Source organism: Xiphias gladius, chromosome 22, assembly GCF_016859285.1.
Source record: "Xiphias gladius isolate SHS-SW01 ecotype Sanya breed wild chromosome 22, ASM1685928v1, whole genome shotgun sequence".
NCBI classification, from domain to species: domain Eukaryota; kingdom Metazoa; phylum Chordata; class Actinopteri; order Istiophoriformes; family Xiphiidae; genus Xiphias; species Xiphias gladius.
Window position 1 is genome coordinate 29,436,965 of NC_053421.1, and position 144,179 is coordinate 29,581,143.

Consider the following 144,179-nt stretch of genomic DNA (forward strand, 5'->3'; position numbering starts at 1 on the left):
GGAGCAAGTACGAAAAGCTAGAGAGTCAAGCAGTGATGAGAGAAGTTATCTAATAGAATAATGTCTAATGTCTAATGTGACAGTGTGTGGAATAAAGTGCAACACTTTACTTTACAGGGTTGCAAGTTCCCCGGAAATAACTGCGTCACTACTAGAGTAGGATATTGATTTGGGCAGAGCACAGCAGGTCAACCGAGCAGGACCAACAGTAAAATATTTGTCTACAGGCAACAAAGGAATTCGACAGATATGGAGAATAATGTTTGAAATAGTAAATGAATAATTAATTCATATTTACTGGGGTTTAAATTCCTGTTTTACCCATAATTAGTACCAGATTACGAAGTCCTTTTCATGAAAATTAATGGAAATTATTTGGAAATTTACGGACCAATAAAATAAAGCATTGCCACGGTTTCCATAATATGGACATGAACACTCCCAAAGACACCACTTTGTATAATAATTTCTGCTTATATAAGGAAAAACAAAATGTTGTCAAAGTTTTCGTCAGAACTTTATTATTTGATTTTCAAGACAAATAAAATATCTGAAACACTCTCAGGTCATGTGATCAATAATAATGATTAAAGTCTGTACAACTTTACTGTTATGTTTAGAATTTACAAGCAGAATGCAAACATTTAATACATTTTACTAAATGATTTAACACACTATGATATAGTTGCAATATAATAATATGATTTTTAAGTGTTTATTAATAAAGAGTAGTTGTCAGCAATTATGACTTATTTTATATTTTATAGACTTTTATAAACATATTTTATGTTACTGTGTTTTATTGTGTTGTCGTTCATCGTCTGTTCCTCCAGCAGCCTCCGCTGACGCGTGTCCACAGGAGGAGTTGGAGCCGGTGACGGAGACGCTGACAAACACTGGGATCCGATCACAGCTGCGTTGGAAACCAGTTGTTACGTCTTTATAGACTGAATACAAAGGCTAAGTAGGGGACTTGCTCCTACGGTGCTGCCATAGCGTAAATACATTAAATTATGTCAGGTTATTTCCACCAGCAGCTGACTCCCTGCAGACTTCCTCCCTGCACCATCCACACCCCCACCCCAACCAGCAGGATGACCTTTGCCCCCACAGACAGGGACAGAAGTAACAGGAGAGGAGTCGATGCCCCGGTCACGGACAGTGGGGGTCGGGGGGGCAGGACGTACAGGGTGGCCTGCTCTTTGCCCAGTGGGTTGGAGGCGCTGCAGGTGTACTGCTGGCCCGGCTCCACGTCTCTCAGCTGGCTGACGGTGTGGTAGTTGGTGCCCTGCGCCACCGGGCCCAACAGTGAACCCTCCAGCAGGTCGTCCGGGCCAAGCCACTGGATGTCCGGCAGCGGGGAGCCCTGGACCCGGCACAGAGCTCTGTAACTGGACTGCTCACTGCCCTCCACCGACAGGGCCAGGATCTTCGGAGGAGCTGCAGCACAGACGGAAAGAGGGAAAACAGATGAGTAGAACAAAGCGCCACAGTCGCCCCCTGCTGGCAAGGCTGGATTACAACCAGGAGCCCCAGACCCCCGAGGGTGGTTATTTGATTCATCATTAGTTAGTTAGAATATCAACTCTGGCTCTGGTCCACCATCTTGTGGTTCTGGTCTGGTAGAGGGACTCTAGAGGGGCAAAATCCGGTTTTAAGACCTGAACTGTTTAATTTGATCTTTGTTGCTGATTTTTTTGTAAACTTGTTGTAAAGATTTATCAAACTGCTTTATTTTTTTAAACAGACAGAAAAACCTCTGACAGGCTCGTACTATCACCTCATGGGAGAACTTTACGGCTGCAACTATTGTTTTCAGTATCAGCAGGTCTGGCGGTTAAGTTCTTTAATAACTGATTGACTGATTAATATGTAAAATGTCAGAAAATGGAGAAACAAATGTCTCATTATATCCTGAAGCCCAAGTGAATGTCCATATTTAAGAAGCTGCTACCGGTGAATTTTTGCACAAACAGTAACTTCAAACAATTAATCAACTAACAAAATTAACTTTCTGTCAATTGATGAATTACACTTTTTGTTATTGGGGAAATAAAGAGGTCCAACAAAAATTTTTTTCCCCCCGGGTCCCCGCAGGAGCTTAACCCGGCCGTGCCTGCTGTTAGCTGGACTTCCTAACCAAGGGGGCTGTAGAACCGTACCCTCCACTCTCAGTCTGGTTCCCATCTTGTCCTCAAAGCTGATGCGCTCTCGTCCCTGAACCTCCACTCTGCAGTAGTAGCGTCCGCTGTCCTGCAGGGTGGCGCTGCTGATGCGCAGCGACAGGTCGTGCTCTCTTGGGCTACCCTCCAGCCTGTAGCGCTGGTCCTGCTGGGGCCCCGGCTCGCAGGTGGGGGCTCCGAGCCGGTTGGTGCAGCGGTACAGGACGGTGGCGCCCTGACCGTGGCCCAGATGCCACAACACCTGCAGGGAGGAATGCTGGGAGTGCTGCGGGTGGCTGAAGGTGCAGGGCAGCACCACCGGGTAACCCTCGATGGCTCGTATCTCCGGCTGCACGTACATGGACCAGCCGTCATCTCCGGAGCCGAGGGCTGGCGGGAGGAGGGGGCGGGAGAAAGGGGCGTGACAGTCACTGGTTACCGAACAGAAACAGCCTCACATTTTTATCTCCGTTGCATCTCAGCTCCACCCTCCAACAACCAAATCTGTCTGATTTACATGTTGTAGCTTTTTTACTGAACAGTTAGAAAAAGGGTTTAACAACACCAAGAGGCTACAGCCTTGCTAACTCAGACACAGCAATGCTTTGATGCTACATGCTAATGTTTAGCGGGTACAATGTTTACCGTGTTCAGCATCATGGTTAATTAGCCGTTAATTAGCAGTAAGCACAGGTCTCGGCTGAGGCCGACGGGAACGTCATTAGTTCTGCAGGCGTTTGGTCATAAAGCTGAGTATTGGACAGATTAAAATCTTGACCGGATGATGGCGCTAGAGGAAAAGTCAGAAGATGGTCAAAGTTATTACAGTTCATCCTGAGGGGAACATGAACGTCTGAAGCTCATCTCATCTCAGTCCATCTGATGGTTGTAGAGAGATTCAGTCTGGATTAAAGTGGTGAACTGAACGGCCGCCAAACACCGCAGTCCCCCCAGACCTGCTGCCGGCACAGCTCAGAACCTAACCCCAGCCCAAGCTACAGATTACAGTGGGTTCGTAGTGTGCTTGTTCCTTCAGGACAGCTTCAGTGCTCTGCGGAACGCCGCTCATTTGGGGCTGACCATCATTTTCATTGTTGATTGGTCTGTTGCTTTCCCAATGAATCGATTAGTTGTTTCTCTAAAAAAATGTCAGAAAATGGCGAACATTGAGAACTGTCCAAAGCCAAAAAGGGACGTCCTTCAGTCTCTTAGTTTGTGCGACGAACAGTCCAAAATCCAAAGAGATTCGATTCACTTTCATCGGAGAAACCAGACAAAATTCCCATTTGCGAAGCTGGAACCAGAGGATTCTCGCATTCTTACGTAATAAATTGTTGCAGCTCTACATTCGCTCGAAAGATATTCACTCATTTGCTGTTTGAATGGCGCCACTGAGCTTCACTCGACACGTGCCTCTTGTTTACACGCTGAAAGTTTTCTCTGTGATCCAAGAGTAAGTGAAACTCACTGCGACAGGTTGATTTTGTCTGAATACTGATCAATCATAAAATAATACAAGGTTCCACCTGTTTTACGAACCATTTTTACCAATACTTCACCTCAGCTCAGTAAAGCTCTGTTTTACTTGTGGATCTACAAAGAATCTGAGGCTGCTCCTGTCAAGTTTTTATACAACAGAAACTACAGAAACAAAACCTGCATCACATCCGCAAAGACACAAACTGATAATGTATCTGCTGGTTTACGTGTGTGTGAATCAGCTCACCTCCTAAAGCAGACAGCAGCAGACTCAAAGTACCGCAGACCGAGTGGACGTTCATGATGTGTCTACCGAAGCAACCGCACAACAGGGTATAACGTGAATGTGTGTGTGTGTGTGTGTGTGTGCGTCATTTATGTGACTCAGTACCTCCAGACGCAGCACTGTGTGTTTTTCCATTCTTCTATTTATATTGTCTGCCCTGAAAGGACAACAAAATAAGCTCAACCGTCTGCCAATGGAAAGAAGCCGAGGGGCAGAGACGCCGCCGCTTCCGTTTCCGATAGAGACGTCGCAGAGACAACATGGTGAGAGCTGCAGTCTCCGACGCTTTCCCGCGTAACGCGCCCCTTCTCATCTTTTCACCGCTGCTGGTTCTGGGACCGAGAGGCCTTGTGGTCCAGGCTGCTGCTTTGACTGAGACGTTCAAAGTAACCTCGGCCTTTTTAAAACAGGTATAACACAAAGCTGGATCGGTTAACGACGATGAACCGCACGCGTTTGACCTTTGAGACCCTTCTCAATTTAATATCATTCAAAACACTATACGCAGAAATACTTTGTCCCTCGAGGGGTTTGCAAAGACAAATACACATAAACACTTAATGTACACGCATCAAAACTATTTAAAAATAAAAACTATGACTAAATTTTAAATTCTGAATAATCAGGATGTTACATTTTTCACTCCACTGCGAGTCCAGTTCTAACAATAGACCAACCATCAGGATGTTGATTGTTCTGTCATACTGCTGAATCAGCAGCTGCCTTCGGCTTCACGGAGCTTTACAGCGAGTCCCAGCTCAGTGTTCATCTGTTCGCCGTTCCGGTTCAGTCTTGCCGCTCTCACAGCCTCGTTTTCGGCCGCAGCAGGCAGGTGTTTTCAGAGAAACAGCTGTATGAAGCCACCGTCCACTACCTGCTCAGCGGCAAACAGCAGGCAGAGACTTGGAGCTTAAACATCGAATACACAAAAATAAATAAAACACATAAAACATACAATAAAAACATGTCAAACAAAAGTTAAAAACCTCAGTTTGGTGAGTGTTGAATCCTCAACTTCCTTCACAGCTGCCTCTTTTAGTTCTACTTTTTAAAAACTAGCAGGAAATGCTGTTTCATAAGACATATTTCTAATTTCAAGAACTTCCTCATGTGCTTTATTAGCTTGAGGGTTTGAAGACTTCTCCACTTCTTTCTGATAATCCTGAGGATGTGGCAGCAGACTGAGTTCTTCTTTGTCATTCTGTCGGTGATCATCCCAGGTAAGATCTTTTATTTTTAGTTCAGGTAGGATGGGACCAGACATTTGAAGCTGTGATGTCTGGTTTGTTGTAGTTAGTGTTTAATAAAAGCCCATCACCTTTACTTTAAAGGAAACAGTTTGTCAATCAGGATTTTAAAGGGGTGCTCCAGGGATTCAGCCTGTCACTTCCGTGAAGTTGGGGGACTCACCAGAGACAGATTTCAAAAACAGGAAGAAAAGTTTCTTCAAAAAGTGTCAGATGAACTGAAATGTCAAACTGATGATAGCTCTAGGGGAAAAATCAGAGGATCAGAGAGTTTTGGAGTTTAACAGTTAGGTAGAGTTTTACAGTTCATCCTGAGGAAAACACGAATGTCTGAAGCATATTTCATCCCAATCCAGCTGTTGGTGTGAGATGTTTCAGTCTGGAACAAAGTGGTGGACCGAGCCACCGTGGCTAAAATGTGTGGTCTCGAGCCCAAATAACCCTCATGAATCATCAGGGTCCATTTTCTGTCGCTTATCTGGGGTCGGGTCATGGTGGCAGCAGGCTAAGCAAGGCAGTCCAGACGTCCCTGTCTCCAGCAACGTTTTCCATCTCCTCCTGGGGGGTCCCGAGGGATTCCCAGGCCAGATGAGATATATAATCCCTCCTGCGTGTTCTGGGTTTGCCCTGGGTCTCCTACCAGCTGGACGTACCTAGAGAACCTATTCTGGAAGGTGTCCAGGACGATCCTGACCAGATGTCCGAACCACCTTAACTTCACCTCAATTTTAAACCAATTTTGATTTACACCTTAATGTGCAAAATCGGCAAAGTTCCCCCTCGAAAGAGGCGTAAAAACAGGTAGAAACCCACTGACTCAACGGTAGTTTTCGGATCTATGAAGCGTGGAGCACGGCATTGAAAGACTGCTCCGTTGTGAAATCTCTGAGGGCACTAGTTTGGGAGTGCTGCGGTCCACAATTCATGAAGTCCACAAGTGGTCTCTCTGTGAACTCCAATAAATAATAATATGTTCCGTATTTATTTTTGAAGACATTGGCTTTTTTCATTGTTAACTCGCACCGATACGATCCTCCTCTCCAGGGTCTCTCTCGGTTTCCTGGAACATGGTGGTCTCCGGGGAGGTCACTGTCTCCAGAGGAGAAGACGCCGTCCTCGGCTGCTCCTTCACTCATCCCCGACAACAGCACTATTCTGGGAGGATCACGGTCAAATGGCTGGCTAGAGTATCAGATGCTCTGCCGTTCTTCAGCTGTTCAGTTAAAAATGACTCCAGGGAAGAATTCAGCAGCTGCTCATCTTCTGGAATCAAATATTCCCTGGATGGAGATCCTCGGCGGGGGGAGTTGTCCCTCCTCGTGAAGAAGGTACAGCTGATTGATAACGGTTGGTTCTTCTGCCGAGTGGAGCTGGACGGCCAGTGGGATAATTTCCAGAAACACGTGCGGCTTTATGTAACAGGTGAGGTTGTCCTGCTGCTCACCTACCCACGTGTTTTGAGCTGTAAACTAAATGATGTGACTCTGCTGAGGTGAAACACGTCAGTGCTGGTGGTGATGTTGACATCTCTCATTGAAGTTATAAAAATCAGCATTTCACGAGTTGAAAATGGCCCAACACGCCATCGACTGTTTAAGATGATCCTGAACGTGGCGAGGCCAATGCTGACATAGAGTCTGGCGTTTGGGACTCCTTCCCATCATGACATTGATTTAAAAAAAGACCGTTGACGCCCTCTAATCAGCACCCGTCCATGAGGGGGAGTCTGTGAAAGCGCGTTCAGGGTCCTGCCTGAAAGAGGAAGTACAAATCGTTATTTTTACGCTCAAGTTATAATCATATACTCACATAGAGTCTTGTTGGCACATCATGTTAATGAAGTGCTAAGTAAAAGCTAAGCTTGTGTGTGTCAAACTCTCAAAACGTCAGAACGCCAAGTTTTGCCGTCTTCTTCCAAATCAAAATGTCGTCGGCTTGGCCAATGACAGAAGGTTTAACCTTTTCTACTCCTCAGGGATTTTTTTACCGCTCCCATCAGGAAGACATCCAGGGTTGAATCAACATAGTTTATACCCAGGAAGTCCCTCAGTACCTTTGTCAACCTCTTTGTGTAACAGTGAGATAGAAGACACAGGAAACAGGGTTTGGGAAACAGTAATGTGTCAGGATCTCTATTCATTTCCTGTTTTATTTTGAAGTTGGTTCTGTTGTGTTACTGTTTGTTTTACTTCCTGGTTTTTCCCACCTGTGTTGATTACTGGCTCCACCTTAATGTCTTTCACCTGTGTCTTGTTTCCTGTGTATTTAAACCCCGCCTCATTTCTCATGCCTTGCCAGATTGTCTTTGTTACCCTTGTGTTCAAGCTCTCTCGCGTTTAGTCCTGATTGATTCCCTGTGTATGATCTGTTTTTCCGGTATTTTTGTGACCCTCGATTCTGCCTGTTCCTGATCTGCCTTGTTGCCCGGTTTAACTGGCTCCTGGTATTTTGACCTCTGCTACGTCTCTCGGATTAAAGATTTAGATTTTGGACATTGCACTTCTGCCTGACTCTCTCTCTCTTGCACTTGGATCCACACACACCTGCCCTTACATAATGAAATAAAAACCTCGTAAAGCTCAGCGGTGTGACGTGTTTTAAAAGCTTTCTTTTTAGTTCATTCTGATGCAGGTGAAATGAGCCTCTTGACGAACACAATCAGCTCAGAAAGGTTCGGTTTGATCGTCTAGTGTTTGGTTAAAATAACATAATCTCATGAACTAAAACTGAGAGTAAGAGTTACTGTTAAATTCAGTGATTCCAAACAACCCGTTCTTCAGACTGGAAACGGTCCCGGAAGATGTCACAGATTTTACCAGACTGTGTCACGTCACCATACTGTGATTTTGTGTCTGCAGGTGAACCCCTGATCCTGAGCCTCTTAGTGGTGGAGACACCCTCCGGCTCAGACAGCGCCCGCAGGAGGCTGCAGTGTGAGGTGGAGGGCCAGCCACTGCCTAGAGTCGTCTGGCTGTCGGCCTCCAGGAGCCTGATTGAGAACCAGGTCCAGACCTCTCAGACCGGTCTGTACCGACTGATCAGCTCTGTGCCGTACCCGGAGGAGGAGGCGTTGACCTGCAGGGCGGAGGGCGAGCTGGGCGGAGCAGAGCGGACCTATCCGGCCAGCGATACTCTGATGATAACGCTGACCGTGTGTGGCGTCCTGCTGCTGCTGCTGCTGCTGCTCTCTACGGGCGTCATCAAGCACCTGAGAAGAACCAGAGGTGAGCTGCTGATAAGTGTCTGGTCTGACCCCCTGACCAGGCAATAAAGGCAGGGCTTATAAGCTGCTGCTGCACTGCCCCCATTTATAATAAAAAATCTCTAGAGCTTCTAGAGCTTAGGGTGTGGATCCAAGTGCAAGAGAGAGAGAGTCAGGCAGAAGTGCAATGTCCAAAATCTAAATCTTTAATCCGAGAGACGTAGCAGAGGTCAAAATACCAGGAGCCAGTTAAACCGGGCAACAAGGCAGATCAGGAACAGGCAGAATCGAGGGTCACAAAAATACCGGAAAAACAGATCATACACAGGGAATCAATCAGGACTAAACGCGAGAGAGCTTGAACACAAGGGTAACAAAGACAATCTGGCAACGCATGAGAAATGAGGCGGGGTTTAAATACACAGGAAACAAGACACAGGTGAAAGACATTAAGGTGGAGCCAGTAATCAACACAGGCGGGAAAAACCAGGAAGTAAAACAAACAGTAACACAACAGAACCAACTTCAAAATAAAACAGGAAATGCCAAGAAAATGAATACAGATCCTGACATTTATAGATCGGCCATAAACCATTAATAAGAGCAACTTCTGGGTTGCCAGGTTGTGGGAAATCCTCCTCCTGCAGACACTTGATGTTAATTATCCGTTTGGACGTTGGCCCAGATGTCCCGCAGCTGTTTTCTTGCAGATCAGCGGTCAAAGAGTGCCCTGGAGACGTCTCCCTGATGAGTTAAAGAGAGAAAAAGACAAAGTGTCCTGCTGGAGGAGGTTTTTCTTCCAGATGTTGTGCTTATCAATGGCTTATAACTGATCTATAAATGATTTATTAACCCTGAGTAAAGCCATCAATCAGGATTTTCCTCCTATCAAAGCCCATTTCTTCAGTGGCCTTGTCAAGGTGTGTTTTCCCGTGGTCAGTGGTGAAGAGAGTAAAAGTAGCACGACCATTAAATACTCCACTACGAGTAAAGGTCCTGTACTCGTAATCTTACTTAAGTAGAAGTAGACGAGTACGGAGAGCGAGGTGTACTCAGAGGATAGAAAGGAAAACTGCTCCATCATCTCGACACAGCGGCTCCATCAGCTTCTTGCAGGATTATTATCAGCGACTGACGTGTGCAGTAAGCAGCCTTTTCATGTTGTAGCTGGCTGAGGTGGAAGTGATTCTAGCCACTTTTAGCCTGGACCCTATGAAGCAGATCAGTCATCGACCGGACCCGACTAATCCGTGTTAGTTTCTTCATCCCGTTTCTGCTTTAGGTTACATCTGTTTTTTTTACACTGTATTATTCATCCACTTTCATACGAAGGTGGCGGAGCAGAGGAAGGCAGCAGCGCTGCTGCTACAGGTGAGTCAAATCGACCGGTTTCAGACGGTCGTGTGAGGGGGACACAGTCAAATCCCACACAACGTCACTGCCATGTTGGAGGAGCGACAACTGAATCATTTTCTGATTTTTTTAAAAGAGGAACAAGTGGTTTTATATTTCCTTCCTCCTCCAAGATGCTGGGGAGTGTCTGACAAACCATGGTACATATCGCACAACCTCCCCCAAAACACTTTATGATACAGTATTTTACATATTCGTGGGGTCCCACGCCACAATCACAATGTCTCCATCACCTTAAGCTCCACTCTCACTGAAACAAAAAAAGGCTGTGATTTAAAACAATAATTCAATCTCCAACTTCTACATGTCACATTATTCTGAAATGATCAGGTTCTTCAGGTTTTATGGTTTTTAAAGTCTCGAAGCTTCTCCTGTTTATGGCGACGCCACGGTAGGTGAGTGGTTCCGCCTGCTTTATCTTTCCCAGTTTAAGGAGGAGAGCTTTATTTTGACCCCAGCAGTCTGGGTGTGTGGTGTAGTTTGGAGACCCTAAATCACGCCTGTTTTTTCATCAGCACAGGAGGAGGAGGGGGGCGAGAGGAGAGGAGAAAGAAAACCAGGTCAAGAGTATGAGGAGTCCGTTTGTTCAGTTTTCTAGGTTTTTAGTGTTGATATGGAGGCTTAAATGGATCCCAGACAGGAAATCCAAAACCAACTCCATAACTACATACCATACAGAAGAAAAGCTCCCCTCTGGAGCTTCCTGACAAACAGCCGAGATGCAAAATATATTTAAAGAGAATCGACTGATCAATCGGAATTTAACAGCAGAACCATCACGTCTCTGACATTCAGAAGACCTGTGGACTAAGTCCTTTCAGAAACAAACAGCTCTCTATGCAAAGACTCCAGATGTGAGCACATCAGCTGGAGTCATTAAAAACTGTCAACTTTTGCTCCTGTCGGTTTTCGTGTTGTGTGTGTACGTGAAGCGGAGAATCGTCGACAGCGAGCCTCCGCCTCTCCAGCCGATGGCGAAGCTGAGAATCATCTGGTTTACTCAGCCATCACCCTGAGGAGCTCCACCAACGGTGAGTCCTGCAAAGCCATAAATACCTCAAACAGAACCTATCGAAGTCACATCAGCACCTGGAAGTTAGACCGCGCTGAAATATGTCGCACGAAAGTTTTTTCTCAGCCACATTATCCAGAGTAGCATGCGTGTAAATGGCTCAATCAAATCAAAAATTATGTTGAAGAAAGAATGATCTGTACTGGAGACTAAAGCCAAACAGTGAGCAAACAACACGCAATTAGCTGAACTATAAAAACAAACCATGCAGTGAAAAACAACTTTAAGATTTCACTTCAGCCTTGACACTACTGCTCTCACACACACACACACACGCAACAACTACATTATGATTTCCCCTTTATAAATAAGTGAAAGAACCAAAACCACATAAAACTAGATAAAACTATGGCATCGGGATTGGAGCTTGGTCAATAAGATGCCGGGCCGGGAGCCCAGAGCCGGTCCAGATGTCGCCCAGCGCTAAGCCGCGCGGCCTCAGCCTCGCCCTGGATCTGTCGACCGGAAGCGCCAGGAGACGCTGACCAGTCCTCCAGGGCGGCGGATGCGCCGCGGCTGTCGTGTCGGCTGAAAGAGAAAGACCGAGAGCGAACAGGGAGCTCGTGAGAGGTCTTGGGGGTGTGGACAGTCGTTGTTCGGTCGTGCCCCTTAGCAGCAGGCTCTCAGGATACATACCTGACAGAGCGATATCAAAATGTCTTTCTGTCTGTCTGTGATGGGGACATCACGGTCTAACACACCGTCTTCTTCTCCAACTCCTTTATTCTTCAACTGTCCCGCTCTCAGAGCTGTCTGTCTCCTTTCCATTCTTCTCCGTCAGTCTCACTGTGTTGGACGGATGACTTTTAACGTTACCAAACTATCCCACAATGCATCCTGCCAATGAGCTGGGCCATGGCTTGTCAAAATCCAAGACGACGGTGTTTGTGAAAGAGTCTCTGGATGATCTGCAGTCGAAAGCTGTTTCTACACAATAATGAGAAAACATCTTTAGCTAAAATACAAAATAAAATGCTGGTGTCAGTTGTTTCTGTTAACCCAGCCACCGTTTCCTGAAAGACCCTTTCAAAGCAAAACATTCCGACGTGTTACAGCAGCAGGTGGAATCAGTAAGACTGATGACGGCTGTATCCATGTACCCGGTCCAGTTTTGAGGTTCTGGTGCACGTGAGGCAAACTGTAGTAACAGCTGAGACTGAGGACGGACGTAGGAGTTTACAGGGTTTCATGGACCGAAGGTGCACACGACGATCCGAGAGAACCGGGCGTCTCTCGTTCACTTTGCTCTGTGCAAAGCCTCGGGTCTAAAGACGTGTTGTTGTTTTTTTCTTCACAGCTCCACCTGCTAATTTCAAACGCTCCACACGGCAACATGAGGAGCCAGGTGAGTTTGAAGCGGCACACGCTGACAAACAGCACAGGAAGCCACAGGATGGCGGACGCCACCGTGTGTGTGTGTGTGTGTGTGTGTGTGTGTGTCTGTGTAAGACTACAACAGTGTCGTCAGAGCTTTTCACGTCACCCACATGGATTTCTGAAGCAGCTTTAGGTCAGTTGAACAGAAAATGAATCAACAACTGTTTTATTTTATTAAGCAAAAACGTCACAGGACAGTGACCTTGGATCCAATCACTGCTTTCTGAATAAATTCGGTGGCCTGGGGTCAGCAGGCAATGCAGAATGTGATCTTCTTAATCTCCTTAATGCTGCTTTTTAAAAAGCCCCCCACCTGTATGCACTGGTGCATTTTGATATGTTATATTATTATTACTTACCGGTGCATGATCATGCAAGCAAGTAGAAATGATTCGACTATTTTATATAGTGTTTGCCGGTATGTCATTAAAACAATAGCGAATTTACTGCAGTGCTTAGCGTGTAGTACAATATTTCCCTCTGAAATTGAAGGGAGTGGAAGAAAGTATGAGGGAATGTGCTGAAAATGGACACAGACATATTGTGGCACTTTCTGCTACAGACGTTGAGGCAATTCGACATCGAACTGGATGAATTTAACTGTTTTACACACACTTACGTGTATATCCAAGATGAACCAAGAGTGTGTCTTTGCTCATTCCTCCGAACACAGGATGCGTTCTACTGCTCTGCTGGACACATTATGTGTGTGTGTCTTTTCAACCCTGTCTCCTACAACTGAAGTTCCTGTACAGCTTAAGTTTTGAATCAGCATAATGAGGGTAATTCAGTGCTTGGCACGCTGCAAATATGTTGATATGAACGTATCATTATCAACTCATCTGTAGATTTTCACTTTTGTGATCAGCTGATTAATTGGTTCAAGTCTTCACGTCTTGTCTAAAACCCAAAGATATTCAGTTTACTGGCATAGGAAACTGAGAAAAACACACACAAAAACAGTGTGGTTTGAAGGGTGTAGCGGCGGAAGGAGAAGTGTTAAAACTAACACAAACTGCGTCTCATGGTTAGTGCCTCTGTTTTGGGGCAGCGCCTGTTAACGCAACCTCTGTGTTAATGGTATTTACCAAGACGTGTAAATGTGTAATACGAACACACTACGTACTGTGCTTTTCTACACACACAATAACGTGTCGTTACATATAAAACAGAAAATTAGTCGTTAGTTGCAGTCAGAGTGGGGCCGTGTGAAAGGCACTTCCTGCCTCAGGTCAGTCTCAGCACAGCTGTTTCCATGTCTCTAAATATGAACCGGGCTGTTGTGGAAACTCTGGACTGAAATCAAGCCTATGAAAATGGATTTTCATGGCTGCAAACGTTGTTTTTCCAGGTGTCCTGTACTCTTCTGTGAACGTTCAGTAGCGAGGTATGAAAAATATCAACCTTTAATGATCCTCTGATATTAGGGAGAAATAGTGAGGATGAGAGCTGATTTCTACGCATTTATCCTTTGTTCTTTATTTTGCAGGAGCAGCGAGGAATCTCCCTTCAATACGTGAAACTAAAATCATGTGATATTTGCATGTTTTCTGAAATACTGCACATAGTTGTACATATGTTTTAAGGTTTTCTTTTGTATGTTTTGCCGATTTTATTGGTCTCGTTCTCATGTGCGTCACTTACGATCAGTGGTTTAATAAAGAGCCTCTCCTGACACGTTTGTCTTACTCACTTCCTGATCTTTCTCTCCAACACTGGCAAGGCTCCACGTGCCTCTCGTGAAACCCCGTATCAAAGTCTCAGCTCTCTCGACTCAAACTTGCGCTGAATGCAGATTACCCTCGTGGTTGTGCTTTGCGCTCCAGAATCAGGTCATCCAGATCGTCTCTGTCCACACATCAACTCGCTCACCGCTGTCGTCTCTTATCTCAAACACAAACACTCAGCACAAACTTCCACCTTGTCTCGGTAAATGCAGGTCAGAGTTCCTCTTTCAGTCGTCATCCCAGATCATAAGACATGTGAGTGATGAATGTGGTATTTTAATCGCAGGGATCGGTGCAGTTCTTTGGTATCTCTTTATCAGAGCTCGTGCTGCCGCTTCTGTTCGAGCAGTCTGAAGACGTGGCAGCAGACTCAGTGTTTCCTTCTTATTCTGTCCGTGATCGTCAAAGGTAAGACCCTTTATTCTGTCTGCAGGAGAGATGGGAGCATTTAAACTGTCGAGGAGTGCAGGGACATCCAACATTATCTGGTTTGCTGCTACGGAGGGCAGCTGGCCTGGATGGAATACCCAGCCGTGTGCTCAAGGACCGTGCAGGGCAGCTGGCCTGGGTCTGCACGCACACTTTCCATCTGTCTCTGGCCCACGCTTCAAGACCACCGCCATCGTGCCAGTGCCAAAGCACTCCACTGCCACGGCCCCCGAATGACTTCCACCCAGCTGCGCTCAACCCCATCATTGCACAGTGTTCTGAGAGACCGACATCCTGTCTATCCATTGCCCATGACCGTCGTCAGTTTGCCTACTGCACCAACAGCTCAACAGAGGACGTCCTCTCCACGGCTCTCCACTCTGCTCTGACCCACCTGGTCGGTCCCAACTCCTACTTCAGACTGTTGTTCATTGACTTCAGCTCCGCATTCGACACTGTGATTCCCTCCACGCTGATCTCCAGGCAGCTCGGTGTTAGCACATCTGGACTTCCTGATTAACAAATCCCGTTCTGTTAAGTTAAACGAGCCTGATAGAGAACCAGGTCCAGACCTCTCAGACCGGTCTGTACCGACTGATCAGCTCTGTGCCGTACCCGGAGGAGGAGGCGTTGACCTGCAGGGCGGAGGGCGAGCTGGGCGGAGCAGAGCGGACCTATCCGGCCAGCGATACTCTGATGATAACGCTGACCGTGTGTGGCCTCCTGCTGCTGCTGCTGCTGCTGGTGCTGCTCTCTACGGGCGTCATCGTTTACTGCCTGGGAACCAGAGGTGAGCTGCTGTCATGGTGGTTTGGTTGAAAACGGAACATGTTCCATTTAAGGTGTAAAACTGAGACTTTGTTCTCCAACTGAAAAAAAAAAAATCATAATACTACGTCCTGAACGTCCAGAGAAATGTTTTAAAAATTTAAGCTAGAACTTGCTCTCAGGCCTAAATGTCACAAAATCCTCTCATAATTCAATTCGGCAACCGTTTTTTTGTTATTTCTCTACAGCCTGAGTCAAGCCTGCTCCTGTTTAGGACAATGAAACTTTATTCAGCAATGAACCCACTGAGAGATGATTTCAGAGGACAACACCGTCGTGGCAGAGGAGTCTTGCTTCTGACAAAAAAACCCGAACCTTTCTTGTATCCCCTTTTCTGGTCCAGAACCGTTGAAAAGAGGAAGAATTGGTTTTTTTTTTTCTCATGCTGACTGCTCCAACGTGGCAGAGAGTATCTGACAGACCATCTCAAATATTTCACCATCGTTGCGTCAGCATTTTACAGTTTTCTCCAACACTGTGCTCTACTTTGCAAAACAGTAAATTCATTCATGCGCGTCATGTTTTCAAGACTCTTCATACAAGCAAAAATAATCCGAAAACACGGTTTAGGAAATGTGGCTAATAGTTTTACATCTGAGGACTTGGGCTTTGTAGATAACTGTCGGACTTTCTGGGGAAGTCCTGGTCTGATCAGGAGAGACGGCGTACATCCCACTTTGGATGGAGCAGCTCTCACATCTAGAAATCTGCCTGGGTTTATTGGTAGACCAAAACCATATCAACCCAGAGTTGAGACCAGGAGGCAGAGCTCAGTCCTACGCGCTTCTCTGTGCTTCCAGAACAACAGTCACCCACCCAGACCCCCATGGAGACTGTGTCTGCCCCCGACCACCTAAATTAACTAACTCAGAAACAAACAGAAGAGGAGTTGTACACAGAAACCTCATAAAAATGAAGACCACCACTGCAGAAGTACAAGAAAATAGAATTACAGCCTCTTAAACATTAGATCGCTACCATCCAAAGTCGTATTAGTAAATGATCCAATATTAGATCTTTATATCGATATATCTAGTCTCAATGAAACCAGGCTGTGTCATGTTGAATATGTTGCCTAAATGAATCCACTCCCCCCAGTCATATTAATACCCACATTCCTCAAGGCACCAGCCGAGGACTTGGAGTCGCAGCCATTTTCAACTCAAGCCTAAAAACCAACCCTAAACCTAAACTCATTTATAACTCATTCAAAGCCTGGTTCTTAGTCTTACACATCCATCATGGGAAACTTTAAAGCCTGTTCTATTCATTATAGTTCATTCAGTGTAAATAAACCCACTCACATTTTTAACCGCAACCTGGACCTAATTCTGACTTATGGCATCGAAATTGAACATTTAATAATCTTTCTACAGAATTCTCTTTTATCTGACCATCGTTTGGTAACTTTTGACTTCCTGTTACTGGACAACACACTATGAGGCAGAAATGTCTTTTCTAGATGACTATCTGATAGAGCTGTAGCTAAATTTAAGGAAGTGATTCCATCAGCACTTAATTAACTGCCATGATTCAATAGAACAGAGGACTCGTATGCTAACTTTAGTCCCTCCCAAATTGACCAACTTGTTGATAGTGCTGCAGGCTCAATGAGAATAACACTCGACTCTACAGCCCCTCTAAAAAAGAAGATAATGAAACAAAGGAGGTTAGCTCCATGGTTTAACTCCCAAACCCACATATTAAAGCAAACTATTTGAAAACTTGAAAGGATATGGCGTTCTCCATAACGGGCAGAGTCCCACTTAGCCTGGCATGCTAGTCTGAAACAATAATAAGTTTATTTGAGGATTTTCAGTCAGGATTTAGAGAGCATCATAGCACAGAGACAGCACTGGTGAAAGGTACAAATGACCTTCTAACTGCATCAGACAAAGGACTTGTCTCTGTACTTGCTCTGTATCTGTCTTGTTAGACCTTAGACATTTGATACCACTGACCATCACATCCTGTTACAGAGACTGGAACATTTAATATGCATTAAAGGAACCGCTCTAAGATGGTTTATGTCCTATTTATCAGATCTATTTCAGTTTGTGCACGTTAACGATAAATCCTTCATATACTCACAAGTTAGTCGTGGAGTTCCACAGGGTTCTGTGCTTGGACCAGTTTTTATTCCCCTTATTTATGCTTCATTTACGCAATATTATTAGGAACACTCCATAAACTTGGATTGTTATGCAGATGATACCCAGTTGTACTTGTCAAAACTTAACTTCAAGCTTGCCTTAAGGACATAAAGACCTGGATGACCAGTAACTTTCTGCTGTTAAACTCAGACAAAACAGAAGTTATTGTGTTTGGCCCCCAACACCTCAGAAACACCTTATCTAATGATATAGTTACTCCAGATGGCATCGCCCTGGCCTCCAGCACCACTGTTGGGAATCTGGGAGTTCTCTTTGATCAGGATACGTCCTTTAACTCTCACCTAAAACAAACTTCCAGGACTGTCTTTTTTCAACTATGTAACATTGGAAAAATCAGGCAATTCCTGTTTCAAAAAGATGCTGAAAAACTAGTCCATTCTTTAGTTACTTCTAGGCTGGAGTATTGTAATTCCTTATTATCAGGCTGTCCCACCAAGTCTCTAAATACTCTACATCTGATCCAGAATGCTGCAGCACCAGTACTGACAGGGACTAGGAAAAAAGATCACATTTCTGTGTTAGCTTCTTTGCATTGGCTCCCTGTAAAATTCTGAATATAATTTAAAATCCTCCTCCTCACCTACAAAGCCCTTAATGGTCAGGAACCGTCATATAGAACCCTATTACCCCAGTAGAACACTGTGCTCCCAGAATGAAGGCTTACTTGTGGTTCATAGAGTCTCCAAAAGTAGACTGGGAGGCTGATCCTTCAGTCATCAAGCTCCTCTACTGTGGAACCATCTTCCAGTTTGGGTCCAGGAGGTAGACGCCCTCTCCAGGTTTAAGAGTAGGCTTAAAACCTTCCTCTTTGATAAGGCCTACAGTCAGGGCTGCTCAGGCTGGTCTTGAACCAGACCCTAGTTATGCTGCCATAGGCGTAGACTGCTGGGGGACTTCCCATGATGCACCAAGCTCCTCTCTCTCTCCATCCATAGGTATTCATATCCCATCAATGCTCGTTACTAACTCGTTTTCTTCTCTCTCCCGTAGTTTTGTCCTTTCTCATCTCTCTCCTTTCTCTTCCTGTCGCTTTCTGCAGGTGTTTCTGTCCCTGGTGCTGCAGAGTCCGGATCTGTGACTTTAAACCACCTACTGCCCCGTGATCCTGCTCAACACCCACTGGTTCAGTTATTATGATGATCATCTATTATTATATTCAGTTTTATTAGTATTGTTATTATTATTAGCCCAATTGTTATAATTATTAGTTTTATTATTAGTCTCATTATTGTTAAACATCTTTATGTTATACGTCTACTGTGCTCCCTCTCTCCCTCTCTCTCTCCCTCTCTCTCTCTCAACCCAGCCTCCCACCACGACCCTGGTTCTGTTCAAGGTTTCTACCTGTTAAAGGGAGTTTTCTTTACCGCTGTCGCCGAGTGCTTGCTCATGGGGGAATGTTGGGTCTCTGTAAATATAACTATAGAGACCTACTATAAAGAGCCTAGACCTGCTCTACATGACAAGTGCCCTGAGGTGACCTCCGTTATGATTTGGCTGCTATATAAATAAAACTGAATTGTATTGAATTGAATATTACAATATATTCATATTAAAATCTATAAAACGAGCAGAATCTGTTAATCATACTTACAAAAAAAATGTCAGATTCCAGCTATAGCTGCATACAAAGTGGTTTAAGATCAAAATCTAAGTTCAAGCTTCCTTGTCCAAAGTCTATAATTTTTTGTCTCTGACCTTTGAAGGTTTAAACCAGCCAATCAGATTGCCTCTACCTCAAGAGAGAGGCTCTGTCTCCAGGAATTATCGCGCCGATATACCGTAAAACCCCAGTTGAAACAAGGTGCTTAGAAAAACACAAAAAAGCCCCTGTGGTTTGGGTGACACTAGCAGCTCCCTGTGGTTCATCTGAGGTTTTCAATGTGGCACAAACTTAGACCTGAACAACACACACAATCAGGTGGATTTTAAACTCCCCGCATGTCCTCAGGTCAGTTTGATCCGACAGATCGAGTCCAGATCAGTTTAAGCTTTTCCGTCCAGAAGCTGCTGCAGGTTGCAGGTACACTTCCTGCTGCTACTGCTGCTGCTGCCGAGTGTGCGAATATGTGAATGTGTGCGCTCGTATCTGTTGGTATGTGTGTGTGTCTTAACCACTTTGTGGCCACAGAACACAGCTGCTATAGAAATATTTACTGTGGTAGACAACAACTGCTTTTCACGTCCCCATTTTGCAAAGCAATAACTTTTACATTTGATACTTGCAGCACATTTTGCTGGTAATACTTATTTGCTTTTACTCAAGTAGAACTTCAAATACACGACTTTTACTTGTAACAGAGAGAACAAAGGTTCCATTGAAAAGCCCTAGGAAGGAGCTGTGTGTTACACTATAATGGAGATGGGGGCAGTTAACCAGGTGTACATTTGCAAAACCGACCAGTTAGTCTTCATCCTCGCAGTGTTTTCGCTTGTAAAAGAGAAAAACACTGTTTAAAAACACTTCCATTAAAGCATAAATCTCACCTTTGTGTCGTTTGTCCGAGTTCGGTTTGGAGCGTGGAGTGGGCATGTTGTTGCCCGGCCCAAGTACGAGCACCCCCTCACCCCCTCCCGACAGCAGTAAGCTCCATGACCCCGAACAGGGAGACCTCGTTGCTGCTGGCGTTACTGAGATCATTCCCAATCCTGGGTCATCGTGCATTTAACACAAGCTGGCAATGTTCTCAGCCAAGATGTGTGTTTTGGCTTCAGCTGTCAGGAATATTATGAATTATTTATGCTTCCAAAATAAGGTTTTACAAATTGGAAAAGTGCTCTGGCAAAGGACAGGGGATTCCACGAGCCCACCACAAGAGAGGGACAACTGGTGAAGCTGTAGCCCACCTGCTGGGACCAAACCAGATTCGGTCCCAGCAGGTGGGCCTCTCGCAGCTTTTCCCCCTGCCTTGTCTCCTCTAGGTTTAGTGTTACTGAGGCCGCAGTTTCAATTATTTATAAGAGCTATGAGCTGGGAGAGCGTTTTAGTCAAAAATTCATGAGCGTCATCCAGACACTCAGCTGGTGAGTCACCCTATTGTACTGTGTACTGTGATGCCAACTGATCTTCTCTAAGATTTAAACAGTGAATACTAAGGAAGCACAGATGTCTGGTACATTCATCCTGGATGGAAGCAACTGGGGACAGATCAGCGATGTTTCTGGAAAAGGTAGATCAACACGGACAATGATGACGAAGGTTCACACACCACAGAGGTGTCATGGATCTTTCAGAGTTTCCCTCCCATCGACCTTCGCCAACTAACTTCAACAACGTCTTCATCTAAAGCATCAACCTGTCTCTTAGACCCAGTCCCAACTAGGCTGCTTAAGGAAGTTTTACCCTTAGTTAGCAGCTCTTTGCTAGATATATTAATAGGCTGTGTACCGCAGTCCTTTAAAACAGCTGTATTTAATGGGGGGGCTTTAACATGTCCAAGGGCCCACTGTCCCATAATCTGTGCATTGCTTTAGGAGTTACATATAGCAGCTATCTGTAGATATTTTTTCGTAAGAATGGCACTATAATATTGTACAGTTTGTTCCCGCCAAGACGCAGGACTTTAAATGTGAGTCTGAACACATTTTTACTCATTTTACAAACGGGCCCCCCTCATTCACAGACGCCTGTAGAGTCAGAGAGAGGAAAACCAACTGAGAGAGATAATGAGTGAAAGATGAGAGGTTTGTTTGGCCGCAGAACTTTACAAAGCCACGGTATTCTACTACCTTGAAACCGGATCCAGAACGGACCTGGCTGTCAGAACACACTCCCAGTCTGTCCTCTCTGACGTGAGAGTGCTGGAACAGTCTGTCCTGTGAGTGTGGGGTGTGCGAGGTGCGTGTTCAGTGTGTGGATGTGAAGAGAAAGGTCCTGACCTTGGCCCTCTGTCGTCACCACTGATCAGAGAACAATCGTGGGTTTCTCTGAGGCTCTGGAAGCTTTCACACTCAGCACTGCTGCTGCTGCTGCTGCTGCTGCTGCTGCAGTGTTTCCTGACACTGACCACACCTCCAAACACACGCACACACACAGACTCACACACACACATACACTAGTCAATACTCACACACTCGACTTTTTTGAAACCAGCAGACACAGGATGTTCACTTCAAAATAAAGGCACTAAAACTCAGATTCTTTCCATTAAAATATCCACAGTGACAAAAATTAGGCATTGTTTCTGTGCAGCAAGTGTTGTCTGAATACAGGATGTGAAATGACAGATTACTCTTTAAATACATTTTCATTTAGGTCAGTTTCTGTCAGTAATTTACCTGCCATCTCTACTGTAATTATAACTAGTGTTCAGTGTATTTATACATCTGGAAACATGTCTGTACTTCCACTATTCTGTTTCAACCCTAATAATAATAAACCGTGCTCACAAAAACTAATTTAATTGTTAAATAAAGTTGGTGTTTTGGTATTGCAAGTGTATGCAGTTATCACAGTTTTCATTGCCAGTGGTACTCTTGGTCGAAAATACTCTTTCTTAGAAGAACTTTGAGTATTTAGGTGTTTAAACCATTGAAAATTAAATTTTTATTCAGTATTCATTCTTGATATGAAGAATGAAATGTCATAAGTTGGCACATGTAAAGATCATTCTATTACACTCTGTGGAATGGAACAGATTTTTTGAAATATATTGTTGAAAATTAAAGAGTAAAGCCGGCGATTTTCTATATTTTCCTTATTGTCAACAAATCCCATGAAAAGATCAAACCAACACTGATTGTGTCCTACTGACGCGTGACATGTGTCTGTGTTTCCAAAACCCGATATGTCTGATTCCTCTCGGCCATAGAGCTGCTCCTTCATTAGGAAAAATCTGGGAGCTGCAGTTTAATCAGAAACAGCTCCACAGACTAATAATCAACCAATAATCACTGTTGGAGTCTCTGGAGACAAGTTCAAGATTAATCATTATCTTACTGTGACCGTTAAATGATATATATATATTTTAAATACAACTTAATGCCTCTCACATCGATGTTTTTATTTAATATAATTATTCCACAATGGTTTATAAGTGACCACCATCTGAAACAGTCACCCTCGAGCCTTCACAGCGCCCAACCAGGGCTTTTGTTCTGAAATCTCTGCCGGAAGTCTCGCTGTGGACCCGGTGGCCGTTGACGGTCGTGTACCGCACCGACGGACGGGCTGAACCGTTAGCACTCGACGGCGAACCTCCGCAGCAGTTTAACCTGTCAACAGACAGATTTACCGTGATATTCACCGGGCTACTTACCGTCAGCATGTCGCACACCGTCATCACGACAACGACAACAACGACGAGGACGTCCGGCGACGGCGTCTTCAACATGGGCTACACCCGGACCATCCCGGGACTGCTCAAGATCGGACAGATGGTGAGAGTCGGTCCGACGGAAAAATAACAGGTTAACCCGGAGTTTGCACGGAGTTTAACCGAGTTTTACGGTAACCGAGTAACACCGGGTTCGTTCACACCGACTTACCGGGACAGGTTTAGCTAACAGACAGAGCCGTGAGCTTCGCCGGTAACATGGAGGTTCAGGAAAACTATTAAATTAACGTCTCTGCTGTTGATGTTGTCGGTGTTTTCTGTTCACGCTGCTTGAGTTTACTGTCAGCTTAAATAATCGATGATTACGTTATTATTAATTTATCAATTGATCCGACGATTAATCGGTCGATTAACCAATGAGTCATTTGGTCAATAAAACGTTAAAAAAAAAAAGAAAAGTGGAACACGCCCACCACAGTTTCCCAGGAACCAAGGTAAGGCCTTAAAAAGACAAGGCTGCATGTAAGGGTTATTTTCAGTGTCCGCCAGTCGGACGATTGTTTTCTTGACTAATTGTTAATTGTAAATTCTTAAAAAGTCAGAATTCCATAAAGGCCGAATTAATGTCTTCAAATCGAAGCCCAAAGATATTTCATTTACCATCATATAAGACGATGAAAATCCGCCAATCCTCGCGTTCGAGAGGCTGAAAACAGACTTGGACTTTTAGGTATTTTTGCCCAACCAGTGACTAAAACGATTCCTCAGTTATCGAAATAGCTGCTGATTAATTTTTTTTCATCCCCACGGTCATGGCATACAAACTAAACAGGGACCCACTTGAGAAGAAAATGGCTCCATAGCACTGCTAGTGGTCAAAAATATTTTATTTCCTAAAATGTTGAAATGTTCCTTTAACAAGCTAAACAAATGTTACGTGGTAGTTGTGGGCAGTTTATGTTACGTAGTTTCGGGCAACATGTAAACCGACGTATCCGGTGTATCTTCACAGTACATATAGAGAGAGATATAAACCGTGTGTATAAATGGTAAATGGACGGCACTTACACAGCTCTTTTCTCGTCTTTTCGACCACTCGAGGCGCTTCACACTACTGCCGCATCCACCCATTCACACACACATTCACACAGCTCCCTTTTCCGTACATACTGCGCTTTCCACACACACACACACAAACACACACCCACACACACACACACACACAGGCTCACACCCTGATCATGCATCAGGGGCAATCCACGTGCAGACTGGAGGAGCCGGGGATCGAACCACCGACCTTCCGGTTAGTGGACGACCTGCTCTACATCCTGAGTATATACATAGATAGATATATACTGTATGTATATATATATATAGCATCAGCCAAACCATTAAAACCATTAACTGGTTTTAATGGTTTATGTATACACCATTCAGCCACAGTATTAAAGGGGCAATTCATAAGATGTGGCCAACTGTCAAATAGGAAACAAGGAAATGCACTCTTTGGTCCCTCCTCCCCCCGTCCCCTTCCCCTGCGCCGAGGTCAGACCGGCCCTCGGCCAAACCAGGACAAGTCCCGGTGGGCCGCCGCCGCGTCAGAGGACTGTCCGAAAATCCATGAAGTTTTTACCGGGCCTCTCTGCGTCCCTGTCAGTCAGTGTAGTCCGGGCCTGGGCTCACTGGCCCATCACAGCCAGGTTTCAACCCTCGCCCTCACGTTGAGCTAACGTTAGCCTGAATGAACCTGACCTCAGCACAGGGCAGCTGTTGACATGTTGCCAACCCTACCTTCCAGTCTGATTATGTAGCCGGTAGGCTGTGTCCTTTGGTTACTGTTAGTCTGACGACACCCGGTCTGCCCAGTCAGAGAACCAGGAAGATGTGGTGGTGGCAGGAGTAGCGGAGGAGCCGCGAGAGGTGGAGGAAGGCGAGGGAGAGGGAAGAGCAGCTGGAGCAGCGGCATCAGTAGCCGAGCTCGAGGAAAGACGGAGGAATGTCGCGAGAGAGGACGACTGCAACGCGGGTTTATAGTCCGCTCACAGTTACTACTTCTTCGTCCTTTCACGTTGGACTGAGGGCAGACTGGACGCTGCAGTGACTCACTATCGCCTCTTGAGGCAGAAAGTGGTATTAGGAGACGGGACGGGCCGCGGCTAGCTGCTTAGCATGCTAACTTCAGTAGATACCTCTGCACCACGGTACACAGACGTCTCTGACATAATGTCAAAAGTGTTATTTCAACACTTTTTGTTGATATTTTTAGTTGATTGTTGAATATTTTAAACTAAAATACCTACATAAAACCGGTAAATGGTTTTCAGGGTTGGGGCTGATCGGTGAATGTACATTTCTCATGTCATCAGACTGACTAAGGTTGCCTTTTTTTATAATTTCTCTGCTTGTTTGAGACCATTTATGGTAATATTGGTTTGACAGGATTTTTGCAACACTGACGTGCTTTCAGTTGTGAGATATCTAATGTATAAGTCCAGTGATATTCAGTATTTCGCTTCTTCCTCTCTTCCTGTCAACAAACCTCATGCCCAGAGTTGAACCAACACTGAATGTCTCCTGCTAATAAGCACTGTGTGTATATCATAGCCTGATATATCATATTCCTCTGAGCCATACAGCCTCAGTGTCTCCAAAAACAAATTAAAAACACATCAGTGATTCACACTGTTGCACTGGGTTGACATGTTCCACCACGAACACACACACTGTGGTTTATTTAGACTTGGTCCCACACACACCGTCCTGCTGCCACAAATACTCACTGCAGCACCCAATGTGGATTAATCTGCATTGGGTGCTGCACATGGGATTTGTTGACTATAAGAGAAATGCGGAATATCCCTTGGTTGATCCTTTAAACTACAGGTGTTACAGGGTTCAGTATATTAACATTTGTTTTTTTTCCAGCTTGCTCTGCTCATCGCCTTCCTCTGTGTCCACTGTGCTCGGGGTTGGCCCAGCTGGGCAGCTTTCCAGTACTTTGAGGTTGTGACGTTGTGGTTCCTCATCGCCTTACTCATCTTCTTCCTCATGCACCTGTTCAGGCTGCAGGCAAAGATGCCATGCATCAACTGGCCGCTGACGGTGAGCAGGAAAAAAACCCCCACATTTACATCCTGCAGGTTAATCTTCTCACATTCTCTCATTATGCATTTCCACTGAACTTCTGCACCACTGATCTAATCTGTTTGATCTTCATTGTTAAAAAGCAGGAATTTATGTGATGTTTCATCAAAAACTTATCTTTGTAGCATCCAAAAAAAGGAAGAAAGGAAGCATCTGTAGTATAAGATGCAGGTGTGAACAACTAATTCTCGTTAGTTAGGTTTATATTTAAGATGCACGCGGTAGTTTTCTTTTTTATTGCGCTCAGTAACACACCGAAAACCCCACATTTCCTCTCAGCTCACCGTCAACTCAGCGGTGAACTGAGTTGTGATTAAAATGTCGTAAATTTGAGATTTTGGTTCAATATTACAGAATCAGCTGGTCTATCTTCAGGGTTGCCTCTGCTGGATTATTCAGAGTGTATTTCATCAGGTCTGCATCCAGCAATTATTAATTATTATTAACTACTATTGATTTATCAAGACTGCTAAATTTAATATGGAGAAGAAAAAGGCTTCGCACATTTTTTTTCCCGTTGCAGAGCATTTAATAATGAACCCCAGCTTTGACTTACTAGATTTTCATCAGGGAAAGTGCCATTGTTAATTAATTATTAAATACTTAAACTGGAGTGTCATCTGCAAATTAACACAAGTTCTCAGAGTGCAAAGGGATTCTTCAACGTGCATCTGTAGTCTCACCAAAAGTCCAAAAACCAGAAATATTTTAATTTTCACTGATATAAAATGACGTAAAGCAACCAAACTGTCATTTTAATAAGTGGAAGCAGCAAAGATGACAGGGACTTAATCAGTTATCATTTATGAAAAACGTCTTGCGAACAAAAAAGTCTCAAAATGAACTTTATAAAATCACTTAACTGTATAAAGATAAAAATGGTTGTATATTGTCTCCTGCTGGGTAAAAATATAATCATCCGCCTCTCAAAAAGTTTCGACGTGTTCTGATAAACGTTCAGCTGTTAGAAGAAGCTTGTTTCTGCTGTTTCAGGAGTTCTTTCATTACTCCGTCGGGACTCTCCTCATCTTCATCGCCTCCATCATCGCAGCGGTGAAGAGTTTAGGAGTTTCAGCGCTGACTGCCGGATCGGTACGTAAGCACGCAGACACCAAATATTTGAAAGTCTTTTTATAATATTTACAGTCTTCGGATTTATAGAAAAAATATAGCAAAGATTTATAGAAAAACAAACAAAGTTAATGTACTGTTTAATGCCCTTTGCATGTTACTTTTTAGGATGCCAAATAGTACATCTGCAAAATAACAGAAAATCAGTCAATCGTCAGTAAAAAGTGGACTTAGTGTTAAATTACTCTCTAAGAATTATAAGGCCATAATCTGAATGAATCTAGTGTTTAAGCATGATGCCGAAATCAAAGACAATAAAAGTAATGAAATAAAAGCCTTTGTACTAATAATATTCTGTTGACTGTATCGGTGTGATGTGCATCATGGCTGCTAATTTCAGTTTACTGAGAGGTTCGACAGTACATTTTTTAATTAGTGTTTTTTAGATTGTTTCCATCAGTGTTTTGGTACGAGAGCTTCTACAGTTCAGTACTTGACCTTTGATCTAACTGGCTTTGCTTTAGCAAGATGTTTCTTGTCTTCTGACTTCATGTTGAAACACCTCATTTTACGTCCTCTACGGATTCTGCTAAACAGCTTCTGAGAGCAGGACCCGAAGCTCCGGACTTTGAAGTTCTTTTTACTCTGGGGGATAGTTTTGTGTATGAAACATATCCACACACACACACACACAAACAGAGGAACAGGCAGCCATACTGTGTACAACAGTTTTGGGCTGCTGATTATGCTGATGCTCATTCATCTAAGTTGAAACAAGCAATTAACGACACGTTTCTGCTGAGCTGGATCTGACTTGGTCGCTCTTACGAGCAAAATGAAATGGTTCTTGCAATGTCTGTTAGTATTTTCATTTTGGTATTTGTTGAACTTCCTGCTGGTTGGAATGATGCAGTCATGCCTAGGTGAACAAGTAGAAATGCTTCTGAGGTTAAATTTATTGAACAGAGTGGGTTGGTTTCTGTGGTTACTGAAAGCAGAGGCAAACTAAACACTGAAAGAAAACTATTAAAATGCCTCTGGGGGTTGCCCCGTCCCTCCTGCGCCTGTCCCACTGCCCTGCCTCTAATTACAGAGGAAGTCACGTTAAATTCTTTACTGATAGCATTGTTGTTCTGAGGAACCAGTTGCTACAGAAACCTTTCCGGTCTGAGGTCTGCTTCTTCACCAATCAGCAAATCTGATTTTATATTTCATTGTTTTATTTAAGTTTTATTGAATACTGCAAGATCCCGTTGAGGAATAAAATTGTCATCGTGAAGGAAAACTGCAAAACAGTATCACACAAAACGTTGTCCACTTCATTTTCTTGATTTTAAGAACGTGTCAGCAAAGTAAATTTTGTCGTTCTGGATTAATACGTGTTGTGTTTTCATATTGACGTGGACTCTGCTGGGTTGATTTTCAGGTGTTTGGCTTCATAGCAGCATTCCTGATGGCCATTAGTTTGTGGACATCTTACAGTGTGACCTGTGGCTCTCATCAGACTGGTACGTCCCCTCCTGCAGCTGATTTTTTTTTAATTGAATGTATTTTGTTTAGGTGTGGAGAGACAGCACAGCAACAGGTCCTCGTTGCAGCTGTTAACAGCTTCACATTCATGTTTTCAGAAAAATTAACCTGCAAAATCAAACATTAAACAAACATTATCATAGAAAGTATCATGTAGACTTAAAAGAGTCGGAAGTCTGGAAGCCACAATAATCATTTCAGCGACGCGGCAGTGTGCAGAAGACAGTGATAAACTAGCTACCGTGAACAGGATGCGTAGTTGAATCACCAGCTGATCAAACAGAATATCAATCACTTAGTTCATTAGTTGACCAACAAAAAATTCATCTGCAACTATTTTGATAATCGATTAATTGTTTCATTTTTCTAACAAAAAAATACAAACATTCTCAGGTTTCAGCTTCTCAAACCTGGAGACGTGCTGTTTTTTTGGTGATTTAACAGTAGATTGACTGACTGGGATTGTTGGATGGACAAAACAAGCAAACTGAAGATTAGAGAAATTGTAAATGGCATTTTTTTCACTATCTTTGAACATTTATAGACTAATGGATTAATTGAGAAAATAATCATCAGATTAATCGATATTGAAAATAATTGTTGGTTGAAGCCCTGGAATACAAACAGAGCAACAGTGTCCTGAATAATTAAATACCATAATAACCTGCTCATACTGTAGCTTCACGCGGTGTGTTTCTATAATACAGATGTCGGTCTGTAGTTTTCAGACAGTAGCTGGATCTGAGAATAGAAAATAACCAATTCTGAAATGATCTGTTATTAGTTTACAGAACACGCTGTCAGTGCAGACCTGCAAACTTGTCACTTTCCAGAGAAATGTGCTGTTTTGAACAAAAGATATGTCACCTACATACATGAATCTAAAGGGGTTTTCGTTTAGGGGGCGTGAGGGTGAATGTTTGGATATTAGGGTGCCAAGCCCCCATGTTTTTGGTTGCTGCTGGATGATAGCTTGACTAACCTTGTCCAGATCAACTGAGCGAACTGAATTAAAGTGAGCTGACTTCAGCCCTGTTGGTTCCAGCAGTAACAGTGTTTGCTCAGCCGCTCTGATGTGCGACATCGTGGATTGACTGACGTCAGCTACCAAAGAAAACAGCAGTTTTATTACGCCACATTCAAATCAGCACCTACTAGGGACTGATGCTTTTTCAAGATGAAGCTGAATTAGTTAGGATGCAGTCCATAACACGATGTATTTCACTTGAGTTTGCAGGCCTGTTAAACCTTATTAACATGTCTCGAGTTTGTTCTACAAGACGCACAGTCTGAAACGGTCTCACTGCTGTTGTCAGTGAAGAATGCTGTCAATGCTATTACTGCTAATTAGCTGTTAAAGTGGAACTGAAAGGCAGAGTATCACGTTTTTTTTCGACACTGAACCAACTGTTTGTTTCATACAAGTGATATAAGTGATAGTCAGACACGTGAATCATATCCACATGATAGAAATTATTTTTACTGTAACGAGAGTGTAACTTTCTTCCTCCTTCTTCCCGTCTTCCCTTCCTCAATTCTTTTCTTTTTTCTCACTCCCTCCATCCCTCCTTCTCTCTCGCACCAATCCTTCCCTCCGTCCTTCCCTCCAGGCGCATCAGTGTAAAAAAGTGATCTGTATCGAAGGAACCAGATGGCCGTGTCGGCAGTTTGCTATGTCCTGGTCAATTTTCCGCCCAGCAACCACCTGGATAAATAAGACGACCAGATTATAACTCATACCGCAGAGGTAACAGAATTGTTGATCCAGGACCAGCCTTCATTTTCAACAATCTGAAACATATATATCCCTGATAATTACGGTAAAAACCTGAGAGGACAGTAGTCCATTATTACTCATAATTGATTTTTTTATTCCTCATTGAATCTTATCAAACCTCTGAAGTCAAATTTTCAAGTTAAAGGTGCTCAGTGTCACATTATAGCCATTGATTGTATCAGTAACACATTTGGTGCAAACAATCATTCACCATTTCCCATCATCCCTGCTGGTTCCCGCCCTGGCTTTCCCTCCCTGAAAAAGGTTGACATGTTTTAAAAATGTTTTTTCTTTCCTTGAGCTTTTTCCATTGTTTTAACATCAGCTATCAAAGATTTACAGAAGCTTTTAAGAAAGTTTAAGCTGCGTTAGCTTTAAAAGAACAGCGCCCTCTCCCTCTTGTCTGCCGTAAAGCAATCCAGACGATTTCCCGCCAAAATCTCACAGGTCTGAATGCAGCCACAGCGTCTCTGTGTCGCCCCTTTGTTGCATTTCCTCAGTGGTTTACAGTATCTAGCTTGATTTGCTCGATTTGTTATACAATGTCCCATCCATTCCAACTTTTTTATTCTACTTTGAAATTTCCTCAAGCTCAGTAAAAGCAGTTTGTGCCACAGATATATTAAGCTCTTTTTAAAATCACTTTTCTCTTGCCCAGCAATGAAATGATGCACAGTATAGCCCTGTTATGCTAAATTTGCTAGCACACTAAAAGATTTGTGTCCAAATATTGTCGTCATTCTGGTGCGCTAACAAACTTTAACAAGCTAATATTTACAGAAGATAGCCTGCCTGCTAATGACTTTGTTAGCTTGCTAAAACATTACTCAGGGGCTAACACTTATATTTGCTAAAAACCAACAGCATGCTAAAGATTTATGTGAATTGAAACAATGAAAAACAAAACACTAGCATGCTAACAATACAAACAAACACAAAAACCATGAGAGAGAAAGGATAAGTTTGGTGACAATCTATATTTTCCTTATTGTCAACAACCTCCATGTGCAGAGCAAAACCAACAACGAATTGATCTACAAACAAGTATGCCCCAAATATTGTCACCAACAAATGCACCGTTTCCTTCTGTTTAAGTAACGTTTTCCAAATACTACAGTGTCCAGCTCTTTTCGAATATTAAAAAATTTTAAACTATGTATTTGTGATTTGCTTTTGAAAATTTCCATCTTTCTCCAATGGGCCCGGATCTGAGAGCCACAGACAGAGGAGGGAAGTCAGAAAGTATTGAGAGATGGACTAACACACTGTTGGTTTGATTCTGCACATGAAATTTGGAGGTAATAACAAAAATCTATAATAATGCCAGCGATAACAGTGATTTCACTACTGTGTTAAAAAGAAAGCATGGGCCCTTGATATTAATGGTAAAATTACCATTAACTTTTACGAAAGTGAACTAAAGCTTTCTTTCTCTGGTTGGGGCAGTAACTCCCATGAAGCATCACATTAACTCTCCACAGTTAGAGTTTAGAGGACAGCAGCACAAATCCATTTGCTGTTAACTTCAGCAGCCGTGAGTTCAGTGTCAGAGGACTCTGAGCTGCGTTTATTACACCTCCCCTACAATACGCTTTCCAGTTTTTCCTATGACAGGACCTGTACGACTGTCCTCGGTGCTTTTAAAAAAACAAACTGTTAACCATTTTAATTTAAATTGAATCTGAATTTTCTTTCCATCACGCACTCGGAAGCACATCAGAAACGCTTTTAAATCATGCCAAAAAAGAGAGCAGTGTCCAAATTAAACTAAAAGTTGATAATGATTTCTATGGAGCCCGCCGGGGGGTCGTATGGGAGAGAAAATGACTGGTATGGAAATCTGTTTGTACGGATTTATAAACTTTACGCTTATATTAATATAACGTGCATGGATTAACAAAGCATACACGTAAAATAATTAAATGTACATATCTTACTAATGAAAATGTACACATGGATTTCTAAAGTTTATGAGAGATTATATGTACAGATTAATATGCATAAATGGATTGATGAAATGTTCGCATGGATCAGGAACATTTATGCATGGATTGCAAAACATGTTCGTATTAATAAAATGTACACATCCATTAAAATGTATTTACAGATTTAAAATGTACACATGGACGGATAAGACATATGCGTAGATTAAAAATGTAGACATGATCAATAAATTGTACACACAAATTAATAAAATGCGCCTACAGTTTAAGAAAACAAACACAAGGATTCATGAAAAATGCGTAAAGATGAATCAAATTTATTTGTGATAAAATGTATGATAAGAAAACGCAGAGAATAAATGGTACGTACAAATTAATAAAATTTGTACAGGTTAATGGTAATAAACCGTTTGCGGGAAAAATAATAAAATGTACAGACCTTAAGAAGAAAACATACGAAAGGAAAACTTCTCGTGGATTAATAAAACATGTAAACGGATTAACAAAATGGATGCATGAGTTGATAAAACATATGTACTGATTACTACAGTGTACACACGTCTTAATAAATCTACACATTAATGAAATCTGAGCACAGATTAATAAACCACATGCATGAAAAGATACTAAAACGTACAGACATTAATGATAACATGAAGACACGGATTTATGACACTTACAAAGTAATAAGCATTAACTAAAACATAAATATGGATCAATAAATGTACATACAGATTTAAAAAAACTTGCATAGATTAATAAAATGTAAGCGCGGATTCAGAATTTTGAAGCAAGACTTCTGGAATATGCATCTTGTTTTCAAAATAAAAGAGGGAAATTACAATTTTTCTGAAAAAGCTTGAAAGTAATTTAGCATTTAACTGTCATATCAGCTAAATGGAAGCACAGAGTAATAACTGGTGCCGGAAAAATTGTTAAAATACTATAAATATCCGGTATTCTGCACTCGATAAAAACTTAAAGCATGTTTGCCTTTGAACAGTTCTCTCTGACTGTTGAAGCACAAAATACATCACATAATACCTCTCCTGGCTTGTACTTTGTCCTTGCATGTTGTAGTATTTTCACTATTTGTCTGCCTTAGATTAATAATCTGTGCTTCCATTTAGCGAGCATAAAGATTAAATCACAAATTATATAACCCACATAAGCCACTTCTTCACTTACACTTTATTAACGGGTTCACACAAATTTCCACACATATGGCCCCCGGCTCCATAGTTTTCTGACCAATCACTGTATCTGGGCCACTAAACAGTTGTCTACTTAATGATACACGGATGGCTAGGTGTAGTGGACTAAAAGGAAGTTTGTGTTTTTGGTTCTACAAACATTTCTGATCGACCGGACATTCAGTTGAAGCAGAAGTTGCACCGCTACAAACTAGAAAAGGTCATATAAACTGTTATCCATGTTAAGTTAGCTAGTTTGAGGAAAATAAACATATTAGTTCAAGAGTGTTCCCACCTACTAAAACTAGAGCGGGGTAACTCTTGACATTTTTTCAGTAATAATGTGGGTATAATACCTTAGTTTGGTATCACTATCAAAACAATAGTTTTTTTGATACCTTACTTTGAGAAATAGAAATGTGTTTTTACGGCAAAACCCTTTTCTCACTCCAAATGTTAAATGTTAAGGCACAAACTGCTGTAAAAGAACTTTGTCTAAGTACAAAATAATAAAAGCAATTTTTTACTTAGATAGATCAGATATTAGCTTATCAAAAAAAGGAGGATCAGGATCACGAATCTGACCAGACATTTGATGCCAGCTTTCAGTACTTCACAGTTTTCAATACTCTGCTACGAACACAAAAAGTAGCTAGTCAGCTAATGCTGTTTACGCCTTAAAGTTCAGTAGCTAGCAAAGGTTAGCTTATTGATCATTTGTGTGGAGAATGATGTAAAACAATTTTTTACCACTGAGATGCACTTTGTTATTAAGTGAAAACATTTCTGCTAATTTTCATTCTATTCTAGCCCTACCTAACAAGCTAATGCTAGCAGTACTTGGCCTTATTTTTGATAATATTACAATACTCTTGCTTGCTAAATGGAATTACCATTGTGTTGCAGAAGTAGCTAACTTAATGTATGTAGTATCTTCACTGAAATGTTACAGTAAAAGTAAAGTCATTACATATGACATAAGGTGCCAATTTGATGAGGAGGAATGATTTCATTTAAATTTATCCATTTTAACATGTACATACGTTTTGAGACACAGAAACCAGTGCCATTTATACTTAAATTTTACCCAGATTTCTTTTTATGCCACTCAAGTTCACCAGTGAGCTAACCTATGGAAATTTCTGAAAAAATGCCGACTGAGGTTTAACTCAACCAGTCTAATCATTTCTGCCACTACATGGGTTCTGTCTCTGAGAAATGTTTGTAGAATTAAAAATCATATCCACGGATGTTTTTCTCCGGTTGCTGAAAGAAGCTTTATGAAAATCCGCGGGTGTTCTTTGTGATTTAGTGTGAAACTTTCCTGCCATTTCCTGTTTCAAAACGCATGATGATTTGAAACTGAACTCTTCTTTCACTCAGAGATGTTAATCCTCAGATTACTGCCTTACTGTCGATCAGATGCCAAAAATCTCAGTGTGATGCTTCAGATTTTGCATTGAATGTTTCTTTACATTTCCTCTGAAGCAGCACAGAATACAGAATGAAGGATTTATGTCTAATTGGATTAAAATCTAATTTTTCGCTTGTGGAAGTTTAGGTTTACTGGACAAATCATAATGGATTTAATTACAGATTATTGTCCTACTTCTGGTGCAACCCTTGAAGCCCCTACACACTGCGTGGTAAGAGAGCGGTCTAACAGGTTCACAGCATTTCTCACTACGAGACAGGTCTAATAAAACGGTCCAACCCGCATCAAGTATCGAAGCAGGTCAGATTGTGCGATGAATGTCCGGTGAACAGTTGTATTGCTGAATTCGTTACTTAATTGATTAGTCTATTGAAAGAAAGATAATTGGCAACTCTTTTGGTAATCAATCAATGTCCGTTTAAAAAAAAAAAAAAATGTATCTCATGATTGTCAGCTTTTACCTGCATCAGCCCAAATTCACACAGTGTGTCAGGGTCTTTACAGTGTAACACCCTGTTATAGTCACAACCTTTCAAAAGCTGTTTTCTACAAAGTAAAGCATTGCTGCGTTACACTTCCAGGTATAGTTTTTATTTTTTGATGGTCTAAGATTTTGAAATATGTTGTGTATTTGCTGTTTAACTGTACTTTATTTTATTTTGGGTGTAAATCTGATGACGTTAAAGCTTTATTTCCATTAAAGATGCACTGATAAAACTTCTTAAACGATGATAACGTTTTATCTGACCTCGGTGAAATGATCCGACCTGATGTTAATGAAAATCAGAAGCTAAAGCACTTGTTTATTATCACTGGACGAAATAATGTAGATCTTTTGAGATTTATTTAGCATACTTTGATTTGTTTCAAGATTTTGTATTTCTATCGCTGAACTTTTGATACCAACCAAGTATTTCCATCAGTATCTGCCCAGTATACAGTTTAGGTATCAAATTTGGATATTTTTTTATTGGTGCATCCTTTAATTTTGACCCTAAAGCTGGGTTTTTTTTCATTGCTGCCTGAAAGTTTGGTGTGGAACCAGAATGAATCTGGTCATCAGTGAGAGTTTGGCCCTTTTGTGTCAGTTTCCAGAAGGACATTTGCTGATAATATAAACTCTTGACAGCTCTAACTTTTAAAAAGCAGTGTTGCCATCCACTTTTCTCCTTTAAAAAAAAAAAAAAAAAGATTTGTACCACATGAAATTTGATAAATGATTCATTCTGGCTCCAGGCCAGACAGAACCAGACTGTTTACATTATTTATTTTGCCGTGTATGTATTTACTGATGCTTAATGATGCTACTATCACTGATGCTAAGTGACCTGATTTAAGGCTGTGTGTCCACTGGGAGATACAGAATGCTGGTAAATGTTCTGTAGTTTGGTGGCTAAGTACTGATCCAGGACCGCCACACAATGTACCATGATCTTGGACGGACATGTCATCAGTGAAAAAACCCAGAAAAAATGCTGCTCGTGAAGAATATTGGATTCACAAAATCATTGAATGTTGGGAAGTCTCAGACATTTTAGATGTTAAAAAAAGAGATCAGACGGATGTATAGTAACAAAAAAGGGGATTTACTCAGACAGAAAGGGCCCTTACATCGAAGTCAATACAAACCGTGTAAAATCAGAGATAATAATGACTTTATTAATAATTCACCACTCAAAACAAAGTGCAAAGTAATAAAATCCAAACATTGAAAATGGGGTTGGATATCTTTTTAATTCTACTTGGTTTGTATTGATTTTAATAAATCTTGTTTTTAGTTGCTTTAGGTCCACCCAATGTTGTTCCTGACATAACAAAGGTCAGTCGTATCACACGAGCTCCCGACCTTTTCTTAGCACTGCAAGGATTTCATATCCACGGCTTTAACATCAAGCTTCAAAGTTCTTGCTTGACCTTGAAAGCAGCAGCTGCCAAAACAGTCTGAATCGATAAAAGCCTATCTGAGAGAGATCGTGTGATATGATCGACAGCTTCAGAATGGCTACTAAATTGACCCTGAGGTGAAAAGCTGATCCTTTGTGATCAAAAGCAGCTATCGCACTGTTATGCAGGGGAGAAAATGTGTCATGATTTATGAGCTGAATGCATCATCAATAGGCTACTACTGGATATACGACGCTAGTATTGATACTCCATGGATCAATCCACCTACCCCTATGGAAGACACCTTCCTGGTTCAGAGTAAATTATGTTTTTTTGGTACTTTACATCTATCTGACATCATTTTTCTAACACCTTAAACGTTGCTGAAACGATCGTATACCGCTAAGAGGGTTTGTAGTTTCGGCATTACTCTCGTAACATATTTTCCCAACTCCCGACGGACTCAAATGTCAGAGTTTCGTGAGATGTCCATTCACGATCCTGGATCAGCACTAGAGCTAAAACATGAAGTGACACTGCTATAGTCTTTTAAACAGGACAAGCCCAGTGGACTCGGATTATTTGGATTTTTCTCCAAAGTGCCTTAATGTTCTGTTGATAAAAAGATCGGTCCATCGACCTGCTATTTGCAGTCTGATGGGCCGACATGGTTTAAGTGAAGTTACTGAAGAAAAAAGAGCCGATTTAAAAATGGCGGTGTAAGACTTAAGGCTCGTGCTGGTGGGATGGAGAAATGAAGCGATTTTATTATATTTTAGAAGATGTCCACAGTATTATAAGCCACATCAAAAAGAGCTCACATGACTTGTGTTGTTTTTCTACATTTTTTTAAAAGTATGTTTAAACTACAAGTTGCGATTTGTTGCATGTTGTAAATTAAAGGTTCACTGCACCATTTCTGTCTCATGCTACTTTCAAGTTTGTACAAAAAGCAAACTGTGCCAAAACAGATTTGATTCTGTTGGAAAACAACATACACATAATGCACTTGCCCAAAAAGAGACTTGTACAAAAAACAAAAAGTAAAAATAAAAATCAACTGAGATAAAACAAACTATAAGTAGCATGTAACACAAACAAGATACTATGGATAAAATTGAAACATGACTCAGAATAAAAAGACTAAACAAGAGCATAATAATAGCAAATATCAAAGAGAAAGACTGTTGTGCTTCTGCTACTTAACAAACCTATAGAAAGTTGTTAAAGTTGTTACTTATCATAGGTATAAGACATTGTACAAAGGTACATATTGTAAAATACCGAACCTGTGCACCACTACCCCTGCTCTCTCAATGTCCTTTAATAAAAGGTTTTTACATCTGTTTTTGAAAACTCACACACTAATGCTACACACTGAAATGATTTAAATCCAATTTTGACTAGTATTTTACATCTGTTGGTCTCTATTATGCTTAAACACCTGCAGACAGTCTGGCGCTTGGCCAGATGCATTTATACAGATGACTTGGAGCTAAATACCGAGGCCTACTAGCAATTCTTTACCATTTTAATTTATTTAAAATGCCAGTAAATGGTTTATTTTGTTGTGATAAAAAATAAGACAATCTTATCTTGTACAATCTGTTAATGGGTCTAGTAATGCTTAGCGAGGCCGTTGTAATAGCGTAGCAGTCATGAGGACATTGGGATTTGGTCATAGATAACGATTGATCAGTCAGAGGGACCAAACCAGTAATACTTGAATTACATTTTGCTGCTAATACATGTACTTTCACTTAAGTAGGATTTTTCATGCAGAACCTTTATTTTTAATGGAGTATTTTTACATTTCTGTATTGGTACTTTTACTCAAGTAAAGGATCTGAATACTTCTTCCACTACTGCTGACTCGCCATTCGTATTCCTATCCTTCAATCTGTATCTGAGTGTAGCAGCTATATTGAGCTTTCTTTTCTTCCTCCTCTTTTCTCCGTTTTCGTCCTTGCGGGCCTGAAGGGCTTTTCCTTATTGAATAATGATTTGAGCTAATAGTAATTGAAGCGTCCCTCCGGCTGATTCATTCTAGCATTTGCTATCAGTCACTCAAAGTAACGCCCTGCACTCGGCCTGAGTGTTGCACGATTGCGCATTAAACGATTCCCATCCTCCTCGACTTTCAGTGCGCACGGTACAGGTGCAGGGCAGATGAAAAACTGAGGAGCAGCAGTGTTAATTCCATCATATTGGCGACTGACAGTTCGGGAGGGCAGTATGTTTATTATTTTAACTAAAAGGCTGTTGATAATGTCGCTACTGTAACCATGAGTAATAAAATTATGCTAGCGCCCCCCTGACATTCTGTACCCTCAGCAACCGCCTATGTGACATATGCCACGATAGCAGTAGTGTAAAGTAAGTAAATACATTTACTAAAGTATTTAACTGAAATGCAGTTCTTAGGTAGGTGTACTTTACTTGAGTATTTTAATTTATGCCACTTCATACTTCTCCACTAAGTATCAGATGGAAATATTGTACTTTTTCCCATTGTACCATTACATGTATCTGACTGCTGGAGTTACTAGGTTCTTTTCCAATGAAGATTCTAAAAGTCTACGATCTACATCAATGAGCATATAAAATACGAAGCGTTACGAAGTAAACTAAACCCCCCAACAGTATATATAATGAGTAAAATTAGTTTTATGCCAACTGGCTACAATAATAAAAGGCTGCCTACGTGTTAATGTGTAATATAATATAGTGTAACAAATAGTATGATGTAATATTAATCAAAAACCATAACATATAATTAACACTGACAAAGCCCATTTGTATTTACTATTTTTACGTTAATACTTGAGCTTATAATAATTTCATACTTCTGCTCAAGTAAGATTTTAAGTTAAAGATCTGTATACTTATTTCAACACTAATACATTTTTGATTGTATTAATGACATAACTTTTTTTGCAACTAACAAATAGAAACATTTTCTTTTATATTAAAAAATTTTAAACGTTATAGTTCAGACCAATATTATAGAACTTTAGAATAACCAGATACATTTTGGTCAAGCAACCCTCCAAAATTAGGTTACTGTGGTTTAACATAAAACATCTGGGTCAACCACATTTGCTATTTTCGTCAAATGAAATAGATTAAAACTAAACGTAGATGAAAAACTCACAGTTTATGTCAGTTACATGCATTAGTAAAAGAAAGGGGTCCTAAAATCGATCTCTGTGGAACGCCACATGTGACCCCTCATGGATCTGATAAGGTAACATTTCTGTCTACATGGTGATAATAAGGTATTGAAAAAGGTACAGAAAACATCTCTTTTACAACATAATTTTAGAGGTTACTTATAGGTAGGTACATAAGTATTTGGACGGTGACAGGATTTTTGTAATTTTGCCTCTGTACATCACTAGAATGGATTTGAAACTTTATTTCAAGGAGTTTAACAAAAATATCACATTAACCGTTTCGGAATTACGAACATTTTTATACATAGTCCCTCATTTTCAGAGGCTTAAAAGTAATTGGACAATTGACTGACAATCAGTTTCATGTTCAGGTCAGGCCTGTTCCCTCGTTATATCAACAAATTAAGCAGATAAAAGGTCTGGAGTTGATTTACATTTGCCAACTGTTCATGGGAACTCTCAGTATGTGGTCCAAAGAGGTGTCTATGCAACTGAAGGTGACTGCACCAAAGGCCCTGCAAAGCATCTCGAGGAATTATTTATTACTTTTGAGCCTCTGAAAAGCTGAGAGCCTGCACTTCAATCACATCCTGATGGTTTTGTTTCAAATCCATCGTGGTGGTGTACGGTTGAAAAAATTACGAAAGTTACTGTCCAAATACTTATGTACCTAACTGTAATTCTTCATTCACCATTATAGATGTTTTATCCACACGGGAAGAATTGAGGAGAATTGTGTTGTAATGTATTGTAGGCCTCTGACGGTTGGACGGCAGAGAGCTTCAATTTTCAGCGTTCATAACTGAAGTGGATTTCAGGTCATTCAAATCTTGTTCTAGCAAAACCTTAAATAGTCTTAAAACAAGTGAAGTTTTGTTTGAAATTAGAGGTTTAAAAACGTATACAAGTAAGTAGGCTATTTATTGATTGGTTTTCATTTATTTAATTAGGTATACAGATGGAAAGAGTGTATGTGTAACTTTTATATTTGGTTTTAACTCGACCTTCATAGTTGAGTAGTCTAGACTTTGCTGAGCAGTGTCAGTCACCTTTACATATTAATCTTCGGTAAAAGTAATAAGTTTCATTACAGATGTTTTACAGTCAGCTTCCAGGAGTGTTTGACACTGGGAACAGGTTTAAAGATCCAGTATTCGACTTGTAGATGGATATTTTTGAGCGTTCCAGTTTTGTGGCTCACCCAGAAGTTTACTGTGGGTTGTTTTTCGGTTTCACCCAGCAGCTGTGGAAACACACACCACCTCCCCTCTTGTGTTTACACTGAGTGTTGATGTAAAGGAGCAGACGGAGTCATTTTCACTATTTTTAACTTTAACTGCTATGAACTGCTCAGTACATACTGTATTTAGAGTTCACCAACCAGAGTGGGCGATCTTAATGGGATACCTACTTGTGTGTGTAATACACTGGATATACTGTACTTATTCCACCCTCTAGCACTTCCCACGACGTCCTGACCTGAACAGCATGTTGAGGGAGGAACGTGTTAAACTGGAAAATCGACAACCTTCAGCAAAATGTGCCATTTTGAATAAAAAAAAAATTTGGCACCAAAGCGATTTATGTAGAAAATGAGATTTATTTTTCCTCCTGGGCAAATCACAGACGTACCTGCACTTTATGCAGGACTATCGCTTGACCGTGTTTGTGACGCCGACCGTTAGTGGTTGCGGTTTCATGAAATGTTGCTGTTTAGCTGAGTTACGGGACATTAGCTTGTCCAAATCAAGCCAACTTTAGCTTTGCCCAGCGACAGCGGGCAACAATTACAAGCCTAGTTCATAATCGTTCTAATTTTCCACGGGTCTCTTCTCAGGCCAGTGTCGCTGACAGCGTAGGATGCACAAAATGACCAGAGAGACTTGGAACAGCCACAGAGACGCAAAACCACGGTTTGTTTGTGGTCAACTGATATCATCTGTCATTAGTAATATATTTATTACAGTGAGTTAGTAATGTACAGTTTACTGCCTAGAACTTGCGTTTTAACACATTTTCAGGCATCTCCCAATTGTTCCCCCTTATTTGAATCTGTGCCCCAGTCTGATCCCCCGTCAGTTTCTAAACCTGCCTCTGATTTGGTGTTATTTGATTTGTTTTATAGACTGAATGAAGGTGTAGACGCATCAATAGATCAGACAGTAATGAAAATAATCACAAGTTGGAGGTCAGACTTGTTAAAAAGTTCAAACTGTTTGTCCACTGCTGTGGCCTTAATGTGACACACCCCTTCAGTCTGACCTCAGCAGCTCTGCAGGCTGGTAAGAGAAACACGCACTCTATGTGTGTGTGTGTGTGTGTGTGTGTGTGTGTGTGTGTGTGTTTGGCAGCAGATAAAATACTGTTACCGATTTCCCTAAAGGAGGATTCTGCTGTTCTCTTTTTTCATCGCTTAGTCCTTCAGCTACAAATCCTGTTTACATTCCTGCTGAGCTTTTTCCAAAGGCCAGCTGTTTCTCCCCGTCTCCAGTCTTTATGCTAAGCTAATCTGAACATTTTCCTCTTTACAAAAGACAAAAAGAGGATTTCCCAAACTGTCGGACCCTTCCTTTAAAGAAGCCTCCATTTGATCTTGGTGGAGAACTTAAGAGTTGCACTGGGAGGACTCACTGAGGTTTGAAGAGTTTGATCAGAGGAGCATAGCTAAACACAGAGAGGAAACTAGCTTGAATAAAGAGAGACATTAACCCCTCAAAATATGAGCGCTTGTTTAAGGCACCACCTCTGAAGAGGAGCTTGTACAGTAATCCACTCAGTGTAATACCGGGGGCCGGGACTTCGCGATTCACTGGGTCTCCGCTCTCTGCTTCAAAGGAAACACACAGCAACAACTGGGTCCAAATAAAAGAAAACCTATCGACCGTTATCTGCTAACACAGGACAAATGCAAGGACTGATAATTAAGACGCAAAGTAGAGCAACATACCGGCGTTAATCAATAGCGGATAAGTGAGTAATATGATAAACTGGGCAAGGGTGGGAGAAAATATGTTTAGGCTGTGCACAGTATGGCATGGTTAGATGACTCGCGCATCTTGAGATGTCTCTGAATGAAGTTTAGATTTTGCTCGTTTACTCCCGTTTCGCCTCGTGTCCATTGAGCTGATCTTCTGGATCTGGCCATAGATCTCTCTGATGTTTCAAAAGCTGGCCTGGTTTGGTGAAGAAGGATCCCTTTGTCTCTGTTTCCTGTCCACTTGGTAATTTAATTGCGGGACAGCAGGAAGGCAGCTGTGTCCCTGCCATGTACGCTTAAATAGTTTAGGGACCGGGGCCGGCCTATGTCCGCTACAAAGGGAAGGCAGGAAGTGTGGTGATCAAGAGTCGGACTCTGAAACCAAGACGATAGAGAAGACGACAGAAGAAACCAAATCAGTGCTGTTAATGAGGAGCGACCAGACAGACTGGGACCCAGCACGGCAGCAGATAAAAAACTGTTACCGATTTCCTTAAAGGAGGATTCTGCTGTTCTCTTTTTTTTCATCTCTTAGTCCTTCAGCTAAAAATCCTGTTTACCTTCCTGCTGAGCTTTTTTCAAATCGAGGTCAAATCTGCACGACCAAGGTAACAATGGAAAAAAGTCAGGAATTATGAACCGTTTTTCACCTTTTAAATCGTCAAAAACGTGATTCCAGAGGGCCCAAGGGCGAATTCACGCAAAGATACGATCGCAGCACATTGCAGTTATTGGTTTTATTAGGTTTCTCATTTGCTGTCGGGCGGGTGAGATTGTCTGCCAGTTTCCGTATTGTTCCGTAAAATCCGTTGACTGGTCTTGAAAGCGCTAAATGGTCCCGCAGCAGCCTGTCTGTCTAACTTGTTTCCACTCTGTGGACCAGGACCGTTGGCTGTCTTTTAGTTGTCCCAAAGTTCAGAGCTAAAAGTTTTGTTTTTTAGCTGTCATGCTCCGAACCTTGGGACCAGTCTGACGAGGATCTGAGAACAGCTCCAACTAAGAACCTCCTTAGCCTGGCTTTGGATTATAACGTTTTCTGGCCATTATTTATTTCATTTAATGATTTATTTTATTCTAGTCATGATTTAAATTGTTCTGTTCCCTCCGTTTCATCCATTTGATCTAGTTCTACCTTTTCATGTTAAATCGTAGTTATCTTTTTATTACCTTGTCTTTATTTTTATTTCTTGTGTGCATTAGTCTCAAATCGGTTCATTGTTTCCTTATCAACTGTCTTATTATGGGCTCGTCAGGCATCTGCGCAGGACTGTGAATTGCACTGAGTGAGTTGCACCAAAGTTTGATAGATTGACCATGTACATTCTTCTTGGTAAAAAAACATTTCCCCTCTTTATCACAAACCATCCTCATCATAATATCTCTGAGGGAAAGGCAGACGTCTCGTGTGGCCTAGTATTTTTAACTAAGATCGTGAGTAAACCTGCATAAGAGAAGAGAAGTAGTTTAAGGCTGCAGGTCACAGAAGGAAAGCGCCATCACAGATTTAGGCTACGTTTGATATTGTGAAGGAAAAAATTAAACTGGATAACATGTAGATTTAATGGAAATTTCTCATTTGACCTCATTAGATGTGGAAAACCCGCCAGAGACCAGACTGCTCTTACAGTTTGTCCACTAAACACCTGCTTGCATTTGGCCTTAAGGCTCAGGTCGGAGTCAGGTCGGAGTCAGGTCAGGATCGGGGCGACTGCGGTCCTCACACCTATGCAAAGACACACTTTACTGTGTCACGTGTACAAGGCGTTGGGTTGTCTCGAGTCTCCATGGGAACCGGATCAGAGACGGAAGTCCTCCATCCGGTCCGCTGCAGGTAAACAACACGACACACCCCGGATTTGACCTGTTGATTTGACCTAAACTGCTGAATTTAAAACGTTACTATCGCGAGATGATGCGGCGACTCGACGTCTTTTCCTCCGCGGGTTCCGACGTGTTTCAGCCGGGGGAGAGCACCGCTGCGCCCGTTATCGGACGCGGCGCTGCTCGCCGCCTTTCGCCCTCAGGTTAAACACTTGGTCGGTCGGCAACCAGCCGGTTAACGGTTTCTTCTACTCTCCGTTTAATGAACAACTGACGGACTTCACTCTCGAAACCCTCACCCTCCACACAGTTCCATTGTCGGACAGAGTCGCGTCAAGCTCCATAAAACGAAACCGGGTAGGATCCGGCCGTACCTGCAAAATAAAAGCCCCGTTACTCGACGAAGTTTTTTCAAAATAAAGTCCTCGGTACCTTCTCTCGCCGTTGATTGAGTACGAATAAGGAACGTACACAGGGCTGGAAGAAGAATTGAGAAACACGAAGACAGTTGTTGTGTGGTTTGTCCAGTCGTTGTAGCTTTCGGCGGCGCCGTAGGACGTTTTCAGATCCGTTACTTAAGTAAAAGTAACTTTACAACAATGTAAACATACTCCATTACAAGTCAAAGTCATGCGTTCAAAATCCCACTTAAGTAAAACGTATATAAGTAAAAACATTAAAATGTACTTTATTTATCAAAAGTAAAAGTACTCGTTGACCGAAGAATGTCCCCTGTGACCTGTATCATATGTTTTATCATTAGATTGTTAATCCTGGGTCCTCAGTGCTTCAGCAGCATTAACAATGCACTATATCTTACAAACTCATCCGATGTTTACAATGTTAAACTTAACCTGAACAGGGGAGAAGGGTTCCTTCTACATTGTAGGGGAGTAGAAGTATAAAGTTGCATGAAAAGAAAGTACAGGTACCTCAAAACTTCAGTGGACAGAACCGCCTGGTCTGACGTCCCGGGTTGGACTTAAACCAGCTGCAGACCTGGAGTGACGGAGCTTCAGGGCCACAGGCAGCTTGGGTGGTTTTATTTGTTTCCCCAGTGTCTGATCTTATGAAGACAATCCCCACTGTAACTGGAATAAAAAGCAATAAATCTGACAGATTATTGCTCCTGATTATAGATTCCAAAATGACAGAGTTATTATTGTTGGCCAAATTCAGTTTAGATCTTTATACTCGAACAACAGGAGATTCTTTTTGCAGCAAGGCAGCATAAAAGCATAAAACCGAAGCCGAATAAAAACACGGTAAGACATTAAAAGGGTCGACACTCAACACACGGTAAAGAAAACAGCGAGTGGTTCCTCTGCTAATCTGTGTGAGCAACCGAGATGTAGTTCATAGTGTTTCAGAATTAAGAGAGAACTCGAGCCCGTTTCGGAAACCTGTTTTCTTATTATTGTCATCGCCTCTCACAGCGAACATGTCCTTAGTCCTCAGGTGAGCTGACAGGATGCCCAGGTTTCAGGAGGTGGGGCCGGGTCAGGCTCCGCCCCCTGGAGGCAGCGGCCTGGTTGCTAAGCGATACAGCATCCTGCAGAGTCTGGGCCGAGGAAGTTTTGGCTCGGTTTATCTGGTTGAGGACACCAGAGCTGCAGACGGAGAGCAGCTGTGAGTAGATTCACTGCAACTTTTACATTTTCTCTTAGTTAATGAACGCAATCGATCAATTCAGTTCATTAACTGCTGGTGCTTGAGTTGATCATTGTGTCTTATCCATCCTTGTGTAAATAATCTAATATTTTACTGACTGTATCTTTAATGAGGGAAAAACAAGGAGGAAAAAACCAGGAAGCTTACACAGCTTGCTTCCGTCTATTTGAATCCACATTTTCTAGTTCTTTACATCTACTGTATTTCCATGATGTGTGTTGTTGATGTGTAGACATCAGGCCCCCGCTCCCCATCGCACCAGCGCCTACACAGTGCTACACCACAGTGTAAACCCAGGTAAATTACGTGCACTGAGAGCGTTGGCACCTGGCAGGAGAAATACATTTCAGACTTTACCGGATTTATGTTCAGTCTTGGAGAAACCAATACATGAGTCATGGGTCTCTAACCACAGTCATAACTGCAGGCGATACTTTTCCCTAAACGGGCGTCAACAGTCAGCAGCTGCAGATGCAACCGTCTGGTTGTGTTGCGTTATTGTGTGTCTGTAAAGCTGAAAACCAAAAAACACCTTTTACAATCCACAGTTCCGAATCATCAGCTCACTTCTACTTTGTTTTAAAGCGAGAGCAGCCGAACATTCCCGTCAACGAGCAGCGCAGTCATTTGTGCACGTTGTCGAGACAAAGCTGCCTCCATGTCGTCAGTAGATGACGTGGTTCTCCGCCTGCTGCCTCAGACCAGCTTACGACCCAATCTTTAAGGCAGAGACACAAACTCGGACCCCTGCACAACTGTAAAGTCGCATCTCAGTTGAGTTTTATGTCTGCACATTTTTATGCAGATGTTTGTGAGGTGCAGATTTAAATGCACATCAAAATCCAAATTTGAATGCTGGATGTCAGAGTTCGTTGGAAAGCTGACACAGCAGTCACAAGGTGCATTTAGCAGCTGTTGTGCAACTTTCATTCACTTCACATGATCCTCATCAGCTGATTGAATTTGCTCAGTTGTCATTGAATTTTAAATTGAGTCACTGGAAGCTCTTCTCATCCACGATGACACATTTTGTCAGTTGATTGAATGAATTTTCAATCTCCATTTTTAAACTTGGATGGACAAGAAGTCCTAAAAATTCTCAGTGAAAAAACTGAACTTTGAAAATCTTTAATTCATGGTCACGTTCCATCTGAGGAGGGAACTTATATGATCAAAAGCTCAAGAACATCTACTAAACGAACCTGGGGGTGAGATTGTCTGCTCAATGTTTAACACCTTTTAAGGCCTTACAAGTCTGCAGTGGCTTAGATTCATGGATACGATTCATTCCTACCAATAATATTATTTTCTACTGTTTTTGTAGGAAGTATGAAATCTTTTGCTTTCAATTTAATACCTCAAGCATTATACCGCAGCGAGGATATACCGAGCACTTTATTAGGGACACCACACTAATACTGGGCAGTTTGTCCCTTTGCTCTCAAACAGCCTCGGTTCTTCCAGGCCTGGATCCACTGGAGGCTGGAAACTTTCCTCTGAGAATCTATGTTTTCCGAAGTTTTTTGCTATAACCCCACATCACGTCAACAGTGTCAGGACAGTCCGTCCAGTCAGGTTTTAGGCTCTGAGGGCAACAATCTGAATTTACGTGTCAGTGTCTCCTGGTATTTTTAGACTTTTTCTTATGACGCCACCGAAGTGAGAGCCAGCGCTGACTCAGAGGGAGAAGCAGTTCTGCAAAGTGTCAGCAGATGGCAGCATCGAACCACAGAGGCACGCGTACCGTCTGCTGTGCTTTCAGTGTGTGTAGTAACACCTTTCAGAGCCGATCTGAGTTCAGTGGAGCCGAATCAGAGTGTGCAGGACAGATGTAAGCAGGCGTCTTCAGGTTCACACCACGGCACTTCAAAATAAAACAAAACCAAACCACTTTCAGTGGCAATAACAGCATTATTCAGCTTCAGTGACGTGCCCACCGGAAACCTTGTATGTCCAACCAGGAGCTGTATGAGTGTGATGCTGTCCTGTCTCCTAACTGGCCGTAAACCATGAGTGCTTTCCATTCTGTTGATTCGGCTTCCCGCTGAATCTGCTGATCCTCGGGCCTTGACCTAGAAACTGATTGAGTTCCGCCATCACGGAGGATGTTCTGACCACTTAGATGCGTATCTGAGGAGACGAGGTGTGTCCTACACAGAACTTTTTGACTGGATGGTAGCACCCCTTCAGGATCAGGATCTGTTTATTGATTGGTCAGCTCGTCTGAGGGGACAGTAGAAGGAGCAGCTGGGCTGGGGGGCAAACGCTGCACGACTCGTAACAGTAACAACAGGGACGGCAGCACCAGCAGCTCCTTATTCATAAAATACAACTATTGTTTGTGTAGAATCGGAATCACGAACACGTTCTTTGCACCTTTGTTTATTTTCCTTCATGAGACAAAAGACGTTTCGGTTCTTCTTCTTTTCTTCTTTTCCGTTCCAAGTTCATGCCGGTTCATCCAGAAAGAATCGACAGCTACAGTCCAGCACAGCCTCAGTTTTCATCATCAGCCCTTCAATAAGGACATCGGACTGACTCGGTGGCTCCTCACAGACACATTTAGGGGACTGGAACATTCTCGATGATGGCGGAGGGAGATCGATGGAGGAGGAGGATGTGGAGTGGACAGGAGGAAAAATAAATTAGCAGAGTGGGAAGCAGTGGATCTATCGGAGATTTCCACACACTGAAAGGCCCAGAGAGACACCGTGATTGGTAATTTAAATCGATGTCTCCAGGTGCAGCTGATTGCATTGATGCTGTGGATGGTGATCAGTGATTGGCTCCCGTCTTCCACCTGCCCCGGCAGGCGAGGGGAATTAAGGAGTCAGCACTTGATAATCACTTAGTGCAGTGGAAGGCAAATAACAGCCCATGGGCCAAATCCACTGTTGTGGTTTAGTTGTGTATGAACGTGATTTCTAGGAAACAGGGTTGAAATGAAGCAGGTCGCTGTTTATCGAGTCTGGATAATAGATCAATTACATTTCAGGTCTCACAGTGCAACGCAAAGCACATGTTTCTAGGTGATTGGGCTTCTCAAAAGTGAGAATGTTTCACGGTTTCCTGACATTTTCCAACCAAACGATCATTTGATTAGTTTAGATAATGATCTCCAGAGGAGTTGATAATTAAAATAACCGTCAGCTGCAGCAACATAAGCTGCTGTAACTCTGTTAGCTAATGAGAAAAATGACGGATGCTCAATACAAGCCTAAAACAACAAACCTGTTTTATTCTGGAAAGAAACATAGACAGCATATAGGGCCTCATAAAACAATGCTGAAAAAACTGGCCCCTGACACATTGGTGTAGTACGACTGTGGCCGTCAGAAATCCAGTTTTGACTCAGGACCAATCAGTAAATCCAGAGAGTTTATTCTGACTGAACTGTTGTTGAGCTCCGTGTTTCTTTCCGTCTGTAAACCTGTAAACAGCAGGTTCGACTGCAGACGCCTTTCTCGCCGTTTCTCTCTGTCACGCTCTGCCACTTCATTCTCAGTCCATCCGACACACACACACACACACCTGGAGGGGGGTGTGTTTCGGCTGTCTGACTCTGGATGGGAGTCGACAGCGGGATTTACCGAACGCTTGAGCTTCGGTTAGAGACGACAGCAGACTGCTTCCTCTCTCTGTGTTCAGTCGTCCGCTGAGGTGAGGAGAACGAGACGTGAGCAACATGGAGGAGGTGAGGATTTCTCAGATCCTGGGCCTCATGTAAACCTGCAGAAACATGCAGTCATCCCTTCAGAGTCCGGACTGAGGAGTGTGTGTGTGTGTGTGTGTGTGTGTGTGTGTGTGTGTGTGTGTGTGTTTTTGTGTGCGTGCTGCAGACATGGTAAAACTTCAGATTCTCCAAACGGGCTGCTACTGATCATTGATTGGTTCCTTTCCTAAACATTTACACAGAATGCTGCTGCATAAGAGATACAAAAACCAGCTCTTTACCACCAAATACTGGACTCAAGTTCCAACATATGAACATACAGTATTTCTACTATACACTCATCGAGCACTTTATTAGAACACCACACTAATACTGAGTAGTTCCTGCCTTTGCTCTCTAAACAGCCTCAGGGCTTCGTGGCCTGGATTCCACCAGATGTTGGGAACTTTCCTCTGAGATTCTGGACCATTCTGACAGGATGACATCAAATCATTTCTGCAGATTTGTCAGCTGCATATTCAAGCTGCCAGTCTCCCGTTCCACCACATCCCAGAGGTGTTCTACCGGATCCAGATCTGGTGACTGGGGAGGCCACTGAAGTTCCCTGAACTCATGGTCATGTCCATGAAACCAGTTTGAGATGACATGGAGCATTATCCTGCTGGAAGTAGCCATTAGAAGTTGGTAAACTGTGGCCATGAAGGGAAGCACATGGTCAGCAACAACACTCAGACAGGCTGTGACGTTCAGACCATGACTGGTTGGTATTAAGGCCCAAAGTGGAGCCAAGAAAACCTTCTCCACACCGTCACACCACCACCACCCTGGACTGTTGACACAAGGCAGGTTGGGTCCATGGATTCATCCAGATTCTGACCCTACCACCTGCTGCCTCAGCAGAAATCCAGATTCATCAGACCAGGCTACGTGTTTCCAGTGTTTAACTGTCCACTTCTGGAACCTGACGTGGTCTTCTGCTGTTGTAGCTCATCCACCTCAAGGTTGGACGTGTTGTTCATCCTGAGAAGCTGTTCTGCTGCCCACAGTTGTAGAGACTGGTTACCTGAGTTACCGTAGCCTCTGTCAGCTCCAACCAGTCTGGCCGTTCTCCTCTGACCTCTCTCATCCACATGAACTGATGCTCACTGGATGTTTTTTGTTTGTGGCTCCATCCTGATTAAAAACTCTACAGACTGTTGTGTGTGAAGATTCTCAGTCGTCCAGGTCATGGTATTCTGTAAATGCTATGTGGAGGCAACTGGACTTGCTTGACGTTCTTGAAGACGTTTCACCTCTCAGCTGAAAGGCCTCTTCGGTTCGAACTGAAGAGGCCTTTCAGCTGCACAGAAATCCTTTTGGGAACGTTAGTCGATGCGGTGTGACCCAGATATTTGTAGACTGGGGGTTGTCTGTATTTGGCTTCTTGGAAAAACATGATTACTAATGATTATTTTTATCATTATTATATTATGTTGGGTTCATCCTTATTACATATGGGCACGTTTCTATATTTGTAAATTGTGAACTTGTCCTTTGATGCTGAAACTTTCAGCCTGGCATTAATGCCTTCCCTGACTCCAGATGGCAGATGCTGATACTTGCATTTCTAATATCTTTGTCTATATGCACATCCTGCACACACACAGCAGAAACTATCTGTCTGATTGACAGTGCTTGACCTAAGTATGCGTAGGACTCGGTTCATTAACGCTCTGTGTGCCCTGATATATCAGATACTTGTCTGAAACATGCTGGGACAGTACAATTTAGCAAAGGAATCTAGTTGCCATCTTGAACTTTGTGTACCCTCAATGAAAAGACAATACATAACCTTTAACTGAGCAGGTGGAGCTCCAGTGTGTTGCTAAAGAGCACAGCGTCAGGACGTGCTGCGGCTGAAGGAGAGTTTTGTCTGCAGGGCCACTCACAGAAAGAGCCAGACCCCCAGGAGTCTTTGTGTTGTTAGAAAACAGATGGTGAGTTGGTGTTTGCAGTCATCATCTTTGCCCTTTCACCATCTGACAGGTCTCACCCGCCTCCTCCCCTCTCCTCCCCGTCACTCCCCCTTTGCCAAATTTAGACACCGTTCCCCCACCAGTTTGTCGGAGACGAAACCGGAACTTCACAACTTTTTCTTTTTTGTCTGTGTGTCATGAAAAAGTTGATCTCAGACGTGAAGAAAAGAGACTCTCACCTGAGAGGTTACGAAACTCATCCCGCCAAAAACAAAAGGAACAACAAAAAAGAAAAGAATGAGAGCTGCCGATCTGTATTTAGGAGGTGTCTGATGTTCCGTGACCCAGGCTGTCCGTCGGGATTTGGAATCCATGGCGACAGGAGAGCAACGCCTGCTCGCTCTTATCCCGGCTTCCGCATCTCGCTTTGTCAGCGAGCGGATGAAACCAGTGGAAGGAGCTTTGTGAAGATTTCAACAACAACGTCTCTCCACCCACACAGTCAGTTAGAGAGAGACAGGAAGTCTCTTCTTCTTCACAGAAAACACAAACCTTACTCCTGAGAGAGGAAGATTTATCAAGAAAAAATAGCAGGACTGATTGACAGGTTGCTTTTGTCAACGGAAATGATCAGCTGATGCGTCCTGGTGCCAGTTACTCTGTCAGCTGGATTGATTGATTTAGTGGGCAACTGCACAGGAGCCCCAAAAGCCCCGGCTTTATCCTTTGGGTCTACATACATCGATTAATCAAACATTTGTCGGAAATTTGCGCCACTGAAGAAGAAAATCAACTTTGAGCGTCCTCTAGAGAGACTCTGTGTCAGGATCTGGTTTTAAGACCTGAACTTTTTTGGTTTATATTTGTTACAAAGTTGTGTTCTATCAAACTGCTTCTGCTTTTTCATTATCAGAAGTTCTATTTTTATAGCAGCACATCAATACCTGTGGTATCACAATCCCCGTCAAGGAATGTTCACATGTCCGCATACTTTTGGCCATGTTGTCCCTGATTGTGAAGATATGTGTCACACAAATAAAAATGTCCGAGTTCTGCATGAAGCCACGTGTGAACTTGTGTGGGTGACGTGGATCCTCTGAGGTTTTTCGGAGTGTGTGACCCAGCTGATCAGTCCTCCAGTCCACCTCCGTCGTCTCTGCCGGCCTGTTTGCACCTGGGGTTTCCGTTTTTAGCTGCTGGAGCTGAACAGAGGAGTCGACTGAGGCTGCTGCAAAGCCTGCTGGGATGCAGATTGCTGATTTGCTTAAAGCTAAAGTTGTGCTTCGGTCATTAAATACTGTTCTGGCTGAGGTTCCTTGCTTTCCCGTCAGTCGGGCGAGTTGGGCCGATTGCGGCTGAGTGTCGGCACGCACACACCCAAATCTGTCAAATACAGTTTTGTTTATTTGTTTCGTTTTTTTCGCCAGTGTCTCGACCTGAAAATGCCTGGTTACCTCTGCCACGCCGTTCATGATGAACCTAGCAACCAGGCAGCCGTTGTGGCTCTCTGTGTTGGCTGATCTGATCAACATAGAGCAGTCGGCCCAACACTTGAAATTAGTTTCTGCTTGGTGCTCGTAGGTGTTAGAGGCAACGGCTGGGGAGGCATCAAAGTCATTAGGATCCATTGTGTTTGTGTGTGTGTGTGTGTGTGTGTGTGTGTGTGGGACTGAGTGGGGGGGGTCTTGTGGGAAATCTGGTCTATAGCTGTTTAGACGTCTCCCTCTGGAGCAAAGTGGACGGACTGCAACCACCAAAAGATATTGAACCTCACTCGTGACACAATCTGCAAACCAGTCTCCGAGATGGCACCTGTTCCAAAGTAACTAAGTACATTTACTCACGTACTGTACTTAAGTACAGTTCTGAGCTAATGGTACCTTACCTGAATATTTCCATTTCATGACACTTTCTACTTCTACTCCACCACATTTCAGAGGGAAATATTGTGCTATATACCGCAGCACATTTATCTGACAGCTGTGGTTACTGGTCACCTTACGGATTACAAAAGAATAATAACAATAATAATGATAATAGTAGTACTCAGCATCATCACCCTAGAAGAACAACACATTTTGTTCCAGATTTAACCCTTTGGGCAGCATCTAGCTACGGCCCTGGTTCGCATTTCGGACGCTTTGAGCCGTTATCAGTTCCACTAAAGAGACGTTTCCCCTCTAAAACTCTCCCGTGGTTTCCTTTAATCAAACTGTTCGAGGCTCAGAAAGGTCAAATTACCTGATATCTCACAAAACAAAGCAAACATCAGTCACAAATGTGTGTGATTCATCTGACGACCCCTCAGATTTATCTGGTGACCCTCTGGAGGGGCCCGACCCCTAGGTTGATAAAATAGTCTGCCAGAGTTTGTAGTTCAACATTTTTATTATGCTTTCAGACAGCGTTGGTTTTGTGTAGTAAAACAAGATCCCAGTGCTGCACTTGATGTTCAGCATTAACTGCTCCAGTGACCCACTAGTGACGTCCCGCCGGGCTCTCAGAATCTCTGGGGCCCTCCAGAGACCGCATAGAGGATGAGACCAGAATCATTCTACATTTTGTGTCACCACATCTCGGAGTCAAACCAACACTGAATGTCTCCTACTAACAAGCACTGTGTGTGTATCAAAGCCTGAAATATCTCATTTCTCTGAGCCACAGAGCTGCACTGTTCCCAGAAACTATTAAAACACATCAATGAGTCACACTGCTGCACTGGTTGACATGTTCCTTCATCACCACGAACACACACGCTCTGGTTTATTTAGACTCGGTCCCACACACACACACCGTCCTGCTGCCACGAATACTCACTACAGCACCAAACGTGAATTAATCCGCTGCTGAAAATAGTCCCCAACAAAGTCACAGTTTCCTCCTGTTTGTTTGACAGAAAACGACAGTGAGCAGCTGTGTGAGGAAAACTACTGAGGCCTTTCTATAAAAGAAACCATATATTTGTGAGGCGTTTTTTAAAGATTTACTCCTTCAGTAGGAACCGATTTGCTCGGAGCTGCATTATTTAGAAAGAACACTCAGAGATGGATGTGAGTCTTGTCTCTGAACTCGTCATAAACAGTCTGAAAGCGTGCCGCTGTGATCTTCTGCTGAGTGATCGATCAGAGCGCTGAAGCTTTGCTTGCTCTCCTCGCGCTCTCGTCTGACACCCTCACATCTCACTTTATGTTGTGTCACAGTGGGGGGGGGCGCTGATGTATTCACTTCCTGTCTGGCAACGCTTCAAGGCAGTAAAAAGCAAAAGTTGTATGGAGCCACCAGAAAACAGAAATCCCTCTCAGCGAGTGTTAGACACCTGCTAAGAGAGAACACAGAGCAGCAACGTCTGCTGTTGAGCCACCATTGACTCCCGGAGAGACACAGAGTCTGGAGGACACGTCCCCCTCCATCATCGCCCCCGCCTCCCCCGTTAGCCTCTAAATGTGTCGGAGGGGGAAACGACACCTCCTCCCCTCGTTTTCGTTGTATCGATCTGATTTGTTTCACTCAGAGGTTTCCCCGTGAACCCTGCTGGTTTCGCTGCAGCCGTCTGATCAGACTAATGTTTACCTGAGAGACAGGTGAGCACAGGTCAGAGGCCTGTTTACAGAGGCCGAAGGCAGACCTCGTTTGGTAAGGTTTTTTTATAGCGTTGCCTAAAAGGTTACTTCAGTTATATCTAATGCTCCTGTTATTTTAGGCCCATTATATTAAGACAAGTATTTAAAGATAATGTGATGAGGAGATGTCAGACATGCTCTCAAACCAATGCAGTCTAGTACAACAACTCTCCAATACGTCCTCCTTCATGAAGGTTCTAGTGTTCAGTTTGTGTCGAAGCTGTTTCAGAGACCTGCTGATTCCACCTCATCGCCATCTTGGAGGAGTTTCTATTATTTTGTCCAGCTCATTTATATCAGTGACGGTAGGCTAAATAGCCACAGAACCCCTGTTAGTAGGAGACGTTCATGTTGCTCTGGATCTGTAAGTCTGAGCAGATGGACAGAATCGGTCGTGTTGGAGAAAGAGTTCAAATAAAGGTGAACATTATTCGCAGGTCTGTGACGGGAGGTCAACACGTCAGGTACGTTACACGTAAAGGACACGGGACTCGCTGCACCGAACACAGTCAGCGGTGGACTGGTCCACTGTGCAGCCAGGCTTTTAACCAGGCCCAGTGGCTTCCAGCACCAACTAGGATTCATTTTTTATTTTATTTTATTGGCAAACATAATACAACTGCATAAAACTGGGGAGCAGAAAAAAACAGATGTCAAGGAGCCACGGGCTTATACCAAGGACAAAAGACGAAGAACAAACTTTATAGATAAAACCTGATCCAGCAAAATAGAAGGAAAATGGAGGACAATTAGTTCACAAATTAGTGACGATAATCATAATCAAACCAGTCATTAAAATAAAAAGGAAATAAAATAACATCGTGAAAAGGAAACAAGAAAAAAAATCTTCATCGACCATCAATAGCACATCATGAATTACATCTGACGGTGTGTTTCTAACAGCGTGTCCACAACGTCTGAGGGGACACTGACAGTGTCTGGCTTTATGACCCTAAAAGAACAGATCTGAGGTCTTTAAAGCCCTGAATGGCCCGGTCCCATAATTCTGTGTGCACATGAGACCCGTTTAAAAGCTGGTGGGACTTCCCGGCTCGTCTGCTTGGAATAATCTTGCTTTCCGTGTGAAGCTGCTCCTGGTTTCTGGATCAGCCTGGATGAGGTCCTTAGATGTCCTCAGCCGTAACATTTGCTTTGTAAATGCGAGCCTTCTCGTGTGCTTGCTGTGAAAGACTATTATCATTATTACCATTTTTATTATTAAAGTTAGTATTAGTATTATTCTTCTCAGTATAATTTTCTGTCTCTCGTCTTGTGTCTTTCTCTTCTTCCTGATCTTCGTGTAAAGTGCGTTGTGTTGTCCTCCTGGTATTGAATGTGCTACATGATAAAGTTTGCGTGCCTATGACATAACGCCTGAGGTAGTGGGCTGCTTTGGTGTGTCCGTCGGCTTCCTGGAGGATCCGTTTCTTCCTCCAGACCACTTTGTTCTGGTTCTCGTATGTCGGTCGTAGGTTAAAGTTCTGCAGCTTGTGCGAGGCCTGCGTGGTTCCGTCCAAACCCTCCGTTCAGCACGTGGACTCCCCTCCTGATGGACCCGCTGCTACGCGCGTCCCGGTTTACAGCTCGGACTCTGAGCTGTCGACAGCCCAGCGTGTGTTTTTCTGCTCTCAGCCCAGCAGACAGAGAAACTCGGGAACATCTCAGCGTTAATCAAAGCGTCACACTTCAAACAGACTTTCGCTGCAGTTGCATAGCAACAGAGAGTCGGCGCTCCCGGCTCAGTAAAGAGCGTCACACCGGAGTGAAAGAAAAAAAAGAAAACCCCACTCAGTGCAGATCAGAGTGAGTAGTGACTGAACTGAATGAAATGAATTTTTTAGCTGCAGATTATATATCCAGGCTGTAAGTTTGATTTCCCAGCATCCTTTTGGCATCCTTCGCTAACGGTCTCTCTGAGCTGCTGGCAGGTAGTAAAACTTTCTCTTTGGACTCGTTGAGCTGACGGTTTCTCTCTGATGGCAGGGATTTGTGACCTTCTGGTCCCTCAAAGTGTGGGAAGACAGTGGGACTGATGGGTAATTATGGTGGTGGGACTAGTGCTGAAGCCTGGATTACCAACTGGGCAACTGCCCAGGGGCCCCAAGGCCCCAAGGCCCCAGGTTTACTGCCCGTCATTTGGGTCCACATAATTTGATAAATCACAAATTTGCACCACTGAAGTAAAATATCAGCTGTAACTGGTCCTCCGTCCTCCACCCCGTGGTCCTGGTCTTGATGAGGGACTCTGTGTCAAATTCTAGCTTTAAGACCTGAACTGTTTCAGTTCATATTGTGGTTGCTTGTTGTAACGTCGTGTTTTATCACAAATGGGCAAAAAAAACCTCAGTAAGGTCGTATTATTCCACGGTGGAGAACTGTCAGGCTGCAAACAACAATTATTTTCATTATCAATACATCTGACAGTTAATTTCTTTCATAATCGATGTCAGAAAATAGTGGAAAAAGCCCATCATCCCTCTTTTGTCTGACCAACAGTCAGAAACACAAGGATGCTACTATCATACAAAACTGGGAAACTGGCAAATATTCACAGTTGAGGAGCTGGTACCAGGGAATTTTTGGTATTTTTGTTTAAAAAATGACTTTCACGATGAGTCGATTATCAAAATTTTCTGGCAAACGACTAATCGATTAATCAACTAGTCATTTCAGCTCTAGAGTACTGGCTGGTTTCTGGGTGAAACAACCAAGAAAAGAAACCAAACTTCTGCAGCTTGAATAAAAATGTTAACGCAGTGACACAGTGTTGACCTGAACTAAACTAGTTTTGCTTTGTTTTGATGACTTTTAGCAGTGCAAGAGGGTTCGAGGGTTTATTTCCCCAACTATAATGACAGTCATGGTTTAAATGTCAAATGTGATGATGTTCCAGTTTCATTATGGAAAATTTATCCTCACATTTTTAAGCATCTTATTCTTTAATTGACATAGATTGTTGCTAATGTTGATTTTTCTTCGTTCTGTTTTGTTTCGTTTTTATTTATCGTCTCTTTTTATTCATGGGGAAAAGATAAAAATGGAGAGAAAAAATGTAATTACATAATATGTAAATGTGACCTGATTCCTGCATTAATAAAATTACAGACAAATAAATACAGGAATACTTCAGCCTTTTAAAGCCTTTCACTTGGACCCTGCCACAACATTATGGGGGAGTCTGACTCAGTCCTTCTCTTTTAAACTGACAGAGACCATAATAAATACTCTACATCCATAATCTTCACGAATTACGTGGCAGAAGATATTTCAGTTTCCACCGAGGTTTTTATACAAGCTACAGAGAAAAATACAAATCTGAACGTCTGTTTTTCAAGTCCCCCAAACGGTCACTGTTCTACCACTTGGTCTCTGCTGGAACCTTTAAATTGATGTCCTGACACCTGGGGCCTCTTTCAGCCGAACACCTGGGCAGAGGAGACGAACACAGACCAGTCGTTCAGTTCACTCTGATTATTGTCAGCACATGCGATCCAACAACGAGTAAACAAAAATGTAAAACACATGAAGCGAACCACAGGACAAACTGCCGGGAAAGACTCTGCCCCGGGGCTGGAGGTGTAGTTATTACTGGAGTCACAGATGTCGATCGGTTTTCCTGCTTTATAAACATTTTCCTAATTATACTACATACATTAAAAATATTTTACATTTCAGCAGGGAAACATCCACAGTTCGACTCTGGCGCTCAGTTTTCTGTCCTCAGACCACGAAGTGAAGCGGGGCGGTGGAAGGAGCGCTGTGCTCATAAACCAGAGCCTCCATTTCACCTGCTGACCTGCTCACCAATTTAACAAGAGCAGAGATGAGGAGCCGCTGTGTGAGGAGCAGCTGATTAACTCCCTCAGGAGGAGGTGGAGAAGGTGGAGGAGATGGAGAGGACAGAGATTTGACACCCACACTGCTCCATTATTCTTCTTTCAGTATCCGGCTAACATTAGCAGTCAGTTCTCTGGGTCTGGATCAGATGAAGACCTGGTTCAGTCGCTAACGGTCACTTCACTGAGGAGAGATTAGGTTGATGGCTCACTGGATGGAGTTCTGTGAACATGGAAGCTTGAAGTGTTTGATCCTGGTTTTTTACATAACGACCCAATAATGTGAGGCAGGTCTTCGTAGAAAAAGGTGCCGTCATAGGAAACTGTAAACTCGACACGAACGCGTTGGACCGACCCACAATCAGCACAGATGTGTCCGAATGACGCCTCTGCATCTTTGCTTATGTGCAGGTGGAGAAGGAGCAACCAGCCGCTGTTTATCACAAGGTCTCTGCACATCTTAAAGTCTTAGTGTTGAATTCAGTTTCCTCCAAAAAAACAAGTCTGAGGGGCTGCAACTAACGATTAATCTGCCTTTTTTCTCTCAATTAATCAATCATTTGTTTAGTTAATGAAATGTGAAGAAGCAGTGAAAAGCGTCCATGAAAACTTCCGCTGACCGAGGTGACGTCTTCAAACTCTTTGCTTTGTTGTCCATCAGTCCACGACTCAGACATTTGTGATAAAGAGAAAACAGCAGATTCTCACACTTGAAAAGACAAAACTAGTAAATGTTTGACGTTTTGGCCTGAAAAATGAACAATTCCTAGATTATCAAAAAAGTTGACAATTAATTTTCTTCCAGTTGACTAATTGATGCATCTCTAAAAAGAAATATTCATTTTTTCAGTGGTAAATAACATCCATCCAGTTCCAAGCCACATTCATTTAATTATATCATTGGTAGTCATTGTTACAAACTGCTGAGAAGTACTGAAGAAATGTGATATGATGAGAAATATTTCCAGGCCAGATCGTCCCCAGTTATTTCCCCCTTGTGACAGGTATGATCATTAAGCAGGTATTAGATTTTACTCTCTGGTATTAAAAAGCTCTTAAAAATGCAGAGACCCTCTGTCACTTGAGCAAAAGACTAATTGGGGCTGCAAATGATCATTATTTGTTATTGAGTAATCTGCCAGTTATTTTCTGGATTAATTAATCGGTTCTATATAACACGTATGAAAATGGTGAAAAAATACCCGTCACAACTGGCGTAAGTCCAGGGTGAAGTCTTCAGGTGCCTTGTTTTGTCTGACCAACAGAGAAAAACAGAAAATCCCAAATCTTCCGATCATTTCCTTGAAAGTTTCCTGGAAAGAAAAGTGAAGAACTGGTCCCTTTAAACTCGAGTAAATATTCCTTCGTTAATCATTATGATTAAAAACTTAATAATTCATATTCTGTGTGTATCTAATTGTTGCCTGTAGACAAATTTCATATTTTTGCATGTTCAGCTCAAAAAAGACTCGAAAGCAGTTACTTGCTATTAATTCCCTGGAATCAGTACCAGGTTAACTTGTCTTTTCCAGGAACCTACCTATGAATTTACATGTACATAAACCTTTCTAACACGGCCCCTGTGTAAGAAAAAACCAAAAACTCACCTGCAGCGTCATGACATGCGTCTTTACGAGTCCCCGTCCATCTCATCAGGATACACCACGGTCCTGTTTCCCAGTGTCGACACGTCGACTCTCCAAAATAGCAGATTTATCCCGGTGGCCTCACAATTGGGCACGTCCCAGTTGCACTTTACTCTTCCTCCATCTACACTTTTAACAAAACTGTGAAGACTTGAATATTTTGAATTTAACACAAGACATTAAGGCTTGCAATACAGCTTGGTTGGAAGTTGAAAACGCTACGACGCGACACTGAAAGCGTCTAAAAAACGCATTTCACCTCTGTCTCTTGCAGGAAGGTGTTGAAGCAGATTCCTCTGGGCGACCTTCGACCTGACGAGACAGTCCGAGCTACGCGGGAAGCCCAGCTGCTGTCTCAGCTGCACCACCCGGCCATCCTCACCTTCTACCACAGCTTCCTGGAGAGAGACGCCTTCTGCATCGTCACAGAGTACTGCCAGGTAACGCCAGCACCGTCAGCACGCCAGTACCTACACCTGCAGGTGGGGAGAAGGTTTTCAACTGAATGTTACCTGTTTTGATACCGTGGCCCTACGACGCCTGTTTCGATCCTAAAATTGCTTTGATAGGTTGCTTTGAGGAATATATTTCTACAGACTCTGCCTTTATCTGAAACAAACCAAACTTCTCGGACACGTCAGTGTTTTATTTTCTCTTAACACCAAGATGCTGTACAGAACCATTTTGCTCGCCTAAGAAAAAACAAGACGCAAAGAATCTGACCAGGCAATTTGGTGCAGAGTTTTGATAACCGGCAGGTTTTGATCCTCTGTGCTTGATACCCGACGTTACAGGTCTCATCAGTGTGTGTTTTTCTGGGGAAGATGTTTCACCAAGTTGACTTAACTGACTTGGCCAAACTTTGGTAGACCGATCCCCTTCTGTCCAGCGATCGCTCTGCTAGACGTTGGTGCCAGTCTGACTCTGTCGTGAGCTGATTTGTTTCTGCTGGTGAGAACAGCAGCTGACGAACACCGGTTATATGGTGTGTCAAGCAAGCTGAGCATTAGGCTGAATCGAAATGTCAAAACTTAACTGCACTCACCGACTTCCCCGGGAAGTCCCTGAGGTCTGAGGTCTGTCCAAATCTGCAACTCAAGTCCACAAGGGGCCTCAAGTGGACTCTCTGTGGACTTCCAGAGAGTCTGCTTGGGGTGCAGACTTCACCAGACTTCGCTCAGAAAAATGACTCATAACACTTAGTGATATGGATTTAACAAAAAAAACCGAAAAAGAACGTAAGTAAAAGTTGAGGCTTTAACGTTGATGTATTACTGTGTTTAGCAGCTCGGGCAAAGGGAAAATTTCACTGCACATCCTGACCAGAGCTGTAAAGGAGCAGACCTGCACGTATCACGCATTAGTTGCCAACATCAGTACTGTTGTTCATAAAAATGCTCAGGGCAGGAATTCAGATTCATCTCCATGGGAACAACTGAGGTCTTTTAAGTCCTGGTTCGCAGCGCGGTCCGGCAGCCTCGCAGACTTTACGTCGTGACAGGAACACGTCGCTGTACGCAGGACTAAAGTGTGTGCGGCCATGTGCACACATATACGCACAAATATACTGTACACACACGTAGCTTTGTCCTTTCAGTCTGTTGGTTTCAGGCTGCCCCAACTCGCGAGTTTCCCGCAGCGAATAAAATGGCCTTCAATAAAATCCACCTTTTCCTCTCCCCTGATGAATTTCGCACTTCCTCCGCGTTTCTCTCTCCCTCCTGCACATGGCGTATTCTACCCCAACACGTCACCCGGTGGAGATCCCCCCTCGTTATCCGTCTGCCCCCCCCAAAGTGAGACTCGGGGGCTCCAGCATCACCTGAAGCTTTAAGGAGCCGCAGCAGGATTCATTTTCCTCCAAAACCAGTTGTTCAAACAGATTTTTCAGACAGTTTGACTTTAAAAGACCCTTTGGATCTAAAAACATCCCCCACTCACACACTGAAACATGTACACAGCAGCTGTTGAATCAAACTGCCCGTGCCCGCCGGAGACCCTCAGAGACCCTCAGAGACCCTCAGAGCTATTGTTTCTAGTGAGACCATTACCCACAATCCCCTGCAGAGCTGTGGAGGACTCGAGGGTTTTACTGCAGCTTATTAAACTGAACAGAAAAGTGAGGTCTGACCGTTATCGTGAAGAAAAACAAAATAAAGTGCGTTTAGAAAGAAGCAGGCAGATGTTTTTATCGTAATGACTGATAGTTAAAATGGCAACTTAGTAAAAATGTAGCGTAGTACTTCCCATCACTGGTCACTGTGAATGAATGAGGGGACCTGGACTTTGTTAGACCCGATTCTCAGCACTGGTTTTGGGGAAATCCATCCGCTCTCTCCGCCTCTCTCAGGATCGGGATCTGGACTGTAAGCTGGAGGAGGTGAGACGAGCTGGACGGAGCCTCCCCGAAATCCAGGTCATCGATTGGCTCGTCCAGCTGCTGCTGGGCCTTCACTACATGCACGATAGGTGGGGACATGGTTGCCATGGCGACATGCATTCCTCCCTCCCTTGCATCCTCAAGTTCATGTTTTTCTCTCGTTCCTTTTCTGCCCTCTGTGCATATTTTACACTTTACGGATTACTAGTGGAATTAGTTTCATCCCCTCCCTCAGCATTACAGTGGCAGGTTGGAGGTCAAAGGTCATCCAGGCAGTAGATGTAAAGAGCTGGATCCAGGCAGATGTTACAGATAGATTCAGTCTCTGGGCAAACACATGTTACAGCTCCACATGTCACATGATCAGTCAGTCAAACTATAAATAAGGGGATCAATCAATAAACAGTCACATAAAAAAATGGATGGTATTTTTTTTTGTTGTTGTCCCGTTTCCTTGACTGCTGTGCTGTTTGCTGCAGGCGAATCCTCCACAGAGATCTGAAGGCCAAGAACGTCTTCCTGAAACGAAACCTTGTTAAAATCGGTGAGTTTCCTGCTGCTGCAAAGGCTCATGGGACCTTCTCTGTGTTTGTTTGAATTCTTACTAAACACGTGTGTTTGTGTTGATTCTCTCATGCCGCTTTCAACGACTCCCTCATTAACAACAAAAACAGAAAACGGGATCATTAATGGAACCGTGGCTCCAGTTAACGATGAATCAATCTTACAGCAGCAGAAAGTGGATTTGCTCTCAGCCGGTTTTATTCGGAGTGTAAACTCAGCAGATTGTCGCTGCTCTCTGCGGTTTTGGTCTCTAACCAAAACTCTCTGACGGCAGGTTTTAGTTTGGCAATCACCAGCTGCCTACACAGACCAGAGACCAGAGAGAGCAGAGACACAGCAGGGAGACAAAACTATAAGTTAGTAAAATGTCTGAGAAAATACAATTTTGAATGTTTGTCTCAGTTCACAGTGACACACAGACGTGCATGTGTTGTAGCATGAAATTGGTTGTGGTTATGTATGGTCCTCAGTGGATGACGCCTGATTGGTCTTGACTCTCTAACCTCTCTTCTTGCAAAACCTCATCTTGCCCGTCTCCCTTTCTGCCCCTTACAGTAGAGGTAAAACATGGTGGATAGTAAAACCATCAGCAAAGGAAAGGGGGAGGCTGTCCTCACGCTGTAATGAATGCAATGTTTCGACCATCGGGCCAAACATCCATGTGAACCAAAAACATAGACAGGCAAAAACATATTGCAAAAAATGGTTTAAAAAATGTGTATTGCATGCACTCATGGGCTACAGGCCTTTTTTGAGGACGTGATGTCCATAGCGAATTGTGAGGACTTTTATTTGATAACATGTGATCTCCTATTTATTATTATTTTTTGCCTCCGACATTGAGCAGGACCGAGATAGTTTTACAGCTCCAGGTCAAATATCCCGATCTTCTTCCTGCTCCCCAGAGGATGAACCTTTCCGATTTTACTGACCCCGTGGTCTCTCCTCTCTCGCCACCTTCGGGACAACCTTTCCATTTTCAGCCCCACTGGTAAGACTAAGAACAGATCTTGTTCCTTGTGTGTTTCCAGGTGATTTTGGTGTTTCCTGCCTGCTGATGGGATCAAGTGACCTGGCCACCACCTTCACAGGGACCCCGTACTACATGAGTCCAGAGTTGCTGAACCACCAGGGATACGACTCAAAGTCTGACATCTGGTAACACTTCTTTAAAGGATCAGTCCACTGTTATTATACCAGCAAAACCAACATGTTAACACTTCCTGACTTTGTGGCTCTCAGCTCTGAGCCCATTGGTTCCTACTGAAGACATAAATCTTTAAAAACACCTCACAAACATTTCCTTTCATTTTCAAAAAGTCTCAGTCATTTCCCTAAAACAGCTGCTCACTGTGGATTTTTATCAGACAAACAGGAGGAAACAGTGCGTTTGTTGGGGACTATTTTCAGTGGCGGATTAATCCCCGTTTGGTGCTGCAGCAAATATCTGGGACAGCAGGACAGCGTGTGTGTGTGTGTGTGTGTGTGTGTGTGTGTAACTCAGTCTAAATAAACCACAGTGTGTGTTGACGGTGATGAAGGAACATGTCTCCCAGTGCAACAGTGCGGCTCACTGATGTGTTTTAATAGTACTTGGAAACAGTGGAGCTGTGTGGAGAATTGATTTCTCTCCATCCCAACCTGGTCCCAGGACACTTGATGTAACACTGGGGGTGTCCAGTCCACCCCCTGGCCACACCCCATATACCTGAAAACTCCAAAGCAGGAAAACAAGTTGAGACTTTTGTAGACGTCTGAGCTTTTGGAGAAAATTAAAGGGAATTTCAGAGTGAGTCAAAGCACACGCCTGTGAACGGTAACATTTTTTATGGGTTCATTTTCCTCCGCTGTGACTGGTTAGGAGCTGGAGGCTGTGCAGGTGCATCACAGGAAGGAAGGATGGATGGACTCCTGCAGGTGAAGAACAGGAATTCGTTTAGTTTCTGTCGCTGCAGGAAGGAAAACAAGTATAATTGTCTGCTGCAGTTTATCTTCCGTAAACAACCAGTCCGAGACCAAAAGTGTCCTGCAGTTGAAGACTCTTATTTTACTGGCATGTTGCTGGTGGACTTGAGTTTGTATAAGGGATATGAATCTGTGCAGATTCAGATGTACTGGATAGGTAATTCATTCCACAGATTGAGGCCATGGCTGCAGATATTTCTCCCACTTTAGAGCTGAACTTAGGGCACAGATGACTGAGTTGAAAATGTAGTAACATCTCTCTGAATGTCCTGGTAGGATGAGATGAGTCTGATCTCTGCCGTGTCCCTGACAGGCAGCAGGAAGGACAACAAATCCTATGCGCTTCCAATGAAATCAGCTGATGTCTGATGTGATTAATGACAGATTAAACAGGAGTCAAATTACAAAAATGGGTACTGACAGAGGATGAGACAAACGGAACTGGCGAGCAAGGCTCTGTCTACTTAAAAACAGAGTAAAAAATGACACTGAGAAGCAGTTTCCTTCTCTGTCATCTGTCAGCTGATCTGTTCCTGCAGAGTGTCGCTCTCATTCATCAGGTGTGTTCAGATCAACACTGCTGCAGTAAAGTTTGTGTCGAGGGAGGGGGAAAGAAGCTCACGGCCCGTTTGTCAGTTTAACGCCTGTTTAGTTTAGTTCCAATAATCCAGACGAACGCGTTTTAGGCTAAAATGATCCCTGAGCTCTCATCCAGCTAAGTTGGTTCTGGTTCGATTTGTTCGTCTCAGGTAAAGTTACCTTGAAGAGCAATGTGCTCTTACTTTGAAAAATCAAGGCAACACAAGTAGAGAGTCAAGGGATCGGCTGTTGTATGATTGGCTGAATGCTGATCCTATGCGGTGCTCGTGATTGGCTGGCGTGGCACTACGGCTAAAGGAAGAGTACTGCTCCCACTACTAATGCCGACAACGCTGATGATGATGATAATACTAGAGATATATAGATGTAAGTGAATAGACAGATATATAGATGGATAGCTCTCGTCTCTATATGAGATGAGAGCTCATATAGAGACGGAAGAGTGGCTGGGTAGGTACTGGCCACTTTATTAGGTACAGCTCATCGTAGTGGGGATGGTGTTGTCCTGCATTATATTGAAATGTGTGTTTCTAATATTTTGTCGCCCTGATGTGTGTTAATGTGGAGGGCGAATATTAGAATCACCTCAACATCAACATACAGTCCAGTACAACACCATCCACCCGTAGGACCTCAGAAGTAAACATGAACAGGTAGATTTTTTTTTTGTTATTCTTTCCATTGACATGCTTTTTAATGTGTAAAACCACCATAAACGAAGTTAAACTGAACACATTTGCACGAAGCTTTAATGAAGACAAACGGCAGGATTGAGATCAGTCAGGTTTAGATCAGACGGACTCTTCAGGATGAATGAATTGGATGAAGTAGGCGGCAGCTGGCTGATCTGAGGTCTGATTAAACTGCAGTGAAGCATCTAAGCTTCCGTCTGTGATATGAGGAGGAGGAGAGGTGTTTTTGTGTTTTTTCTGATGAAGTTAAATCAACAAAGTGTAAAACCTCTTGTAGGACTGTTAGTTTGTCTTCAGTTTAACAGCTTTTAACAGTGGCACTTGTCACAGTATTTAGTGATATGTTATTATACAGAGGTTTCATTCTATCATTTCAGTTTAATCATTATTCTGCCGGTATCTTGTGTCCAGAGTTGACGTTTTGTCCTGATGGTGGCACCAGAGAAAATATCAGGGGGTCAAAAAATGAAGGAAAACTGGCTATTAGGTTTGCACAACTGGAATTTATTGGCCTGATTTTCATTTTGTACAAACATAGTTAGGTTAGTCATTAGTTTTGTGGGTATTTGATTTTATGCCAAAGTACTGGACACATTAAAGTGTTGACCTGATGATGGCGCTAGAAGAAAAGTCAGAGGATCAGCAGAGTTACTCCAGTTCATCCTGAGGGGAACATGAACGTCTGAACCACATTTCATCACAGTCCATCCGACAGTTGTTGAGATTTTTCCTAAATCTTGCATTAACATCAGCTCACATTTAATAAACGTCAGCCTGCTGCCTGAAGGCTTTGATGGTTTGTCTCAGTGTAGCTGAATTCAGTCCATAAATCTGTTAATGGGCTGGACCTTAACATCGAGGCCATGCAAATGTCCGTGACTGACTGACTGACAGAGTATTAGACTTTTCTCAGTGGTCGTTGCTCTTTCAAAATGAATTGGTGCAAACAGTTTTTGTAGTGTCATCAGGGTACGTTTACTGGCAGTGTTGCCAACTTAGCTCCTTTGTTGCTAGATTTACCGACTTTTCAGACCCTTTAGCGACTTTTCCTCACAGCACCTAGAGACAAATCTGGTGACTTTCTGGACAAACCTGAGCTACTCTCTGTAGAAGAGAGTCGCCAGTGTTGCCCTGCGAGCGTGACGTCGGGCTTTCCCTCCGCAGGCATCATATTCAACTGACCCCACGGCAGCTGACGCAGACGTGAATGAGCTTCTAACTTTCTCTCTGACTGATCATTTTACAGGTAAATACACCTGAGATCTCAGCTCAGCCGTCGTCTTTAACTCATGTGTCTGGTGATTCTGTCAGACAACGTCGTGGTTATAAAACCAGGACTTTATGTCTTGGAAGTGCCTGCTTGTTAACATGTCGTCTTAATGGGCCTCGTTTCAGTCACTATTTCATACTTGTTCCGTCGTCTGACAATGGAAACAGACAAACGTGTAAATGAGAACAGCTTTATTGGGAATCCAGCTGGACTAAACTACTGTATATGTGAGCACAGAGAGAAGGAGAGAAGCAAACGGATAAAGGACGTGTCCAGCTACATACTAAGTTTTGACCTGAAAAATGATTTAACAATGTCTTCAGCAGATGTTGAGATACTTAGCTCTGGACCAAACTGTTTGACAAAGAGAATTTAGCATCAGCAAAAATTTGTCAACAGTATTTAAAAGGAGGTTTTAGCAGCATTCACACTGTGATGGAGTAAATGTTGTTGAGATAAAACAGAAAAGAAGAGGAAGAAAAATCACCACAAATGCTGTTTTTCAGTTGGATACTTCTCTTTGTTCTGTCTGCTTTCTATTCGTTCAGTTAATTAACTACCTGCTTTACATTCACTGTCTCCTCTTAATTATCTCCTTCTATTTATTATCTCACTAACGACCCACAGAACAACATCCGTCACCTCAGTCACAGTAGGCGAACCTACAGCTCTTTCTGTTACCAATTATCTACATGAACAAACAACGCAGCTATCACGTAGTAATTACTAATTAACTAAATCTTTGTTTCATTAGTGTGTTAACATGCATCTACCAGTTCATTACTAATTACTGATCTACTCTAATTACTTGTATCTACAAATCATGTTGTTCTAACTGGGGCAGATACAAAGAGAAGACTTATTAAAAATGGTTTGATTTAAAACAGTCCGGTCGATGGTCCTGTTGGTTTCCCCTAGAGGCTGCAGTGTCCGTTACATCCAGTGTTGCTAGATCTGACTGACAAACAGTAGCCCAGTCAGAGTCTGTCAGAGTCCCGCTGGACTGGCATAAAACTAGCCATTTTTTTATTTTCATTTTGAAGAGCATCTTTATCCATCCTATATGCCTTTATAAATGAAACTGTGGGTTTGAATCATCTCAAAAATGGTTTATCAAACCCAAGGCCTAGGGCCTAGACCCTTATGGCCTCCAAAAACCAGCTTCACTGTATGTCACTTGTTTTTTGGGCATTTGGTTGAGGACTTTGCACCACTAAAGTACAATATCAAGCAATGCAAGTACCGGATTATAGCTTAAATATTTTGGTGGCCCTGTTTTATAGAAGGCCCCATATTTAAATCTAGTTTTGACACCTTTATTATATTATGTTTTGCTTTTTTTGTGCTAAATTGTTTGAAATTCATAGAAAAAATTGTGAAGGTTGAATTTAATATAAAGTGACGTATCATTGTAAATAAACACATTATTTCGTGTCTAAAATATTTTTTGATAACAATTATAAAATGACAATGTGAAGAGAATTATCAGCTGAACCTGCAGCTCCTCTCGGCTTCATGGAGCTTTACAGCGAGTCTCAGCTCATAGTTTATCGGTTTACCGCTCTGGTTCACTCTCACCGCTCTCATAGCTTCGTTTTCAGCCGCAGCAGGCAGATGTTTCAGGGAGAAACAGCTGTAAAGAGCCACTGTCCACTACCTGCTCAGCAGCAAACAGCAGACAGACCCAGTCAGAGACCAGCTGGTGAACGTAGTGGAGAATTTAGCAGCTAAAGAGCCAGATGTTTCCCTCATGAGCCGGTGGAGACCAAACCAGAGCTAAAAGAGAGGGAGTACTGGACTTAGACTCATCAGGTGGACTCAGACACCCCTCTAGATGTATGATAGTGTTGCTCTGTCACTGTAGGATGTGGAAATAAGCAACTGTTTGATCACAAGTTCAACATATATGAATGTTGTGTTCGTATTTCTGCTGATGTGAACAACAAATCAGTTATTTCCGGTTTAAGAAATCACTTTTCTGAGGAGGTAAATGACAAAATACAATGAAGTTGTCATCATGTTGAGGTTCATACTTGACACACAGCTAATACCTGTAGTGTAACATATTTAACCGTATGATCTCCACGTGAAACTCCCACACAGCTGAAGTTTGAACGCCAGCAACTTCAATATAAAAGTGAAAAAATCTTCATCACTTTCTGCTGCTAATTACCTCCTCCTCATCCTACTTTCTGATTTGTTCTTCAGTAATTACAACAGCTGACCTCTGGCTGCTGTGGGCACTCTGTGTGTGTGTGTGTGTGTGTGTGTGTGTGTGTTAACGAAGATGGACTCTTCTCTCATTAAGAAACTTGAATAAAATGACCTTTGACCTCTCGGCTCTGTTTTACTGAATTCTTCCATGGGAACGCTTTTACCTGTCAGGCTCAAACAGTCTGACTGAGCTGCAGGTTGTGTTTTTCCCACAGATGAGATGACGAGATCAGCGTCTATGTTCTGTTGGATTTGTCCCTAAAACACTTTGAGATGAGTCTGAGAGAGAAAAGCTCTTCATAAATGAATCAGACGTGGACAGATAGTCAGGAGTTTGTCTTGTAAAAATATTCTCAGCAGCTGCAGCAGAGTCTGACAGCAGGAAAATGTTTCAGTGATGTCCAACATCAACAGTAAACATCAGATTTTGAAAATGATTCCTGCACCGATGAGGTTGGGGCACCTTATCTTCATACCTGGATAACCGAGTTAGCTGGATTTGACTGGACACAGAAGCTGCAGTAGAGGTTGTTAGGAGCAGTTAACTTAACGTTTGTCATGTTGATTAAGAGTTGTTCTTAACAACCTCTACAGCTGCAAACACATTTATAATCCAGTTTAGGGGCCTCAGAATTGCATCTCTGCTGTTGGCTTCATTAGACCGTGACCTTCACGCACTGGGGCAGTTTGCAGCCGAGTGTGAAGCGTCTGGGATGAGAGTCAGCACCTCCAAATCTGAGGCCATGGGAGATTGACAGGTGGATCGGTGTGGCATCAGCAGTAAAGCAGTGGTGAAGAAGGAGCTGCGCCAAAAGGCGAAACCTTCGATTTACCAGCTAATCTACATTCTGAACCCGGGAGGGATCCCCAGTTGGAGCTGGAAGACGCTGCTGGGGAGAGGGGCGTCTGGGCTGCCTTGCTTTTAACCTGCTGCCACCGTGACCATCCTCGGATAAGAGGCAGAAATTGGATGGATGGATTTTTCACATCTCTGCTCATCCAAAACTGTATGATATCATCACATCTCACAAGCAACTTCACGTGTTGATCTCTCTGCTCAAACCATCATCACACTGATAAACTCTGTAACACTGCCACACCCAACTCTGAGCAATTTCACGCCATTAACACGATTAACTCTTCTTATAGGTTGCCAAAGACCTTATCATCACTACATTGTCATAACAATGACGATACAGGTTTTTTGCTTTTTTTTTTGGCTCACCAGTAGCAACAGATGTTTCCAAATCAACCAGGACTGTAATGGTGATGATTATAACTTAAAACAGCTGGTCTTTCCGTGTTGTGCTGCAGGGCTCTAGGCTGCCTCCTCTTTGAGATGTGCTGTCTGACCCATGCCTTCCAGGGACCAAGCTTCCTGTCTGTGGTGAGGAAGATTGTGGAGGGAGAAACCCCGACGCTGCCCGCTTTGTACTCTCCTGATCTGAACTCTGTCATGCAGAGGTGAGAAGACGAAACCAACTTCACTGCGAAGTCACTGAGGGTTTGTCTGGTTTCAGTCAGACGGCTCACATGAGACTGATTTATTAATAAGCAAATAATGTGGATGTACAGAGTTTAATTTGATGTTTAGGCTCTGACCTCCTAAGCCCAACAGAGCCCAGGGGTCACGCAAACCACGACATGTTCACGATGAGTGATGTATGTGCTGTGAAACCGGATTTAAGATGAATGCAAATTCTTGACCCTGTCACCAACTCAGAGTATTTTTCCGGACAGTTCTTAACAGAAATAAATATGGTGCAATTGGAATGTAGCCTCTAAATTGTATAACTTACCTGGTAGACTGGTTTTGCTGCTATTATTATTATTATACGTTTCTTACACACTGCCTCATCCATTAATCCTTGCTCTGAATTACCAGCGTTGTTTATTGGTATCTTCTTCCTGGGGTCCATATTCAGGTAAAATATTTATAGTCAACAATGTTTGCATCTAATACTTCATAGAGTGAACAATACAGTTACATTGCATCCAACAATAAAATTACATGAAAACCACATACAGTCTGGGCTGTATTCAGTGGTATCTAGGCAGTTAAACGGTTGTTGTTCTTCAGGCTCAGAGCTTCAGCTCATTCAGTTTGAAATAAATATAACAAATAAATAACAATGGATACTAAATTGAAGTCTCAGCTTTAATTTGAGCAGGTTTACATCAATATAGAAAGAACTGTGTGGAACACAAAGAACTGTTTTAAACACATAGTGCCCTAATTTTAGGGGTGCAAAAGTAATGGGAAAGATACACATGAAGTCAAACAAAATGATCATATTTAATATTTAGTGTAAAATCCTTTGCAATCAGTGACTGGCTGAAGTCCTGGACCCACAGACAGCAGGAGACTCTTTGTATCTTCCCTGGTGATGCTCTCCCAGAGCACCTTCCTCCAGCTCTTGCTTGTTGTGGGGTCTTCCTGCCTTTAGTCTGGTCTTCACCAAGTGGACTGCGATCAGGTGACTGACTCGGCCAGTCGAGGATATTCCACCTCTTCGCCCTGAAAAGCTCTGTGGTTGCTTTGGCCGTATGTTTAGGATCGTTGTCCTGCTGAATGATGAAATGTCGTCCAAGGAGGCAAATTGGATGCATTTGGCTGATCCTGAGCACAGAATGCTCCTGTAAACCTCTGAATTCTTCCTGCTGGGTCCATAACCAGTGAAATCATCAATAAACGCCAGTGTGCCAGTTCCATTGGAGCCATGCATGCGTGAGCCATAACGGATCTACTGCCAAGTTTGACAGATGAGGTGGTAGCTTTAGTTCATGAGCTGTTCCTTTCTTTTGTTCTCCAGACTTTCCTCTTTCCATCAGCAGTTGATTTGACTCACTACAAAAAATATGGTTGTTTCAAAAAGGTGATATTTCTTAACAAAGACATTAAATACCTAATTTTGAGTAATTTTCAGAGCAAAGTCTGGGGAAGTCTGCACCCCAAGCAGAGGCAGGAAGTGGGAACGCTCCCATTAAGTCAAAACAGCTGGTAGTTTTGGGGGAAGTTGCATGCTGGGCCTGGCTGTACTCGGAGTCTTGTCGTCACTGTGAGGTTAGGGTTAGATAACCAGCTGGAGACACTGCACGGAAACACTGGACAGATGGATATACTGTTGTTCAGCAAGAACTAGTTCCAGCACATAGGTCCCTCTAGAACCACAAGAGGTGGTTTTTACGTTTCTGTTTGTGTACAGATGAAACGGTGAGGTACATTTTAATCAGAGGACAGAGCCAGGCCAGCTGTTTTTCCAGTCCAGTCGGTTTGCTGACATCCATCTGAACATCAAGCTCCTCTTTACACTGAACTGCTGTTTGTTCTTCACTCTGTGATCCAGGATGCTGCAGAAACAACCGTCATCCAGACCATCAGCTGCAGAACTTCTCAAAACCACGTTCATGGAGAAAAACATGCAGGTAACGTGTAGATATGTAGTAAGTTGCTGACCAGCTTTGATCCCATAAGCTCTGCTCCTTCTGGTCAGATTAAAGAGCTAAAGATAAAAATGCTTTTTGTTTCATGTTTACAACAATAGTCACTGTTGGATTCTCTTAATCATGACCACCATCATGCGTTAACCTTAACCGAGTGGTTATTGTAACCACTATGACGAAGGTCCACTGAGCTTAACTAAGAACCGATGTTAACGTAAACCACAATGTTTTTTTTGCGGCTAAACCCAACCAAACCTCAACCATCGTGTTGTCACATCATTAAACAGATTTATTTTTAACACAGTGATTTGTAACAGACAATTGATGTTTTCCTTCTGATGGGGGTGTTAGAACATAAAACACTTGTGTGTGTCGTTCCAAAGGGCCGCTATGATTTTGTCCTTTGATTTTAATTTGGAGGACCTGCTCCATGAAGGGGTTCAGAGCTGTTTGTGCTGTGATGGAGGAGAACTTCAGGAGCTGTCTTTGTGTTACGCTTCATGCCATTTTACAGTGATAACCGATCAGACTATAGCACAGCATTGAGTTGTTTACCTTCATCCCAGCTGTTGAACAGCTGATCAGAATTCAGAGAAACATCTGCTTCAGGAGCTCAGTGTAATCTCCAAACCACATGAGGAACAAAACAGTCATCTGTAACAACAATTGCCAGAGATACTGACATTTATTTGCATTGTACATGTCTCTATGCTTCCTCTGCTTTTCTTGTTTTAGGATGTGCTAGCAGCCGTCCCTCTGTCTGTCCAATGTTGTGGTTGAGAGCAATATATTTTGACAATTTGAAAATTGTCGATGATCCGTCCATCAGATCTCGTTGGAAAAATCAAACTTCGTCAGCTGTTCAGGTGTTTGTTCTTGATGATCACTGACGCCATCTCAGGTTTATGAACTTTGTAACCAAGACAGCTGGATCTGCAGCTGTTTCGGTGTTTTAGTCTGGAGTGTCTGTTTGGAGCTGCTGCTTTGACATTCAGTGTAAACACACACATGCACATACAGGCATGTGAACATTATGGCACCGTGTGGTGGGTGGGGGCGCATAGCTTGTTTTATACACACACACACACACACACACACATACACACACTAGTGTGTGCGTATATGAGCAACCGCATCTGATCCAACTCACTAGAAGGTGGCGATCAGCTGGCAGCTCAGATTGATTATACGACCACAAAGTCGATCATCGATCTTTGGCCTCGAGTGTTCTGGTACCCAGTACATCTATGAACCACCCTGTGCTCGAACGTGGTGTTTATGGCCGATGTGTGAACAGCCCAGAAGTCCGTAACAAAGGACCACTCGGGTCCAGATTGGACAGGCCGTTCCTCCCAGTCACCGTCCTCCAGGTGTCAGCATCGCTGCTCACATGAGAGTTATGCCCCCCAGCAGAACTATAGAGTCCGTAGGACTTATCTTTTCCAGGACCTCACACAGAGCCTCCAAGAAGACTGGATAATGTTAACTGGCAACCCTTTCATTCTCTGGAGAACTCCCCAGTCTTGTCTCTCGCCCTGGGCAACTCCGGGAAAGGAAGGGCTCCAGCCCCTCTGCAGGATTTTGGTTCCAGAACCAGTTCTGTGTGTAGAGGTGAGCCCGACTCTGGTTCCTTCCCCACCAGAGAGATAATGTTCCATGTCCCTAGAACCAGTCTGTGAGGCTAAGGGTCAGGACACCCAGCTTCCCACCTGCCACTTGCCTGCAGCCCGGCTGACAGTGCACCCAAAATGTCTGTTACTGCGGGTGGTGGGCCCACAGGGTGGCTCCATGTAACTCGGCTGCCCTCTCAGATCAGGCTCCGGGAGGGAAGCCTGGTTTCCCTGTTCCAGACGCGCCGCTTCTGCTCCGACGTTGCAGTTTCCTTCAGGTTCGGTGAATCAGCCTGAGGCCCCAAACATGGTCCATGCAAGTATAGGAAGGCAAACGATTTGCGCTACTCTAATTTCACAGAATCACAAGGATGTGCAAACCCCCCCACCGCAAAATTAAAGCGGTGATTCTCAGAGGGGAAGAAAATATTCACTTTATTTAAATTCAAAATATTTTGGGGCGAAAAAGAGTGATTGCAGCAGCAAAATTATGCAGAAAGTGTTAGAGAGCTATTTTAAAACACTCTACATAAATAGTGATTTGATTTTGAAAGATTTTTTCTAAATGTGTATCATGAGCACACGTCTGTGCACTTTAACTACATGGATTAATGTACTCACAGGTGCTAGCAGGCTGACCTATTTTCTGCCCAATACACACACACACACACACACACACACACACACACACACACACACACACACACACACACACACAAAGCCTATTACCCATTAAACCATGGTATAACATTACTCACATTCACACATTTTCTCTCCTTCTCACACACACACACACACACACACACACACACACACACACACACACACACACACACACACACACACACACACACACACACACACACACACATATATAATGTAGTAAGAGATAAGATGAGGGTAGTGTCTGTATGTGTGTGTGTGTGTGTGTGTGTGTGTGTGTATTTGTATGGCTATATATTGTGAGGACCAGTGCGAGTTTTAAACCATTAGAGTGAGGACATTTTGTCTGGTCCTCACACCTTCAAAGGGCTGTTTGAGGGTTCAGGTTAAAATCAGGGGTAGGTTGGGGTTAGGCTAAGGGAATGCATTATATCAGTGAGTTTCCTCACAAAGATGGAAGTACAAATGTGTGTGTGTGTGTGTGTGTGTGTCAGGAGGATATTATTTTCATACAGTTTGTCATATATCACGGCTGCAGGCTGGACGCTCTTCCTGTGTGTATATGCAGGGCACCTGAAGAGAGATAACACATTAGGGTTTTTATGGACTTCGGTTGCCATGGTTTCCACTGAAATATCATTATGCTGATGGGTTTCCATACTGCAACCTGGCACTATAGGATATTACAGAGGAGACAAATGCGCGGTGAAAACATGAAGAAACCGCAACGATCCTCAGTGAGAGCAGAGAAGACGATTATTGTTTGACCCCTGTGTGTCCGTTAATCGTCTGTAATGTCTCAGATCCCACTGATCAGATTTTCATGTGATGATATTTAAAAAAAAAAACCCTGATGCTCCAAAGGGAGTTTCGTAATTTCATATCAAGCCCATCATACTTCAGTGCACATTGCTGCAGGTGAAATTCTGTTAGAACCGATCATCAGATGTAACTCAACACTCAACTTCTCCATCCTCAGAGTTTTCATCGAAGTCTTGACCAGTGGCGTCTTTAAAATGAGTATTTATGAACTTTTTCCTCTCTTTCTCTTTGTTTCTACAGAAGATGAAGGACAGGCTTGAGTTTGTGTCGTCAGGAGAGAAAGATGCTGAGCTCATCGCCAAGAACATGTAAGAATCCTCCTCTTCCTCCCTGTCTTCTTCCTCCTCCTCCTCTTTCCTTTTCCCTTTCAAATTACTATTTACTCTTCCCTACTGTTTTTTTCCTGCTTCTCTTTTGTCATCATCCATCACCTCCCCATGCATTTCCTCCCCATTAGTTTCCCCTGTCCCTCCTCCCACATTTACCCCCTATTTACATTACATTCATTTATCAGATGCTTTTGTCCCAAGTGACTTAAATTGAGTGCATCAAACCACGTAGGAGCGAGATGTATTATGCAAAATTGGGAGTGTATCCCTTTTACACAAATGACAAAAGCATGTCCAATGCTGCGGCACAGGTCCTAAAGGTTTTTTTAATCTTTTTACACAAGACATAAGGACGTTCCAGCAAGGGTTGTTGAGATGTGTGAAAAGGTGGGTTTTATCCTGACTGTGACTATCGCTTGGAGGTGGGACGGAGCAGTTTGCTGCGTCTTGAACTGGATGAAGCAGCCGAAAGGAGTCGGTGTCGTGAGTGGAGAAGCGTGTGTTGGGAAAACACCAGGCAGGCGTGACTTGAGACACAACCTGTTCATTTACATTGAACCAAAACCACCATCTTCCCCGAACCTGTTGTTGTCTGAGCTGGGATGGGACTCGGGGTGTGAACCTTGGTCTCCGGTGTGACACTTTGTATGACAAGAAAAGCTGAGTGTCATCAGCATAGTGGTGGCAGAGGCCATGAGAGCGTATGAAAGCACCAGGCCTCCTTGTGTGGAGGGAGAATAGGAGAGGACCCAGGACAGAGCCTCTCTTCATCTAACTCACTTTACTCCCTTTATTTATCTTTCTCCTCCTCATCCTCCTCCTTCTACTCTGCTTCCCTTTCTTCCTCCCCGTCTCCCTCCTCCCTCTCATTCTCTTCCTCCTCATAGTTATGTGTTTTCTGTATGTCCCCCTCTTCTTCATCTCTCCACTGTGTTCTTCCTCTTCCCCACTCCTCCTGTTTCTTGATCCCATTTTCCACCTCCTCATTTATTTCCTCTTCGTTTTCTTCTTCCCTGTTATTACTCCTCTACCTTCTCATCTCATTCCTCCTGTGTTTATTCTTCTCTCAGTTCTCTTCTTCCTCCTCTTATTTGTCTGTTTCCTGTCTGCTGCCTCCACTCCCTCCTCCTTCTTCCTCACGCTCCTTTCTTCCTCCTCTTCGTTATGCTGCTCTGCCTCAGCGCCTTCAAACACACACACACACACACACACACACACACACACACACACACACACACACACACACACACACTCTCTCTTCAGTATGTAGCTGCTATAATTAGAGCAGCGAGTGGCAAGTTCTCTTCAAGTGTTAACCAGCACACACACAAACTGTGAGTTCATGTGTGTGTGTGTGTGTGTTGCGAGGACACACCACTTGCTGTCAGATAATCCATCCTCACTGCTGCACACACACACACACACACACACACACACACACACACACACACACACACACACACACACACACACACACACACACACACACACACACACACACACACACACACACCAGGCAGGTCAGCTTTAACAACGCCGAGGTTGGACCGCTCCTCAGTGATGGCGTGAGACCATGTTGCCGTCAGTAGTTAGGAGGAAGAAGGTGTGATCGGATTGAACAGATGATTGACGGATGTGTTTGGTTGTCATCAGGCAGACAAAGGTTCACCTGCAGACGCTGAGGGAGAGGTCAGAGGTGGAGAGGATGTCGCCGAGAGAGAGAATGAGGCTCCGCAAATTGCAGGCTGCTGACGAAAAGGCCAGGAGACTCAGGTAACGCACACACAGGCACATATAGATATACTGCACATACATACATAGTATGTATGTATGTATGTATATAATGTACACTGCATTCAGAAAATATTCAGACCCCGTATCTTTTTTCACATTTTGTTATGTTGCAGCCTGATGGTAAAATCATTTAAATTCTTTTTTCCCCTCATCAATCTAAACTCAATATCTCTTAATGAAAAAAGAGAAAACACAATTTTAGACATTTTTGCAGATTTATTGATACGGAAAAACTGAAATATCACATTGAAATAAGTTCTCAGACAATTTACCATGACACTTGAAATTCAGCTCAGGTGCCTCCGTTTTCTCTTGATCATCTTTGAGATGTTTCTGCACCTTGACTGGAGTCCACCTGTGGTAAATTCAACTGATTGGACGTGATGTGGAAAGTCAAACACCTTTCCATGTAAAAAGGTCTCACAGCTGACAAAGCATATCGAAGCAAAAACCAAGCCGTGAGGTCGAAGGACCTGCCTGCAGAGCTCAGAGACAGGATGGTGTCGAGGCACAGATCTGGGGAAGGCTACAAAAAAATGTCTGATGCATTGGAGGTTCCCAGGAGAACAGTGGTCTCCATAATTCTTCAGTGGAAGAAGTCTGGTACAACCAGGTCTTTTGATTCTCTGGTCTGATGAAAGCAAGACTGAACTGTTTAAGCGTCACGTCTGAAGGGAATCGGGCCCCGATCATCACCTGTTCCACAACATCCCAACAGTGAAGCGTGGTGGTGGCAGCCTCATGTTGTGGGGGCGTTTTTTCAGCAGCAGGGACAGGGAGACTGGTCAGGGTTGAGGGAAACCTGAACGGAGCAAAGTACAGGGATATCTTAATGAAAACCTGGTCCAGAAATCGGGATCTCAGACTGGGCTGAAGGTTCATCTTCCAACAGGACAATGACCCTAAGCACAGATCCAAGACAACACAGGAGTGACTTTGGGACAACTCTGTGAATGTCCCTTGAGTGGCCCAGCCAGAGCCCTGACTTGAACCCCTATTGAACTGTATATATACACATTCATCAAGCACTTTATTAGGAACACCACACTGGTCCATGCTGACAGGATGGCATCACATCATTTCTGCAGATTTGTCAGCCACACATTCAAGCTGCCAGTCTCCCGTTCTACCACATCCCAGAGGTTTTCTACCGGATCCAGATCTGGCAACTGGGGAGGCCACAGGAGTCCACTGAACTCACAGTCATGTTCGTGAAACCAGTTTGAGACGACTTTTGCTTTGTGACATGGAGCATTATCCTGCTGGAAGTAGCCATTAGAAGGTGGTAGACTGTGGCCATGAAGGGAAGCACATGGTCAGCAACAACACTGAGACAGGCTGTGACGTTCAGCCCATGACTGGTTGTTATTTAGGCCCAACGTGGAGCCAAGAAAACCCTTCTCCACACCGTTACACCACCACCAGCCTGGACTGTTGACACAAGGCAGGTTGGGTCCATGGATTCATCCAGATTCTGACCCTACCACCGGCTGCCTCAGCAGAAATCCCGATTCATCAGACCAGGCTACGTTTTTCCAGTCTTTAACTGTCCAGGTTTGGTGAGACTGTGCCCACCGCAGTGGTCCTCTGCTATTGTAGCCCATCCCCCTCAAGGTTGGATGTGTTGCTCATTCTGAGCTACTGTTCTGCTCACCACAGTTGCAAAGACTGGTTACCTGAGTTACCGTAGCCTTTCTGTCTGGCCGGTCTCCTCTGACCTCTCTCATCAACAAGGTGTTTCCATCCCCTTGCTTTCTTAAATTCTTAAATTCTTCTAAAACGAATGATTAAATAATAAAATGGTTCAATTGGCAGGTACTTTGTGACGAATAAATGGCTGATGAATATACATTATACAGCTCCTTTTCTTTACGTTGTGTCATATTGTGATTGGCCAGTGAGCCCAGTCCCAGCACATTCTGACAGGCACACAGAGAGGGCCGGTGAAACCTTTATGGATTTTTTGACAGTCCACCCTCCCACCGATGCAGTGGGATTTCTCCCAGTGGTGCTGAGGGCCAGTCCGACTATGATGGACAGTACCGTTGGGTCCGTTGTCAGTGTGTTTGTGAGAGAGGGAAAGAGAGCAGGGGAAGGAGGGGCTGAGTGAATCAATGCTCTACAATGAAATAAGATTTTACCCACTTGAAATATTAAAAAAAAAGAAAATCCATATGTGGTGGGCCGCTCCAAATAAATCAATGTATTGAAAACACTGATGTGTGTATGGTTCAATGTTTGTGTGAATGAGAAAAAAAAGGGACTCACCCCTAGAAAAACAGCCGTATTAACTGAGCACTAAAAGCTGATGAGCCACAGTTCAGACTCAGACATTGTTTCACGATGCAACGTGTCCCTGTCAGGGACTGTGAAGTGGGAGAGAACCAAAGAGTGAACCAAATGAATAGATCAAAATCAGACATGTTCACTCTAGCCCACATGCTGACCCTGTGATCAGATCTCCATTAAAATTGTGCAAAACAGCAGAAAAGCTCAAATGTAAATCTGTTAAATTAACTAAACTCTGGACGACCATAATCTGGGTTTAAACCAATCCAACCCGTCTTTACAGTTCAGGATTCGGGAAGAACTCTCCAGCAGGACACTTGGCTGTAGCAGGACTCAAACCAGTGACCTTCTGTGTACATGAAGTCTCAGCGAAGCAGATCGTGTGACAGTCGAACCACTAAATTGAATCAGACAGATACTGGTTTGGTTCCTCTGAGCCGTCGTGTTAATCGAGTTTCATCGTGGCGAGCGGCTGTTAACCGTTTATCAGGGTAATAAAGTCTGAATCGACTGCGACTCCTCTGACACAGAGACTCATCAGATCTACACACAGACTCGATTAAGTCAGACACTGATTACAGTGGCTTTACATCTGACACGTGTTTGTTCAACCAGGTGGTCTGACAGATTTTAAACTGGTCAAACAGACGGTGGATTCCGGGAGATGATGATGGCTGACAGAGAAAACAAACGGCTAAATGCAGAGACTGTAAACACGTATATATATATATATATATATATATATACAGGATGCCTCCATCTGGCTCCACCAGCTCAGCTCTTCCCAGCATGAGGATGGAGGAATTTTAGTCATCAACCTGGACAACCTCCCCATCTCCAGCATCAGTCTGAGAATATTACTGACGACAGAAATGACACATGACGCGCAGCATCTCAACTGGCCCAACTGGACAGTTTAGAAAAAACAGATCTACTGTGGTGTCAGGGCATCAGGATCTGACTCATGAATAACAACACTTCAGTTTTTTAACTGAAAGATCAGAACAGACATCAAGGAGCGATAAAGACAGCTACAAATGCTCTTTATGAAATCTATCGTTTCTTTGTGAAAGGCTGCAGCTGCAGGAGTTCGGGATGACGCTAGACGACTAATAATAACCACAGCTGTGCAGCTGTTGAGGACAGTAATGGGACCTCATTTGGGGACCTCACCTGAATGAGCCACGATGCTCTTGGAACAGAAGATGAGAATAGAAGAGGAAAGCCAAAGGCTTTTGGCTGATGAAGAAAAACTGGACAACTCGATGTTTTGAATGAAAAGTTGGGCACCCGCGTGATTTGTGCTAAAACCAAGAGATGGTGAACCGCCGGGGCAAATCAGACACACCTTCGGGACTGTTTGACCACGTTTTCAGTTGCTGTTTCTAGACTGAGATACAGAACATTTTCTCCAAACTGAACTAAAGAACATTTAGATGCAGAGTTCGTTACCCTATTCGTTTTCTGTGAGACGCGAGCAGTTCGCTCCATGTAACCTGCCGAGGACGGAGGAGCGAGGACGGGAGGAAGCAGAAGGATCAGAACGGAAAGCGCCGACAGACACATGTACGAGCTCATTAGCCGTCACCCATCCCCTCTTAGTGCCTTGCTTAAGAGCCTCTCCCGGTTTCTGTCTCTACAGGAAGCTGGCCGAGGAGAAATACGAGGAGATCCAAACCCGCAGGAGAGAGCTGAGGAGCCGCCATTTTGAAAATATCAGTGTGGACCTCCTGAATGTAAGTAAATATGAGTTCTACCCCGCAGAGATCAGACTGATGCGTTTATGGATTTATGGTGAATGAATCCTCTTACTGGTTGATTAGCTGCCTCCTGAACCTGCTCTGAATATTTCCATTTTAAACTCAGTTCCTGTCCGAGGCAGCGGATGTTTGAAGTGAGATGAACTCCACTGGGTTTGAGTTTGAAAACAAAAAGTCAATTAGCTCTTTTCCTCCAACCAATAGGAGAGCAGAGAGGACGGAGCCTGTCAGACTCTGCCAATCAGAAGCCACGATCCCCGGTCAGCAGGAGGGTCACGGCCAATCGGCAGGCGGGATGAGCGGGAACCAGAGCTGCACGGTGAGTAATTATTGTCTCCACGCTGTCACGCTGACGATCACCACATCCGTTGTCAAAGTTTTTGTTTCATAAACGCTTCCATCTAAAAAGCAGGAGAACGTAAAGAGAGTGAAGTTGAATCCTTTTTTTCTTTTTTCTTTAGTGTTAATCATTAGTTTATTTACCAGGAATAACTTTCCATCCACCTGGTTTAATGCAATTTTTCAAATTGCCCATAAAAAAGGCCTAAATATTGCAAATGATTGGTGGAAACCTTGTTGCATTGGAAAAGAGACAATGTTCTAAATAGAGAGTAAAGAATAAAGAATAGTTTTTAGACCCTGATGACACTGTATCGGCTTCTAGTCCTGCCAGTTTTGTTGTGGGACAAGTACGCGGTAAGTCGCTCCAAACTGAACACGTCTAATCAGCCTCGGGAACTTGAAACACGTGTGTGAGTATGCAGGCGCTTTAATCTGTAATGATGCATGTTATTTAATATTAACTGATTATATGTATTTTAACTACAGCAGGTCAGTAAATGTAATGCAGTAAAAAGTACAATATTTCCCTCTGAAATGAGGGAAAATGAAAATATAAAGTAGCATAAAATGAAAATACTTCCAGCACTGGTTCCATTGGAGCAGCATTTGGAAGAGGTTGAATTAGCGACGCTGATGGTGCTGAGACTTTCCTTTAGTTTAGAAGGCTGTTTGGTTCGCACCTGTTAATATAACGAGAGAATTCATAAATCAGGATCCTGCGGTCGATAGTAATGAGGTGCTTCTCGGTGAGACCCGTAACTTCACTCATTTACCTGTTGTAAAAGCCGACAGCCTGCTCGCGCTCTGAGACGAAGTATCGAAATTCAACCTGTCCAAACCAATGTAAACTCCTCTTTCACCTGTCCTAGAAAAACCATGCCTCCATCGCCCTGAAGCGGCTCGGATTTGGTCGAGCGAAGAGTCTCGTGTTCTCAGATCAGCTCCCGACAGCTTCACACTGGACAGTCACTTCCAGTGGACTTACCTCATTAAATAGACTCAGTCAGCGCTGACCACGGTTCATCAGTCTGCAGGTGGGACCTGTCTTTGAGGTGATTAACGCTGCCAAATAAAACTAACGTAATTTACAGCTGGTCTGAAGCAGAAACGCTCTCCGGAGATTTGTGTTCAAGTAAGTTAATCATGTGTTTATCTAGAAAATCCTTCGGGAGCTGGCGGGTATTAAAATGGTCATAAGCCATAAATCTCATTAAAACTAGTGTCAATTCCAACCAGACACAGATTTCTTTTCTCATCGTCCTTCAACCTCTCGTCATTTTTTGGATGATTCATGGGAGAGGAGAGAAGAGAACTAGCAACTAATAAATGCAAATAAATTCAAATAAACGCAGCGCAGTAAATACTACGACATCTTCCTCTGACACGTGGTGGAAAAGAAGCATCAATTAGAAACGCTCAGGTAAAGTACAAGCCCCTCAAAATTAAACTTCTTAAGTACAGCACTTGAGTAAATGTACTTAGTTAGTTTCCACCGCTGACATAGAAGAGTGTTGGTGGAGCCTGGCTGCCGATGTTAAGTCGCTCTGTAACACACAGGCGTGAGACCGAACACGAGGATCAGACTACTTCCTGAAATGTCGAGAGTATTCTTTTTGAGTTTCACAGTATAAAAGTCGAGAGTGAAATGAGTCATTGCAGACCTCAGATTATGCTTGGGTCATCACGGCTGCCGTGGCGCCACCACCGACCTCCGACTCAGCTTCGTTTCCCTTTACAACTCAACCTTCGGCGTCTCCTCAGCGAGCAGAAGCTAACTCCCGGCGTTTCACTTTCCAGACTCCACACTGGCCGTGTGACGTACAAAACAGCTGTGAAATCCAGTGAGAGTTCTTGACGTTTCGTTGGAAATCGCCCGGAACCTCAGAGACTCCTGGAGCTCCCCGGAGGGCCCAGTTTAGGAGCCACTGTTCTGAGACATAACAGGCCTGATCATGAAATGAATCCTTTGAGGGTTGTTGATTCCACGTGAGACGTTCAATTGGTGAGAAACTCTCAGCTGGAGAACAGAAGTGAGGCGGACTCTCCTGCGGGGGATTCAAAAATAAACTCGTAGAAAGTCTTTATGTACAGAAGAGAAATCTGTTAATAGACTGAAAACAGCCACACTTTCGATATTTGTCCTTGGACGCTGATGTAATTTAGATTTTCCGCAGTGAGAGTTTTCAGTCCTGAAGAGCCTCTGGGGCTTTCAGCACAGGAAGTACGGAGTCACATCGAGAAAACAAAGCCAGAGTTAATTTCATGTTTTTATGTTTTTCGACCTCACAGAAACGGGGGCGGTCTGTTGGTTTCTCCTGCAGCGGTTGGAGGAAATGCTTAGTATTCATTCAGTGTCGGTGTTTGAAGCAGTCACCTTCTCAGCGAGTCACACGGTGAGCGGGTTAGCTCACGTTCAGGACGCCGTTGGAAAGAGCTCGTGTTTGAGCGACGCTCCGAACGGGTTTAAAGTCAAAGGGAAACGTTGACGAGCTCTTTAGCTCATTAGTGAGTTTGTAGAGGCCTGGCTGCATCAAAGCGCTCGGGGACACATGATGAAACCTGAGGAGAGTTTCCTTCTTCCTGCTGCTCAGAGACAAAAGCTGACATGGAAAATAAAAGTCAGTCTGGGGAGAAATTAATATTTAAAGTCGTCATGTTTTCAGCTGCTTTAATTGCACACACACACACAAACACGTTTTGCTTCCTTGTGAGAACCCTTACTGACGAACTACATTTCCTAAACCTTTAGAGTCTGTCTAAAGCAACAAAGCCTTAAAAGATGCTTCAGGTTGCAGGTCCAGCAAGTCCCCAGTGGTCTTCACTTTCAAAAAAGTCCTCATTTCCTAAAAAAGTCTTACTTTGCACAAAGGCCCTCTTTCCTTTTTTTTTCTCATTTTCCAAAAACTGCACTGACTTTTAAAAAACGTCCAGACTGTCTAAGATGTCCTCACTCACCAAAAACGTTCTGAATTTCCAAAAGTGTTGTTCCCTAAAAATGTCCCTGAAATGTCTTCACCTCCCCAGAATGTCCCCAGCTTTCCACATTGTCCTCACTTCCCCCACATGGGCTCATTAAGCTTCAGTTTTCCACCGGAGAACAATTTGGACCTTTTGTCTCCTCCTGGAGCTGAAAAGCACCTGCTGGTAATTTCTTTAAAGAGCTGCTCAGAATTTGCTTTTATATTTATCAAGACAATTTTCAACACTTTGAGAATGCATTAGTTTTATGGGGCCGTCCACAGGGAGCGGGTTCGCTCGGTAATAAGCTTTGCTGAGCTTTATCCTGTTGCCAGCCTTTCATCAGAGGAGTCGTCTTATTTTAGATCTTCAGACACTCGGCAGATTTCCAGCTTTCTGCTCCCCAAACTGTTTTCATGCAACAAATTAGTCGAGGGACAGAAAATGAATCGGCAACTGTTGTGATCATCGATTAATTGTTAAAAAAAATACCCAAATTCTCTGGTTCCGGCTTCTCAAGTGTGGGGATTTTCTGGTTCCCTCAGTCTCTTAAGATAATAAACTCACTACCTTGAGGTTTTTTGGGTCTTTTTTTTAACCATTTTCTGACATTTTGTTGATGATTAGTTGATTAATCAAGAAAGTAATCAACAGATTAATCGTGTAAATCACTAGTTGCAGCTCTAGACCTGCTGACAAAGAGTTGGTATTGGTACATATGACATGCAGAATATTATTTCCTGGATATGTCACGTGACATCCTGGGCCACTTCAGTCTACTGTACGTAAATGTATCTGGTGGAAATGCTGCACCGTAATATCATTGAAATGAAATACTGCATTATTAGTGGCGGGCGGAGTGTTTACGAAAGTGTCACCACAACCATGTGCAGATACTTAGCGACAGATAAATTACTACTCAGTACGAGTACAGAGGTTCTGTGATGGAGCGTTAGGGTCAGAACAACTGCTCATAACAGCTGTACTTTCTTCCAATTTTACACATTTTTTAAAAGGATATATTTTTTTAACTTATTGAAAGTTGTGTTACAGTTTGTGCTTTGGTCGCACACAATGTGCATATCAAAGCTTTTCTAAAGGTGAAGTATTGTCAAAAGTAGTCATTGTGCAGTCAGTTTAAGTTACGTTCACAGTAGTTCTTTGTAGTATAATTTGGGTCACGTGTGGGGCCACGTGTGGGTCACGTGTGGGTCACGTGTGGGGTCACGTGTGGGTCACGTGTGGGGTCACGTGTGCGGTCACCGGTTTATTTGATTCAACGACGAGGTAAACAATCCCATAATCGAATCTCTCTGTGAAGCCCTGTGGTCGGGGTTTGTTGTTTCTAAAGGACTTTAATCAGCAGCGGGCTAATTAATAACACGTGTTACTGGACCCAGGGCCCTGATTCTGTAACACAGAGGTCAGAGTTCAACATGGTACAGTAACGTTTCAGCCTGGTCCCTGAACTGTACTTGACTCGTTTTATGCCTCTTTTTGTTCGGGCTTCATTCAGAGTTTTATTCATCTCCGAATCCCCGTCACGTCCGCTCCCAGAGGCCCCGCCCTCTGTCTGCTGTCAGCCGTGTGATTGGCTGACAGAGGAAGAGACCGTCGGACCTCGGAGAGACACATAAATTAAACATTGTCCATCTTTAACACTCTCAGAGCTCATTAGCGGGAATAATTATTCAGACAGACACATTAAGTCCATCCAGACTAAAGACTCATTTCTGTTCAGCAGCTCTTGATTTTTAGCCACTTTTTATTAGACAGGTGTGTGTGTGTGTGTGTGTGTGTGCGCGCCTGCATACAGAGTATCTAAATGACAGTGAGTAATTTAATGAACCATGTACAGTGTTGATTACAGCGGAAGTACAACAAACAAGCTGCAGATTACGATTCATTTTTACTTCGATGATCTTATTATACTTCCAAACAACATAAATTTGACCCGTTCACATCCAGAGTGTTAAAATGGTCATCGTCCCTTTATGGCTGCCTGACACAGACCAGTGACCTGCCGTGTACGTCCACGTTAAGCCAGTTGAATTGAAAGCGCCGTCGTAGCCCTCTGTCCAGACTCCTCCCAGATTGGAGCTTCTTTAAAACGCCGCTTCGGTGTTTCAGTGTGTACGCGGCCGACGTAAGCCGCTCAGCGAGGGTCTGAGCTGTGTGAATGTGAGTTAAGAGGACGACCTTTGGTCCTCGCTAACGTTCTCTGTGATCCAGCCGTTTAAACGTGGACATGTCTGATTACAAAACTGATTTTCTCAGCAGCAGCAGGTTGGGAACGACTGCAGCTCAACACGTGGTGGTTCTGAGATTAAATCACGGTCCGATCCTGGTTTAACAGGCTGAAGCTCTGCAGATAATCCAGCTGTTTCTGTCTCACTCCTACCCAGATGTTGGCTGCGATGCAGTCTCGTTGTTGGAAAGAGGACGAAGAAAAGCTTGAAATAAAGCGTGTAGCTGCTCAGATACCGAAGGTTGCTCAGGCGTTTCTCCGCTAAACCAGCTGGAACCAGAGTAATGAACAAACCTCACCTGACCTTCATGGGTTGTGTGATCTTGACCCTGATGATTAACTGAGATTAGCTGGACAACCCTGATTTGACCAGTCCAGTTGACTCCAGTCCAGTTCACCAGGGTCACGGGGACAGAATGCTAACTGAAGTGTTCACTGGTCAACGTGTGTGTTCAGGTATCCCAGAGGACCCTCAGGCTGCAGAGGTTTACTACAACCGGGACGGATTTGACTCGTGTTCAGAGGACGAGGAGACAGAGGCACCCGCAGAGACGCTTTACCTGTCTGACCCACAGGTGAGTCTGTCTGCTGATCGTCCTCGCTCCCTTTTCCCTTCTTTTACAACTTTTCATGCACTAGGTTTGCAGCCATCAGGAACTTACCGGCTGTCTCACACATTTTCTTGAGAAGCTGCATTTTCTAGTTTGAAACCTAGTTTATATCTGATCCGTGACTGGAAAGCTGTACAGCGTTAACTTTAAAACTGTTTTATATTAATTCTTGTTTCGGTTGATCCACTCTCGTGTTAATTAAATAATCTCACTCTGAATTGTTCGCTCGTTAAAATCAAAAGCCGAACGCAGAAAAAAAAGGTGGAACATGTGAGAAGATAACGCGTTGTGCGTCTCTGTTTGCATCCCGCTCATCTTCATTATTATGCAGTTCCGAAAAGGCCAGATATTATAATGTTTAGCTCCCTAATTAGGGCAGCAGAGCAGAGTGTGTGTGAGTGTGTGTCTTAGCATTAGTGGGGATTATCATGAGACACGGGGAGGATTTTGTAGGTGGAGGCTGCGGAGGAGCTTTGATTTCAGCTGCTGGTTTTGTGTTTTAATGTGACGAAAGCTCCGTTTCTTTTTGGGCTCAAATTATAATGTGATTCTCTCACACTGAGCTGAGCTCAGTAAAACCTTTAATTAAGACTTAAACACACACACACACACACACAAGGACAGGTCAACCTGACCTGCCCATAACTAGGATGCACATTATTAGCAGCTTATTTGCAGTGAAAGAAAAAAAAATTCAAAAAGTGCATTTTTCTTCGTCTGGCTGTTAATAATTTAATTTGTTGAAAATGTTATCTTCTGAGAGGCAGCTTTTAGATTTGAAAAATAATAATTCAGGGGTAGAGAAGCGTGAAATTCAAATGAAGGAAACGCACTAAAGGAACGAGGGATTAAGAGGGAAATGAATTCAGCACAAACAGTAGATTTAGTGGAGAAAAAGAGCAGGTTTCTGTTCATTAACATTTGTCCCGTGCAGCTGTTTTCACTTATTCTGCCTGATTACAGCTGTTCTCAGAGTTGGGCCGATTTCCAAGTCAGGTGTCATTTCACCTTCAGTCTGAGGTCAAAACGCCTGATCAGTCACCTGATCGATCAACAGTCTGGCTCGGGTCACATGATCAGTCGGCGCTCTGGCAGGTGGAGCAGGTCTGGGATCAGATTTCCCACACGGCTGCTGTCAAAAGATCAGCGGGGTTGTTTTACTGTTGTCGCAGTGGTATTTTTCACGTTTCGGTTAAACTGTGGATGTGAGCCGTGATACGCGACGACAGATCAGACTTTCGTTCAGCTGCGGTCCCAGAGTTGTCTTGTTTGAATGCACTTGCAGGGGTTCAGTGTCCACGTTCAGTTTGAGCTCCACGTCGTGTCCAGTCAGTTGATTGGTACAGCGTGAGAATAAAAGTCGCAGATTCTGGTCCCACAGAAAGGAAGATTGAACTTTGCAGTGGGTGAACTCAGGCTGCCCAGCGTTAGGCCCTGAAAACCACAAGGTCTGTCAACCTTTACCGTCCATTACAAAACTGAAACTACACTTTACCTTCAGACAAACTAATGCGGCAAAGTTCATCTTCTAAAAACGTTTCAATCTTCTGTCTTGAACTCCAGAGGGACGTCAGCGCCAGCCGTAAATGACCAGAGTCGTCTTGAGGCGTCTCGTTGTCACCGCAAGGATGTCAGGCGACCGGTGGACGGCGCAGGATGTCACCATCCGGGGCCGAGAAATAGTCCGGCACATGATATGAGATATCACCAGACCTAGAAACAGGCAGACGACAAGAGAGAGAATGCCAGATTTTCTCTTTATCGTGATCAGATGGTAGTTAGTCCGAAGTCAGTGTTTGTGATGGATAACCACACAAACTCACACACGCGCACACTCACTCCTCCAGGCCTACAGCTAAAGGATGAGTCCGATCCCAGCCCCGCACCTGGGGACGATAACGGCCAATTTATAACACGGACTGAGGGGACAAGTCCAATATACTGTCTATGGGGAGAGAGAGAGAGAGACGGAGAGAGAGAGGGGTTTTGAAGGCCAGCAGCCAATTTGTGGTCGGGGGTTGAGAGAAAGTGGGAGGCTGAGTGAGATTAAAACTATTTGTCACTGCTGATAGTGATGACAGAAAAAAGCAGGAGAGAAGAAATGGAACGAAACTGGAGATTGTGGAGCTGGATAATTAGTGGAGCTGAGACGCAGAGACGGAGAGAGAGGCCGGGAGGTAGAGCAGCCTCCGACCTGAGCCTGAGACTTTATCTCGGGATTGTTGTGGAGAGGAAATGCGATGCTCTCATTGCTCTGATCCGGACGTTGTTTGAAAGTGTGTGACATTCATCCAGTGACGTTTTCAGGTGGAAGAAAAATAGTGGGGCAACGACAACAAGGTTGGACAGATGCAATACATAAAGCTACAAAAGTTTATAATGCCACATTTTCACTGTTTAATCCAGGGGAGAGTCTGACCGAGCACATACCTGTTCCCAGATCAGTCCCTATGTGCTTGTTCAGAGTCCAACTTTGCCTTGTTGCCCAGAGACTCCTGCTGCTTTCATGTCTGCGATCCTCTCAGAACGATGCCTGCACCTGAGCAGGTGCCGCCCCCTCCCAGTAACACACAGGAAGCAAAAGCTCCTGACAGGCTGCGGTCAGCCGTGTTTTCCCGGAGAACCCCTGGAGAAGTTAAAGCCCATTAGTTTTTCCCAGGCTTTGGTTTATGACAATAACCTGCAGCTGGTGACACGGAGGAGTTTAATCTCCAGTGACGCGCTCCCCCACGACGCTGGACGCCACTGTCCTACGTCCAGCCTCGCCGCCAGAAAAGGCCGTTTTCTACTTCCCTAGCAGCTCGACTTCCCTCTCCTCACCTCCAGCTGTCTCTGTGCTTGAGATGCTTGAGGTGAGAACTTGTTCGAGTTCAGAAATATAAAGAGCCATAGTTCCCGCGATCGCGTTAGTGCCAAGACACAGCTCTGGAGTTTGGCTCGTGCCCAGGTGTGACTTAGACTAGATTGACCTCCTCACCTCACTACATAAAGGACACACGACTTCCTGCGTTGGTACTGAGAGTTGGTGGTGGCCGTGAACTGCAGAACCTCTACTTCTTCAAACCTAACTTCTAGAAAAAAAAATGTTGTCAGGTACTTTACTAATCCCAGAGGAAATTTTGGGCGTCCAGCGTCTAATACAGAACAAAAACAAGGACACCGTAAAATACGAGCCATCGCAGGTCCACCAGAAGTTTAACAGCTGATGTAAAATAAAGGGCAATAATAGCTGTGAGATCCACTGAGACCTGAGGGTCTGGCCCCCATTACACTAACGAAACAAACTGAGATGATACATTTGCTCCTGTACCAGTAGAACGGGAAGTGTCAATGAAAGTGCGATGAAGCTAAGGTAACTACAGGCAAAGGGACCGCTGAGCAGCTGCGTGACGGTGTCCCGCCACTGAACGGGCTCCTCCGGTTGATAACTGCGCTGTGCCGTGGGTGACTGGCAGTGTCCATAGTACACGACCGGTGTCTTCAGAGTCCTCCTCTAATCAACCGACACCGGAGAGTCCAGCTCCATGCCGAGCACCGAGCCTGCCCGCCCCCCCGGACCAGCTTGCCCTGACCACTTACCGGCGCTCTCCTTCACGCTGCCACTCCGGCTCACCGCACCGTGGAGCCGTGTGTGGTTTCAGAGCTGACACGCATCTGACCTGCAGGGAGAACTGTTAGATCTCTCACACACACACACACACACAAGCTGCTAGTGCAGCAGCTGTCTTTGGGTTTTCTTCACCTTCTCACCTCCTACTGACCATCTGTCCTCAGACGTCCGCAGCTGATCAAGAATTCGTTCCCGTCCTTGAAGTCCGAACCAGCTCACTCATGTAGGGAGCAGGACGTCCTCTCAGACCAGACGTCTGTTTACCTACTGTGTATTCGCAGGACTCAGTCTCTGCTTGTGCAACGTATTTCCGCTAACTGCTACGCTGTCAGAACTCGCTGGGAAACAGCCGGTTGACGAGAACGTCCTTGGCCACGGTTACACGTCTCGGCCCAGCTCCATTTTTTTTTTGCTGCACGTAATGATCGTACAAGTGGGCTCAATAACCGGATAATGTTACAGTTTAGGACGGCAACAAACAATTACTTTCGTTTTCGATTAATCTGACAGTTATTTTTTCAGTTTATTGTTTAGTCTATTAAATGTCTAAAAACTGGCCGTCACAACTTCGCAGAGCTGAAGTAACATCTTCAAAAGTCCAAATACCCAAAAACCTTCATTTTACAGTAATAGATGGTATGCCAATAAAAAAAAAAAGAGCGGGAAACCCTGGCACTTGAGAGGCTGGAATCAATATTTTCATTGCATAACTAACTATGACTGAAACAATGAATCAATCATGAAAATATTTGCATCTCATTTATCAATAAATTTGTTGATAAATCGACTAATCATTTAGCCCCATTAGTTAAAATCAGACGGCAGTGAAAAACACACATTCATGAGCTGAGAGGAGTAAAAGAATAAAGGTATTAAATCGAGTTCACCAGAAGCTCAGAGTTCTGTTAAGTAGTCTGTGTTTTTTGTCCGAGAGAACAGGTCAGTATGGTGAAAAGGCCTGTGGGCACAGATGAACAAAAAGACCCGCTGACATTTTGCGTCTTTTCCCGCCGCTCATGCTGCTGTTGGTTAAAAGCTGCACCTGAACTTCAGTATCTTAACATCCGGAAAAGGGCAGCGGCTGCGGCTCAGGAGGAAGAGCGGGTCGTCCACTAACCGGAAGGTCGGTGGATCGATCCCTGGCTCCTCCAGTCCACATGTGGAAGTGTCCTTGGACAAGATACTGAGCCCCAAATTGCCCCTGATGTATCATTGGTGTGTGTGTGTGTGTGTGTGTGTGTGTGTGTGTGTGTGTGTGTGTGTGTGTGTGTGTGTGTGTGTGTGTGTGTGTGTGTGTGTGTGTGTGTGTGTGTGTGTGTGTGTGTGTGTGTGTAAAGCGCTGTGTGAATGGGTGGATGAGGCAGTGGTGTGAAGCGCCTCGACTGGTCGATAAGACGAGAAAAGAGCAGTGTAAGTGAGGTCCAAAAAAAAAGTTACATACAAAACCTGTGATGTCGTTCGTGTCGTCTCAAAGCAGAGACGCTCACATTAGATGAGATCTGGACGAGCTCAGGACATTTCATAAAGAATCGGTGTTCGTTTGTTCACTGTGTTTCATTTCAGCAGGAATGAGCCATAAATGTTCCTGCATGATGAAGGGCAGCACTTCATCAGTTTTTCTTCCCTCTCAGTTATTACTGTCTGGAGAGCTGACGATAACAATGAAGAAAAAGAGGACGGCGGTTTATTGTCATAGATAATGAAAAACAATATTTGCTGTTGGTGCAGCAGCGGCAGAGTGATAGAGAGAGCAGGCTGAGGCTCAGCGGGAGCAGCTTCATCTCTCTGCTTGTAATCAGGTGGCGAGGGAGCGGCAGAGGGGTGACGTACCTCCATCACCCCTCTGCTCTGCTGAAGCCCCCTCAGGACTTCATCAGCCCGAGCTCTGCCGCTGCAGCTGCCGAGTGCGTTTCCCCTGCACGACATTCGGGGAGAGTTTCAGACCCTGAGGCTGCACCGAGGAGGATTTTACTGTCCCGCATCTCATGGAAAAGACAGAAAATGTGGTGTCACTGAGAGCAATGGCTCGTTTCTATAACTCACTCACATTCTGATGTAAATGTGTCGGTTGGTGCCATGGAGGCATAAACCCGAGAGCAGCTTTGTGTCTTGTGTTCCCCCCCGGTGCCACTGCTGCTGCGGTGGTTTCAGTAAGTTCTAGTTTGGCTGCTGATCTGACCGCTCGCCAACACAGTCAGTCATGGAGGATATTAAGCTGCTTTTTCACTTAACACCATTTACATTTTTCGATTCAGTGTGATCTATACTTCGAGAGGAGATCATCATCTCTGAGGTCCATCACAAATAAGCATCCATAAATCTGCTTTCTAACTGCAGAACTTGCCTGAGAATCTTCATGTTTTTAAGTGTTCTTCACAGTGATCCAGTGACGGTCGTCTGTACGTCCATGGCTACACTGCAAACAGGAGCTGCAGGCGTTGATTTATTGGATTATAGCCCCGACTTTTGTCAGTGGAAACCTCCCAAATGGTACAAAACGTAACCCAATCTAGGACAAGCTGCCCAAACCTGCTGAAATAAAAAGGGCCAAAGCAGCCCAATCTGGCAACAATGTCCAAGGCAACATCATTCTTCATGTCTACACCCCCCAAAGCATCGTGGGGACTGTAGCTCCAAACCTAAAAGCTTGCTTATCCCCTAAATAGACGTAAGGCAAACAACAATAGAAGTGACAGAATCCTTCAGTAGTGTTGGAAATCGTATCGATACTATGCCGAACATCCCATCAACATGGTTCTTCCTTTCCAGAAACACCTACACTCTCCTCTATCTAACTTTGGTTTGGCGGCTCACTGCGTCAAACTCTGCTAAACCCCTGCTCCAGGCCAAAGACATCCACTAGTGCACCTGAAGGATTTGTGATTTTTCATAGCCAATAATTTCCATTTTTATTTTACTTTAACTTTATTCAACGTCACTCAACTTCTGGTCAGTGTCATGTCATTACCTGCACAGGGATCACTGTTATCTCGCCGTTCGTCATATTTAGGATCGCAATGAAACAAAGGCCTTGGAGGATCTCTGTGGTGCCTGTCCAGATGGTGGCGCTACAGGTGACTGCCTGGCTCACCTATGCCTAAAAATAGCTATGAGTCCCATTATTATTATTATTATTATTATCAGAATTAGAAACAGAAAAACTTAAATGATTCACGCAGGAAAATTGCTTCGTTACAATTGTTCAACACTCGGCGGAAAGAAAAAAAAAGTAAAAACTACTATAAAATAGTGATGATAATAATAGTGTGCTGGACTTGGCTTGAAGTCCTTGAAGACGTTCGGCCTCTCATCCGAAAGGCCTCTTCAGTTCTAACCCCATCTGACCCATGTGACTCTAACGACTCACATGATGACGGGGAGGGTCAACGACCCACGAGTGTTGCTGGTCTCACCAGAGGATACGTACCTGGACCCCCCCGCTCGTCAGGTAGAACTGAAGAGGCCTTTCGGACGAGAGTCGAAACGTCTTCAAGGACTTCAAGCCAGGTCCAGCTGCCTTGGCAGAGCACTTAGACAACACCATGACCCGGATGACTGAGAATCTTCACAGACGTCTCATCATGATTGTTGTTGTTGTTCAGTCTAAACCCTTTGAGCCTGTTCGCTGCAGTTTGATGACAGTGGAATCACCGGATGCCTCATAACTTCAGATCTGGACTCCTGTTTGTCAAGTGTATCTGTTTTCTTCAGAATCAAAAGTAAATTATCCTAAAAAAAAAAAAAACGTACAGTACCACTGACCTGCAAAGCGTTGGCATGTCGAGTGTCCTGAAGACAGGGACACATGAGAATAGATGAAAATAAACTGGTAATTGTCAGTTAGATAAAAATGCTCCATGTGAGAAAATACCGTCAGAGATCAAACAGGAAAAGTGTGTGTTGAGCTGCTGTTTGTGTCTTCATCACATCCCCACATCCCACACGTCCTCCAGACCGTCCTCTGCATGACTTACTCTGAAGCACTGACCGGTCCTGATGAGAGTTTGACCGCGGGTCCGACGTTTCAAATGGCTTTAATTGGAACGTGAATCAGTAAAACTTGATTTTCCTCCTACAAACGTCGTCTCTCTGCTTCGTCGCTCGTTTGTTTTACAGAAATAATTCGTGCAACACACCGGCTGTGTAACAGCACGGACTCAGTCACGATGTTAAGTTGTCGGAAAACAAAGCACACCGGTGTTTTTGCGTTTGGCGGATCCGATAGTGTACACGGTGATGAGTGTGATAGTTCCCTCCTCTGAAGAAATGCAGGCCACAGCGTTAAATGCACCAAGCTCCTTTAAGGTGGAGTGAGGAGCATGAGAACACAGGGAATCAAACGCATACATGATGATGCTTCTGTCCTCAAAAAGAAAAGCTTTCTTCGGATATAAGATCCACATCTTCGTCTTCTCTGTTCCACGCGAGGTTTAAAGTCAGACCGGTGCCGAACCAGATCCCCTGATATTTAGAGGATTGAAGAACTTCATGGGGACTGAGCAAAACGTGACGCAATGCGTGAACAGCCATTAGGAGTAACGAAGGAAGTTTTCACTGACAGGTCCTGGTCCTGAGGAGACTCAACAGCCAGGGGTGCTGAGGGTCTTATCGTTAGTTTTTACTGTCTTGTTACACCCCGGCTCTGCTGGTCCCTGTCGTCCACAGTATCCTTTTTTCATTGTTGCGAGCAGCGCAAGCTTTCCGATGGTTTCCCGTAATGTTTGCGCAGCGTCCTGTCGGCCTTTGTCGGTGTTGATCTGTCGTGTCAGAAGGTTTGGATCAGATTCAGACGGCTCAAGTTCAAATCCCGCCTTCAACCAATAGCAGCACGTAAACACTGTGCTTTTCTCGCGACCCTGATTTCTTTTCCTCATCGTGCCGTTTTCTAAACTGTCGTCGTGTTGTTGAAACGGCATCAAACTGTTGCCGTCGAGACATGACTTACTACGTTGTAAGGACATTATGAACACCTTCTGTACAAAAGGTGTCCCTGCAATGCTGTGGTTTTATTCCATATATAGAAAATAGACTGTGTGTGTTAGTTCAGCAAGAAAATCAGAAAGACTGTGAAGGATCGTGATGATGCAGGTGCAACGGTCTCTCGTGAAAAGAATTTATCGGTCGCTCCCTGAATTCAGTCCGACAACATTATTGAAATGAGATGAAAAGATAATACAATATTTCCACTATTTCCCATCCTCGTTTTCCGTAGCTCCGGGGCTGCAACTTCAGTCTCAGTGCCACCATGTCTCTTTGGATATTTAACACAGACGCCGTTTTTCCTATAGAAATGAACGCTGTAACCAAAGCGTGTTGCTGGTGTAAATAACTGCATCTGAACGCAGTTCTTTAGAGACAGGGTTGCATCTCAGGAACCTGGCACCCTGAAGAACCTGAAGCTGGATTTGAAACCAGGAAAAGAACAGAAACTGCACCTAAACAATAAGACAAAATGTTGCTACTACAGAGACTAATATCAGGATGTGATGTTTTGGTTTTCGCTGTTGTCTCAGGTCAGTGAGCTGGAGGCCGTGATGAAGCATATGCAGAAAGTTCTGGAAGAGGAGCTGAGCGGTGAGTCTGACTACATGCTCTGTACATAAAGTACACAAGCACAGGGTATATCACAATTAACATGCAAGGTGGGTACACACACACACACACACACACACACACACACACACACACACACACAGTGACAGCAGGATGTCGGAAAACTGGCACCTGATTCAACAGATCAGGATCCACAGGTTGAGAGAAGAGCAGTGAACAAAGAGCGAGAGAGACTTAGACTTAGAGCTTTCAAACACTGGAGAATTAGTCCAGGTTGCGTGATAACCTGGACCTGAAAGTCCAGTACAGACCAGAACACACCTGAAGCAGCTCTACTAGGACCAAAGAGTCCCACAGGTGGGACGCTGGATTTTCAAATGTTGATGCTCTGGTTGTAGTCGCCCTTTTTCTACTCTGGCGGATTATTATATCGTTATAAATGTGGTATGAACGTGTTTGACTTCCGGTGTTAATTAGAGTTTGAGGTCAGCGGCGTAGAGAATGACTCAGTGTGAAGTACAGACTTCCACCAGCTGGACTCTCTCGGGCTCTGCGACACAGGAAACCCCGAACCCCTGCTGGAGCGCGGTTTGGTCTTAGTGCCTCTGCCCCCCCGTGGAGACGCACGTTATCCCCCTCTCCGTCGCTTCTCCTCTTCATCACCGCTCTCCTGCCCCCCTACCTTCGGCTCTCGGGCTCCCGTTGGCCTGGTTCAGTCACAGTCTCTCCTGTTGGTCTCACTCCACTGGCCTCGGAAAAAATAAGAACCTGAACGTGACACTTCGCTCCCTCTCACCTCCTGCCAGAGGAAACACTGACTTCACCTCCCGCTTCAAATCTTCAAAATACCACAACGGTATCACGAGCAGCTGTAGCAGCAGTTTTAAAGGGACAGTTTTATATTTTTAATCATCCAGAGTGAGATGGGACGATCTATATTAGGTGTCGGTCTGGGACTTATTCCATTTAGCTATACCAGACAAGTCAATGACAATAGTTACATTTTCAGTCTTGAACAAATTTTAAGGCAATTTTTTTTTTTTTTTTAAATGTGAGTCATTGGTGGAATAATTTGTTTGCTTGTACAGATAAACTGTGACTGGTTTAAATAAAAAACGGATTGAAGCATCAAATAAAAGGTGTTACCTTTACTTTTCCATATTCATTCACAGAATTGACCTTATAACTTAACAGGATAAAAGAAGAAAGAGACCCAGTCAAAGCCAGTTATCAAATAACAGCAATACCTGATCTCTGACATGTGAAATCCAGGAAAAGCTTTATTTCCAAAGCGCTAATTCCATCGATGACCATCACTTCTACTTTGCTGGGGGGGGGGGGGGATGTTTTGATTTTTTCGATTGCTATCAAACTGCTGTCAATGAAACTCAGCAACTTCCTACATGAGTTTCAAATTAAAAGCCTGTGATTGAGCTCCTTAAAAAGCTTTTAAATTGAAACGATTTGAGTCTTGTTGAGAGTAGCTTAAAGGACGATTCCGGTTTATTTCAACCTTGTGTATTTCCCCTAAATGAGTCTGTCTGACCAAAAGTCACCTCAGAATGTGGCTGCTAGGAACAGCCACGTATTTCAGCCGGTTTATAGGCACCTACGTCCGGGTCAACTTGCCGGCTGACCTTACTTACCCCGCACAACACTACGCTGACATGCCACATTCTTTTACCTGGGGATAATTGTCCAACATAATTGTAACTTTTTCTCTCGGCTACCTATAAATTCAGCTCACAGTGGGTCCAGAATTATAACACATACAAAAATACACACCAGCACCATGCTCCTTTTTCCTACCGTACGGAGAGACCAGCGTTTGTCCAGCCGGCTTCTGTCTTTTCTTCAGTTGGTTGTGCCGAGGTGAAACAAAAGGCTCCGGGACGACGGTGTTGATGAGCGGCACGAAATCCTTTCTTGTACTCACACCGCTGGAATTCTCGTCATCCACGGACACATCTGTTTTTCAAGTCTGGATTCAGCTGAAGTTTCCGTCCTCAGTCGGCTGTGGAGACACCACCAGTTTCCTGAGGCACATCGTCTCTCAGGACGGTCCAGTTGTCTTTCTGCCTCTGCCTCCGTCCTTCCTGTCTCCTCCTCCATTGGATTCTCTGTCTGTGGTTACTGTCTGTCTCCGAGTCTGTCGGTCAGACTCAGAGATACGGGGCAACGAGGACTCGTTAACCCGAGCGATTCATGAATAAAAACAGCGTCCTCGTTAACCAGAGGAAGTGTTTTTTCCCAAAGGGGCGAGTACGACGAGAGTCTGCCGTGGCACTGGTGGGATCAGGAAAACACAGGACACTGTACTGAATTTGTCGAGACAACGGCTAAACATGGAGGAAGCGTTGGAGGAGCCATCAAACACGACATCAATCTCTCTGCAGGTGCGGTTGAAGCCACTATTTGAGAAACTATTTATTCTGCCCGACTTGATGCAGCCACGCCAAAAGAAAACCGACGGTTTAATGGAAATGTGTGATTTAGATGCAAATCAAACCAACCCATCTGAAATATGATTGTATCACAGTAAAAGCCGTGGACATTTGAATTCATACTATTTGCTCGGCATCTGTTTCTAAAATCTTAAATTAGAAATGAGATTGAAAGTGCAGGAGACATTTAAGTTACAAGATTTTCATTTTTCCGACTGAAACCCACAAACTGACACGGAACGCCACTCTGGATGTTTGAATATGAATGAGAGCACGTGTTTGTGTGCATTTATTCATGAATGCGCTCATGTTCTACGTATGCTCGTACTTCTACATGCATGTGCACTTACTGTTCCCGCATGCTGCTGGTTGCCATGGTTACAGCCAAACCTAATGAAGAGGAATCAGCTGTCGGTGCGTCTGTCGTCGCGTTAACTGTTGGTTTTATTCATTCTGGTTTTCGGGCTTTGTTTTTTTCATGCGACGACAAACAAAAACAATTTAAGAGATATGACATGTGAGAGAGGAGCAACTTGGTTTCAAATAAGAAAGGGAGGCTAGATATGAACAGAGCAATTTATGTCATGGATTCAATCTGTGAGGCTAAATTATCCAAATGAGCCAAAAAACAGAAAAGTGTTATTCCTGTTTCTGAAGAGACTGAAGGAACAGAAAGGCCGAGGTGATCAGAGTCTTACAAACACTGAGTTACCGTACATGGCTGCAAAACTGCTTAAATGAAACGGGTAATAAAAACAGATGCATCCAAAATGAACATTAACCGATGAAATGATCTGCTATTGACAGACAGCCTCATTCTTATCTAAGTGATGGGTATGAGACAGTGGTGTCAGTGGACCTCACCCCCCTGACCCCCCTCTCTCCCTGGCCACCCTTAACTCCATAACCTGTTTCCTCTGAAGGTAACGTGATGTAGAATGTAACTACGTTAGTAGTTAGTATTAGCACTGTGCTAAAGTAGAAGTGAAAGGTACTTGTACTCGAGTGTTTCCATTTCGGCCAGCTTTTACACCTCTGCTTCAAGACCAGTCAGAGGCAAATATTGTACTTTTCATTCCACGATATTTCTTTGACTGCTTTAGTTGTTATTTTCTTCACAGAACAACAGTTTACACAAAAAGAAAAATGACGACTTGATAAGACATGATGCACTGCTGTAGATTACAGTATGTAATGTCAATAAAACTAGCTCCGACCTCACCAACTACAATAGTAGAATACAGCTTTGACATTAATGTATCAGTAATAATAATTTAATAATATAATATATAACACTATAACAGTCTCAGGGGGGACTTTTAACTATGAGCAGCCTACTTTTCAACACACGACATTTTGAACTTGTACTGGAGTATTTTCTTACTGCAGTACTGCAACTCTCAGGGCGGAAATACTTCCTCCAGCGCCCATGAACACACTCCTCCCATGGTGCCGCGGTAAAACGTCGTTATCTTACATTACATTTGTCTCATCGTCCTCTTCTGGAGGTTCTTCTTCTTCTTCCAGTTCCTGTCTCCGGTGTCATCGCTGTCAGATGGTTTTTACTTGTTCGCTTCATATTTGTAGTTGTGTGAGCTGTGGAGCGAGCGAGTCATTCGGTCCCCGAGTTTATCCTTCGGGCAGCGCTTCTCCCCAGGCTTGATGCGGATTTAACAGACTACTGTACATGAAAGACTGTACCATGATTACAAGTAATGAGTAAATAGAAAAAGGTCCAAGGATTGAGCCCTGGGGAACACCTCTGTCTGTGTTGGCTAAGTTGGATTTGTTGCCATTTTATTGAACCACATCAAAACTGATCGAAACAGACCACCAAAAATCAGCTGCTTTGGTCACATCAGGAATTATTCCATTTGTCAGTTTCCAATTAATATATGATGAAAATACCTCATTAGTAAATTTCATAAGAGCAGCAGTTGTGAAGTAATTAGTAAACCCAGTCTGAAGTAAGGAATAGAATATTGTTTTGATTAAGTTACTTTGATAGCTGGTTTTAAATTTCATTGTAATGTATGTGGCACATGTAAATGATAAAGGTCCAGAGATCAAGGGTGACCACTTCTTTATGCACTGTGGTGACTAGCATATGTAACTGAGTAACTGATTCAATAAGGAAAGATTAGACAAGTCAGCAAATGGAAAAATAAGTTTAAAAAATAGACAAACTTCCCTTTGTGTTCAATGAAAACTGTTGTTTCAGGTTAAATTGTACAACATGTGGAGTCCTCCTCAGCATATTATCTAGTCCTGATGGTCAAGTCACTGTTTGGGCTGAGGAATGGTGGACTTACTGTCCCCTTGAGGAGCCACAGTAACAGACCTCAGCAGCAATAAACAGCCATTAAATCCTTTGATATTTAGCTTCTACTAAATGGAACAAAAGAGCTGGAGCAGCTCAGAGGCCATTATCCCGGTTTACTGTCCAGTCATTAGCCATTAAACAGCAGCTCAGAGTCAATTTGTGCTGTGCTGGGGTTTCTGACCAAAGTCTAAAGATACAGAGGAGCAGGTTTGTTTTTATTCAACATATTGAGTTTAAACTGCGAGAAGATCAGAGTCAGAGTGAAGTCAACAGAAGGGACAGAATAACTGAGCTTTGTTTGTACCACTGAGACTCACAACAACAGTGATATCAACTAGAAAACACTGAATTCTATCAAGAAAAATGTCTGTGAAATAGTTGAAATACTGAAACAAGTGAAGTGGCACTCAAACTACAAATATTGACAGAAGAGTTAATAGTTTGGAGTTGAAGGATGTTGAAGTATCAGTTTGAGTGTCAGCACTGAGTGAAGTTAAATCGCTGAAAAGAGTTGAAGCGTATTTTCAAGAAAGAAAAGAAAAAGAGAAAAGCAATGGAGCAGTCAGTTGAAGTGTCAGTGCTGAAAACATTTACATTTTCAAAAGCAGTGAGACGTGAAAGCTGTTAAAATGCTGACGATGTAAAAGTACTTAAAATTTCAGCTGTGAACTGTAAGCAGTTGAAGTGTCACTTGATTTTTAAACACTGACAGCAGTTAAGATGTCAGGTTAAGTGTAAGATCTGGGAGAAGTGGGACTGTCAGTTGCACAATAAAAATAGGTTAAACTGTCAGTTGATTTGACAGGTGAAAGCAGTTGAAGTGTCAGTGAAAATAAAAGAATTCAGTTTAGAACTGATGTCCAAGGGCTTTAGGTTTAATGATCCCATTAAGAACTGTGAGCTCTTTGAGTTCATTGGCTCGTTAACATTTAGAGCTCGTTAACATTCACTGCTTGTTACAGCTCAGTTTTTTTATAATCAAGACCCTCGTTAAGATTCAAATATCGTTAAGACTTACAACCTCTGGAGACTTAAAATGTTTCGCTCTAACGTCACGTGTAAAGGTCACCGCATCTTTAATTTTCATTCTGAGTTTTCAGCCTGTTGGCGTCTCACTTCTCCTGCAGACAGAGCTCATGTTTCAGTTTTCAGTCAGTGGGTTTTATTTCATAACAGTTTGGAAAAGCCAGACTCGTGTGTGTGTGTGTGTGTGTGTGTCTTTGAAGCAGAGATGGAGAAATTATGTGTGTTTAGATTCTGGCAGCAGCAGATAACCTGCCATTATAATCCCATTAGATCACCTCCACAGACTCTACTGTTCTTTTATTAATGGAGTCTGAGCTGCTCATACAGGGAGGGGGGCAAAAAGGGGGAGAATACGCTGCGACCAGATTTTAACTAAGACAACATCCAGTGGTGCGATAGATGATACTTGAATTTCATTGTTCTGTTCTTTCCCTCTTTAAACCAGGAGAGCCAGTGCAGCCCGAGGCCCCTCAGAGCCCCGAGGGGCCCCCAACGATCAACAGCAGCCTGCTGGAGGCCAGAGTCCAGCACCTAAGAGAGTGAGTCTGGGAGGGGATTTTACTTTGTAGTTTGTAGATGTAGGTCCTGTGCAGTGCATCAGAGGACTAGTTCAGGACCAGTATCAAAGTTCAGTGATCCTAGAGAGAGTGGGCCCCACGTCCTGAACGTGAGGTTTTTAATGCTGGCCAAAAAAGAACAAACTAATCTTCTCTTCTGATACTTGCGCGGGTTCGAAACGTCCACTCCATTAGTTTGTCTTGCGCTGAGGACTGGGGACTGAAAGTTACATTCAGAGGTCCAGAGCCGGGTATACCACGGCGGCATACCGCTCAAATGTCCAGGCACCGCTGTGGTTGCTTTGCTTGAGGACAGGGAAAGATGGTGGTTTCCGTTAAATGTTAATTAATATGTCAGGCTTTATTATATTAAACCAAAAGCCCTTATCATCGCAGTTTATTGAAAAAAGAGAGAAATGAGTCATCGTGGGCCCATTCTGAACAGCAGCCTTCTAGAAATGTGAAGCAGCACATCTTACGCTCAGGTAGGACAGACTGAACACACGGATGTAGACAGAAGACGCGCGAGCACACAGCAACATCAACAACAACGGCCTGTAAACACAGCAGTGCTCCATAACACTGGCTCCGACCCGAGCAGTGACAGCAGATCCCCTGAGGAACTGACCACGAAGCCCCGGCGAATATTCGTTCATTTCTTTCTTAGCTCATCGATGCTGCGTCGCCCTCCAGATAGTTTTGCTCAGTCTCTGCCTGACGTGGGATTATTGAAGCCTTTGTGAACTGTCTGCTCTGTGTTTACACAGAGGCTGCCACACGTTGCTGAGCGGACACAGTCATGAGGAAGCTGCATGGTTGCCAGGATATTCGTATCGAGTGGATGTGGTGTTTCTGTTGACTTATATTTGCAGAGTAGCTTCTGCTTGGAGCTTGTTTTTTTTCTTAATTTATTACTGCTCTTTATGATTTCTTCTTTTGCAGCTTATATCTCCTACTTATTCTTGTTTCTTTTTCCAAAACATATAATCTACCATAGATGTGAAATATAGATTTAATATAAGGGGGGCTACAGCTGCATTTCTTTGCATAGTCTCCTACTGTAAATGACGATAAAGCTGACTTTAGCTGTGGCCTTGACCCCGACTTCACGCAGAGGTTTTCCCCTGCTGAGGTTTATCTTCGGTTGGAGGTTTCAGCTCAGATTTAAGCTCCGTCTCTCTGTGAGCATCTGGCAAAGTTTTATTTATGATATTCCAATGCCTGAAGCTGCGGTGCATCGCTGTGTGGATCAGTGTGATATAAACAAGATTCAACAAGATTGTGGAGATTAATCTGAGAACCCAGAGAAAACAAACACACAGAACAGAGACAATAATACGAAACAAAGGTGTTTTAATATCATCATCTTCACTCCTCTAGACAAAAGAGGAAATTTAACACAACAGACATCTGGAGAAAGTGGAAGCACACAAACATAATGAAAGTGTGTACAGCAGGATGGAATACAATCGAAACTAAAATCCATCAGACATAGTCCCTCACACAGTCGACCTCTTCCTCGCTCGCCCTCTGCCTCCTCTCACCTGCAGTAACAGGTGAAGATTTATCTAACGAGTGAAGGTTCTCACAGTTTGCAGGCTAAGATCCGCTGACGTGTTCAGTTTTCTTCGTCTCTGTTTGAACTCGGCAGCCTGTCAGAGGGATTGTAACAGTGATATAACCAGCTGTCATTCGGGCCAATCTGACAGCTGGACTGAGCGACCCGTGCCGATCTGTCCTAAACTTGCCGATACAGGTGTTAGCTGTGAGCCAGCTATCGGCAGACTCGCCGGACTGCGCTGGACTCAGCACAAACACAGGTGGTGCAGAAACTCCCTCCGGTCTCTCTCCTTTTTCATCTGCTCTCCGTACCGGGAAAGTTGAAACAATACACACACCGAGAGCTTTTATTTAATGACTTTAAAAAAAAATAGAAAAACATTAAACAGAAACTGTGACATGGGAAAAAATCCCCCCGCTGTGTCAGTAAGTGGACAGTTTGCAAAAGCTGCCATTTATATTCATTTATAAATTTCTAAACCGTTTTCCCAATTACATTCTACTGACAAATGTTCGCTGGCTGCCATGTTTGTTTTTTTAAATTAAGCACCGAATGCATTTCTGAACTGCTCCCGATAAGACCAGAGACCAGGTTCACATCGCGAGTCCCGTCTGTGGTTTAGACAACAACAGCTCCTTGGTAAAGCTTCGGGTGCTGTGAGAGTCCGAACAGAAGCAGAAACCAGTTTAACGATGCTGGAGTCGCTTCAGGTGGATGTTGTTCTGCAGGATCAGACATTGTGGTGGAAAACACACACGTTGAACACACACACGTGTCTGTGACTTGTCAGGTACGTAAACTAACAACATTTCGTTATTGCGTTTAAATGAAACAGAGTCCGATTGGCATTGCATTTCTTTTAAAACATATCTGCTGTTGCAAATTACTTTAATATAAACGTCATTTCTAGAAGACAGTTGCAGTTTGTACTATCTGCAGGATTGTTACTGATCTGATGCAACTATTAACGTTTAGTGTAGAAGTTGGGCTTCCCTGGTGGCCTAGGGATCACAGGTGCCCACTTTGAACCTCAATGCCCAGAGTCCAGCCCTTAGTGGATGTAATTTCCCATCTCTCTCTCTCCATATTCATTTCCTGTCATCTCCCTGCTGGTGCCGCACTAATAAGGGGCGTAAATGCTGAAAGAATACTTATAAAGATGTTAGGATTCAGACTGTGTTAGTGATTTTAGCTCCGTGTCCATAATTACATCCAGATTTCTGACCTGGGTTTTGGTTTTTCCCAAAACAGAGAGTGGAGCTGAGCGCTGACTCCCAGCTTTCCTTCCCTAGACATTAGTTATTTCAGCTTTGTCTGTGTTTAGCTTGATTTGTTCAGTGCACTTACAGAGGAACTCTACGGGACTGTAGTCATTCTGTGAGTAAGTCTGGGCGTCGTCTGCTTAGTTATGATGTTACTGTGTATAATTTGGCCTGGTGGAAGCATGTAAATGTTAAATAAAGGAGGTCCATGAATTGATCTTTGGGGAACTCCACACACCATGTACAGCTAAAGGAGGAGGTCTGCTGGAAACCAAATGAGCTTAATCTGATGAAGACTGGTTTATAATCACAGGTACATAATCAACCACTTCACTCTGTCCATTCAGCTCCTCTAGATCAGTAATCGCTGGTCTCCTCTGATTGGCCGAGAGTGGCAGGTGGGGTCATCTGATTGGTCAGATGGCGGGGGACGATGAAATGGAGAACCTGGCGCTCCCCACTTGGACTGGGGGTCGGCTCATCACCGTGGCAACATTATCACAAACACACACACACACACACACACAGCTGCTCTGGGAATGGGAATTAAAGGCTGTCAGCTCACACAGACGTCCTCATAAAACACAGAGGAGGAGGTTTGGAGCAGCATGGAGTGTGTCGAACAGCTCAGTGTTTAGTTTCAGCTGCTGTTGTGTGTTTGGTTCCTTCATGTTCTCTCTGGGCAGTGATGCTGGTCTTGGAGAACTAAAGTTCTCTCAGAACTCAGATCTCTTCTCCTAAATTACACAGCAGATGCAGTTGCGACAGAGGATATTTTTTAATCTCGTGCGCGCAGGTTATCTTGTTGGCACAAGATTAAAAAAGATCATCTACGGGGACTTTTAAGGCTTTGGAGAAAATAACGTGAGGCATTGTCGTTGATTAGAGGGTTAGGACCAGACTGAGAGACTCCATTTACACAGTCACTTCATGTGTATTGGACAGAAACCACCACAGTCTGTGTCCTCTGTCCTGGTGATAACAGCAGCTACATTTACACTAAACTGGCACTGAAATTAAATGAGAGAGTGGCGTGAGTTAGAGCTGTGAAGTCAGTAAAACGTTGTGTGAGATTATGGATGGTTGTTAGCTAATGCTAGCTAAACTGCCATAGTTCAGTTCTTCTTTTGCTGTTGTTGTTAGTTACCAGACAAGTTCAGGTGCTTAACCACCTCCCTCTGGACTAGAGGAGGGCCAAGACCAGGGAGCGAGAGTTTTCTGCATCAATGCTGAACGAAGCATTCGTTCCGGTTCTTTCTTTGACATCCAGCGTGACGTTAGGTGTCACTTTGTTCCCTTAAGCTGCCGCTCGGACATTAATCCTCCTCCTCCTCCTGCTGTCGCTGCCGCGGTTTGTTCTGCTGGAAGAGAATCAAAAGTTTGGAGAAATCAATAAAACGCCAGTTTTTTCTCCCGATGGTGTGAAGGTAGAAAGTCTGATTTATGCTCTCAAGGCCGTTTTCTCTCCTCTGAAGTTGTACCTGTTCACATATAAGGTTTGAAATGCTAAACCAAACACAACACTAAACACTTTTACTTTCATCAACCGTTGCTGAAATAACAAGTGCGCTTTACAGCTGACGGCAAACAGATGGACGGTTTTATACCGTTTGAAGATAAACATCAGGACAGCTGCTCCCACAGCTGATCACTCTTAACTCGGATCTAATGATTTGACTTCAGAGACAACAGGAAGAAAATTTTTCTCCGTTTGGAAACGTCTCCTGCATCGACAATCGACTGTCTGACTCTGTAGGAAAGGAAAAAAAGAAGATAAGAGTGTTGGCCGTCACCCCGAGAAGAAAAAGAGAAAAACACCAGTTTGCCTGCTGACAAGAGCTGAAACACAGGGCCAAACACCTGTGACGGACCGAGACAAACAGGAAGGAAGTCAGCCGCCATGAGCTCCACCCTGTCAGTCACAACACCTCCCCGAGGAGGAGGAGGAGGAGGAGGAGGAAGCTGAGGAGGAGACATGGAGACAAACAGCAGAAACATCTTCAGAGGTCCAGCAGGTTGAAGGTCAACTGTCATGTTACCACAGGGAGACACCGCAACCCCCCAAATCCTGCTAAGAGCCTGCAGAGTCGATTCCCTGTGTCTGCCAGTCCCTGTTTTCAACATACCCAGAGTCTAGTTTCTAGGTTTCGACTTTTATCCATGATTGTGGCTGGAGGAACGGTTGAGACATGATCCGTGATCAGAAATAATCAGTACTGATGTTGGATGGGATTTGACGTAAGATGGTTTGTTCATGGAGCTTAAAACAAACTTGAGGATCTTTATGTTATCTGGATGTTTTGTGACATTCACTAAGAGCAGTGAAAGGTTTGAGACAGAGGATTCTGACGGGTGGGTGAAGTGCGCTGCGTAGCCACAGACGGAGGTTTGTCTTCTTTTAACCATTAAAAAAAACCTTTCTGAAGTAGTTTTAATTGGCTGAGCGAAACCAAACTGGCCGGACGTGATGCCTTTAAATCTCTGACCTGTGCCTCTCTTCCCCGCAGGTCTGTCTGTCGTCGTCTGGGATCAGACGTTTTCCAGAAGCTGTACGAGAACCTGAGGGAGGCCAGGCAGCGGCGGGACGCTGAGGACGGCGCCGCAGGAGAAGCTCTACGCCGTCTGGACGGCGAGCCTGAGGTCGCTTTCCAGGTGGACCAGCTGCTGTTCTATGAAGAAGAGCTACAGAGAGTGAGACAGCTGCGGGAGGACAAAACGCCGCTCTGACTGTCTGTCTGCTTCTGTCTGTCTCAACCAATTATCATGAAGAACTTTTCTTGCTTTACATGTAAACTCTGAGCTGTAACGTCAGTTCAAACTATAGTAAATAGTAAAAATCTCAGATTTCGTTCCTACCAGAATTTATTTACACTCATTATATGACAGTGGAAAAAGAACCGTGACTGGTGAAAATCAGACAAAATCAGCAGCAGAACCAGCTGATCGGCCACAACACTGAAACCAGTTACAGTGTTCAAAGAGATTTAAAGTGACTATTTTTACTCCTGATGTTCTGAGCGCTGATCAACAGCATCTTCTTTCGTCTGAGTCTGCAACAGTCACAGTTTTTAACAGCCACTGATACAAAATGCGAAGTAGAACCTGCCTGATCTGGTTCTTGACAACGGGATGAGGCTTCCGGCTGAGATCGGAGTTTACAGAAACAGGCTGCAGGTGTGTTGTCGTGCATCTCCGCAGTTTGTCAGGATCAAACACGGGTTCTTACCATGAAACCTGGTCTGTTAAATTATGGAGCCTAACATCAGAGACACAAAGCGCGAATCTGCTGATTTGAAATGAAACACTGACTCTCGGTCGTACCATCTGGATGTGGTCTCTGATGTAGCTCTGTGCAGGGTTTTCAGCTGTTTGCAGATGAAAGATGACTTGGATGTTGCCCCCCCTTAGATAAATTCTCAGAACTTTCCAAATTGTTGCTTTAGTTTACATTGTTTTTCATTTCTTTCACACTTCATTCATGCTAACGGCTCATTCGTCAGCTGTACGGCCCCCAGCTGAGTCCTAACTCTCAATCATGTCCATGCAGATGTACAGCTAATCAGTTAAAACCCGACACTTCTCTGCCGATCCGTTGGTGGAACGCGGTGAATGGTTATCTACGCAGGCTGCGTAACCGCTCGCATTTCACTTGCTCTTTATGTGCGAAGCCAAAACCCCAAATATAATTTCATGCTTCAACTTTACTGGTGAACCGCACCAAGTACTTGGTTGTGGGTCGTCCTTGACGTGTCTCTCACCGAACCTTTGTTTCCCTATTTGCTTACTCTTCTCTATAGGTAGTTAATTTTCCATTTAAATGTTTAAGAAGAACATTTCTGAAACATCTGCAGAGTCAGTGAATGTTTATTCTGATACATTACAGCATTTCATCGCGGCTTCCCACCAAAGCTGCAGTTGTGGTGTTATAATTCGTTCATTGATTCATGCCTCCCGCATATTGAGGTGTGGGGATGAAGAGCCTGTGACGTGCCAGGCCTGCAAATGTGTCACTTTCTGCGAAATTCACTGTTTTGAATGAAAAATACATGATGTGAATCCTGGATCCTGGATCCTGGATCCTTCTTGATCACGTGTTTGGACACTACTACAAACCTTTTGTTTTCGGTCGCTGCCACTTGAAATGTTTCTCTTTGACTAAACTACACTCGTTCCCTTGTCGAATGACCTGTTTGGCCCAACAGCAAATTCAGCTGCACTTGTGATGCACATGCACCTGCTGCTTTTTGTGCGCGTGACACCAGCGGCATCTTCACGTGTGTCGAGCCTCCAGAAAAGCAGCAACACATTGCGTTCGCTCCCCACAGTGGCAAATGCCGGCTGCTGTACCCTGAAGACTTCCTCCTCAGGGGTTTGGTTTCACCTTTTTTTATCCCACCTGAGTTTGCAGGCCTGTGCAACCACCTTGAATTAGAGTCGCACAGAAGTTACACAGAAGGCAATGGATCCTAGATCACCGCTTACCCGACGACTCCTTTACATTACGTTTTGAGAGAGTTGTACCAGCAGGGGGCAGTGGGATGCAGGTGTTTGAACAGCGACATCATTCTTATTCTAAATTTCTACCGGCCGTTACCTCGCATTTTCAGTTATGGATACACCAACTTTTCACCTCGGTCACACATATAAACGTTCTGATCATATTTTTCCTTCTTTATTTGAAACTTGTGGCAATTCCACTGCAGTTTGTTTTCTAAACTACTAAATGAAAGTGTGTCTGGTGAATAGAAATTCCCAGAGTATGAAAGTGTCTTCACTTTCTATGAACTTTCCTTCTTCCTCTGGCTGCTTTCTCTCTCCTCAAAATAATAAGTTATTTCCCAGGTCTGTTGCGTGAATATTTAGCTGATAAATGACTGTCAGACAACTGCACCCTGATTAAAATTTAATTAGACGGAAGTCATCAAATGCTAATGAGACCTCTCCACTGTAATGAGGTTTGTTAGCATTTTAAAGGTGTCAACAATAAAAAAAAGTAGAAAACGATGATCGTCTCTCAGGGAGGATGGAGGTGAAGTTAACTCTGACCCTGAAATGATCTTGTGTGATATATGAGCGCGAGAAAATGAAATAAAAGGACAAGAGGACTGAGAGGATTTATTTTAATCAAACAGGCGAGGAGCAAGGAGGATTATTCCAAGAGGGAGGGAGGACGTCTTTAGGATGTGAGGCTTAGGTAAAAGAAATGAGACAATTTCCTCCGTTTTCTCTCTGTGGAGGAGTCCTCCAAGGACGAACTTCAGTCTGACCCTTAGACTCGCTCCTACTCAGGTCAGGAGGAAGACTTGGATATTTAGGATTCCTTTTTAGGTGTGTTATGGGACGGAGTTCAGAATCTTGTAGAAAAATTCCCTGACACTGCTCTTTCGTTCCAGATGTTTATTGAATCAGTACATCAAACTAAGCTTTCATCCTGTGGACCCTCGGTGTGTGAGTTCTTTCCTGAGGGTAAGATGAGGCATGATGTCGACAGGCGGATGGGGACGGCGGCGTCATTAATTCGTCCATTGGACCAGACGGTCGCGTTGAAGGCGAGGCTCTGGATTTACCAGTCGACTCTTGTTCCACCTCTCAGCTACAGTCGTGGGCTCAACTCCGCAGTTACACGGTCATGGTTATTTCCCTAAAGCTTGGGTACGATGCGACTTAACGCAGCCTCTGTAATCAGCTGTGCTGTGTATCTGTTCTGTGAAAAAACGCACCATGTAAAAACAAGCCTCGACACCCACCGCGTGGTTCGTGCACCGAACTTTACATTCACCGGCAATAATCTGCAATGACGGAGCTGCGGCTGGCTCCGGGGTCCGACCTGTGCCTCTAGGAATCTGCGGCAGCGCGGACGGCAGGTCATTGGCTTGTCGCTACAGTACTGTCCCCCTAAGGCTGTACTGTTGGTTACACGCTGAAAAACTCAACGAACAGCATATTTACCACTAATGAGGAAAAAAAAAAAACCCCAAAAAACATTTATATTGACGGTGGGACCAGAGGAAAACTCAAAAGTAACTTTATCTTCATGTAAATGTTGTTATCTTGAATTGTTTGTCGATAACTGGCCGATTTTCTGGGGAAGACCTGGTCTGATGAGGAGAGACCAAAACCACGACAACCCAGAGTTGAGACCAGGAGGCAGAGTTCAGCCCTACCCCCTGCCAAACCCCCATAGAGACTGTGTCTGCCCCTGACCACCTAAATTTATACAAATCAAACATCAACAAAAGAGGAGTAATTCATTAAAACCTAATCAAAAATAATACAACCACTGTAACAGAACAAAAAAGCAGGACAATTAATTGTGGACTATTAAATATTAGATCTCATCTAAATCACTATTAGTCAGTGCTGTTATAAGCGATCATCACACTGGCTTGTTCTGTATTTCTGAAACCTGGTTACAGCAAGAAGAACATGTTAGTCTGAATGAATCATCCCCCTCTGCTCATATTAATTCTCACCTTCCTCGAAGCACCGGCCGAGGAGGAGGAGGGTCGCAGCGATTTTTCATTCCAGCTTATTAATCCTGTAGCTCTCTCTGAGCTAACTTCAACAGTGTCTTCATCTAAAGACCCGAATCCAACAAGGCTGTTTACCTTTAAATAACACTTCCATGTTAGATCTGATCAGCTTGTCTTTATTAACAGGCTACGTACCACAGGCCTTTAAGGTTGTAATAATTAAACCTCTTCTTAAAAAGCCTACTCTTGATCCAGGTTTTTTAGCCAACTACAGACCCATATCTAACCTTTGTCTCTAAGATCCAAGGGAAAGCTGTCGGAACCCAATTACGCGATGATTAGCATAGGAATGGTTCGTTTGAGGATTTTCAGTCAGGATTTAGAGAGCATCATAACACAGAGACAACACTGGTGAAAGGTACAAATGACCTTCGCATGGCTTCAGAAAATGGACTCGTCTCTAGACTTAGTGCTGATCTCAGTGCTGCATTTGACACCATTGTGTGTCCCCTCCCTCCCGTCCCCATAGCAGAGATAAACAGGAAGTTTTTAAGACGCTATCAAATACAAAGCAGGTAGTGGGGACGTTCAGGGTACGAGAACAAAACAAACCAAAATGCAGCTGCAAGCATCAATATATAACGTCCCCGTATGTCACGTGTGGCACGATGGCATAGTCAGATACAAGACAAAATTAGCGTTGTGTAAAGATTCTGTGCATAGAGTTCAAACGCCATCGGGCAAAAGCCGAAGTTGACAGGAGGTAAGTTAAAGGCAGGTGCTTATGTCTTTGAGCTACAAGGCCACATGTGAACATAACGTTCGGAGAGATAAGGCATACGACCCTTTAAAAACCCCGCAACTCACGCCATTACATTAACCATAGGGTTCGTACACTCATGGAGCATGGAGGGAAAAAAGGGAAAAAACGGGAGAAGAAGGAAAAATAAAGAATTCTATGGCTTTAGTCGTCCCCATCCTCTGGAACAACTGTTAGGGTCTTTACATGGTCCAGAAAAGGTGTCCGTGTTTTTTCCAAAGTTCCTCAGTGAACCTACCGGCGAAAATCTAATCTTCTCCAGCTTAATGTGATTTAATACATTCTTGATCCACCTATTATGGGTGAGTGGGGAACACAAGATTGTATTACAGCGACTTCAACATGTCATTGGGATCGAAGGAACCGCACCAGGCTGGTTTAAGTCGTATTTATCTGATAGATTCCAGGGTGTTCATGTTAACAATGACTCTCCCATGCACACACCACAGGGTTCTGTGCCAGGACCGACACTCTTCGCCCTATATGCGCTTGCTGTGGGGCAATATTATCACATAAATTTCCGTTGCTACGTAGATGACACTCAGCTGTATTTATCTATGGAGCCAGATGAAACTCATCAGGTAGTCAGACTTCATGTCTTAAAGACGAAAAGACCGACCTGTCATTTTGTATTTTTGAATTCCTGGAGGCAGATCCTTCAGTTCTCAGGCTCCTCTACTGTGGAGCCATCTTCAGGTTTGGGTCCAGGAGGCAGACGCCCTCTCCAGGTTTAAGAGGAGGCTTAAAACCTTCCTCTTTGAAAAGGCCTACAGTCAGGTCTGGTTCAGGCCTGTCTTGAACCAGCCCCTAGTTGCTATAGGCAGAGGCTGCTGGGGGAACTCCCATGATGCACTGAGCTCTACTTCTTTCCCTCTCCCCCCATGCATTATTATCACTCTACTGCCCGTCATTATCATTGTGTCCTCTCTCTCCCGTAGTTTGTGCTTTTCCCTCCCTGCCCTCGTTCTGCAGGTATCTCAGACTCCAGATTTGCTGCTGCTACTCAACCCTCATTATTACTATTATTATTATTAATAATTGGTCCTGCTGTCATTGGTACTGCACCTATGTGTATTGCTATTATTATTGAAATTGTAACAACCAGTCTGACAGAGCTGGAATACAACAGTGCATATACAGCTGTTCCTGGTCTCCTGTCTCCCCCCTCTCTCTCCCCTCAACCCAGCCGGTCGAGGCAGACGAACGCCACCCGGAGTCCGGTTCTGTCTGAGGTTTCTACCTGTTTAAGGGACCTCTTAGCCACAAGCCTGTCACAGCTGACTGGTTGGAGCAAAACCAAATACATGCATATTTTTCTGATCTTATTGTTGACAGTTTAAAGAGGTTCAGAAAATATGAGACCCTGAGTTTTTGGAGCTTTAACGCATCAGTGTTTTTCTGCTTTACAGCATAAACCTTCAGGTTAACATCCAGCTTTTTCTCTGAGAAACAACTAAGCTTTCTAACTCTCTCTTTTCCTTCTGTTGGAGCTCAGCAGGGAATTAAGGAGACAACATTTCATCTTCACATTAAAACTTATTTGATTTGTCGGCTCTGTGGAGCTCAGCAGGTAGATAGAAGCTCATACCCTGCCTGAGGTCGGGGGTTTAAATCCCGCTGAAAGCTGGTCTGGATGAAAGGTTCAGCTGAACAACAGACGTGTCTGGTTTTTCACATCAAAACGACCTTCTGGGAGCAGAAAATCATCCAGGAGTTAAAGCTGCTCAAAGTCAAACAACACTATGAATTACCAGCAACAAGCAGGAAGTACAAGAGAGAAGAACACAAAGTTATTCAACAGACCAAAAGAGTGTGTTGTTTGTAAAGGATACTTATTTATTAAATGAGTCTAAATACTCAGTAAACTCTCCTGGTAGTCTGTAGCCCGATGGCGCTGATCAGGATGAGAAACTGGTCCAGACTGAAATATCTCAACGACCACTGGATGGATTGTAGTGAAAGTTGGTTCAGCGGTTCATGCTCCCCTCAGGATGAACGGTAATATCTTTGGTGATCCTCGGACTTTTCCTTTCTTGGTCCGATGCTTTGGTGACACACGCTAACAGATTTAGAGATTATAACTTTAGTTTAATGGCATTTATTGTTGTCTTTGACTAAATTTCTTAAAATGTAGGTTCCACAAGATTTTCTGAACAGATTTCTTCACAAAAATGATTAAAAGGCTAAATCTGTGGACATTCATTAAAAAATGCCAGAACTTACAGTTTATACATTTCAAGTCGGTGACAAAGAACATATAAAATAAGATACAGACACAGAGCACAATTAGCAAAGCCTCCATCTGGACGGACAAAAAACCAACTAGAAGACAAGTATACAGTGGGTAAAACATTAGCACAATATTGCCATATTAAAAATATTCAGAAATAAACTGACAAATCATTAACATCATCGTCATCATGTCCTCCAGAGCAGCCGCTTGCTCTTGTTTAGAATAAAATACGCTGAGACGTTAACGTAACCAATTTACATCTGGTCTTGTTCTTATTTTTAATACATTTCAAGGGTTTAAAATCTTCCAAAATCAACCATAAACAAAGTATACGAGGGTTTGGAGTCTGTCCATTGTTATATATGAATACAGGCCCATAACTGTAATCAAATTAACCAAGTCAAATGATCAATTAAGCAAATAATGAGATGGGAGATTTTAATACTGGGATACTTTCAGTCTCTAGCGTTATTCTGTCTTGTACAACAATGATTAAAATCGCATATGTTCAGTTGCTATTTGTTAGCATGCTAACGGGCTAAACTGAGACGGTGAACGTGGTTCACATCGTACGCGTTACACATCGGCATGTTAGCTCAGTCACTGCGAACGTGTCTGCCGATGTTAGCATTTAGCTCAGCCTCGCAGAGCTGCCGGACGACTGTAGCCTCCGAGTCTGGTTGATTTACAGACCCTCGTCTATGGTCCCAGACTTTGGCCAGAGACTGGATCGACGCGGCTCAGCGGCTCAGGAAGACCTTGGATCAAGCTGAGCAGCCAGCTGAAGTGCGGAATAATATATCATCATTTTTATCCTAACACATTCTCTCATGGTCCTTTCAACTAAACCCAACTGATACTAGAAAACACAAGTTAATGGTTGAAAATTGTTGGGTTCAAAGAATTTTAAAATCGGAAATGCAAACAAGCCTCGGGCTCTGTGCTCTATGAGAGAAAAGATAATTAGCCTTTATCAAGTCAGGTTTAGAGTCTCCAGAACCAGTTTGATACTCCGAGACCTTTGAGGCTCATGAAATATTCAGCATATTAAACAGCTGCTGGAACTTTCATTTTAAGAAAGTAATCTCACTGTTTCTGCCCCGGGTCTGAACTCAGAAAGAGCTTGAGGCCTTGAAGGTGTCATGCTGGCTACGCCCACTGCAGCTGGTCCAATAATAATCAGTACACACACACACACACACACACAAGGCTTGCAGCATCAAGCGAGGAAGGCTCTGGAGCACTTGTGAGTGTTTGCATGCTTATTGGTTGTACAATGTGTGCGTGTGTGTGGCTATACATTGTGAGGACCAGTTTGAGTTGTGACTTTATGTTGCATTGCGTTCCATTACGTTATTTTACGTTACATTGCATCGTGCTACTTTGCTGCTACATTATATTGCAGTATTTCACATTGCGTAAATTACGTTACGTTACATTTCGATGTGCTAAATAACATCTCGTTACCTTATTTTACGTTACTTTGCGGTTCGTCGCGTTGCTGCAGTGGAAAAGGGCTGTTTGTGTTTGTGTGTCACTGTCGGAGGACATTCAAATGCAAGGGGAAAAAATCTTGAAAATAAAAGAATAGACTTTACGTTAAAAAATGCTCAGAGTTTTCTCGGTGGGCTGCTGAAGAACACTGTACAGAAGTAAAACACACACACGAGCTCGCACACACACACATACAGTACAAAATGTATCCAGTCTGTAATTAAACTTCAGCTCATATCAGAGGAGTTTCTCCTCGCCCCCTGGTGCATTATGGTGAGTGTAATTAACACACCCTGGTCAAGCTTGTGTGTGTTGGTGTGTGTGTGTTAATAACACAGAGGAAGATGAATCTTATGGATCTTTGAGTTGGCTTCTTTTGTTTCTCTTTATGAACAAACAGTAGGAGGTTATTGCTGAAGGCTTTCTGGAGTGAAGTCAAGCAAACCACCCGATACGTGGGCTCAGTGTTGACCGTCACAATAAAAGCCCCCAGCTGACAAAGTTTTCTGATTGCAACTTTATTCCTTTATGGTTGATCCTAAGCATTTGTTCATTACATGAAAAAACAAAAACACAAAACAATTCCAACCAAGCATATGATTTCAGCTGAGTCATGCATCAGGTCAGCGACTGGATGTCGTCGCGAATTCACCACACAAGTGGACATTTAGCCACAGGCGAATAAAAGTGTGTGTGTTGTCTTACCCCTCAAAGAGCAGAAGATGTGTGTGACGGGGGAAAATGATCTAAACTCTGGGGATTTTCATTTCATATTGTTTTAACATCAGATGCCACAGTACGTAACATGAAACCGTCTACGTTTCCATTATTTCACCTCATCACCAAGTTAGTACTCGGTCTGAAACTTTATTAGAAATCTGAGAGGAGGGAAAAATAGCCCGCTCTCATGAAGAAGGTGTTAGAGCAGCAGCTGTTATTATCAATATATCTGCATGTCACACTGATGAAATACATCAGGCTTTCCAACTGGCTTCATTGTCTTCATGCTTCGCTGCATCGCTCCATCTCCAGCTGCTCCACGGCTGAAGAATATTTCAGGTTTTCTCTCAGTTTGAGCCGTTTCAGATGAAGAATCATGGACAGGGAGATCTGTCCCGTTGAAAAGTCTTTGTGCTGGAAATCTGCTGAAATAAAAACAAGGTTTAAAAAGGGACATAATGAGCAAATTGTACGTTTACGGCCCATCCTTGTGTCAGTCATTTATTTGGTTGGGAAGAGTAAACATTAGTCAGAAATGAGAACGTAAAGGAGCAGGTGTTAATCTAAGTCGAATGTTCACACCTGCAAAGATGAAACGCCTCAGTCTGTCACAGTTTTACACTGCACTCACTGCACATTAGAGAAGTGACATAACAGAGAGTTTTAACCCTGAAGTGTTGCAGAGATGTTTCGGATCCGACCTCGTCGGATTGCCAGCGCGACTCCTACGTAAATGTGGCGTTTATGCTACGTTTTGGCAGTAGAGATGGAAGGAAAATGGGATTTCTACAGGTTGAACTGGATGTGAGGTCGGAGGACAGAGCTCAGATACAGGAGTCAGACAACTCTGATTTCCAGCCACGATGAACGATAGGAATTGTAGAAAAGAAATGTATTGTCATTGGCATATTCATGAGTGCGAGCATTTTAATCACCACAAACTACATTTAAACAGCCTTGATTTAGTCCCTGATTTAATTTGGTACAGAACCCGCGTTATCAAGGCAGAAATAAGCCATAATGAATACATTCCAGATCTGAATGCATCTCCTCTAACTGAAGCGCTGCAGAGTGAAAGCAACTCTGGGTGCAAGTCAGGTCATTGCCCGCCTCAGCCACGGGCACATCCTCATGATCCGGATCTGCCACTGGAGGATCGATGCTGCTTCACATAGCTGTGCAATGATCACCGTGCAGCGTCCTCCTGCGCTGAGTCGATCCCTCCAGTGCAGATATGAGCTCTGTTCTATCTTTGCTGCTCAGCTCTCGTGGGATTTAGGCGTGAAAAATAAATAAAAAGTGACTCTGACCATTCCCACAGTCACCAGGTGGCAGTGCACTAGATTGTCCTCTTTGAAACGGAGCACACGGCCATGAGTCGCACCTTCCCACAGCCCGGACATTGATGGAAAACCGGCTCGTACGGTTCCCGTACTCCTCGGTATCAGGAGTTGACGGACGCCTGATGGGCGTTAAAGTGCCAAGTCAAACATATCCGGGCTCTCAGAAAAATCAGAGCTGTTCCAACATGGGTGTTGCCGTGAATGTTGTTTATTGGTAATTAAGACATGAAAACGATGTTGAGACTGACGTGTAAAATTCCAAAGCCTGAAATGAGGCCTGTTGTCTGACCCCAAAAAAAAACCCAAATCGCACGAAAGTGAAACGTCTTCTCTCGTTCCATTGTGATGTTGATGAAACAACAAACTCGGTCCCCATTTGTGAGAAGGCCACAGAGTTTTCATGAGTTAACCACTGGAACGTCCAGCGAACCGTGTTTTTAATCATCCACGTTGAAAACAGATTCCTCAAGTGTCTCCTGCTAAGGCAGCTTCAGCCTCTCTCCACCGAGAGCGTTGTTGGCTTGATTAGTGTCAGTGTGTCCAGCTGTGTTGACTGCGGACCATGATCCTCTGGGTGTCGGTCACTTTGTGTTGGAATCTCGGCTTTTCCTGCAGTTCCTCCGTTCACACCACTGAACTCTGATCTCTGCTGCAGATCTGCACCACAACCGTCACTGACTCCCATTTGGTCTCATTTCACAAAATCCTCTCGTTGCAAAAATCAGGAAAACCTGCAGACTGACAGGATGAAAGTAGATTTCTTTTCTTCAGATTCACTTTATTTTTCCGGATTCTTGCACCTAGCAACCTGGTTTCAGATTTTTTTTTTTTTCCACTTTTTAAAAGGACAATGAGGCTTTAAGAGCCAGTTAAGACACTTTTCTGCAGTTTACAATTTAATAGTTTTATGTATTTTATTTTAGTCCATTTATTCCCTGCGTATTTCTGTTGTGTGTTTTGAGACGATAAAATAAGTCTGAACTCCTCCCTGGCTGTTAAACCTAATGAGACATCTCATCCCAGGTCCATAAACCAGTGTCTCTGAGCATCAGTCCAATATTTCCCTCATTTTCTCCTGGATCTCTGCTCCAGCTAGTTAGGGACTCCTGAGGTTTTTTCTGAGACTTCCTTAAAGTTTGGAGTTGTGTTAACTTTCTTGTGACTCTCCAATTAACGTCTGAAACCTTCCTGCAGCTGCTGAAGATGTTAAGCCCCAACCCAGACCAGGAGCAGTTTAGATCTTAGCTCAACTTTGTCTCATTAAACCCTCAGTGAAGCCGTTAATGTCGACCTAAATCTACACGAAAATGGAAGTGTGACGGGGCTGAGGAGTTTGAAACAGGCTGCGGATCATCTTAAAGGAGCAGTTCAACCTTGTGGGCAGTTTGTGGTTTTCTGCGGCTTCCTGAAACGTGTCATCGCAGTGAGGTTGTCAGGTTTGGTGCCATCGTTTCCTGTACGGAGACCAAGACAACAACCTACAAACCTACACTGTCGCCAGAGACTCTGAACCGAGCGTCCTTTTCTTTTCTGGTTGTTTTTTTTTACCTGATTTATAGACGGTTTTATGGAACTAAGAGACACCTGATCACCGTACACAGTGACGGAGAAAACCACCAACTTCTCTCTGTACTTACAAAAAGTTGGGCTTAATTCATTTATTTATTTGCACATTTAAACTAAAACGATTGTGAAATATATGATAAGCCCACAGAGACATTTGACATTCATATGAACAGACACACTCACATATACAGTTCATGGATTAAAAGTGCACTGAGTCTTTAGGACACTAAGGACCTGTCTTAAAAACCCAAAGATAAACAGAATTACATTAAATTAGAGTAAAGGCAGTTAAAGCAAATGAAAAACTAGATCGTCAGCACTGTAGTTGGGAAGTTACCAATGTTTTGTTTAAGTGTTTCCACAAAACAGCGTCTCTGCAGCTACATGAATATTTATTTCAGGACATAGGTCTGTGATCAGCTGTTACTGAAGACACATTTTTGGGGAAAACCAAAAGAAGAGCTGATGGCTCGTGCCAATAGGACGAGGCTATACCAACACCTTTCTGAGCTGATAGTTTCGTTTGTCAGAGTTTCTCTCAGCTTTATGCATATTTCATCATTTCATTATTCAGAGATCAGCAACTCTTCCCGTCCTGAGATCTGCGGGACACTGCAGTGACACAACCCTCTATTCTTTTGAAAACTGAAAGTTTCAGCAGCGCTGCGACCGCTGGCTGTCTGCGTCCCTATTTAAATAAAGGTTAGTGAGCTGCAGAGAGTCGGCTGCTCACTGGCCTTTACTTGACCCTCAGCTATCAAGACTTCATTTGAATTAATGGACGTTCTTGCCCTTTGTTCCCTCTTTTTGGAAACCAGGACCCAGGTTCACCAGCACCGTCAGGTCACCTCCAAGAAGTTTGTTGAGCCCACAGAGCTCTTACATCAATACGGGTTTTATGATGTCATAAATATCAGTGTTTTTAAAACATTGCCACTTTTGTTTCTCATAATAAAACGACTTCTTTTCACACAACAAAACTGCTTTATTTATTCTCCAAATCTCAATCAGTGGGTGAATAGTAAAATCACATCTTGTCCGACCCTGTCACTCCCACCTGCCCTGCAGGAGCCCCCATCTTTCCCGCCTTTCTTGGTCACCTGATTCCCCCACACCCACCTGCCACCTGTTCCTCATTCCCTCATTAGCTCCACGGTATATATCCCAGTCCACTTCCACCTTCCCTCTGCCCTGTTCTGTCAGGCTTCCTAACGGTAGAGTTCCAGCCTCTTTGTGCCCGTTGCTGACCACTGCCTGTCGGCCGATTTCGGCCTTCACCCGCCCTCGCCTCCGCTCGTTTTGAATAAAGGTGAACTCTCATCGGTGTCTCAGAGTCCTGCGTGCGTCTGAGCTGTGACACATTTCTGTCCTCAAAAAACAGTTTCATGGATGCGCCGCCATCGTCCATGTTTACCAGCTGGCAGCCATTTTCACTGCGTTTTCTGGCAGACTGCTGTGTTCCTTGGCACGTTATTACCACCTTCTCGCTGAGCTGAACGGTGTGAAACAACTGGCAGGAATGTGCATCACGTCACTCTCGTACACAAGCAAGCGCGAAAACAAACACAGGAGAGGCCGAGCTCCATAGACCTACGGGTGCTCAAAGAACACACAGGGTAGCTTTTTAAATAAACCTCACTGTGTCATGTCCAGCATGAACAATTAGAGATTTTCACAGTGGTTCCTGGAGTTCAGACAGAAATAAGACAAAGCAGCTTCTCATTTCTAGCTGATGACCTGCTGAAATCACGGCTGCCGCTGCAGAATCTATCTGCCGGCCTAATGAAGCCAACGTTAGCTCCATGAGCTGGTTGAGACCGTGACCAGGCGACTTGTTCTAACGTGGAAAACCTGCTGAAAAGGTCTTAAATAGCTACACACACATCATGCTAACAGACTGAGACTGAAGCTGGTCTGTCTAAAGCCGGTCCCAGGTGAACCGCCATCATCCACACCAGCTGGTGAACCACGTGGGAGACATGAAAACAAGGAAACAGCATTGTTCTTGTACGGTAGTGTAGAGACAGTGAGCCCTGTTTTACAGTACATTTTTGATAAGGAAGCATCAGACTGTCATTTGATTCATAACATTTCACTGTTCACTGTCTAGTGCAGAAGATGGATTTATGCTTTATTGTTCATATTTTCAAACGTATTTTTCACGCTTTTAGGATGAGGACTAAATAATTTGCTCAGTGAACCTGGTTTGGCTGCAGTTACTGGAAGAAGTATTCAGATCTTTCACTTAAGCAAAAGTGCCAATTCAACAGAGTAAAAATACTTCATTACAGTAAGACTGCAACAGTATTTTCAGCAAAACTCAGTTAAAGTATCAGAGTAAAAGTACTTCCTGTAGTTCCAGTATCTCAGTAAAAGTACTTCCTTTAGTTCCAGTATCAGAGTAAAAGTATTTTCCGTAGTCACAGTATCTCAGTAAAAGGACTTCCTGTAGTCACAGTATCAGAGTAAAAGTATTTTCCGTAGTCACAGTATCTCAGTAAAAGGACTTCCTGTAGTCACAGTATCAGAGTAAAAGTACTTCATGTAGTTCCAGTATCAGAGTAAAAGTATTTGCTGTAGTTCCAGTATCTCAGTAAAAGGACTTCCTGTAGTCACAGTATCAGAGTAAAAGTAATTCATGTAGTTCGGTATCAGAGTAAAAGTACTTCATGTAGTTCCTGTATCACAGTAAAAGTACTGGATCTAGTACCAGTATCAGAGTAAAAGGACTTCCTGTAGTCACAGTATCAGAGTAAAAGTACTTCATGTAGTTCCAGTATCAGAGTAAAAGTATTTTCTGTAGTCAAAGTATCTCAGTAAAAGGACTTCCTGTAGTCACAGTATCAGAGTAAAAGTACTTCATGTAGTTCCAGTATCTCTGTAAAAAGGACTTCATGTAGTTTCAGTATCAGAGTAAAAATACTTCCTGTAGTTCCAGTATCACAGTAAAAGTACTTCATGAAGTTGCATGTAACATTAGCCTAAACTCTGATATAATATCATTCAGGACCGAGTCCACACACCGGACGCTCCTCGGCCTTGGAATTAGCACAGGATTAGTTTACCACTGCAGGTAGCTAGGTAACAGGAGAGTGTAGGAGATTAAGTAAGCACAGTCTGACAAGTAAGATAAATGAAAACACCTGTGTGGTTGGACCACAGCTGCGTAGGGGCCTTAAATTAAATCCTTAAATCATCACTGTCATGGAGCAGAAGCAACTGCACGAGCTTCACTTTGTTCTGTTCAGATCAAACTCTTATTTTACTGAATGTAAATCATCAATCTGACCTCGGACTGTGTGGAGTTAACCCTGGGGAATCTGTCTTCATGATTAAGAACCCTCCGCTGTCTGCTGGACGTCGGCTCATTTCTCAGCTCATCTGCTCTCTACATAATATCTCTGCGGCGGTTGCATCACCGTTGCCACTACGTCTGACTGAAGCAATCTGCTCTCATGAAATTGGGTAGAGAGGAAAAAAAAAGCTGCCATCAAGATGCTCTTTACCATTTTTCCAAAAGCTGTTTCCATCAGTGACAGATGCATCAGGAGGCGTTTACTGGCAGTGTTGCCAACTTAGTGCCTTTGTTGGTAGATTTACCAACTTTTCAGACCCTTTAGCGACTTTTCCTCACAAAAGCACCTAGAGACAAATCTGGTGACTTTCTGGACAAATCTTAGCTACTCTGTAGAAGAGAGTGGCCGAAGTTGCCCCGCGAGCGTGACGTCGGGCTTTCCCTCCACAGGCATCATTTTCAACTGACCCCACGGCAGCTGACGCAGACGTGAATGAGCTTCTAACTTTCTCTCTGAATGATCATTTTACAGGTAAATACACCTGAGATCTCAGCTCAGCCGTCGTCTTTAACTCATGTGTCTGGTGATTCTGTCAGACGACGCCGTGGTTATAAAACCAGGATTTTAGCAGCAGAGCAGCAACTTGGAAATGTCTTGGAAGTGACTGCTGGTTAACATGTCGTCTTAATGGGCCTCGTTTCAGTCACTATTTCATACTTGTTCCGTCGTCCGACAACGGAAACAGACAAACCTGTAAATGAGAAAAGCTTTATTGGGAATCCAGCTGTACTAAACTACTGTATATGTGAGCACAGAGAGAAGGAGAGAAGCAAACGGATAAAGGACGTGTCCAGCTACATACGAGGTTTGGACCTGGTCTTGTTGAAAATGAAACTGACAGAAACCCTGATGCTATCAGAGCTGCTGACACAGGGTGGAGGATGAAGACGTGTCAGAGTAAAGGTGATCTGACTGCAGCCTGTCGCATCACTATTCTGCACTTCATCCAACCTGGAACAACTTCCTGCCCAACTCTCTCAGTCTGACAGCAACCGTCCACTAATAATCCTGTTGTTTGTTCAAGACACCTGTCAAAACTAAACCTGCAATTTTCTCATCGCAGTTAAGTCAAATTGCCTGGAATCAAACGTAAAACTTCATCTGTTCAAGGAACCTGATAAAAGTCTGAGCTTTTTTACATCAGAGAGAAGTGTTGAAGTGTTTTGGAATGGTCATTTCATCCAAATTACAAGCTTGAATATATTTTTGAGATTTCTGCTTTCACCCCCTGGAATTTAGTTTGTGCTGTTCACAGCCTTGAAACTAGAAAGAAATTCAACAGCAACATCTGTTTTAGAAACACTGTTCCATTTATTGAACACACTGAAACTGTTTCTTCTGTTGCACTTGTTCAAAAGAAACAAACCTCAGCTAATAAAACCAGCTACCACAAGGAGTAAGTGAGAAAATGTTTTGAAGGGGGAAGAGAACTGACAGGTCATAGAAAAGTCTGCTAGCAGGGTGAAACTGAAAACAAGAATCTAATTTTGAGCTCTCTGAGAGCGAGTCTGAGTTTGATTGCCTCTCGGAAAAATCTGCTGTTTCGCCTTAGCATATATTGGCTAGTTTGGTGCAAATAGAAATTCAGAAGGAAACCACTCTTCCCACGGACCACAAAGCTCTGGTGGTAACGGCCATGGCTGCGGCTCAGGATCGTACGAATCCTCTTTTATTGTAGTAATTCTGCCCAGAGAATAGTTCGGCCAGAGACACTGCTGATTCTGCTGACAGAGCTAATCCACCCTGATAAACATACATGAATCTTAGTTAAATCATGAAGTACCATATAGGAGTCAGGTCTGTGATGTACACCTGAATGACTGTGATTGGAGGTTACACAGCTGTGAATGATTCAAACAGCTGGAGCCAGTCAGCCAATAGAAGCATGACCTCAGTGCTCCACCTGAACTAATGCTGTGCCTCTTTAATGCTGGATGCAGGTTGTTTCAACAGGCTTCAGGTGATTTTGGAAAATGTTAATTGGAAAAATTAGCTGGCAGCGGAGGTTTCAGCACCGTCGGAGAGATGATGTCTTTGCAGCCTCTAGTAACTAACTTACCTCTGTTATGCAAAGTATTTAACAGTAATCCCTGACATGAGGAGCTCTTGTCAGCTGATGTGTCAGAGAGATCCAATAAGCAGTGGCCTCCAGAGTCGCTGAAAAAATTCTCTGAAAAAGCCTCAGTCAGCAGTTCGTCATCAAAATACTGAACCTGATGTTGGAGGGCTGCATATCCAGCAGTATTTTCACCTTTTATTACTTTATTTTCAGGGGGCTTCTTTTAGGATTTTACGTGATAGTATTTCAATAAACCCGTAATTGATTGGCAGTAGCCACGAGGGAGCTTCAGTCCCGTGTGACTTTTAAAAAAAAGAAATCCCAAAGCGGACAACAAAATGTCGTAATGAGGCTGATGACTTTAACACTGATGGATTTGACCGCTGCTCTAATTAAAACCCGGCGGATGCCCCATTTAAAGGTTTTTAATTTGCTTCAACACCAAAACCTAATTTATCGATGGCTCGAAGGTGTTCAAATCATTTTTTCCTGAATATTTCTGTCTTTGGCCCAAAGCTAATCTACTTTTTCTAAGCAGAGAAACATCAGGACACATTTAACGGTTGGGAGAGTAAAATCAGGCGGTAAGAGCCAACAGGTGACCTGAAGCATGAAGAGATGGTTTAAAAAGACTGAGGAAGAGCAGAGCCGTGACGAACCACAGTTTCATACCGTGGTCAGAAATATGTTGTTGTTTAAATATGAGCTGTTCTCAGAAAACCTCAGAAGAAAACATGATGTTTGGCTTGTTGAGCTCCAGTCGCCCACTAGTCATCTTCACACCACTTTTACATCCAAAATGATGCATCTGTTTGAAAGTGGATGCTTTTTAAATCACTGCTCCAAGGTTTATCCTGACGTCAGATATCTTTGAAAGGGAGAATTCATTCTGCTTTCACAACAGCTTCTACATTTTTAGATGCTGTGAATCCTCATTTTTGGTTTTGGCTTTAGTTTGAACAAATGGGTAAAACAGGAGGTATTTCATCAGCTGTCAGACTCCTGGACAGAAAACATTAAGATACTAAATGTGTGGAGGAGACGGAAGTGAAGAAATGCAGAAAGTGGAAGGCCAAACGTTTCTGTAGTAGGTCAGCAGATACTGGAGTCTGCACAGTTCAAATTTCAATAAACACAAACATTAAAACATACGTTAGCTACAAAGTCAGTCCATTTTATATATATAGCACCAAATTAAACAGAGATTAACTCAGGGCACTTTACTGTAGAGCAGGTCTAGACCAGGACTCTTCATTGTTGTATTTACAGGGAACCAACATTCCCCCACTGAGCAAGAACTTGGCGACAGCCAAGTCCTCACCTCTGTGTTGTGAAGAAATGACATTAAAGCTCATTGTTCTTTTGTTCTTATAACGAGCGTTTATATTTGATTCATTATAACTTTTGGTTTAAAAAAAGCTACCTTACAGCTCCTTCTGTTCAGGGGGAAATATTGCATATGTTTTGACCCTTCACTTGATGGTGAATTAATTTACCCTGTGTTCTTTGAGTCTGGAGTGTAATTAACCTGAGAACGTGTCTGTCTGCACAAGTAGAAGTAAGATTAAAGATTATTCAGGTGATGCTGCCACCATCTGCGCTGCTCATCCTGCAGGAGGAAGAGGTGGGGAAAAGATGGAGGAGGATGAGGACCAGAGTCTTTAGTTTGGTAAACTGTGATGGATGTTTTGTAGATTAAATGGTTTATAAACCGATCAGTCAGTTTTTATTCAATCATAAACCAGCAGGACATTTTATAAAAGTTCAGACACTTTTTTGGACAAGACATCAAATTGAAGGTAATTTAACAGAGTGAGGTCATTTTTAGAAGTGAGGACACTGAGAAATTGAAGACATGTTTTGAAGGTTTAGTTATTATTACAAAGTGAGGACAACTCTTATAACATATGGTATTGTGTCAGTGAGGGTCCTCACAAGTAGTAGTAGTACAAACGTGTGTGTGTGTGTGTGTGTGTGTGTGTGTGTGTGTGTGTGTGTGTGTGTGTGTGTGTGTGTGTGTGTGTGTGTTCTGGTCATCATCCAGCAGAGTGTTTCTGAACATCAAAGGTCAGAAGAGTTTATTTTCTGTCTGAAATGTCTCTGAAAGGTCAAACAGCAGCGACACAAACTGAGACAAACAAACTGTGTCTGAGCGCTAACATCATCGTCGTCGTCATCAAGCAGAGGAAACACATTCGCTGACCCGTCATCGCTCCTCAGGTTCAATCCAGTGGAGGCGATACTTCACGTAAAATCTGTCTCACCTCTCGCCGGAGAAACTTGCAGCAGTAGAAAATGGCTTCCAAAGAGACCAGAAAGAACCGAGGCCGTCGGAGCCTCTTTCTGCTTTTAACTTGTAATGGAGTATCTTTACATTGCTGTATCGGTACCTTTAATTTAGTAAAGGGTCTGAGTACTTCTTCCACTACTATAATTAAGATCCTTGTTTCTCCTATCCAAGGTATGACAATGGCAACCAGGTAGTCGTCCTAATCCAGGGCTTCAGTTAACAACCATTATCGATTAATGGGTCTACTTTTTTGACCGAAAAACATTGAAGAATGTCCATCACAGTTTCCCAAGCTGACGCATACAAATGACTCATTTTCGCCGTTCAACAGTCTCAAGTCTATTTATCTTTGAATATTAAAGTGAGATCTGGACAAGAAGTCAGCAGCATCTGTGACTGGCAACGTGAAGAAGAAATTCTCCAAACTGGAAAAAACTAAGACCCCGAATCTGTTCCAGACGGATGAGTTCTCACCATCATTAATATAAAGGAATCTTAAATAAACTGGATCTTTCAAACAGTCTTCATCATTACGAAGACTGAAGTGAGTTTGACAGCCTCCAGCTTCACTCAGACGTCCTCCTCGACACATTCATGAATAGGCAATCAGTCTCATGTCAGCTTTCATTTCCAATTCATGTGCTTCAACCATTTAGCAGACAGTGGAGATAAAAACTTCAAAACAAAAAGTAATTGGCTTTTTTAATTGAAGAGATGTTTGAGTTCACTGGAGAGCAATTTACAGCACGAAGCCTTTGTTTCCTTGCTGCTGCTTCTGCTGCGGAATCATATATTAGTTTTTATATCATGTTATACAGAGAACCGCAAACATGATACTCTTCTCTTTCCCCAGACTCCTTGTATGATCATTATTTTTCTGATATATTTCTTCATTTTTCACTTATTTTTCACTTCTGACCGCTGGAAGTTGAAATTCATGGTGCAACCAATGGTTTAACCGAAGCCCTGGTGCTGGGAGTGAGGTTCGGTGAGTGTCTGAAACATCTCTGCTGCTGGATGGATTGCCATCGATTTTTGTTCAGACAATCATGGTTCCCAGATGATAAACCCCAGTGCTTTGATGGGGCCGGGGTTTGGGGCGGCAGGACAGAGTTTGCGACACTGAGTCAGTGTTAAGTGATGGGACGTTAAATGACAGATTTTAACGGGATTACGACCCAACATGCTACGCGTCCGCCTGTTGGCTGCAGAGACCCGTCTAAACGTAGCAGACTGAGAGGTAAGATCTCCTGTAGCAGAGTGGCTCCACCGTGTTTTTAACTAGTGTGTAATGAGAGATGAGAGGTCTAACAGAACAAGATAACAGGCTGATTATCTCCAGCTGAGGGTTAAACTCACAGTGTGGGTTTGTCTTGTGGCAGAAAAGAAGTTCCTCTTCCAGTTCTCAGCCTTTTTATCTTGTTAGTGAAGCTTCACTCTGTTCTGCTGCAGAAAAGAAAAATTAGAAACCATCAAACTTTCTTCAGCCGTAATGAGGACAATGTGACGACAGAGCTAAGCTGGCAGCGCTTTGAAATGTGTGTGTTTTATACTGTGTGTGTGTGTGTGTGTGTGTGTGTGTGGAGCTTAATGCCTGCTGACTGCAGCTACTCGATGTGTCTGTAAATTGGATCAGCGCTGCTTCTCTGTGCTCTCTAACAGCCTCTTTTAGCTTTTAAGAAATCAGTGGCGGTGGTCGGTTGGGCCGACGTCAGCTGAGCCGCGCTGTCATTCCGAAGCGTTTCCCATAATTCACTCTCCTCGGTGCTCTCCTCACGGTTCGGACAGCGATTGCGATTCTGCTTCACATCGACTGTTGAACTACAGTGATCTGCAGCTGAGATTCATGAGTCTCTGTTTTCTCATTGATTGTGTTCTGAGCTGCGGCTACAAAGGTCTCAACATCAGGAACATCAGGAATAATGACCAACTTCCATAATGTCTTCGTCCTCAGGTTAATATGTGGTGTGGCATCACAGAAGAATAAGCTCAGTAAAATCCCGGAGCCTCGTTTCTGGAGGATCATTCAGATTCATTTTAACGTGTCTCATTCTTTTGTAGTTTGATCCATAATTTTTATCCGTTCTGATAAAATCATATTGACCAGGTTTTTTAATGACCCTTTGCTAACCCTCCTTTTGTTGCTACACCCGTCGAGTTCTTCATTCGATCGTTGAATGTTTATGTTAATGACAGCGACAAATTTATCGTCACGGTTCCCTCCGATTAAAACAATGGGACCTTGAATCGATCAATCTGCTTCCTCTTCCTTTGCATGTCTTTGGAAAAGTTACAGTTACAATTAAATCAATTCCCTGTGTTTTCCATGATAATGGAAGAAATGGTGAAAGGAAGAAGGAGAGAGAGAGAGAGAGAGGGAGAGAAGTGCTATGTAAACCTCCGCTGGACCGTTAATGCGCTGACTCTACCTAAATGTGCAGTTTCCTCGTTAGAAGCTGATATGTTCATCTTTACTATGAAGAGCTCGGTGTTTGCTGCCTTATTTTTGAGTCTTTTTAGAAAATTATGATTGTGACCAAAATTTGTTTACATCCGAAAAATATGCTGAGGTGGTGAAGTATTTTTTTTTTTGAGCCCTGAGTAGCGTCTTCAGGACAATCTCTGGCAATAAGTTAGGGCAGGCTGTAAATATAGTGTTAAAACCTACAGTGTTACGGAAATAATGTCCTCCTGGTGATTGCTGGAGGACATTTTCGTGGAAGACTTTTCAAACCGCAGAGGTGAAACAATGACCGCTGCTTTATTTATCTGAGAAAAACCTCCATCTGCTCCATTGTTCAGTGCGGAGCTGCTCATTACCGGGCCCATTATGTGTCTGCATGACTTCTAACAGCTCAGGCTCGGCTCTCCCTGCTGTTTATCTGCGGGCGGCAGCAGCAAGGACGACACCGGACACGCCGGCTGAACAGAAAATCGAGCCCAGCACGTGTAAAGTGAGATGGACGATCTGGTATTTCAGCGTTAATAAGTCTGAGAGAGTGATGGCGACGCGTCCTCTTGTTCAATACGCGCCGACAACAAACGGCGCTGCTCGTCAGGATCATTAATGCCGCCTCGGACCGGAGAGGCGGAGTGATTTATGTCCACTCTCCGAGGACAAGGGAAGATGGATGAAGGGCTGCGGGTTGGTGGATCTACCTAGGGAGTCCTCCACCACAGGCCTGAGCTGACCTTTGACCCCTGGATTGTGGGTCTGCTGGGACGTTTCTGCTCCAGCCTGATTTCAGTGGATGTTTAACGCAGAGGAAGCACCGCTGTTTGCCGAGAAGCACAGACACACTGCGCAGTTTTCTGCTCATGTTTTCACTACCGGCCACTTTAATGTCAATGCAGCGTTGCAGATGAATAATTTCTGATGTGATGAGTATGATACTCATTCAGTCACAGACTATAGACTTTGGTAGGGTGTTCGGCCTCTGGAAATGAGAACACAAATCACTGTTGTGTAAACTTAATCAAAATGCTAACACAAGCTGTGCACCTGCAAGAATGAGACCTTCACCTGTTCCTTAACATCTTTTCTACAAAACTTTCTCCTCCACGAGCTCAGGCTTAGTGTCACTTTACACTTTAAAAGACCAACTCCAGCAATGTGCATTAAAGACACCTCACAAATATATAGTTAATATTTTATAGCACTTTTCAAATCATCAGCTGCAAAGTGAAATATTAAAAGACAGAAAACAAACAAAAACACACAAGTATAAAATACGCTCAACTCACCAAATGACAGAAGCTAACAGCAAGTTGCAGTGTTGACATGAAAATGTCTGTTTGTATTGGCTGAGCGTGTTCTGACACTCGGACTCGAAGGCTGACGCTGAGTTGGCGAGCCTGGCGAGGCGATTCAGAGTCGGGGGCTGCCGTTACCAACCTTGATCCAGGACCAACCAGCAGATCGTCGCCAGAAAACCTCAGACTGCGTTTTGGCTCATAAGGAGCATGGAGCAAAGACCCCGTTTAGCACCGAACGTTGTTGGCAAATTTCTAAAGCAATTCGCTGGTGAAGAGAGGCCAAGACAGGGCTGATGTGATCACAGTTCCTTGAAACATCAAAATCCTCTGTGGGGGGAAGAAGCGGGAAGAAAACTGTGGTTTGGTGGTTGGAGATAAAAGCGTGGATGACTCTCTCCAGGTCAGCGGAGGAACGAAGCAGCGCTGAGCATCAGACTTCACACAAATAAGAGGAACTTGTAAAACGTATAATTATCTGTGTTGTTGAAGAATAACACACCACTGAATAAAAAGCAAGGAGTTTTTAAGAGTGTACAATATGCAGCAGCCACCCAGGAGCCACGAAGGCCCGGCTTTACTCAGCACCATCTGGGTCCACATGATTTGATCCATCACACATTTGTCAAAGGATTTACACCACTGAAGAAGAATATCAGCTCTGAATGGTCCTTCCTCCTCTTTCAGCCTTGTTTTGTAGAGGGACTCTACCAGTTTTAAGACCTGAACTCTTTCAGTTTATTTTTGTTGTTTTATCTGGCTGCTTCATTTTTTTTCACTCAGAAAATCTCAGGCAAGTTCACATTATTCCATCGAGGAAGAACTGTCAGGCTGCAACCAACAATTCCTCTCATTATCAACACATCTGACAGTTATTTTATTCAATGGTTGATTGATCCGTTGAGCTCAGTGATTGAAATGTCAGAAAAGAGTGAAAAATGCCTGATTCTTCCTGAAGCCCAGGTTAACATATTCATATAGCTTCATTTTGTCTGAACCAAAAGTCAAAGGCCCAAATGTTGAGTTTACCATCAGAGAAAACCAGCAAATATTCCCATTTGAGAAGCAGGTACCAGTGAATTTCTGGCGTTTTTAATTAAAAGACTTCTTATATGAATCAAATGTCTAAATTGATGCCAATTATTTTCTTTCGATCAGTTAATTGATAACTCAAACTTATCACTTCCCCTCTAGAGTACTGGTTGGTTGGTTTCTGGGTCCCTGGGGACATAGTGTAACTGACATTCATAGTGGCGGCTAATGGGGACCTAACGACACATTGTTGCCCCGGGGGCCCCCAGGAGGTTAAACCAGTAGGGTCAATCTACACTTCTATAGAGTTGCTCTTACAAGTTTTAAAATATAGGCCCCGGTCCTGGTCCTGGTCCCGGTCCTGGCCTGGTCCGTGAAGGTTCCTCCAGTGATTCAGCTGCAGGCTGAGAACTGGGGTCTAATGTGTCCTTGTGTTGTGGGAGGGGAAGGTGAGAGATGGCTGGCGAGGGGTGGGTGAGGAGGAAGAGGAGGAGGTGGGGGAGGTAAGGGGGTGACCCTCGATCATTTCCCGCCCTGATGGAGCAACTCCCGACGGGCGTGGCCTCATTTTAAACAAAGGAAGAAAAATATGGTATTTCCCCTCCCTCTCCTCCTCAGGCTCTGGGGAGCAGGTTCTCTGATATAAAGGAATAAAAGAACCTACCTGGCAGCCCTGCAGACGTTTCATTCAAATCACCTCGGCTCTCATTACCAGCTCTGTCCGATACTTTTCTGCCCTCTGGACAAAATAAACCGGACGGTTTCATGCTGTTTGTCAGTCGCCTCATTCTGATCAATATATTCAATTGACCCAGCTCAAAGCGAAGGACTGCAGCAGCAACTGAGCTGTGTTTATATGTTTCTAAAGGAGGTCAATGGGACACGAAGTGAACAGAAGAGACCTCCTAAGAAAAACAACAGCACTGGCTGTTTGTCCAAAAAGCCTCAAATGACCTATGAATTATTTATGTTCGACTGGCAGCGACCTCTAGTTGCCGTATGAATTGTGTTTGCTGAGACGTTTCACGGAGCAACAAAGCCTCTTATGGTTTCCTTTTTCCTACTGACAGTCAACATTAGTTTCTTTTAATCGTGACCTTCCTCTTTAGTGTTTGTGCCCGAACCCGGACAAGCCCCGACGATTGAGGTGGCGAATCAAAACCATGTAACCCAACCTTTTCATGCTTCCAGTGTCTCAAACGTGACGATTTGCTGCTTTACTTTTCGATCATTTAAGTCAACTTGAATCATTTTGAGGTTTGGACTGTCTGGACAAAGTTTCACGCTGGGCTCTTGTGACGGCATTTCAATAATCAGCAGATGAATCAATAATGAAGACGATCATTAGCTGGAGTCCTATTGTAGAACAGTTCAAATCAGCTCCACCTTGACCAGCTGTAACAGTAAAATGCTGCTTACACAGTCACACATCAGTAAGAATGTGCTAATGATATGTAACAGTCACATTCATACTTTCAAGTACATTGTTCTGCTTATACTCACTTTTAAGTAACATTTCACTTACATTGCAATATTTTACAGGGTGGTGTTAGTACTCAAGCAATGGATCTGAACACTTCCTCCACCACTGGGCTTATTGATATCTGGTGTAACAGTAAAAACCGGGATTCAGAAGTCATTATCTAGACAATGTCGCAGATACAGATCACAGGTTAAAACCAGGTGAGGATGGAATACGTCCACCGCTCGGCCAGGAACATTGTCCTGGGGAAACACAGAACGGGAATTTGATACCAAAAGGACGGTAAGTCCGGAAGATCCATGCCGAACCATCACGGCGAGTGTGAGTCCCAGGCAGCGGTGCTGCTCAGGTATGTGGGGAAACCCTGCTGCTGCCGCTGAGGACGGTCGTCTCTGCTCCTCTCAGGTCTGAGGCGTCTGCTGCCTCCGACACCCTGAACAAAGCCGAGCACAGACAGAGCTTCAGTGAAATCTGCTCTCGGAGATGCCGAATCAATAATAAGATGGAGATTGCACTCCACCTCTGCAGACTGCCGACACATCGGGGAGATTACAGCCACCGACTGAGGGGGATGTTAATGCCTCCCGACAGTGACGAGACCCCCCAGAGCAAAAAGTGTGTTAGAGGAGGAGGTGGACTGTAAATGAGTTTCATACAGTCAGGCTTTAGCCCAGAGAGTGCTGTGTTCATCCAGTCAGGTGTAGCAAGAGTTCCCGTATTTTACTCGACATGTTGTGGGATGCAAGGGCACTTTGACACGTGTAGTTTGGTTCGTCTGCAGGGTTTTTCCATGCTGGTGGCTGGGTGGGTGGGGGCGTAGGGGGGCTCACTGTGGTTGTTTCTGTTTGTACCCTTCCTCCCGGCAGTATTTCAAACTGATCCGCCGACCACACAGAGCAGAATATGTTCCTACCAGGTTCATTAGACCTGCCTTTATTTAAGAATAGCACTGCACTGATCAACACCTTGCATTTCCTATCACTTCTTCAGAATAAAAGCATCCCATCAGTTCGCCAGTGGAGTGCTCTTAATGTGAAGCAGCAGCAGCGGGAAAAGAACAGTCTGCATCAGCAGGAACTTAACACTTGAGTGTGTGAGTAGTTGTTTTTTTTACCTCTTTATACTGGGTGTGGACCTCGAAATGTATCAAGCATTTTGTGTATTTCGAGTTTTGCCCTATTGGGTGTTGTTCACCTTTCAGGCCACAGAGAGCAGGACACACTAACATGATATCATGCCGATATCCAGTGGAGGTAAAACAAAATGCCTCATCATCCCCCCAAAATAGGAAGCAGCAGGCTGCATAAAGCCGACGACGTATGAAATCAAGGAGTGTTTTTACTTAAATGACTGTGATGATTGTGTTGATGCAATTTATTGATTAAACAAGGAAAACTCTACCAACTCATATGTAACATTATGTTGTATCATGACAGTAGCAGAAATAAAAATGACCTGGAGACGATAAAAGTATTTAAATCAAAATGTTTTGATTTAAAAAAATCCGAACTATCAGGAACCAAGGGTTGTGTTACTTAACCAAACTGTAGCTGCGAGTCTCTGTGGGGTCCACAGGCAGCAGGAATCGGGAGTGATATCCACAGGCTAACAGGCTCTGAGTCTGCTGTCCGACTCTGGCACGTCAACGAATCCGGCGATCCCCCAGAGCCCCCTGTCGGTCTCCTCAGCAACCTTTGGCGTAGGGGTCGAGTTGAGTACATGGGTTTGTAGTACCGAACAGTGCATACAGCTACGGTAAGCCCTGAGGGGAAAACTTGTGTCAGTCTGTCACCACCTGCGCTGCTTGAAGCTACTCTTGGTCACACAGCGCTGGGTGAGTTTTTAAAGACATTTGAGGTTGTAATGCTTCTATTAACACGGCTGACTGTCAGTTGGGTAACACATAAAAGCCGAGGAGGTGGGCAAAGGTGAAAGCCTTTCGTCCGTGTGGGACTTTAGAGTGTGAGCACGCGGCTGCTTCCCGGCGGCAGAACGTACCAGCGTGAACTCGATTCACGTCAAACTCACAAAAACACCAATGGAGACTATTCGGTCGTTCATTTTGTGCCAGCAGCAACTTAACACAGCTCTGATACGACGGAGAGGGAACGGCGAGCAGTAAAATAAGGCTGAGGTCTGAAAGTACAAACAGGGACACAGGAGTGAAACGAGACCCCAAACCACAGACAGACATTCAGGTAGAAGCTACAGACGAACTGGGAGCCGAACACAGAGAGACTTTTAAAAACCGCTTCCTCTCTGGTCCCAGCGCAGACACGGGGGGTTAGCTGCTGAGGACGCAGGTGGTCAGCTCTGATACCAAACTGGACCACGGCAGTGCAGTTATCCTCTGCTGTGAGGCTGTAATGGAAACACGTCACCACAGTGCAGCTAAAGCGGACCGACCCGGCCCAGTGGAAAAACCTTCAACCCAGGGAAAAAAGAAGCCATCGTGCCTTTTGCTTTTGGACCAGTTCATGTTCAACACCTATGATTTGCAGACATGTACACATCATTAAAATGTATACGCACACTATCACACAGTCCTGAACCAGCAGAGTTCACTTTGAACTGGACCAAGTCCTTTTCAAGCAGTCTTTGGGTCTGCTTGTTTGGTCCATACCAGAGTTTGATTGATGGCTTTCAACGCAGAACAATCGAACCAAACCAAACAGGTTAGTATTTAAGTCTAAATGATACCAGCGCTTCCCTTTAAGGTGGTATTTTGGTCATAGTAAGGTGACGCTGTGGGGTATTATGGTGAGTTTAAGGTGGTATTACTGAGCTTTCTGTGTCTGTTCAGCAGGAGGAGGCTTGACCAGCGTTGTCAATAGCTGGAGCCTGGAAGCGACTGTTAACCAGCCGTAGCCTCATATTTGCTGTTCATACACGATTCTCATCCCTCAGCAAATAAGCAAATATTTTCCCAAAATCTTGAACTATTCCTTTAAGTTGTTGTGTTAACTGACCATCGAACCGACTCCACCTGCAGCAGCTCGGCGTCAACAACCAGCAGACCAAAGAAAAAAGCTCAGTGCAGGTTGGACAGTGATTACATTAATAGACAATGTTGAGGACCAGCGTTTGAATAACAACAACTGAGCCTATTAGGAGTTTGACAGAGTTCGGTAATAAACCACAGCAGAGGAAAAGAACTCCAAGCAGTTCTGACGCTGAAAGCTGAACCACAAACCTCTGAGTTCATATGAACCTCCTCAACACAGTTCAGACGTTCACCTGATGTTCTCAGTGATGTCAGGTGAGTGACAGGTGAGTGACAGGTGAGTGACAGGTGAGAGGAGGAAGATGTGAAAACATGTGAAAACTTTGCACCTTCAGTTTGGGTGGTTTTTATGTTTTCAGACTGATCCTGGATCCGCCAACAGCCTCCTCAAAGTCCTTAGTATCCTTTGGTCCCAGTCCACATTCGGTGACTCTCAGTAAATCTAACGTTAAGCTTTGGAAGAAATGGATAAAGCTAAGGATCCTCATAGACCCAGTAACGCGAGGAGTTATTGAGTCAATATAACAAGTCATTTATCTCAGCGTCTTGAGACACGTTGTGGGGTTTTGTCTTTTCTCTTTAATGTCCCAGAAATCTGAGAAAAAAACCTGACTTTTTTTGTCTTGTGAAAATAAGATTTTCAAGATAAAAGATGCTCTGGAAGTCTTCATCAGCGGATGGCATTTTTCACCATCACTCATCGTTATAACACCAGGACCAACTAGCTCTGCACTACAATTCAAGGACAAAGCTGTTTCCCTTTTTTCATGTTTTCTACCTGGTTCATCAGTTTGTGAGGATGGTGACTGTTAACTTCCCCTCATTTACGCAGCATGATAACAAATAATGGGAAATCCCAGCTGCTGTCAAAGTCACTATCAAACATGGATCGAAGCGAGTTACAACTTTAAAAAGTTTGGGTTTTTTTCCTTCACGGAGAAACTCAGTCACAGGACATTGGTGTTAGAGAAGGAACTAAAACCTGCAGGTTGAGGATTTCTTCCTGGACTGAGACAAAAACTTGAGGGGAAAATGTTTCCTCAGACAACTCTCCGTCCATTGCTCCGCTTTTGAATGAAAAGGTGAAGGTGACATAATTTTGCCTCAGATCCTCAGCTGTTCAGTAAATAAAACCAGAGATCTGGATGTAAAGAGTAAGAATCTGAAAGTCAATGCTAATTAATGCTAATTAATGTGTTTCAACAAAGTAAAAACAGCTGAGTGTTCGGTCGGGTGGTAGGCGGAGCCTGTTGATCAGGTAGGATCACCTGCACCTGTGGGGAGTTCATATAAAGCCTCCAGCGGGTTGGAGCAGGTTGGCTTGTTTGCTTTGTGCTGAAGGAAATGTCTCGAATTGCTGTTTGTGACTGAACGTCAGTGTTTGTTCAGTTTTCAGTTGCTGGTTTTTGTCTCTGAACTGCTCAAAATCTTCGGTCCGAGTAACAACTGTGACTACAACCACGCTGATGTGCAGCTTTTCTCTGTTTTAGCTGGAGCTCCTCTCATTTCACTCTTCAGCCGTCACTGTGTGTAGATTCACAGCCTCTAAACTATTGTCGGTCTGGCATCACTCCCCATTTACTGTCGTTCACAGTATTTACTGCCCTTTTTTATTTGTCTGAATTCTGAGTGAAAGTCAAACAATGGAACAAAAGAGCCGAGTATCTGTGGCATGTGCACTTGTTTGCTCTGACAATCCCGCAGTGTAGTTGATTGAAAATTATACGGCAGCATCGCATCCCAATCTCAACGTCATCGTCATCATGGGCAAGAAATCAATGAGCTCAGAAACGATGGAAGTTTGAACACTTGCATTTTGATGAAGCCAATTCTGCAAACTCCAGATGACGTTCAGTAACGAACCCATTTTCTCCCCCCTCCCCCTGATCTCAGCGTTTTAAGATTCTTTCCTTCTACAGTATCTGCACATGGCAGCTGCGTTCTGGTTGCGGCTGGAGGAAGATCATGGTTACAGATTGTAAAATGTCTCACCCCGTTCCAGCTCAAACATGCCCTCTGCCCAAGCTGAAAGAATGCAGCATAGTTACATCCATTCTTCTTTCAATGTTTAGTTGATTTTGATGTCGATACAGTCACAGCTCACGCGTCAGTTGCACCGAAGCATCTTCTTTCTTGCTGAAACTGAACTCGCTGACGTCACTAACAGCCACGTTAGCGCTGGAAGCTTAACGTTAGATTTACTGAGAGTCACCGAGTGTGGACCGAGCCCGGGACCAGGATCAGTTGATAGTGTGTGAGAGCTGTTTAGCTGTGATTAGCTCTCCAGCTACGGTATTTTGCCAGCTAGCCCCGTGACTAGTCACTGTGTCACCAGACTTCTAACACCATGTGACTGCACACATGTACGGATGAATTTTGCTGTGTTGCCTTCTGCTGTGGTCGGACCTTCATTGTCTAAGACACTCCTGAACATAACGAGCTGAGGAATATGAGCAAATGACGTTAAAACAGATTAAAACTGCAACACATGGCAAAACTAACCTCAGCTCAGTATCTTCAGATCTTTCAGGATTCCTCCAGTGATGCTTTTTTGATATGTAATAAGATCTTGAAGTGAAAACTTTCATCCCAGTCTCCTGACAGCAGAAATGTTTTAATCCGTTCTATTTCTGGGTCGACTTCTATTCATTTAAATAAAATGAATTTCTCTTTCCGAGCCTCAAGATGACATGTTGTCTCACTGACACGCAGTGATCACATACGCATGCATTACCATCCTTCCTCCGTGGTATCTGAACTGCCTTTTCTGCCCCATTCTTCCTTCACCTCGCCCTCTTTTCCGTGCTGAGCTTTTTTTTAACCTCCTTTTTATTTTTCCTTTCTCCCAGTTCCTCCAGTTTTCTCTCTCGCCTCCTCCTGCCAACTTCTCGTATAATTAAAAAGAATTTGGTTTTAAAATAACTCCTCTCTGACCCTCTGGTTGCTGCTCCACACTGTATTTCATCACTGCTAGTTTCAGTTTTCAGAGCTGCTACTGTACAAATATTACAACTGATTAATTATTCAGGTATTTCTTTGAATTAATGATAATGGGGGTACATCTGAAAGGAAGAATCCATCACACGGAGGGAATCCTGCAGCCAATTTTCTGTGTGTGTGTGTGTGTGTGTGTGTGTGTGTGTGTGTGTGTGTGTGTTTTCACATGCACTCGGAGGTGTTGGCAGCAGCATTTAGTTGGATATGATAATGAGTTTCCTCTGTGGAGCAGCGAGCTGTCACTCAGCTTTGCTCTCTCATCCTGTTCCAGTACCAGCAGCTGTCAGCAAACACAACACTGTTCATCTTGTAACGACTGAAAACATTTGTCGTCATCTCCTGAGAGCAAAAACACTCTTTAAACAGGCAGAGTTTTGCTCTGAAATTTCCCTGCAAGTTTCTGTAAATGTAGAATATTTTCTAGAGTATTTACCCATTTTCTGCACCTGAAATATGGAAGATCACCCCTGAAAGAAAAAGGCGAGTTCCACACCAGACAGATGGCCAAGAGAACGTGGAGCGCCGAACATGCCTTCTAAATGTGGCAGAGCAACCATGTCCATGAACGCGCTGCACTTACATCCTCCAGTCTTCTGGTTTCAGTCTTTCCACCAGATGCTCCAACTTGGCTGCACGGATTTGCTCCCAGTCATCAATAACTAAGTACATTTACTCAAATACAGTATTTTTTGGTACTTTACTCCATTTTATGCAGCTTTACGCTTCTATTCCTTTGAACAACTATAACATTTAAATGCTTCTTACACATTTGTGCTTCAGTAGGGGAGGATGATTATGGATAAAATCTCCTTTCAATATAATTTGATTTTTGTGTGTGTGTGTGTGTGTGTGTGTGTGTGTGTGTGTGTGTGTGTGTGTGTGTGTGTGTGTGTGTGTGTGTGTGTGTGTGTGTGTGTATATAAGTAATCCTCCACGACAAACAGGGGAAACCATTTCTTTATGGAGCCGGCTTTGTGTGCAGGGACATAGACATGTTGAAACAGGAAAGGGACAAACACAAACTGTAACACAAAGTTGGAAAAACACAAAATCTAAAATGTCATATGCTTCAGCAAAACTCAGCATGAGGTCTAACAAACATGCTGAATTCCCTTCCTTTTTAAGAAATGTGAAATGTCACTTTTATACAGATTAAGTCCCCCATTGTTTGTATCCAGAGACCTTTGCGGCTCCTTTGTCGGTGCCATGCTACATTTCTTGGTGTGTTACGGTCATCAACTGTCAATCGGTGGACTCTAGCATAACCAACACACATGAACACAATGTTCAGACCCAGGGCATATCAGGGTACGTTCAGACGTCCCTTTATTGGGACTAATTGGACCAAACCAGCAAAAACTGATCCCAGGCTATAAAAGGAAGAACACGCCCCATACTCTTGCCCATACAGTGCATCAGATCATCTGAATTCCCCAGTGTAGTTTGATGTTTCCTTTTTAAACATGTGGAGAAGGAGTTTATTTTTGTCCCGGCTGCTGGTCCTTTTTTTTTTTTTTTTAAATGACATCATCTCCATGGAAACAGAGCAGGGGATGATGACTGTAAACACAGTATTCAAGCTCCTCACACATTAGTTAGTTTTTAGATCATTTGTCAGTTTCCGAGGCCTGTTAGATGGAT

At 43.6% G+C, this 144,179-nt stretch overlaps 4 protein-coding genes across 10 annotated transcripts; 3 read left to right on the top strand and 1 right to left on the bottom strand.

Moving 5' to 3' along the window:
* Positions 1–532: 532 nt before the first annotated feature.
* si:dkey-11p23.7 (V-set and Ig domain-containing protein) lies at positions 533–6,109 on the bottom strand. Of its 4 annotated transcripts, none has more exons than XM_040118038.1 (4): positions 4,914–6,109; positions 4,605–4,801; positions 2,163–2,552; positions 533–1,440 (listed from the first exon to the last, which is right to left on the bottom strand). In XM_040118038.1, exons 3-4 carry the CDS (start codon positions 2,521–2,523, stop codon positions 1,022–1,024), a joined length of 780 nt encoding a protein of 259 aa, XP_039973972.1. In that variant the 5' UTR covers positions 2,524–2,552; positions 4,605–4,801; positions 4,914–6,109; the 3' UTR covers positions 533–1,021. The 4 variants fall into 4 exon arrangements, with proteins under 4 accessions (XP_039973972.1, XP_039973971.1, XP_039973974.1 ...); XM_040118037.1 differs by having other exon boundaries at positions 4,605–4,836; XM_040118040.1 differs by lacking the exon at positions 4,605–4,801.
* On the top strand, positions 5,072–14,081 carry LOC120784324 (sialic acid-binding Ig-like lectin 15). The gene is made up of 7 exons (XM_040118042.1): positions 5,072–5,147; positions 6,219–6,596; positions 8,033–8,398; positions 10,722–10,820; positions 12,159–12,206; positions 13,590–13,625; positions 13,728–14,081. The coding sequence occupies exons 1-6, from the start codon at positions 5,096–5,098 to the stop codon at positions 13,619–13,621; spliced, it is 975 nt and encodes a 324-aa protein (XP_039973976.1). The 5' UTR covers positions 5,072–5,095; the 3' UTR covers positions 13,622–13,625; positions 13,728–14,081.
* An 8,464-nt stretch (positions 14,082–22,545) lies between these two features.
* cmtm7 (CKLF-like MARVEL transmembrane domain containing 7) lies at positions 22,546–30,140 on the top strand. The gene is made up of 5 exons (XM_040117316.1): positions 22,546–22,775; positions 25,598–25,774; positions 26,810–26,908; positions 28,314–28,395; positions 30,028–30,140. Exons 1-5 carry the CDS (start codon positions 22,662–22,664, stop codon positions 30,039–30,041), a joined length of 486 nt encoding a protein of 161 aa, XP_039973250.1. The 5' UTR covers positions 22,546–22,661; the 3' UTR covers positions 30,042–30,140.
* Positions 30,079–110,893, top strand: nek11 (NIMA-related kinase 11). Of its 4 annotated transcripts, none has more exons than XM_040117312.1 (16): positions 30,079–30,164; positions 46,075–46,252; positions 61,299–61,464; positions 63,375–63,493; positions 63,884–63,948; positions 65,000–65,126; positions 72,024–72,173; positions 74,057–74,135; positions 77,489–77,556; positions 79,231–79,350; positions 83,303–83,396; positions 83,625–83,739; positions 89,425–89,543; positions 98,703–98,763; positions 104,981–105,074; positions 110,423–110,893. In XM_040117312.1, exons 2-16 carry the CDS (start codon positions 46,095–46,097, stop codon positions 110,640–110,642), a joined length of 1,755 nt encoding a protein of 584 aa, XP_039973246.1. In that variant the 5' UTR covers positions 30,079–30,164; positions 46,075–46,094; the 3' UTR covers positions 110,643–110,893. The 4 variants fall into 4 exon arrangements, with proteins under 4 accessions (XP_039973246.1, XP_039973245.1, XP_039973247.1 ...); XM_040117311.1 differs by lacking the exon at positions 30,079–30,164 and adding an exon at positions 44,759–44,980; XM_040117313.1 differs by lacking the exon at positions 30,079–30,164 and adding an exon at positions 44,759–44,980 and having other exon boundaries at positions 77,492–77,556.
* Positions 110,894–144,179: the final 33,286 nt, after the last annotated feature.

What these genes read in the sequence shown, in the direction of transcription:
- cmtm7 (XM_040117316.1), top strand. Translation starts at nt 22,662, where the DNA reads ATGTCGCACACCGTCATCACGACAACGACAACAACGACGAGGACGTCC. An exon ending in TGCTCAAGATCGGACAGATG is followed by an intron (nt 22,776 to 25,597) that starts GTGAGAGTCGGT and finishes TTTTTTTTCCAG; the next exon opens with CTTGCTCTGCTCATCGCCTT. An exon ending in CAGCGCTGACTGCCGGATCG is followed by an intron (nt 26,909 to 28,313) that starts GTACGTAAGCAC and finishes GTTGATTTTCAG; the next exon opens with GTGTTTGGCTTCATAGCAGC.
- nek11 (XM_040117312.1), top strand. Translation starts at nt 46,095, where the DNA reads ATGCCCAGGTTTCAGGAGGTGGGGCCGGGTCAGGCTCCGCCCCCTGGA. An exon ending in ACGAAACCTTGTTAAAATCG is followed by an intron (nt 63,949 to 64,999) that starts GTGAGTTTCCTG and finishes GTGTGTTTCCAG; the next exon opens with GTGATTTTGGTGTTTCCTGC. An exon ending in TCTGGAAGAGGAGCTGAGCG is followed by an intron (nt 98,764 to 104,980) that starts GTGAGTCTGACT and finishes TCTTTAAACCAG; the next exon opens with GAGAGCCAGTGCAGCCCGAG.
- LOC120784324 (XM_040118042.1), top strand. Translation starts at nt 5,096, where the DNA reads ATGTGGCAGCAGACTGAGTTCTTCTTTGTCATTCTGTCGGTGATCATC. An exon ending in TCTGTCGGTGATCATCCCAG is followed by an intron (nt 5,148 to 6,218) that starts GTAAGATCTTTT and finishes CCTCCTCTCCAG; the next exon opens with GGTCTCTCTCGGTTTCCTGG. An exon ending in ACGGCAACATGAGGAGCCAG is followed by an intron (nt 12,207 to 13,589) that starts GTGAGTTTGAAG and finishes TTGTTTTTCCAG; the next exon opens with GTGTCCTGTACTCTTCTGTG.
- si:dkey-11p23.7 (XM_040118040.1), bottom strand. Translation starts at nt 2,523, where the DNA reads ATGTACGTGCAGCCGGAGATACGAGCCATCGAGGGTTACCCGGTGGTG. An exon ending in AACCAGACTGAGAGTGGAGG is followed by an intron (nt 1,441 to 2,162) that starts GTACGGTTCTAC and finishes TCTGTGCTGCAG; the next exon opens with CTCCTCCGAAGATCCTGGCC.